At 31.0% G+C, this 121,533-nt stretch overlaps 2 protein-coding genes across 5 annotated transcripts in view; both read right to left on the reverse strand.

Moving 5' to 3' along the window:
• Positions 1 to 948, reverse strand: part of LOC129972720 (basic proline-rich protein-like) — an 8,654-nt gene extending 7,706 nt beyond the window's left edge. Inside the window, exon 1 of the mRNA XM_056086961.1 lies at positions 1 to 948. This exon is cut by the window's left edge and continues 1,029 nt beyond it. Coding sequence (XP_055942936.1) covers positions 1 to 898 — 898 coding nt within the window. The 5' untranslated portion in view covers positions 899 to 948.
• A 26,226-nt stretch (positions 949 to 27,174) lies between these two features.
• On the reverse strand, positions 27,175 to 110,207 carry LOC129971387 (protein Smaug homolog 1-like). 4 transcript variants are annotated; one of them, XM_056085107.1, is made up of 13 exons: positions 109,930 to 110,207; positions 69,617 to 69,832; positions 47,259 to 47,816; positions 45,238 to 45,459; positions 43,522 to 43,631; positions 42,560 to 42,646; positions 41,416 to 41,659; positions 38,517 to 38,602; positions 36,624 to 36,730; positions 34,235 to 34,406; positions 32,998 to 33,091; positions 31,471 to 31,554; positions 27,175 to 29,812 (listed from the first exon to the last, which is right to left on the reverse strand). In XM_056085107.1, the coding sequence occupies exons 2-13, from the start codon at positions 69,822 to 69,824 to the stop codon at positions 29,790 to 29,792; spliced, it is 1,995 nt and encodes a 664-aa protein (XP_055941082.1). In that variant the 5' UTR covers positions 69,825 to 69,832; positions 109,930 to 110,207; the 3' UTR covers positions 27,175 to 29,789. The 4 variants fall into 4 exon arrangements, with proteins under 4 accessions (XP_055941082.1, XP_055941080.1, XP_055941081.1 ...); XM_056085105.1 differs by lacking the exon at positions 109,930 to 110,207 and adding an exon at positions 88,179 to 88,363; XM_056085106.1 differs by lacking the exon at positions 109,930 to 110,207 and adding an exon at positions 77,638 to 77,791.
• Positions 110,208 to 121,533: the final 11,326 nt, after the last annotated feature.

Genomic DNA, 121,533 nt, shown 5'->3' on the forward strand with positions numbered 1-121,533 from the left:
GTCTACTCGGCCCGTCTCTTTCGGGAATTGAAGTATCTTGAAGAAAACCCACGATGTCAATATCCGGAACGCCTCCTCCTGCACCCTTTCTTCCTGGTGGAATTTGCCCAATAGTAGCGTTAGGTCCAATTCCGATTCCAGGCCCGTAGCCGTGACCTGGACGACCTTTTCCGCCTCGTGGAGGAAACCATCTACGTCCATTAGGTTTATCAGGTTTGGGTGGGGGCTGAACAGGAGGTCCAGGTGGTGGTGCTGGTGGCTGATCTGGAGATATTGGAGGTGGGGCTGGTGGTGGTTGTCTTCTAGGACCTGGAGGTATACCAGGCTGTTTCGGTAGTTTATCCCACGGAACAACTACACGAGTATTTGGAGGCATTCCAGGCATCCCAGGAATACTTGGAAGCTTAGGCATTAGAAGAGCCTCGGGAGGGACTGCTACATGTCCGGGAGGAATTACAGGTCTTGAAGGCCACCCAAACATGTATTGTCTACTCGGCCCGTCTCTTTCGGGAATTGAAGTATCTTGAAGAAAACCCACGATGTCAATATCCGGAACGCCTCCTCCTGCACCCTTTCTTCCTGGTGGAATTTGCCCAATTGTAGCGTTAGGTCCAATTCCGATTCCAGGCCCGTAGCCGTGACCTGGACGACCTTTTCCGCCTCGTGGAGGAAACCATCTACGTCCATTAGGTTTATCAGGTTTGGGTGGGGGCTGAACAGGAGGTCCAGGTGGTGGTGCTGGTGGCTGATCTGGAGATATTGGAGGTGGGGCTGGTGGTGGTTGTCTTCTAGGACCTGGAGGTATACCAGGCTGTTTCGGTAGTTTATCCCACGGAACAACTACACGAGTATTTGGAGGCATTCCAGGCATCCCAGGAATACTTGGAAGCTTAGGCATTAGAAGAGCCTCGGGAGGGACTGCTACATGTCCGGGAGGAATTACGGGTCTTGAAGGCCACCCAAACATGTATTGTCTACTCGGCCCGTCTCTTTCAGGAATTGAAGTATCTTGAAGAAAACCCACGATGTCAATATCCGGAACGCCTCCTCCTGCACCCTTTCTTCCTGGTGGAATTTGCCCAATAGTAGCGTTAGGTCCAATTCCGATTCCAGGCCCGTAGCCGTCACCTGGACGACCTTTTCCGCCTCGTGGAGGAAACCATCTACGTCCATTAGGTTTATCAGGTTTGGGTGCGGGCTGAACAGGAGGTCCAGGTGGTGGTGCTGGTGGCTGATCTGGAGATATTGGAGGTGGGGCTGGTGGTGGTTGTCTTCTAGGACCTGGAGGTATACCAGGCTGTTTCGGTAGTTTATCCCACGGAACAACTACACGAGTATTTGGAGGCATTCCAGGCATCCCAGGAATACTTGGAAGCTTAGGCATTAGAAGAGCCTCGGGAGGGACTGCTACATGTCCGGGAGGAATTACGGGTCTTGAAGGCCGCCCGAACATGTATTGTCTACTCGGCCCGTCTCTTTCGGGAATTGAAGTATCTTGAAGAAAACCCACGATGTCAATATCCGGAACGCCTCCTCCTGCACCCTTTCTTCCTGGTGGAATTTGCCCAATAGTAGCGTTAGGTCCAATTCCGATTCCAGGCCCGTAGCCGTGACCTGGACGACCTTTTCCGCCTCGTGGAGGAAACCATCTACGTCCATTAGGTTTATCAGGTTTGGGTGCGGGCTGAACAGGAGGTACAGGTGGTGGTGCTGGTGGCTGATCTGGAGATATTGGAGGTGGGGCTGGTGGTGGTTGTCTTCTAGGACCTGGAGGTATACCAGGCTGTTTCGGTAGTTTATCCCACGGAACAACTACACGAGTATTTGGAGGCATTCCAGGCATCCCAGGAATACTTGGAAGCTTAGGCATTAGAAGAGCCTCGGGAGGGACTGCTACATGTCCGGGAGGAATTACGGGTCTTGAAGGCCACCCAAACATGTATTGTCTACTCGGCCCGTCTCTTTCGGGAATTGAAGTATCTTGAAGAAAACCCACGATGTCAATATCCGGAACGCCTCCTCCTGCACCCTTTCTTCCTGGTGGAATTTGCCCAATAGTAGCGTTAGGTCCAATTCCGATTCCAGGCCCGTAGCCGTCACCTGGACGACCTTTTCCGCCTCGTGGAGGAAACCATCTACGTCCATTAGGTTTATCAGGTTTGGGTGCGGGCTGAACAGGAGGTACAGGTGGTGGTGCTGGTGGCTGATCTGGAGATATTGGAGGTGCGGCTGGTGGTGGTTGTCTTCTAGGACCTGGAGGTATACCAGGCTGTTTCGGTAGTTTATCCCACGGAACAACTACACGAGTATTTGGAGGCATTCCAGGCATCCCAGGAATACTTGGAAGCTTAGGCATTAGAAGAGCCTCGGGAGGGACTGCTACATGCCCTGGAGGAATTCTGGGTTTTGAAGGCCACCCGACCATGTATTGATTGGCTTGACTCGGGCCAGTGGGCCCACCAAGAGCCCCATTTTTTGCCATTTCAAATGTTAAAGGATTTTGTATCCCAAGTATGCCATATACCGTAGGCAGACCTGGTCTTATTACTATCCATGGCTTTTTAATACAGTTTGAAGGCTTTTTATTAGTTTTATATTTTTCGTTGACCTTCTTTTTTGATTTCAATCTTCCTCGAAGAGGAATAGTATTCTTGCGAGCATGCTTTTTAATTGAATTCCCTTGTTCTCCCACATTTCCTCCTTTTGTTTTTCCATTTTTTCCTACCTTTTTCTTCCCATAGATTTTTCTATTTCCAATTCCTATTCCATTATTTTTCCTGTCAGCTCCACTTGGCGATGAATAATTCTTAGAACTTTGTTTAAAGTTTCTTCGCTTATGACCTTCTCTAGAACATGCAAATTTCTTGTGATTTGAATGATGATCTCCTGTCTCCGAAGTATCATGAAGAAAATGCCATGTTCCATTGTTTGGTTGAACTTTTTTTGTCCTTTTGTGTATATGTGGATTGAATATAAAACGTGGCCTCCATGGAGGTGGTTGGTGTTCAATGGTTTGAGGTTTGGGGCTTACATGGGAATAATATTCTGATTGGTGGCTTCTCTGCAAAGGAGCCTTTAAATCTATAAAGTATCCGTCACTTAAAAGATACCCTCGTATATCACTGTCTGGCATTTCTCTTCCGTAATTGGACGATAAACGTGGCCTTCGTGGAGGTGGTTGATGTCCAAGGCTCGGTGGTTTTGGGCTTACATGTGAATAATATTCTGATTCGTGGCCTCTCTGCAACGGAGCTTTCAAATCTATAAAGTTTCCATCACTTAAAAGATACCCTCGTATATCACTGTCTGGTATTCCTCTTCCGGAATTGAATAAATAACTTGGCCTCCATGGAGATCGTTGGTGTCCATGGTGTGGTGGTTTTGGACTTACATGTGAATAATATTCTGATTGGTGGTCTCTCTGAAAGGGAGCCTTCAAATCTATATAGGTTGAATCCTTTAATAGATTTCCCCCTATATCAATGTCTGGCATACCTCCTCCGGCTCCTTTTCTTCCTGGAGGAATTTTTCCGATTGAACTGTTAGGTTTAGGTCCTATTCCTGGGCCCCAACCCGAACCTGGACGACCAGCTCCTCCTCTAGGCGGATACCATCTACGCTCCAAGGGAACGTTTAAATCTATAAAGTATCCGTCACTTAAAAGATACCCTCGTATATCACTGTCTGGCATTTCTCTTCCGTAATTGGACGATAAACGTGGCCTCCGTGGAGGTGGTTGATGTCCAGGGCTTAGTGGTTTTGGGCTTACATGTGAATGATATTCTGATTGGTGGCCTCTCTGCAAGGGAGCCTTCAAATCTATAAAGTTTCCATCACTTAAAAGATACCCTCGTATATCACTGTCTGGTATTCCTTCTCCATAACTGAATGAAAAACGTGGCCTCCACTTAGGTGGTTTGTATCCACTGGGTGGTGGTTTTGGTCTTACATGAGTAAAATATCTTGGAATGAATTCATATTTCGCGTCATGTCTTCCAGGATAGATATATATATCCCCTTGATCGGATACATGTATATGTTTCTCCAATCCAAATTCGGGTGGGCATATTCCTTCCTCCCAATCTGTACTTTGATTTTTCCTGGGTGTCTTTGGCTTCTTTGGTTTAGGAATTTTGGGTTTCTTCGTTCTTCTTATTGTGATTTCTTCCCATTTTGAACTTATGGCTGCACTCACTTCAGTAGTTACAATGACTTGTGTGTTATTTTCTTCTTCACTTTCTAAACTCTCGGTTGTATCAATTTCTGTTGATTCACTAGTATCTGTAGTTATTTCTTCATCACTCTCCGAGCTCTCAGTTGAGTCTATTTCTGGTGATTCACTGATTTCTGTTGTAACTTCTTCATCACTCTCTGAACTCTCAGTTGAATCGATTTCCTCGGTGATTTGTGTTGTAATGTCTTCATTTTGTAAATTCTTGGTTAAGTCGATTTCCAAAGATTTGGTTACTAAGGTGGTTATTTCTTCATTAATTTCTGAATTCTCGGTTGAATACGTTTCCGGGGATTCACTTATTTCAATAGTGGTTTCTTCTTCTCCTCCTTTTGAACTCTCAGTTGAATCAGTTTCAGAGGATTCGGGGATTTTTGTAGTCATTTCCTCCTCGCTTTTGAAGCCTTCAGTCAAATCTATTTCCGTATCGACTTCCGTGGTTAAAGTTGTTTGCATGCTGATTTCTCCATCCTCCTCTTCATTTTCTTCCTTAGTTCCTGATATCTCATCTCGTAAGAAATCTACGATGGTACTACCCTTTGTTTCCATTTCCGTGGACGTTTCCTCTTCCATTTCCGTGATTGTATTCTCTTCCATCTCTGTAGTTGTTTCATCTTCAGATACTGTGCTTTCTTCTGTTTCCCCTTCGAGTGTCGTACTTATTCCTATTTCCCCTTGAGGTTCCGTACTGACTTCTGTTTCCTCTTCGATGGTTGTGCTGATTTCGCTTTCCTCCTTACTCTTTCCTCCCTTCTTTCCTTTTTCTTTGCCTGCTTTCTTCTTAGTCTCTTTGTCTTTTTTAGATTCTCCATGTTTTCTCGCAGATTTATGTTTTCTGTTAGATTTGCTACTTTTGGATGACTCGTCGCTCTTCGAAGAATCATCCTTCAATTTCCCTTTTCCACTTCCTTCTTCGTCCAAGGAGCCGCCAGACTCTTTTCTTTTAGAACCTTTCTTGCTGGATAATGAGACTTCGCTCTCTTCATCTTTGTTAGATCCCTGGTTTTTTTTGGAAGAGGCACCAGAGATTTTTTTTCTGCTTTTCTTTTTATTAGAAGATGATTCCTCATCTTCATCCTTTTTAGAATCCTTTCCAGATCCTTTCTTCTTTTTTGATGATTCTTCACTTTCTTCTTCAGTGGAAGATCCACCAGACTCTTTTTTACTGAGCTTTTTCCTTCTATTTGATGATTCCTCCTCTTCTTCTTCTACGGCAGAGGAACCTTTTTTCGAAGAGCCACTACTGGATCCCTTTTTGAGGGATTTTTTTCCCCCAGAAGAATGTTCTTCAATTTCAGTCTCCTGTTGTGAAGATGAACTTTTTTTCGATTTGGAGCTTTTCTTAAATTCTTCTCTCCATTTGCCGTATTTAGACCCGCACACACAAACAGCTTCATATTTGCCTTCTAACTCTCTCTGTACCCCCTCTGGTTCACAATAGCAAACTTCGTGATGCTTGGATCTCTTCCGAGTGGACTGCTCACCTTCCTCTTCTCCAGATTTATCTTTTCTTCCTCGGCTGCTCGAGGAACTGTTTTTCTTTCCAGACCTCTTCATAAATTTGCTGCTTTCATTTTTTTGAAAAATAAGATCTTTCTCTGGCGGTACTTCATCTCCATCATTCTTCAGTTCGTTATCTGGTTCCAGGGGATCTTCATAAATACGAGCTGTGATCAATGGTATCAATGGTAGCAAACACACTAGCAATAGCTAGAAATAGAAATATTTGGAATTATATTTGGAATTTCAGTTCTTCATAACAAGCATCAACTTTTAAACTTTTAACAACTTTTTAACAAATAACTTTTAAAAATAAAAACTTGGATCGAGTCTTTTATCCCGATGATAATAATTTCAGGAGACACAGTACCATCTAAACAATTTTTTAAATGTTAATGTTTGGAATTAAATTTTAATTGTATTTCATTTAGGGTAGTACCACACAAAAAAAAATGTATTATTTCCTGCCTGGGTTTGGTTCTAAAGATTCTTCCATTTTTAATAGTTTAGTTCTTATTGTAAGCCATTCTGTAGGCGTACAAGGAGCCTTTATGCTTACCAACTGTTTTAGTTGAGTTGGCAGCCCATCAGTAAGACCTACTAAAATCATTTGTGGATAAAAGCCCAACTGTCTGCCACAATTTAATTTTTGATGAAAATAATCAACTTATTTAGCGTTTTTTAATCAAATTTCAGTTGTGAAAAGTCAGAAAAATTAACAATATTGGGTTAAATAAACTGTTCGGTTAATACACAATATAACTCATCAAAATTATCAATATTTAAGAAACTATTTATATAATGAGTTAAAGCTGACCCTTTAAGAAATTTAGCAATATTTTTAATTTTCCATAAGTCAGTCTTGTTATTCTCTCGGCAAATTTTGTTGAAATATCCTAACCATAAATCCATTTTCATCCCATTTTCGAGATCAAAAGGGATTATGGAGGGTTCTTGGGCTAATTGATCATTTTCTTCTTTATCAATTTTATTTTCTGAACTTTGAGACACATTTGTTTTATCTGGGTCAGTCATTTTTCCAGATCTTAACAACATAAAAGATTATTTCAAATAAAAAAAACATTATAAATTTATGCATAAAATTTTAAAAAATAGATTTGATAAAAGACTAAAAATTCAATATTTTAAATAATACTACTAAAATATAATTTTCAATAATTCTAAAATTCAAAAATTAAAATCAAAAGGAAAGAAAAACACACAATATAAATCTTGATTTTCACCCGTTGAGGCAGGAAACATTAATCACTTTTTTGATGAATCATAAAAGATAATTTTGCGAACTGAACTGGCACTGCAGACATTAGAGAATAAAGCAGGTGACAGAAAGATATTTTTATATTGAGAAGATAATAAAACACACAAGTGAAGATAATAAAACACACATGAAGGATATTTACACAATGAAACATGGTAAAATAAACAAAAAGGTCAACATACGTAAATTTGGAAAACTAAAAAAATGGCAAATAAAATGAAAAAAAATATACAATTTCGCATCAGAAAGAACAAAGAGAAAAAAATGATGGAATTAATCTATAATCAGTGATAAATTTTTTCGCGCCAAAAAAATGCTATATTCTACAAACGCATGAGCAGTAAGAAAAAAATACAATAGAGCTTGCATGTTCATAAACCCGTCAAGAAGTACTTACTTGCCTTGAACCGAATGGCATTTTTCAGCCTTTCTATGCATTCTTAAAACTGGCCGATTGTAAACCCACCTTAAGAATAATTGCATGTAGATAAATTTAAAAGAATTACTTCATTTCAGTTTACTAAACGAGTTTATGAGTGGTAGAAAAAAAAATAATTCATTTTTTATCGGACTCTGTTTTAGTAGATGATCTGAAAAGTGAGCGTGGAAATATTGTTCCATTCCTGTCATGCATCAAAAAATTTTCAACGACTTAACAAAAAAATACAGAAACAGCTCTAAAATTTTATTGATATATTTAGAAAGATTTAATTTATCATATGAGTAAATAAAATTTTTTAATGCTTTTTTAGATATTATACCGCTTTAAATATACGTAAGGAATTTAATATTTATTCACACTGGGTTGCTTATTACAGCTCCAATGCTCTTTTCAGTCCTTCCTGTACGAAGAATTGTAAAGAGAATTGAATATTATTATAAGAGATGTATTTCTCTATACCTCAATAACGAAATGTAGAGAAAATATCGTAATAGACAAAAAAATTCGAACTCCAAATTTTGACAAATCTCCACGTTTTAAATCTCTCTGAATTCATAAAACCCATTTGTGGAAAATGTTTACCTGTCTGTGACAAAGATAACTCAGAAATGTTTCGATCTATATGGATGAAATTTGGTATGCAGTCTTAACACCAGATATATAGATTTTTACCGAATCTGTTCAGAAGAAATCTGTCTGTCCGATTATTCGAATATAAATTAGCACGATAATTACAAAACAAAGGGAGCCAAAGGTATAAAATTCGCAACACAGATTTAACATCTATAGTAGACACTCATCACATTTTGAGCCGAATACAACGAGTGGTTGATCGTCTGTACTTCAGAAATATGTAAATGTAATAACTCAAAAATTCGAGGATTTAAATATATCAAATCTGGTAGGAGATTTTGCAATTACAAGTTTAGTTTTGAGTCAAATTGTTGGTTCAATCGATTGGGGAAAACACGTCTAAAACACAAATTCCATTTTTGGACACTATTAAGCGCGTATTAGGGATTAACGGCCAAAACAGCCGCCAAGGATTACATGACAGATTAAATAAAAAAGCTTGATTCATGCTGAAGTTTAATATATCGTAACTACTGTACTCCAGTGCCATGCAAGGTATTCTCTGAGATAACACTGAGATAGAAAATAGGCGGGAAAAATTTGGAATTACTTTTAAGAAATGTCTTTTCGCTCTCCTTTACTTATATTTACTTCTTTATGGGGAGTTTGAAGATCAATCAAAACAAATGAAATAAAATGATGTCTCAGGTGGTAAAATTTGATAAAAGGCGCAGCAAGAAAAACAGCCTAGGAAAATTCAAAATGTCATTGCATAAGAAATTAGAAAGTCGCATTTACACCTGCCGTTTCAATCGGAGTGAATGTAGCATTAAAGTTTGTTTAGTTTAGTTATATTAACGTTTCGTTTTTCTAAAGCAGCACTAGGGCTATTTTGGGACAGACCTCGTTATTTTGAGCATCGATCAGAGGATGAGGACGACACCTGAGCTGACAACCCCTCTCCAAACTTCCACACCACACCAGCGGGAGAAAGTTTGACCTGGACGAACTGAAGGTGCACCAGGCCTGCTTACACACGATTCTTCAGTGGAATCGGGTCACGAGCCTGAAACCGGAGGGTTTCAGGCTCGTGACCTTACCACAAACTTTGATCTTACCACAAGGCCACCGTGGCACCTAATGTAACACTAAAAGGTACTCGATCAATGACTGCTCTTATTATTTCATTTTACTCCTGCACTACATTTACTTTCTGGTGTACTTAGTACAGAGAAAGTACAATAATCATCAAAAATTCGAACTCAAGATTGCGACGAATCTCCACATTTTAGAACTCCCTAAATTCGAAAAATACATTTTTAGAAAATGTCTATCTATCTGTTTGTCAGTGAGAATGATAACTCCAAATCACTTTGAGCTAGAGGCTGAAATTTGGTATACGGTATTTATAATACATTTGCAGATTTCTGTCAAACTTTGAGTACAATCTGTTGAGAGGAAGTCCGTCTGTCCGGTTGTTCGAATATACGTTAAAACGATAATTACAAAACGTAGGTATTTAGATAGATAAAACTCGGTGCACAGATTTAACGGCTATATTGGAGACACGTGCCTGATTTCGAGCCAAATTCGCGATACATTCAAAAACGCAATGATTTAAATATATCAAATTTGGTATAGTATTTTGTGACTACAAATTCAGTTTTGTATCAAATTTTTGTTCCAATCGATTGAGAGAAATGTGTCTAAAACACAGATTCGATTTTTGGATACTATTATCCGAGATTAATCACCAACTATAGATTCAGTAAAAATGCTATATTCAAACGAAAAGTTAATATTTCGTAACTGTTGCTCACCAATGCCACGTAAGACGTTCATTGTGATGAGAAATTTATCAGAGTATGCGAGAAAATTTTGAGGAAGCCAACCCCCTCCCTCCCCTGGTTTATATATATCGTCTTCTCTTTTTTGGTCTAATATTGCATCAAAGGAAGCAATTCTAATATGTTTACTTTCAACAATATTATATGCTAATTTAATATGCATATTATTTACTTATTTAAAGCCATTTCTTTTATCGTAAATTGATGATAAATGAGTCCTTTTCCACTTCAAAATGTGGGCGGCGCAATATACTGGTCAAAACAACATGAAAAACACGTGCGTGTCCTCGATTCGAGTCATGCTTTTTCTTTTTTTTTTTTTATCAATGCATTTATATTTAACATTTTTAAGTTTATTTATATAGTTGTCTTTCCTGGAAAAAAAAACCGCTCTTTATAAAAATAAATAAATTATAATTAACTATTAGAACCTTTTTTTTATCTGCTCTGCGTATCTCTCTCATATGGCGCCATCTCGGACACGATAATAACGATAATAAACTGTAAAATGAATATTGTAATATGGCAGATTGTTACGGATATAAAATAGTCTATCATCATATAGCATTAATAGTGACTTACTTATAGCAACTTGTAATATTACTTTAATCTGTACGTTAAATCTGAAACGTACGCTATTTATGTGAAGTTCGTTCAATGTGACAGTACATTTATTGTAAGTGTATCTTCTGAATATTATCTACCGAATTGTAAGTCTGAGCAATAAACCAATATATCAGATTGTAATATGGCAGATTGTTACGGATGACATGTTACACGAAGCGCATTCAGGATTTTTTATTTCTTTAAGTGACCAGTTCATATGTAGGTACGATTGAAAAATATTCACATATAATCACTATGCGTTTCGTATCTAAATATTTTCTCCGAAAAAAATATGTATTACAACAACAACAACAACAAAACTGCCGAGAAAAGCTCTGTATTCCAGATATCAAAAAATTTTTAATGTACTTCTTGTATATTGATAAAACTTTTTAAACATGCTTTTTTTAGTGTTATGCTTCATCAAAATTAGAAATTTGATTTTTAAAGGGATTAGAAATCTTTAAGTATTTCAAAACGTGTGATTACACGCAAAACTAAATTACTGTATATTCAACATCTCCTCCCAAACAGCTACACCAAATTCAAATAAATTTCGCACATTTATTATTTCAAACAAAAAAAGGATGCTATCGGTTTTTCAACGTGCAATAATTCAAAAATAATACTTAATTAGAAATCTACCATACTTTTGCCCTTTTTTACGCTTTGAACTCAATTATTCTGCCACTATTTTTTTAATATTCGTCTTTTATTTTTATATAGTTTTGAACAATGCTTTGATTGATATTGTTACGAATCTGCGATGCGGCTTTCCAGCATAGTTGGTTCCATGGGAGGTCCCAGAGCTTGGCGATCATTTGGCGACGACTTTGGCGCCAAAATAGATTATACCCGAAACATTGAGAATTTTCCCGATCCGTCCAGTAGGAACGGAGATACGCCTCGAACGTTCCTGATTGGTTGAGAGGCTTCTAGCCCCGCCTCCTGAGACATATAAAAGGAAGCACCCGCAGCTGCCGGGCAGTGGTGAATTGGGTTGCGAACCAGTGGAGTCGAAGAATAGTCGGAAACGAAAGAGTAGTCGTCGTGGTGAACCAGCGGTGAATTGAGTGGTGGACCAGTGGAGTCGAAGAGTAGTCGGAATCGACAGTAAAAAACTGGCCTTCCAGAGATAAGCGGAGCAGCGACGGAGTCAAGCTAGTGCTGAACTAAGCTGTGCGCTACTATCTGTCTGTCTTGTTGTATGCTGCTGTGTATGCTGTTGTATGCTGCACGTCTCGGCTGAAGATAATCGTCTTCTGTGCTGTATATAGTTGTCGTCTTTGTGCTGTCCTGTGCGTCTTCGTGTAAATAAACGTCGTTGTTTTATTTTCTACTGCCGCCTGCTGATTGAGCGTTCTCCACACCATATAACTTCCACTATCCAAACGAACCCCGGAAATTTCGTAACAATATACAGTAGTGATAAAACAATGCTTTAAAAGCAAGCTTAAGTCAATTCCTTTAAACGAAGACAACTTTTGTCACATTCCAACATTTGTGCATAAAATTTGCGGCATTAATATAATAAATATTAAATTTTTGTACAACAGAAAGTAATAAGAGGCATAATTATGCATGCGTGAGTGTAATAAATTCCTTATAATGCTTAGAAAATTCTCGTATACACTCTAATAAAGGTGTTGTCCCAGAGAACGCTTTGCATGACATTGGCGTACAATAGTAACGAAACATTAACCTCTGGCGAGAATGCAGCATTTTTACTGAATCTATTATGTCATCTTTGGGTGTTATTGGGCGATGAACCGCTGTCATCTATTAATAGTATCCGAAAATCGAATCTATGTTTTAAACGCGGTTTTCTCAACCGACTGAAACAAGGATTTGTCACAAAACCGCCCTTGTAGTCACAAAATCGCATACTGAGTTTGATATACAGTACACTCCCGATTATCCGCAGAATTGGGTGGCGCGGCCGCCGCGGATAACAAAAATCGCGGATAATCCGAAAAAAGCTAAAAACGGGTATAGCAAAAGAGAAAGCAATCATTCCAACTTTGAAAAATCGTTTTATGTACAATAAAACGTAAAATAAACAGCAGGAAATGTTTAATAACGCTTAACATTTTAGTATATCACTCAAAACTAACCTAAAATGCATTTTGTTAATGAAAACAGAAAAGTGCTTTGTACTTACGAGAGGCGTCAAGGATACACAGAAAAATGAATACATATGTACTGTTTTAATACTGTAATGTATTATGTGATTAAAAAAGCATAACTGTAAAACTACATCTTTTTGAAGAAATCAGTCATTTGTGTTTGCTTCTATCTTTAGAAGCATTTGCTCTTTGCTTGGAAGCAAAAAAAAAAAAAAAAAATCTTAGTGCGGCAGGCGCGGATAATCGGGAGTCTACTGTATTTAAGTCAATGCTTCTTTGAGTTATCGCGTTTACACATTTTCAAGGGAAAGACGGCTAATCCCTTGTTGGATTGAGTTCAAAATTTGATTAGAGTCTAGACTACAGATGTTCATTTTGTGTATCGAATTTTATCTGTCTAGCTCTCTTCGTTTTGTAGTTATATCATTAAATTATATCCGAACAGTAGGACGGACAGACTTCCTCTGAGCGGATTTTGTTCAAAATTTGATAGAAATCCTCAAATGTGGTGCAAAGACCATATACGAAATTTCATCCGTCTAGCCTAAAACATTTTTGAGTTATCTTTGTCATAGGCATATAGACAATTTCTAAAAATGTGTTTTTCGAATTCAGAGAGGTCTAAACCATGGAGATTCATCAAAATCTCGAGTTCGAATTTTTGATCGATTACCATACTTGTTCATATACGAGAAGTTAAAAATTTTATGAATGTATAGCGTGATAAGAACTACAGTTATAACAATAGATCAACACATAATGGATATGCTGTGTAAACATCGTTTAAAAGAAAAGAAAAATACGTGAAATCATCACATTTGATTGCATATCAATGCAAATTTGAATATACATAATTGTATTTAAAAAGCATGTACAGTACACTCCCGAGTATCCAGTTCGCGATTATCCGCCCTAGTTTTATTTTTTCATAATTAAATAAGGAAGGCAAGGCGTTGGATTAAAAAAATTGCCAAGGCATTGGAAGCGGGCGACTGCTACGATCCTCTTACGTACGGTGTGCAAAATACAAGCTGTGACAGGAAAAGAGCAGCGTTCTTCATTGTTTCGTCAGTGTGCAACGGACCTCAATTGTTAGCGTTGTTCCTGATTTTAACTGCATAATTAGTACAGGATTTGTAATTTATTCGTGGGGTATGCTTAATGTTTTTATTAGTGTACAAGTGAGGGTTACAAAATGGGTAATAACCGAAACAGTTATAGTGTCTATGGAGGAGAAATCACACGCTATAAGTGTGTGTATCTGTTGTTGTATAAGACTCTGTTGTATCAGCAAAAAACCGACAACTGCTTCTATGATTCACCGGGCCGAGTGGGCCCTTATTATTGTTGGCAATCCATATTTTTAGACCGAGTCCATCTCTGGCCACTGGTCAGCTTGCCCAACGGAAAGTGGGTCTGCTAAGCAATGGATTATATATTACTGAATTTCTGTAGGAAACAGAGAAAGGATAAAATACAGTAGTGTTTCTGTATTTCTGTATGCTCTGTAATACTTTCTATTGGCTAGCCGCCTTTAGCGAAGAAATTTGTTCGCCTCAATTATTGACTTTTAAATTATTAATATGGATTGCATTTGAAAACATTTCCCTTGATATTTGATACAGCTGAAAAACCAGTTACATTAGATTATTGCAAATTAAAAAGCGTTTATATTACGAAATAAAAGTGAAAATGAAAATCCTACAACGGAATCAATAATTGGCAAAAACACGTGATTGGACGTTTTGGTGAATGAATTTGAATTCCATAATAAATATTGTTAAGAGAATACATTAATTTTAATTTTAAGAAATATTAAAATTAAGAGGAAATAGATTTAAGATCATTAAAAATGTAATTTTGGAGTCGGCGACGGATTCTGAGACCACCACATTTCGACGATTCCATCTCATTAAGACGCGGAACGATGAATGCATTTCCGATATTCACCTTTGACCCTGGATTTCCCCCATTAGATACTTTTTAGTTCAATTTTTTTCCCTACGTGTATGTGAATGTTGTGTCATTTCTGACCGCATTATATTTTAACTCAAAATTTCGTATTGATATGGATAGCTCAAGTGGTAAAGAAAGCTTTCAGGAGTGATACGAAGAAAATTTTATATAATATCACTAGCCGCCTCTGGCGACCAGCCGGTTCGCCCATCTTAATGTTCGTTAAAATTTTAATAATTAAATATTTTATGCAATTCCTACTTTAATAGCTTCTTCATCAAAATATTTTAAAACTTCAAATTTTGATATATAATTCACTCATAATATTATAAACGCCTTCAGTCACAACGTAATATGTATCTCTCTTATTTTCTGTTAGTTCCTGTAGAATTTATACTACAAATTAAAGTGGAAAGGATTAATTTGCAATTAATATAATAATATTTTTTACTGAAACAAACTATTTTTTTGTAATATGATTACTGAAAAGAGTCACTGAGCGTTTAAACTTTATGGGCACTAAAGAAGATCTTTCCTAATTTATGTAATATTTCAAGAATTTGTCAACAAAATATTCTCAGATTCATCATGACCAAAACGATTCATTAACAATGTTTAATTTTAAATGCATCAAACATTAAGAAAATAAAACGAATCGTTTAAAATAATCGGTTGAAAACAGGTTAAAAAAAACTACTTAAAAAACGATGTACTTAAAACTATAAGCGTATACAAAAAATATATAACTAACTTAAATACAATTTAATTACAAAAACATGCAACGAACCTAAAAATAATTTAAAACTTGTCCGCTTCCGTTGAAATGTAAACAATCATAATACAATGCGCTTGCGTGAATTTTCAACGCCAGTTACGGAACGCAAATGCGTGAGTTTTTCTACGCCAGTTGGGGTAACGCTATGCAGATTAGAAATTTTTAATTTCCTTTATTCTGTTTTATTTTAATTCAAAAGTACTTAAGAATGAATCTGAAAGATCGATTCATTAACAATGTTTAATTTTAAATGCATCAAACATTAAGAAAATAAATAGAATCGTTTCAAATAATCAGCCGAAAAATCTTAAGCCTAGCCTCATGACTGTTGGGGAAAAAAAGTGAAGCCGTACTCATTTGGCGATGGGAAAAATGAAAGAATTTTTTTGGCGGGAAAGTTTGTTTTTAATTAATCATTAAAATTCTAATTAAAAATTCAAAAAAAGGGGCTATCCTATCTTTTAAGTTAGATCAAACTGCACACGGTGTGCAAATTTGATTAAAATCGGTTAAGTAGTTTAGGAGTCCATCGCGGACAAACAACGTGACACGTAATTTATATATATTAAGATTAAATACTGTGACCAAGAAGCAGAAAATGGGGAATTATTTATTAGTGTTCTATTTAAAATATATAAAATATCATACATTTTAAAATAATATTTATAATATTTTGAAGACATTCTATACTTACAGCAATTCCTTAAATGAAAATAAAATTTAAATAGAATAAACTCTCGATTATCCATTGTTTCTAATCTTAAAATATTGACGAAAAAATTCAATAATATATAAAAAAAGCATTTTAATATAAAAAAGATCGTTATTATTTTGTAAAAAAAGTAATAATCAAATTTTAAGAATAGAAATTTTTCAATTATTCTTTATAATTTAATGTTTATGCATCTTACATTAAATAAAAATTGCTCTGAAACATTTTATTGTGCATTAGTACCTTTTTCCTTCTGTATTATTAATTATTTGTAATGTTTCTCATAAAATCGCAAGTAATCCGAGTTTACTTCATTGTTAAATGTAAAATCTCCTCCTTTCATTTTTCCTCTCAGACCTATTAGACGAATTAAACTCATCCTAACGTATGCGCAAAAGTGCGGAAGGTTTTACAATCCGTTGTCAAACAGTAAAAGACCATTTTTGTAAGATATATATTTTGAAAGACACGAACATCAAGTTCCGCAGGTAAATCATGGTAATTACCCATCTATTGATGGTTAAGATTATTTTTGTGCTCGATGAAACTTTCCGTTGGAAACCTGTATCTTCATTTCTTTTACATTTTCTTTCCGCTGATGGAATAGGCACGGCGAACCTTCTACAGTGCATTTCTAATAATATTTTACAGCTATAGTCGAGTCGAAGTGTTTATTGTATTTAATGTAGTTATAAAAATTTTCAATAAAACAATCTGAAATTCATATGATAATTTGCTTACATTTGACTGTTGCCAATTGGTAAATGGAGTAATAAGAGCGATTTATCTGCCTTTTATGTTAGCGCTTTATATATATATATATATATTGATAGATAGATAGATAAATATTATAGATAGATAGATTATCAAAGCAATTCAATATTTTTGATACATAATTTTTCAAATGCAGTTAGTTAAAAAATGTATCATGATCACAGTAATAATTTATGATCTCCAAATTCAATAAATCAACTACATTTTTAAGCCTTAAGTAAAATGAAAAATAAAAGAAAAAATAATTAAATATAGCTATTATAACGAGAAGAATTTTTAACAAATTATACCAAATACTTGACAATATATCAGAAAAAATTACAAAAAAAATTAAGTTAAACAATATAAAAGTAATATGAGTATTTATAAGAATTTTTCAAACATGAAATTATACACTTTTTAATAATTTTAAGGGCAGATATATAGAGCAAGATAGGTGGCGATACTGGATTTTATCAACAAATGAATAAATGTGAATAAATGTAAAAATGATGAAATTTTTGGAAACATACTATAACTTTAACATAGATACATATAATACATATCTTTTACACTGAAGAAGAACAAAGTTATCTCTCTTACTCGAAAATTCTTTCCACTCCCTCCCCCACCTCAAAAAAAAAAAAAAAAAAAAAAAAGGAAACCGCCTAGATTCTGATTAACAGTGGGAACTGCAAGATGATCTAGACAAGCAACTTACTCGTCCTGTTTATTACAATCAAGAGGGAGTTTCTACGTCGGAGCCGGTTTTGAAGCAATTTTGAGAAAACTATTTTCTACGTTCTAGCCGCTGGTTCAGAATAATAATGGAAGAATGACTTTCTACGCTCCAATCAGCTAAACAGTTAAAATGTAGAGGGGAGAAATTCGCTTAGATTAAATACGTATGAAATGGCATTTGAAGACTATATCACCCCAAGAACATTGCATATTTACAATATACACTGATATACTGAACTGCCAACTTAAGAAATGATTTTACAGATGATAAAGAATTAATAAATAAAACGAAAACGACACTTAGATTATTCTTTATATGAATACGATATCGATTCTGTACGTTATGATACGATACAATATTTACGATATGATATAAGATTCGACTTACCACTACTCTCATGGTGCATTTTCCTGTATGTGTAAAAAATACTGCTGTCTCACAAATTTAAAGTTTTTGAAATGGTCTCTTTCAGGCGACATTCGAGGAAAAGAGAGCATTTCGTAAATTTCGGATGAAGCGTCAAAAAACTGATTATCTAAAAATTAGTCTCGGGACATTCCATCCGATGTCAGATTTTGCTAGAATTCTTTGAAAAGTGAAAGCTTTTAGAATCCAAATCGGTTCATTTCGATTTAAATTTCTTGGAATTCCCATAAAAAAAACGATCGATAAGCTTTCATTTTTTAAATAATTAAGCAATTTGTTTTCAATTTTGAGAATCCGTCGTATATTTATAATTAAAAATTTTAAATTGTGAGATTCTAAGCTTTTAACATTAATTCAATCAAATCAATTGATTTTTTTTTAATTCAGAATGGTGACTACGTTAGGGATGAATTTTTTGAAAAACTCCCTAAAATAATTATATTTTTTAATGTTGAATAAAGAAACATTGAAAAAATATAGTATATGGACCTAAAATATTGCAGTGAAGTGACAAAAGGTTTTTTTTTTTTAATTGGGAAAAAGGGACATTTTAACTAAAAAGAAGTATAAAGCAAAAATCCTTTAATTTAGAAGTTTATCAAATAATTTACGTAAAATTTAGATTAGAAATTAGAAAGATTAGAAACATTTTAGATTAAGAAATATTTTACCAAATTCCTGAACTAAAAAAATAAGCTGCGTTTCTATCCACTCTTTAAATATTTGGGTTCGATTAATGTGAAGCCTTAAAACAGCTATAAACTTTTTTAAATGAATGAATTACTTTTTCTCTTACACATTGGTAGGGAGTTGCAAATCATACAGAAAAATTATTATAACCAAATTTGAACAAAAAAAATGTACATTAAACTTTAATTTATGAAGTTTATATTAAGAAAATCCTAAGATTAGAATTTGGAAGAAAAAAAATAGCATTCAGAGATGTAAAGTAGCATTAAAACGAATAAAAATGCAAATATTAAAATCAGTATAACTTCCCAAAAAATGAACTTAAAAAAATTTAAAGGTTTTATGAAAGAAAACTGTTCAAATATTAAGAATATTAAATAAAAAAATCATATTTTTGCAATAAAAAAATCTATTTTTTAATGCAACCTACCTTAAAATAGTAATAACAGTCGTGAATGGATATGCAGCGGATTAAAAAAATTAAAGGGAAAAAATTATTTTAATTCTTTAAGCGAAATCCATGGAAAGGTTTTTGCTTTTTTAGCAGAAGTTACCATCATTGCACAGAAATATGACAATTTTTTCTCCAATTCTTTCAAAATACGTGGAAAGCAGTGTATATGAATGATTTAATTTTTAATTTCAAGGATTCTATGGATATTTTTTTAAATTTAGTCTGTGAAAATTGAAAATGTTGCTGAGAAAATATTTGATGCGATATGAAAATTGGTGAGTAATAGGGGAGAATGAAAAAAGACTAGAAAGTCTATGAAAATTCTTAAAATACCTAAGTATTGAATCTGGATGGATCCAATGTTTCGAATACATTTGTGGGATATAATAAAGGCGACTATACAATTTTTTTTAATTTAGTCTTTTAGGATAAAAAATATTGTTGAAAATATATTTAAAGCGATATGAAAATTGGTGAGTAGTTGGAAGGAAAGAAAGTATGAAAAGCTTAAAATAGCTTAAGTATTACGTCTGAATGGACGCAATGTTTCAAAGGCATTTGTGGAGGATATACAAACAGTCGATTTAACATTTTTTTTATTTATTTATTTAGCATGGTAGGATTGGAAATATTGCTGAGAAAATATTTGATGCGATATGAAAATTGGTGAGTAATTGAGAGAATGAATAAAGGAGAGAAGCTGACTCAGGGTTATAAAAATCTGAAAGTATCAAAGTATTGAATCCGGAAAATGTTTAAAGACATTTGGAAAGCATGCAGACACCATATTACGCAACGATTGCTATAAGAAATAGACAGTTGATGTCAAAGAGGAGACTGCAAGTGAGCTCGCCGCAGTTTAGAGGAGCCCATTTATTCAGATAACCCAGTGAGATATAGACTACATAAACGACAGCTATTTGGAAGAAAAATCACGATTTATTTTCAACTAATTTGGCGGTAGAACTATACCTACTTAAAGTAGTGCAGATATCCTAATTATCACCATGAATTGGCAGTCGATTCTATTTATTAGAAAGTCTCGTGTGTGTGTGTGTGTGTGTGTGTGTGTGTGTGTGTGTGTGTGTGTGTGTGTGTGTGTGTGTGTGTGTGTGTGTGTGTGTGTGTGTGTGTGTGTGTGTGTGTGTGTGTGTGTGTGTGTGTGTGTGTGTGTGTGTGTGTGAAACGAAACACAAAAAACGGTTATCATCTTTACACAATAGTAGAGTTCTATCAACTTTGGGTTGAAGTGCATTCAGAAGAAATCTATCCGGCTGTTTTACTATAAGTTAATGCGATAATTACAAAACGAAGACAGCTAGATGGATAATATTTGCAAATAATAGCAAATTAATAGCAAATTTAACATCGAAAGTGCTGATCTGTATCAAATTTAGGAACAAATCCGTATGATTATTAACTGTCAAATGATTTGTATTTTCATGAGCATGTTAACATGATAACTAAATAAAATGCAACGGCTTACATATTAGGTTGGGGAAAAAGAAAGCCATTATTTTTTTGGTAGATGGCTGTAGTGATCGATATCTTGTAAAATATTGATCAATCTCAGATTAATGTTGGTTGGAAAAGTGACATTTCGCACTAAAAAAATTATTTTGCTGGGGTTTGGGTCCATTCAGTTGTGATTTTAAAAACAGAAGTCAACAAAGAGAAAATTCGGTACATTTTACAATTTTTCTTTGAAAAAGGAGAAAATACAAGCTAGGCGGCTAAAATTGTGAGTGGTGTTTATGGTAACAGCCAATGACGTGCAATTTTGGTTTCGCCGACTGCGTTCAGGTAGGCCAATCGTCAGAAATGTCTATAAAATCACAGAAATAATCGAAGTTGACCGGCATGCTAGCAGTCGTAGCATCACCCAGGATATAAAGATCGACCATAAAACAGATTTAAACCAGTTAAAAATTTCACAAAGGTGGATTCAAAAAGAAGCCTGATGTTTGGGTGTCACACCAATTAAAGACACACACACACACACAAACCATGATGGATCGAATTTATATTTGAGAAGCCGTGGCCAAACGGAATGAAACTGACCAATTGTTTAACCCTCTCGATTCCAGCAGGGCGGTTTGAGAATTTACCCTATAACATCCAAGTGGGGCGGTTTGGGGCGGCTGCTAGCCGTTTTAGGGGAGATGGGTATTAAAAGCGGCTACTCTACTAAACACTCCAGGTGGTCCTCGTGATCTTCGACAATCGCGGCTTTTTCACAGTAGTTTACCCTGTGCCTTAAGGCTGTAGGGGTTGAGGAGGGATTCAGTAAATAGGTTGGTGGCGTATATTTTGTATTTTGAAAGGGTTTTAGTTTCGATTTTCATGTGTTGTTAGCTCAAAATTGGAAAGATTTTAGGGCCATTTATAAAAGAAATTTTCCACTGAAGTGCTCTGCTAACGATGAATGATATATAAGGATACCGACACGTTGTTTATTTTTCGGATAAGCATCAGAAGCTCTTTTCAGTATTAAGATTATTGTAATAATATAAAGACAAACTATTGCATTGTCACTGCAGCCTATTCACATCGCAGTTTTCTCACAAAATGTGTAGCGACTCTTATTACTGTAGATGGAAGCAGTTTTATACTCCAAGCGTCTTATTCTGTCATCAAAGGACTGTGGAATTTCTGATGCCAAGTACAAACTTCCGCTTTCAAAATAGCAATAAAAGACCAGAAAAAAATTGGGAGTATACTTTATTGCCCCCTTCACAGAGTGAGATAAGTTATATAAATACTGAGTTCCTTTTTCAAATGCCATTCTGAAAATTTCTCTTCAGTTGTGAATTTCTACTCTTTATTTTACGTACTGTGAATCGGGTTTTTGGATTATCAGAGTAATTTTTTTATTGAAACGCTTATTATTTTTTCATTATGAGTAAAAGAAATCGTGAACACAATGAAGAAAAAATTAAAGCACTTTTACTTGCTTCTGATGAAAATGACTGTGATCTATCAGCAAAGATGATGGTTGGCCAAAAAAATAATACTTTAGCTCAGCTCTCGTTTATTCTAAACAAAGAAGCAGGAGATGAAACTAATGAGGATCAGATAAACGAGAGAGATGGAGATGAGGAGTCAAAAAATTTTATATAATTTACTTATCATCAAAAATTTGCCAATGATTCCCTCATGCGTAAATTTGTGGAAATTTAATATGAAACTTTCTTTCAAATTTTTATCTTGACTTAATAATATAGAAAAGCTATAGATAAATAAGCTTAATAATATAGAAAATATAGCTTGGATGTTAAAGAGTTAAACGGATGGTGACTGGGGATGAAAAATGTATCACATGCGACAACATTGTGCAAAAAAGATCGTCGTCAATGCCCGATGAAGCAGCTCAAATGGTAGCCAAACCAGGACTAACAGCCAGGAAAGTCCTACTGTGCATTTGGTGGGACGGGAAAGGAATCGTTTATTAAACACCACTCATATCTACTTTCAATAACTGGACCGTCTGAAGCTAGCGATTGACCAGAAACGGCCAGATTTGACCAATAGGAGAGCTGTTGTGTTCCATCAGGACAACGCCAGACCACACATGTCTATAGTGACTCGTCAGAAACTCCGATAGCTTGGTCGGAAAATTTTGACGCATCCACTATATAGTCCGAATCTGGCAGCAAACGATTGCCATGTTTTTCTTGCATTGTAAAACTTTCTTAGTGATAAGAAATTGGCATCAAGAAAATATTGCGAAAATCGATTACTAGAGTTTATCGCCAATAGCAACCATGACTTCTATGAGAGAGACATTATGAAGCTACCTTTAAAATGGCAACAAATTATAGAACAAAACGGTGCATATTTGACCAAAATTGGTAATCTTAAACATGTTAAATAAAGCCTTGAAGTTCATGTAATAATAATGGATTTTTTTCTCCCAACCTAATATATGAAATTTGAAATATGATTTTTGATTACAATTGTAATTCTGTATCAAATTTTGATTTTAATCGGTTAGGAAAGTTGTCCGATATACACATTCGATTTTCTTGTACTTCTGTATTAACTTATCACAACAATTAATCGCCGAATATAGCATTCTGAAAGGCACCTGGGTATTGGACCGAATAAGCGAGGCGAGAATAAAAGATTTGTTGCAAGTTTTCCGCGATTAAATTAAAGACATTATAAAGGAAAAGGATTAATACAAAAGATAATTAGTATTTAAAAAATTATAAAAGGCACAGTCAAATGCTTCGCTTAATTAGATTAATATTAAAATGTTTTTGAAAGGGCATAAATTTTGGAAATTAATTTTATTTTCAGCGAAATTTAAAAATTTTCAAAAGTATAGAAAAAAAATATTTGGGAAAAATTTTTTGATAGATTTCGATTTTGTTTTTTTCAAAAGTCAACACACACACACAAATAAAAATCTTTAAAAAAATATATAAAAAAGTATTTTTGTTTGAATTTGCGAAGGAGGTGAAAAAAATTAAATTCGTTCTACAAGTTCAAATGATTTCTATATGAACGTTTAAAAAGAAGTGAAAAAAAATAAAGTTTTAAAATTAACATTTTGCCTTAATTATTATGCCAGAACGTATTTTCTACGTCGGGGAGAAGTGTTGTCCGATACAGGAATAAAATGGGAATGCGTGACATAGTGGCAAGCTTTGAATGGCTAATATAATATCTTAAACAATAAAAAGGCCATATTTTTTCCATACAAAAGTGGAATTTAACTGGAGTAAAATTAAAGACGATTATTATGATTCCATAATCAAATCTCAAAGACATAGCAGGTCATGTTGATAGAATAAACACCAAAAACAAATCGAAATCAAGGCGAATATTGCAAGCGATATCATTAGAAATTACGTCACTTAAAATAATAAATCGCGATACAATAACTTCTGTGAATTCAGTTTTCATTAACGCCATCGCGTAATTCTAACAACACAATAAGCGTATTTGCAGTCAGCTGAATTTCAGTAACCAGACATCTTGAATTCGATTACTAAACATATTTGTGTGCCAATCAGATTATGCAATGGTTTTTGAGGAAAAACAAGCTAAAATAATCATTTTTCAAGAAAAAATCATTTTGTTGAATGTATTAAAAAAGTATAAGCTGTATCAATTTATATATCTGACAGTCTTTAAAAACTGTTATTCCTTTCAATACCATCTTTTATGCAATGCCATCTTCAAAATGTAAATATTTGCTGATAAAAACAATGGGAGAAGTACTGTTCGTTTCAGTATACCGAGCCTACAATTTTTCGACGATTCTACGTCGGTAAGGAGTGCGAGTCGGAAGGATGAACATATGTACGGAATTATACATCGTTCTTTGACCTTGATTTCCGCCCCATTAGATACACTTTCATTTTTTAATTTTTTCCCACACATATGCTATATCGTGTCGTTTCTGACTGTACTATTTTATTTTAACTCAAAACTACGTATGATTACTTATATCCTTAATTTAAGCAGCAGAAAAACTTTACATAACATCATTGAATGTGACGATATTAACGATCATTGTAATTTCAAAATGTTATCCAAAAAATTCAATGACAAATAAGTGTTTTAACATAAGAAAATATTTTGTAAAAATAAATTGAATCAGCAAATTTTATTAAATAAATGAAAGATTTATGCTGTTATGAACTTTCTTATAATAAATAAAAATTGTACTAAAGTATTTTATTGTGAATTACCATCCTTTCCAGACAATATTACATATCCGCAGTTTTTACATCCCCCCCCAAGTTTGTATATAAATCGAGTCAGTGTTAAAATTATATTATTTTTAAACTTGCTAAATGTAAATATCAACTACCATCTCTCCTCTCACTTTTGACTATATAAATGCATCTATGCGCATGCCCAAAAGCATCGAGGGGTTTTGAATCTGAGAACCAACAGTATATCAAAGAAACGAAGACACTTTAAAGAGAAACCGATTCAAAAATTGAAGACAGCAATAATGCAATCAGTGCGAAAATATCGATGAAGTCAGGTTTCGATATAAATATTATTCATATGATAGCGAAAATTAGTTGATCTCAAACAATAACTTGATAATTTTTTTTTTTTTTTTAAGTAAGGGAATGTCCTTTACGAAATGTTTCTGCATACTTATATATGATGTAAACAACATTCGTCCTCATAAAATATGTATTACTAATCAATAAGAAACATTTTTATACTATAATAAGCAAAAAATTACCTTTTTAATGATACCAATTTATTAGTCCAATATTTTTGCTTATTTTAAAAATCTTAATGTTTTTAAACATAATTTGTAACAATACTTTTCATTGTTAAAACAAATATTTAGTACAATCTTAGCTTTCAATATTTAAAGCGAAGGAATGAAAATTCTGCTTTATTTTTGATAACTAACGATTCATTTCAAATTGTGTAAAATTTGCAATCAAAATCTTCTAAGATGTATATGATGCAGATTACAAAAGATGGAAAATATATCCAGCAAGTTGTTTGATTAGGGTTATATTTTAATTCTTTTAATCTAGCAGACATGACACAGACATGTGGGGGGAGGGCTGAAATTTATTATAAAAAATGAATTTTATTTTAATGTTTATATTTGGCATAAGTATAGTTGGCTAAACAGCAAAAATAATTTGTACAAAAAGTGCTAAATAGTTAAAATATATTTGAGTAATTACATAAAAGAAAATCGATCTCAAGAATGAAATTGGATGCCAAAAATAATGAGATTGCATTTTTGTGGAAATGTATCATGTTCACTACTAACAATGTGTCGAAGGCAAAACACAGCACACACTTTGAATGTTGAAAATGAACTGTACTTTTTACATGGTGTATAAGAATATTAATATGCTACTGAGCTGAATTTCTTACAGCATAATTTACATATGCTAAGCAGTCCCCCCCCCCCACACACACACAGCAGTCAAGGTGTTAAACTGTTAATTGTCAGTGTCACTGGAGGTTAGATTACAAATTTATATTTGGCAGGATGTCAGCAAGTACACTTGTATACTAATAAACAAATGAAGGCAAAAATTATTCTATTCAAATTTCGATGTGCAACAAGCATTTAGAATTTAAAAAAATATTATAAAATAGATATAAAATGGAACTGTCATTGCATCAATTAGATTGCTAAAAACAGTTTTTTTTTTTTTTTAGAAATTAGTTTCAAGATTGATGTGATAAGAGTAGATAAGCTATCTACCTAATAGCATAAAAAATTTTAACAGAAAGAATTCGGTTATTTTTAAGTGCAATCTTTCTCTTACTTCAACATAAAAATGTTACTTTTAACACCAAAACTTTCTTCTAAAGTTGTATGCAACAAAACGCTTTCCAAAACGAATACAAAAATTCTTAAATTCAAAATGATCTTTTTTTTTTACTAGTTATTTTTTTTAAGATTTCAGAAATGTTTTTTTTTTGTTGTTGTTGTTGATAACTTCAGAACATAATGGACTTTATTTCATTGATTATTGCTTTATTTTCATCAAATTACACTTTAAAATATAATATTTTAATTATAATTAAAAGACTATCTGAATGCAAATAGATGAGCTTAGTGTTTTTACCACATATAGTAGGAAAATAAAACATTTTCCATGGATATGAAAGATAAACCACAACATTAAAAATAAATTTTTGGAGGAGGGGGAACGGAGTTCACCCTTTGAAAAAGTATCTTTATAAATGGGTTGGCTCAAAATTTGATGGTGTAAATATTCTGGTGTAAAGATTACAAATCATAATATCTATATCATTATGCTTGAGTTACTCTAATATTCAAACATTCAATAATGCTTTAAAAAAATCAAAATGAGGAAGTTTGAAATGTCAGAAATGAATGCAATTTAAAAATGTTATTGCTGCAAATTCTTATTATCTTAAGTATAAATCAAGTATAAAAAAGTATGTTAAAATTCTAATGATATAATGAATACGAGTCCAATACAATTTGTAAAATATTAATGTAATGTGTTGTTAACAGCAATTTTACAATTTGTATAATATTGATAGTGATTAGCAAAATAAGTTATAAAAAAAGAAGATAAGACAGTTTATTTGCAATAAATTTATTTGAGATAAACAGTATCAACCAGTACCAGGTCATTTTATTTACATTATATTTCCTGGTGGTCAAAACATTTAATAATATTTACTCTGTGGAAAATGAAAAATGCAATGCCTGAGACTCACTCGAGATGAAGCCAAACATCACATGAGAGGTTGAGCATTAGTTCCTCCAGTTCATTAACAAAAGGGCAAAAATAATAATACTTCGAAAATAGACCTTGCTTTGAGGACAGCCCAGAAAACTGAAACTTACCAAGAGCATTTTGATATGTTTCAGCAGTTATATATAGGGTTCCAATTTTTTTTTACAAAACAAGTTTCAACTAATTAAATTAGCTTGCAAAATATAATTTAAACACAATTCTCACAATTTTTTATAATTTAACGAATTTCAATTGCAAGATAAATCTTTCCTTCTACCAAATTATACACAAAGAAACAAATAAAACATTAGTAATAAATATCCGAAGGAACCCTATATATGTCAATGAATCTAAGAAACGAGTAAAAAATTTTAAAGTCCATCAATGACACACTTATGATTTTTTTAAAATGTTAAACTCATGAACTTCTATATAATCTGATCTACTGAATCATAGAATATTTCACAACCTAAACAAAGTGAGCCTCATTAGTCAGAACACAACCACATGAAGAGGTAGCAAGCATTTAACAGGGCAGAGAGATTTTCTTACACTGCAAGAATCAAATTCTGTAAATACCAACATGAGCAGCAACCAATTTGGATCCTTTTAATTTTAAATTATCAGCCTGGATAAAACTCGTTGAATTCAATCCACATTCAATTTGAAGTGGAGTAAATATTATGAGAAATTTATAAACCGTTTCAAATGAGAGCCATTCTACACGAATGCACTAAAACCCCAAAGGGTACAATGGGATTTTCCTTAAAAGAGGGTGTCTATATGAGACAGAATAATAGAATTAAGAAAAGAACATTTAATTTCAAAAATAAAACCAATAAAAACATTTAGAATTAATAAAATTTACACTAATTTCATACAGTATGACTAACTGCCAAACTGTAATGTAATAAATTAATGCAAAACAAAAAATACTTTAGAACACCTTATGTGCTTTCATAAAATAAACTTACAAAAATTTTTACAAATAAACTTAAAAATTCACAAAACAATGCCACCTGCACTGAATTATGTTTAATATCAATTATTGAGAAAATCATCAGTTTAATATTCAAGAGAAAGAAATTATAGACACCCTTTTAAAGAGTAGTTCTGCTTGCTACAAAAAATTAAAAATAGAGAATGATAAATGAAATGTATTGAGCAATCCACATAGGAAGCAATGTTGCTAAGTGATGTCACAGCTCTCACTTTCACAGTCTTGGAGCACTGAACCAGCAGTGAAGAATAAGGCATTTGTCACACCAAATAAAAATAGATTGAAAAGTCAAATCAGTAAAACTCAAGCAGCTAACAGCAATATATAGAAAACATTTGCAATTGACATTTTTTTCTATCACAGCCTGTCAATGTGGCCATTACTTAGACCTACATGTTTAGCTCAATGCTTCTTCATACTTCAGTGGGTGTAATACCTCAACATTAATGGAAAATCTTATTACAATTAAACTTTGATTTAAATGTCAGATCTGTACTAAAATGCTATTTAAATCATTGAAACAATAAAATTATATTTCATGCTAATGCATCTTTGGGTTAATAAAACAGCATTATAACATGAAATAAAATGTAAGCTCTTCAAAGAAATAAATGCATTTTAAATACATGCAAAATTTTGTATATTGAAAAAATTTACCAGAAAACCTAATCAAATCAGAAAAATTTATATTATAATAAGTCCTCATACACTATTAACTTTAATACTTCCTAAAATGGTTTAAAGAAATATTCAAAAAATATATCCTAAAATGAAATGTTATCCATTTGAAAATCAGCAAGAATTTCAAAATAGAATACGTTTACAGGAATAATGAATTTAAAAATATAAGACTATTAAAGAATGAAAAACTATTTTAAGACATTTTAATAACATTTATATAAGCAGATTTTTTATGTTGAAGATCTAGAAACAATTGGCAATTAATTTTTATAGCATCTATAGAAACCAAAATCAAGTTAAAAAGTTTATAATCCACATCACAGAAGATATAAACCAATCGATTTCGGGGGGAAAAAATGGCATTGCACCCACTGTAACAAATATAGAAGCATTGACATGCACACACCTTGAACACATTTTACAACAAATAATGGCCAGCAACAGTTTCCATCAGGCATATATACTTGACTGAGATACATAACTAGAATGTAAGAAAATATTTCATATATCTATGTATGCACAGCATTATTTGATAAGGCACCAGCCACAGAGAAGTTTGGTCCACTTCACATAAAAACATGAAAACTCCAAGTCCACACCTTCGCGAGAGGGGAAGACATGTCTAAAAAATATACAATCCAGTCGAACTGTCGTCGTCTGAAAGATAAAATTCCAGCAGGCTCTCTGATAGAGAAACAAATGTGTTATAGTTACAATGGGGAGATATGAGGAAGTCCTTGGCACGGCAAAAGTGGAGTTTCTGAGAGAACACTTTCAAAACAAAGGCACAGCACCATCTGAAATGATAACATAACAACTTAGTATTGCAAGGTTTTAGAAATGAATCGACAATGCCCATAAGAAGTAAACTTGTATTTGAAAATAAGGCCAAATAAAAGATATATAATGCAGACTTTCCTAGAAAACAGGGATTCAGAACAAAATGAATAGTTATCATTGCCAATACTTCAATAGATCTAATTGCAATGAACTAATAAGATAATCCACAAAATAAACACAAGTAATACAGAGTTGTGTTTAATAAAAGCAGATAACTTCATACTTAATCAACATATCAAAAAATAATTAACAAGAATGCCCAATTCAATTTTAACACTAAGGAATGGTACAGTTTAAAATAAGTACTGAATTCTTCACTGTCATTAAGTGTAATATTCTGAACTGAAATGGATCAAAATGTTATATCGTTTCTTCATCATTATTAAACCTTTAATTTTTCCCTTTTCTTACTTTTTTTTATAGCGAATATTGATTTATTCTAGTTGCTATTTCAAAAAAAAAAAAAAAAAAATGCATAAAATATTTGTAAAATATTTAAATGCAAACAATTATGTTTAGTTATTTACTCAACAAAAAGCCAATAAGTAATAAATTTTGAGCTGCAACTATTAGTTTATAAGAAAGCAAAACTGCATTAATATCAGAATAACACTTTACAACTGCTTTCATAAATTATTTAATTTTTTAAAAAATAACGCAATAGTCACAAAACATTATAAAAGTTATAAACAATTAGAATGTACATTCTCAGACTAAACAGCTTCACTGTAAAAAATTCTCAATCTTTAAAGTGATGCACAATTTTTCAATATGATAACAGGCACAAAAGATAAGCAAGTAAAAGCTATTACATGTCAAAACTTTTTTTTTAAAATAAAGAATTTAAAATGCTTTCCAGCAATGAATCAAGGAATTACGCATCATTAATCGTCCAAATTAATGCATGCAATTTCTATAATCAAAACGTTGTATAAATACACAATAGAAAAGAAATGACTAAAAATACATATAATTGAAGTATTTAAAGATTTGTAAAAATGGTCAACTCTAAATTTCACTTTCTACACCCTAATTTTAAACGATTAAAAATATATTTGAGCCTATCAAACCGAATATAAAATTTGCATTATAAAAATTATATTTAAATAGTACCCTAGAGAATTTATAATGGTTTTTAATTGCTTGATTGTGAATCAATTTGAAATTTCGGCATGTCAGAATAGTAAGGATGGTGCAAGAAATAAATTTCATGAGTGTCAATTTATTTCACCACTCAAATACCCTTAATAAAAATGCTTAGTGTTTGAATAGTTACAAATTTTAAGTTATTACAAGTTATCAATCAATATTCAGAGAATTTAATTTCTCCATCTTAAAAGAACGTTTTGATCATATACCTATTCATTTTAATGACATCGGAAATAAAAATTAATGCTTACAAACAAAATTATTACCGAGCATCATTATTTAGATAAGATTTAAAACAAAAGTGCTAAGATAAGACCTCTAAACTCAACTGAGAATAATCAACTTTAAAATGTCATATGGTTTTAATTTTGATTATAAATGTATAGAATTATAAGTATAGGAATGAAGACTATTCTTTTATTTTTGTAAATATAAAATTCAACAATAAGCATAAAATTTTACTCACCAAAGCTTCCCAGAGCATGTTCTGTCACACTGAGACACAAGGACTCCAGCCTTATATTGAGTTCAGGATCATTGGAATCCACTCCTGTAAGAAATTGTTACAAAAAGTAATGTTAATGTTTATTCTTACAGTACAGTAAAATACCTTGAATTATAAAATACATTAATAATATTTTTATTCAAATGCCTTTCAGGAAAATTTAGAATTTTCTCATGCTGCATGTTGCATTTGCCATTTCTGACACATAAAAACTTGAACATGATTGAAAAGTGAAATTACCATGGGAATCTAGGCTTTGGCAATGTCTAATTTATACTAATATTTCTCATACGGCAACTTAAGTTGAATGTTTAATATTTCAAATAAGAATTTTAAAAAGTATTCTTAAATAGTCAAATAATAAACTATAGAAACTGCATTATAAATCTGTCCTGAAGTCAAATGACAACTGATGAAAAAATTTCATTACTATAAAATGCGAGTACATTTATAACAAAACAGAATGAACAAATACAAATTGTTTTCCCATCACAATGAGAAGTGAATCGATAACTTATCAAAAAGTTACTAATTTAAAAGAACTATAGAGCATCAAGTTTTTTTAGTCATAAATTTTAACAAAAACTGAGTTTTGCTAATATTATTGCAGGTTCTACTCGGCGATTTCCCTTTTAACCCTTTCAGAAGAACAGAATATTCAATAAGTCCCAATTCTCAATTGTTCTTTTTGTGCTGCTCAAATAATTCGAAGGAAGACGGAATATAAGATATTTAACATTGTGTTTTAAAATGCTTTTTTTTTCTTCAATACTATAGGGTTTGTTTTTTTTCTCCTTTATACATTTGGAAACCTCAAAATTTTTTAAAAAAAGAAATGAAAGAATTTAAACTAATTTTCAATAAATAATTCCAAACGCAATAAAATTATATACATAGAATTTTAAAAAAACTTGCTCTTTATTTCCTTCTATTCAGCTATAGTTCTGTAAAGATTTATAAGAAAAATAACCATTACAGTAAAAGTAACTGAGAAAGTTTTAAAGTTAAATCATTAATAATTGCTTGATTAAAATTAATTTATATTTGCCTATAATCTTTTCACTACTAAATTATTCAAATTCAATTTTTAAAAAAAGCAAAAATTATGTTACAAGAATTCATAACTTCTCAGTATGGTATTAATAAATTATAGCCTGTTTACAATGCAGGAGATATCAATGGTCCAATTATTAAATATGAAAACATAACCTTGCATTTAAAATATTCAATATGATAAATATTTAAGGAATCTATAATTCAGTAATTCTGGTTGTTTATCAAAATCATAAATTAAACATCAGTACAATATCTGGACAAGAGGCAAGGGAGGGGAAAAAAGATTGCATTTCAAAATGAACCATAACTAATAGCACATTCCCAGAAAAAAAATATTTTTAGAATAAACAAAACAATTTATCAAATCCACAAATAAAATAATCCAAGTGCTATTGTAGATGTTTAATATTTTTCACCAAGATTGATACATACCATCTGAAACCTTCCCAAACAAAGATGCTGGAAGAGGATTAGGCCTTACAGGTGCCGAATTAGTCCTCTGAACTTGAACATGAGGTTTCATGTGCTGCAAAAAAAAGATTGAACCACTCAAAACTACATCAATCATTATGAGAACATGCTTTCTATCACAGAATTATATACAATGAAAGAATGTTTTCAAATTTTGATAAAAATAGTACAATTTAAATTTTTATTGAAACAAAATTAAGTTTCAATTAGTAATACTTTCAACGAAATTTTTTTAAATCTAAATGTATATGGAAAAAATAGTGTGTTTATTGTTTGAAAAGTAAATTTTCAAAACATTTTTCAGTTTAATATAGATATTGTAAGCAAATGTACATGTAAACATTAGAAGAGTGATAAAATTTTCATCTGGCAGATTGCTCAACAAAGGTTAGTTTAAAAGATCCTTATTGGTATTTTGCATTAGTATTTAATACCAGAGGAAGATTAATTGACTACAGCATGTTCAATTGTAATTAGTAATATGTATTTTAATTAAAGCAGAATGGAAAAATATTTTTTTTTATCTGTCTAAAATGATTGAACCTATAGTTCAATGCAATTCAATTCAAATTATTTTAAAGACGAGTTCAAAATGGAAATTTGAATTAAACCCTATTTTAATATCAAGCATAATTTAGTGATGAGCAATTAAAAGATACCAGGTTAATGACATTATATTATATATAACATAATTTGCATTTCAAAGCAATCATATTTAAGCAAAATTTCAAAGTATCAGAAGCAACTACATGCAAGTGGAATTTACATAGAATTATTCATACTCCTACATTATCTGGTTTATTATCAAAATAAAGCAGATATAATTTACAGATATGTACAGTAAATAATATAAATTGAAATGTGAAGTAAGAAATACTGAAACACCATTTTCTGATAGTCATTTAACCGTGACTTTCGAGTTTCCTTGTAGGATTTTTGATTCATTCAACACAATCGCGCAGCAGAATTTTATACTACAAATAATATTTTTAAAAAATTCATTATATTGCTTAACCCATAAAATGCAACTGACATTATTAAACGTCCAAGAAAAACTTGCCTGCCAATTTTTATCAATTAAAAGAATTGTTTTCATCCGATTTCAGGCCAATAATTTAATTCAAATTCATTAATTCCCAGTCAAATACAAGAATTTTAAAAGCAGAAATTGCTAAAAAAATTAAAAGGCAAAAATTACCTCTTGTAAACTGGGCCTTTTAATGACAGCAGAAAGCGGGCTACGCTGGGCAGTTGAGTAATTGGGAGGTACCATGCGTTGGGGTTGATATTGGACGGGGATGCGACGTCGTATGGAACCACATGGTACAGAATCTTGCTCGCCATTTCCATTATGGTAGCTGCTCCACTTGCTGTAACAAGAGAAAGATATTTAATTCTGCTGAACACTTCATAAACATCGATTCAAGTTCACCAAAAAATCATTAAGTTTATAGAGCATTTTTAATCAGAATATATTTAACAAAACTAAATTATTTAAATACATATATATTTTGCCTTAGAGTTTCCAAAGTTTGTCAAGTAAATTACATAAATAAAATATAATCACCTTAACATTTATTGATAACTTATTTCTACATAACAGCTAAAAAGAGCACGTAAATTAAAAAAGAAACTGTGCATAAAAATATCAAAATAGCCATTTCTATAGGATTGTTTCCTCAATATTCATAAGATGCAGGTAAAATTAAGATTTAAAAAGGAGGAGGAACAATTTCATATAAATCATGAAATACATAACTTTGGAAGACAGATAAAAGGTTAGTTTACTTTCAGTGAGAACAATGAATTGTATGTTCTGTAAAATTAATGTCCATGAACTGCACATTTTTCTACATGAATTTCATTCATTGGCTTTATTACCACCTTTAAATACCTTAGTTTAAGTAAATGAAAGATCATTTGAAACTGATTTCTTAGAAGAAAAGCCTCGAAATGCAATGATAATGGCATCAAAGTGTAAACATTGTATATTTTCAATATTAAATGAATCTCGGCAAGAAGCTCAGAAAGATCTAAATGAGTTATGAACATAACAAAACTAAATAAAAAAACCAGTTGTTTATTAATGTGGAATTCTATTTCACTGATAGGCAAATAAATTAAGTTGAACGCAAACATTGGATTTAAAATAAAACCCGAAAAAACGCACATCATTTTAAAAAAATAAGTTTTTTTTTAAAGAATATTTTAGTGTCAATGATTTTATGCAAGTCCCCTGATTCAGAAAGGATATGATGTTCAAATCAAAACGAAATATTTTACTCCATGTTCTAGCAGTATTTCTAAACGGATCAAACTACTAACTGTAAGCTATAAAGAATGATTTTTCTAAATCATAAAAAAATTTAACTCTAAAAGCTATAGAATAATTGTCATTGCAAAACAAAATTTATATATTAACAAATAAAATACAATGTAAATAGTCTAATTTGTTAATTAATAATTTGTTTCTTTCCATCTATGTTAACATATAGGAGAATTTCAACTTTTCTTTGAAGTATTATGCCGTCAATTCTGCTTTCATAAATTCTTTTCACGAAATTAAAAATCCAAACATTAAATAAATTTAAGACATTAAATCCAGACATAAATACTAAATAACATTTCATTTTGACAATTGAATCTTAATTCAATATTTTGCTAATAGTTAAAGATACCAATAAGAAATTAATCATTTTACAGAAATTCAGTTAACAAAACTGGGCACAGAAAATTTATATTATACATTATTTTTTCTGTATAGTAACCCTTTCCATTCCTAGTTAAATAGCACATTCAGTTGGCCATTCAAGAAGGTTCATTTTTAGAAGATAATCAGAAACAAATATGTCCAAGTTATTATTACTGGCATAAAAATTTTAAAGTTTATTTAAAGATGGTTTAATTTTTCTTCGAACAAAAAGTGTTTGGTTCTGTTTAAGAGTTTTTTTTTAAAAAGTTATATCATTAATTGTAAAAAAATTAGTAATAATATCTTCAGGCTTTCTCAAAGTCTTTTGAGCAAATGATTAATGATTTTGTTCATTTGTTTTTCCTGTAAAAGAAGGATTCAAGTAACTTTCTTGTTAATATTTTCCATTTTCATACAATATTTTATATACAGCTTCCAACTCAGAAAAATATACCTGATCAGAGCATTTTAATTTCTAAGCAATGTTTATGGCAAAAATGGCTTTCTCAGTGTTTTGTATGGCATGGATATTTGAATTGTACACTAATAGATAGAAAATAGCTTTTTTTCTACATAGGGAAAAGCATGATTAATTCCATTTTTAGTATGGTTTTTGTGTTTACTTTTTATATATGAGTATTACAATTTTTTTTTTGCTCATTTCTTTTAAAGGGTGAAGTCTATAAATGGAAAAGGAATGAATTTCAACAAACAAGCGGACCAATGAACCATACAACTTCGAAGAGTTTAAAGGGCTCTTCTACTGTTATGTTGATATTATGTCAATAGGCTAAATTTTCTATGCCACACAAAAGAAGCTTTTAAGATAACTGAATATTATGCATGGAAAACTTCCCTGAGGAAATTTTATAGAACAAGTTTCACAAAAACTTACCTCCTCTGCCTGTTGTCAAGAGAACGCCGAGGGGGTAGGGGATGGCAGGCCTTCTGGACCTGCTGCTTCCAAGAGAAGAGTCGACGCTTTTGAGCAGGAGTGAAGGCCTAAACATAAAAAACCCCTATTTAGCTATTTGTGACAAATTAACTGTACTATATTAAAGCAACTTAAATGCGTTAGTTTAATTACAATTACAACTTAAATGTGTTAAGGCAACACGCCTACAGCACATCTTTGTTAAAATGAAATAAGCAAATCATTAAAATAATTAAACTTAATGCAAGAAAGAATGACTATCACTGCATATAGTTGATTTAATCTTCATCCATAGATAACATTACCAATCATTAGACTAAATACAAAACATGAAATCATACGTTTTTGTCAATTTTTTTTAATTTTCAAGTTCTGAATTCAGATAAAAAAGATTTTTTTCATAGTTATTTACCAACTATTAAAGCTATTTCTGAAATTTTAATCTTTAAAACAACTACACTTAATGCTATTTCAAAAGACATACATATAAAAAAAAGCAATAAACAAGAGGCCATGAAAAACAGCATATAACATTTAAAAAGAAAACTTCAATGAGTGAAAATTACTATTGGTGGCTCCACATTTAAAAAAGAAAATTATTCGTTATATTCAATATTTTAAATATTAACTAATTGGACAGATTTGAATCTATTTTCTTTTTCACAATAATGAAACAAAATATTTTAAATCCAATACTAAGATTTATATATTATATATACATATAAGCATAATAGATAAAGCAATAAGAAAAAGGACATAGATAAGTGAGGAAAAAATTGTGAGGGATAGGACACTGCAGGAAGCTCTTTATCAATGTAAAAAAAAAAAAGGATACATCAGATAAAATATAAAAGATTTAACAGAATACAGATTTACAATAGCATAACAATCCTGTTGCACATAACTGGCAATTAAAAACAAGAGCAGCACACTTTCAAAGTAAACATAAGACTTATCAAAAATAACGTATACTTTGCTTTTTCGTGCATCTGGATTGCTTAATTGTAAACTTGTATTCCATTAAAAGTGTACTGTATATTTTATTTGGTATACAATTATCTTATTGAATTTAGTAATTAAAAGCTCCGGTAGCAGGTTTTTTTTCATTTTAGACTAGATTTTCTTACCCATGATGTTTGAAAACTTGGCCTACTTTTAAAATTTATAAATAATTTAAATTTTACCTTTAAAATAGCAATATAAAATTTACACAATATAAAGCTTTGTAAGCAATATATAATTTTAAACTTCTCCAACTCTGAGTTTATATATATTTTTAAGAATGATATAAAATGTAATTAAATGTGGTGTGCCAAATTAAAATTATCCATGATACTTTTTACTCAATAATAAAATATGTCTTGTAAAACAATTTGATATTTACAAAGAAAAATAGTTTCATACAAATAAATTTTAACATTTAATTTCAATAAAACTAAGTTAATTATTACAAATCAAGTATTAGCAAAAGCAAAATTTTAAAAAGTTATTAAATAGTTTAAATTCCTGTACCACAGACTAATATGAATGATTTTTTACCCTAATTCATAGTTGTAGAATTTTAGAATTTACAAATCACTGTTATTGTAATATGGAAATTTAAGGTCAAATCGTGGATTTCTTATGGAGTAAAAGAATAAACAAAAGTGATAGAATAATTTTTTTAGTCAAAAAATTTTACTTTGCATCCATAACTAGCTCAGCTACCTGTGAACTAAATAATGACCCGACTTCAAATTATTTGCTAAAATATCATAGGGGAAAAACTTAAGATTCTATATTTCAGAACAAAGCTTTTACAAAAAAACATTTTTATAACCAAGCATAATGAAATCCAACAAACAGGAAATTTACCTCGTGGCTAAGGCACTTGTCAACAATCATCACAAAAAAGTTTAAATCTTCATCTTGATTTGGCGAGATCAACAGTGATGAACATACTATAAGCACATTTTAAATATTAGTTTTACATATCTCTACAAAATAGTTAAACTTTATATTGAATAATTCATAGAATTTTGAATAAATCTATTTGCAATATCCAAAAATACAGATTTTTCTGCAATTTTACCTTTTTAAATATTAATTTTACATAAAAATACACATATATTTGAGAAAACTATATTACATGAATAAAGTTATTCAATTCAACAAAATGCAATACTAAGATTTAAACTACAATTAATTTATTACATTCAAATTTCTGCAAATAAATTATGAAAATCAGATTTTTATATCACATTTCACATAGATATAATTACTTATTTCATTTATATTAAGCATGTCATTTTTTTTTAATAAAATATTGTTTGTTGTGTATGAACCATTACGAATGTAACATAATTGAACTTAAAAATAAGCCAAAACAAATTAGATGCCCATAAAAATTAAGATTAATAATAATACGATTCTGGTCTTTCCAAAATAGAAAGTGCAAGGTAATTAAGGGATAGTTCGACTAAATCTGGAATAAGAAAATTTTATTCGTTATCTTTTATTTACATTCTTTGTTATAAAAGATTAACCAATATAAGGTAAAGATATGCTTTCGAGGCAAGAAATAATAATTTATGAGCAAAACCAATGTACCATTCTATCAATCAATTGATTCTCCAAATTTTCATTGTATACAAAATTAATGCCAACAATAGTTTGATAATTTTTTTGCAATGGTACAACACCAGAAGGAAAAACCGAGTCCACAAATAGAATAACTTAATAAAATATACAAAGCAGCGATTTTTGCCAATTTATTTTGCATGAAAGCTCAGGACTAATGGAAAATCCTAAATATCATATTTATAAATGATAAAAATTTTGAAATTAGGCCAGAAGTTTCAGCTGATGAACTCTGTCGGGCAATTTTACCATACAGAAAATAAATTTAATCCATTTATTCAATTTCTTTCAAAGAAGATGGAGAAGATGATCTAACACTTGATTACCTATCTAAGTGAAAAATTTGCACATGAAACAAAGTGAAAAAATTGGACCAGTAATTGGGGCAGAGTAACTAGTTCATTGATTTTCCTTGCTTTAAATTTACAGATGGGCTTATTTTCTTTAAATGCAAGAATAAAATCTTATTGGATGAAACAGGATTTAAAATATGCATTGTGTGAACGGAGGGGAAGAACAATTAAAGGATCATTCTCCATACGACTTATTTTATATATTTATATAAAGTGTTTCCTCTGTGAAGGCTCAGTTTAGAGAGAAGGGACCCTGTAAGCATTGAATTGTATCTCTTAACCTATTAATACAGATTCACTATCAACTTTAGATGGATTTAAATCAAAATTTGATAGATAATTTAGTGATAAACTATAAAAAATTCCATCAATTTAACAAGCTACGTTTCAGTTATTGTGTTTATTTGTATGGCCAAATAAAGATTTCCTGTTGAAAAATTTTGACACAACAAACTGAAATATATAATTATAGTATAAAAAAATATTGCAGTTTATCTTTCTAACGTATTCATTTTTCAATTATTATTTTCACAAATAGGCATTTTCCCCCCCAGATTTATAGAAACAAATAAAATTCATCACAATTTCAAGATTGAATTTTTCAATAATCAATAAACTTTCCATATCAGTACAACAGAAAACAAAACAAAAAAAAAAATCAATTTTATATTGCCTATAAAGAAATAAATTCAATGTACAAGAATATTTTAATTTATCATGTGTCTAATAAACAAACTATTTATAAAAAGGAATAATTTTTCTAGAAAAGAAAACTAAAATACAAACTCAAAATAGGAAAACAGTTACAATAAAGAATTAAATTTAGCTAAATGTCAAAAGAACTATTAGTGAAATGTAATGGTCATCCATGCCAGCCAAGAATGTGGTATTTCCATGTATTTGATGGTATGCTGAATGCGATAAATGAAGCTATACCTTAAAAAAGAAATTTTTCCTAATAAACTATTTTCTTTCTGAAGAACTCAGCTTCTTATCAATTATCTTAAAATATATGCACTTATGATTGTCGAACTGGCCAAGAAACAATAGATTTGGCTCTAAACAAAATTTGTAACCATTTGCTACCATTAGAAACAAGTTTGCACAAAAGATAACTCATAAAATAATAAACTAATATTATAGCATTTTTGTCAAGCTTCAAATACTTAGATAATGAGAACAGTAATCAAGGGAAAAGGAAGCCCATTAAATACAGAGAGTCAGTTAGAATATTATTTAAAATTAAGGTTATTCACATAATATTTTTAAAATATTTGTCTTTTTGAATTTAGCATGAAATTTTTTAATATATAAATAAGTGCTTTTTTAATTTCCTTTTCATACATTGCATGTTTAAGTGTTTTCTCCACAATTTTAAGCTAATTTTATACATAAAGAACATTTGTAATACCATTTGCAAAATATATTTTACTAGTTACTATAAGTTTATAGTAACTAGTGGCAAGTGTTTGGCAAGTGTATATTATAAACAAATAATATACAAATAATTTCAAACAATTTGATCTTAGTCAAGAAAAATTAAAATATTTTAGTTTAGCAAAATAATGATCTTCATGGTGAATAAAAAGAAAAGATGCCAGTTATTAGTAAAGGACCTAATATGGATTTTGGTTATGTAACTGAAACAGTAAATAAATTCACAACAAAGAAAGCTGTACATAATTGAGCTTTTTAAACATCATATTTTAAGAATAACCAGACAAAAACAAGATGCATAAATCTATCCTAAACTATGGTTTAAGTTTTATTCAAACGCATACTTTTTCCTAGCAGTCTTGTCATTTGTCCTGGAAGGTCTCCCTCAGGTACATGGGATTCCTGCAAAGGAGGACTTGGCGGAGCACTTGGAGGATCAGAGCACGACGACTCAGATTCACCACCATTGCTAGAGCATCTCGGGTCTCCTGAATAATCGAGGTAGCTAAAGGACTTTATAGGTGTCTGTAGCATGGCCTTGATCTCATTCAGAGCAGAGCGGAGAGTTCCTTCTCCATCTTGGATATCCTAGGAAAACAAAATACCATTTCTAATTTTCAGCATAAAATTCTAAACAAATACAAAATGAATGTCGCATGATTTGTTGTGAAAACTGGGGCAGAATTAAGAATTTGCCATTTTTTTAATCCTTCTTCATTTTTTTACTACTTCTTCATTTTTTTAATATAACATTCAATAAAAAAAATTAATAAACAAGATAAGTTGCGAAATCTGAACTCAAATTCATTATCAATTATCAGTTATAATTTAAAACATTTCAATTAAAAGTGGACAAAAGTGCTAAAATATCATTTACTATAAGGATTTACATGGGTATACTGGGTATTTTTTCCTAATAATCAAAAGAAGTTAATTCAATTCATAAAAGAAATGTGCGAACTAATCAAAGCAAATTTAGTTTGGAAGATAGTTTTTAAAAACATCAAGTACATAAAGCACTTTATATACTCTTATGATTAAAATCTCTTATTTATTAAATTTTCAAAGAATTCATGAGAAGCTGCTTCTCAGAAAATGGAGTAAAAGTGCAAAAATTATTTTTAAAATGTTAAAAAATGATTTAATAAGCGATTTTAATAAGTGAACATTTAATGAAATTATGAATCAATGCTTAAGATAAGAAATCCATCACAGTAATTTAAACTGCCAGTGAATACAAATAAACTATTTACTATTTATGCAAACTAGCAAACTATTTATGCTATTAAACTGAATAGAATTTAATTCATTGGAAACAATTTTTAAAAGATGTTACAGGAACAAAATAAATTGCAACATTTGATAAAGCTTTAAGCATTAAAGAGAATTTGGTTTTTAAGTACTTAAAATTCTATCAATCACATTTATATGAAAAGCAGTTCAATTGCTCAAAATGTAAGCAATAATTGAAGAGTATTAAATTGATACCTTTTCTAAACTCCTTAGATTTGACTGCCTTTCCCGGAGTTTCTGAATACTGAGAACAATTTTGTGCCTGGCTCCTTTTGTGATGTTCTGTAATAAAATTTTAAAATAAAAATTGAATCTCAACAAGAAAACTATAGTACAATGATCACAAAACAAAATAAATTTCTTACATAATGAAAAAGATAATACAAAGAAGCAATAAGTGTTCTTTTGCATATCAGCATAAGTTGATTTGTTAGTAATTGTAGGTTAATCTAATTACCACTTTCTGATTAAGTTAAGCTTATTAAAAAGCTTATTCTTGGTGTATACATTTTTAAATATCTATTACAAAATTTGAAATTAATCTATTTAAATGTATAGCAAGTATAAAAGAAATGAACAAGATTAAATACTGGAGAAATTCACATTCACAATTTCAGTTTTATAGCCTTTTCCCATAAATCTCATGATTACGTATAGGAGAATATAACTAAATAAAATAAAATAATGCTGATTTTGATGAGGTACAAATATTACTGAAGTGTGAAGATTTCCTAACTAATAAGATAAAGTTGACAGATTTGCAAAGATAGTGCTCAATATATTTCACAAAAAATCTAAGTTCAAACAATTTAATCTTGTTAGAATATATTAGGTTGCTTTAAAAGTTAATTTTACTTCAATCTGAATCAAAATTCATGAAATTTCTAAATATTCTTAATACAGAATGACAGGATAAACAGTAAAAACATATGTACAATATGATTTAACACACATTAAAATTCTCTATTGCAGGATTTTAAAACTTGAAAATAACATAGTCAAACTACCAATTTCAAGTAAAAATTGCTATGAAGATATTTTAATATCAAACAAATCAATACATGTAATTTGAAAAAGAATATCTAAAATTTACTTTTATTTTGATATTTTATTTTCAAACCAAGAAAAATTCAAATAACTTCAAATATTTAAACTACCATTTTTTCTAATTTTTCTTCTGTGATATCCATCATCTCCTCATATGACATGTTCTTAAAAATGTATGCATATTTATGTAACCTGAGTCCCTTAAGCCAGCTAGGAACATCTAGAAAAAAGATTCAAAAAAAGTTATTAAACACTTGATAAAAAGTTTCAGAATAAAAAAATTAAACTCTTCTAAGTAATTATATTTAGAGTAATGTAAATTACAATTAATAAAATAGAAAAAAACCCTAAACAATCCTATTAAACTTAGTTATCCAGCTGCAATTAGTTTAAATAAAAATATAGCAAAGAAATTAAAAATGATAAAGTTCCAATAATGTTCCAGTAATCTAATTTAATGTATTGATTTTTCCTGTGCAAAATAAACTTATTTTCATTGTTGTATACAAAGAAGCACCGATTAAATGCTAAAACGCAAGATTTCTCTGCCAATCAAACTATCAAAGTTCATAACCAAGAATAGAGAAATATCTGCTTAATTTTTATTTTTAAATAATTAAAAAAAATTCATTTCAGTATAAAGCATTTTTATAAAGCTCTATTCACCAACAAAGTCACCAAAAATAATCAATTTTGCACATCTAAGGCTAAATTGGCAATTAGGGCATTTAATTTCGCAAGATTGCGACAAAATGAACCTTAATAAGCACAAGCATCTAAAGAAGAAAATCATGTAATTATTAACAGTACAAAAGACCATTTTGTATTTATAACCATAGTTTTGAATATTTAATATGTATGAATAGCACCATTGGATTATTCAATTAAACTAAGCCAAACACCTCAACTAATATACACAAGTTAGACCTTTAGTGTAAATGTGCTTATAATTTTAACAGAACAACGCTCATAATAGCTAACGTATAAGTAGCTTTTCAATCCAAAAACAGATTGAACCCTTTTACGACAGGAGTGCCATATATGCATCACCTACGAATGTCTTTCATAGCCGAACATACCAGCCATGGATTTCTAGAAATCCAACTCATGGGACGGTTATGCAGATGTGCATTTTAAACTGGAACAATTTTTAATTGTCTCTACATGGCTCTGGGTATCCATTACTTTTGAAATATAGTTTTAGTATCTTCACCTTCAGTTTACTCACATTCAACCTGACTGGTATTTTACTCATCAGCTGTTGCAGGGGCAGGAGATAAGAGTAATGTAAATAAACAGAGCTGGTTGTGTTTCCACTCGATAGAATCCTTCTGGTCCTCCAAATTTCTCTTTATTACTGTGTAACTGTAGTCTTTGGATTTTACCGTCAGTTCTGTTCTATTTTGTTAAGCTTTAGAATACATTCTGCACACTTCTCTTTATTATAGAAAGCTTTGGTTTCAGTATATCATCGCAAGAAAATGTGCAGTTTGTCAGAGGAAGAATGCGTTCGTATTATGAATGAACTAATAATCATAAAAGGAAAAGGTAGTAAAAATGACGACACTAAAAAATGAATGATTTTAATTTGCGATCCCTCCCCCAAAGTTAGGCTTAGCAATGAAAAATCCCTGTCCTGTGGGATTATTCCTTTTGCGTACGCTCCATCCCGTGTATGTGTCTGGCGTAAAGGCCTCCCGTTCCGAAAGAGTTAAATGACAATTTCAAGCAGTTGTTTAAAATTTTAATATTTTAGTATATCTGATTAATCTTAGAGAAATCATAAATAAAATGTATGCAAATGTCTTCATAATAATTTTTGATACCTTTCATGCCAGTGCCTTCCTGGTTGAAGGCATCTCTCTCATCCTTCTGGCTTTCACTACCACTACCAGATGAGGTGACACTGCTCTGAGGCGAGAGTGGTGCATGTGGCTCCAAGGTGGAAGCAGAGCCATTCATGTGAGGTGCGGAGGAAGGGCCAGGGGGAGTCAAGCTGCAGCTCCGCTTCACTCGGGAATGCGGCATGGGAAGAGTCTGTGTACCGTCTGAAATAAACAGGATTTCAGTTTAAAAGCCTTTTACAAAACAGCATTTAAGAAATATGAGTAATGTTTTTAAGATTAATATTTTGTTGACCTATGGACAAAATAAAATGCAAATTTAAACATTTAAATTTATTTGCATGTATTGCCTAAAAATTCAAAGTTATTTTTGGCTAAAATTTCTTTTAACTAATTCTTATGGAAGCAATATTATAAAAATCATAAATGCAAATCATTTTTTTTAAAATCCTAGAATTTACATGCATAATGTATGTTTTAAAACTAAGACACATTTATGATGAACAAAATGTTGCTAAAATTTATCTAGTTGCAATTCCTGAAATCATAATTCAATCACAAAACAAGAGCTAATAACTAGTTAGAAGATATACTGAAAAAAAAATTCTACATTGATAAGTTTCTCTTAAAATATTAGGTTTTTGTAGTATAATTTAACAAAAACTACAAAAAAAATCCAAAAGAAAATATTTTAAATACGCAGAAAATGATAGAGGATATGAAATAGGAAATATTATAAATGCCCTTAAACATAAGGACTAATGGATAATTAATGAATTTGTGCCTCTTATCCCAAGTAACATTCACGCCCCTTATAATTTTTATATGCTTTATTAATCAGCTTGTTTACAGTCTAAAGATTAATCTTAGTCCCCCCCCCCCCACACACACACACACACTACTTGAATATGCTAGAGAATAATTATACACAATATAATATATACATATACAATATTTCAAACTTATCAAAAATTATCAACTAAGAATGAATTGAATTTTTAAAATTCAATTTTAATTTAATATGAAAAGCACTATTTGCTGTTGAATTTGACAAAAAGTGATTAGAAAATTTCATAACTATAAATAAGAAAAATAATAAAGGCTATAAAAATTAAAATCATGCTATTATACCAAAGAAAAGAAATTAAAAAAATTCCATACTTTAAAAAAATAAAAAATCAGAAGTATAAGGCATGAAAATACAAACAGATAACCGATAATGAATCTCAAACAATTATATAAAAAATTAATTTAATGAAATTCAAATGTTTATACAATATTAAAACTTAAATTCAAATTTATATAAAAATATTTCTATTAACAGCTCACAATTTTGTCTTCTACCAAAACCATAAAATCAGACTATTTATACATTTTTAGTAAATTTATGTCAACTAATACTGAAATGTAAAATATAAAATGAACACTAATGCAAGCAAGCAGCATTTCAAAAAATTTCAGATTTAAAAACATTGTTTGATTTTCAATAACATATGTTGCAATATTTATAGTGTTTCTCTAAATTATTCTTAAATTCCAAATTTAAAAAATAACCTGCAGTATAAATATTTCAGTTAATACATTGCATTTATAAATACAAAATAATATTGAATATTATGAAGAGTTGAACATAAAATATTAAAACAATTCACTGGTGAAAAGATAAGCAGACAGGCTCGTTTGTAATAGCAAAAACCAGTTAAAACAGGAATTCTAGAAAGATGAAAGTTCTGAGAACTACAGATTAAAGAACTTAAAGCCATTTAAAGGATATTCTTTTAGAAATGAAATGTTCACTGCCCAAAATGTAATGTCACCCAATATAAGCAGGATAGAATTTAGCAGTAACTAATAGCAAACAGTGTTAATCACACTGATATTAAACATACATGCATTACGTTATAACCATTCTTGATATACATAATATTTTTTAGAAACATTTTATTAATATCCGAGTTTATATATAAATTTTCAAAAAATGTAATTTTTTGAAAGAATCTTACCTGGATGCGAGGACACACCACCAGATGGTGCAGAGTTCATTCCATGCAATGCTACATGCTGACTACCAACACAAGGAGGTAAGCTGTTGCTACCTAGTGTGTTAAGGAGTGGATATGAATTACCTTCCACACCTACTAAGCCACCAGGCCTCCAAAGGTCCAATCTAGGTACAAACTGATTATAACCGTCATTGGGCAGGACACCATTATGAGGATAAACAGTGCAATTGGGAAGGCGTTCCTCCAGCCCATTCGTGGTACTGGGGATGCTGGAATACACATCATTGTTGTGGATGCGGTCCTCGAGCTGCCTGAGCCATTGGGTGAGACTGCAGCGATCCTCATTTGAGATAGCTGGGTGAATGAGAGAGTAAGAGAGGAGCTGACGGCTCTCTTCGATGTGAACACTGTGGCGGATAGAGTGCGCCAGGATCTTAGGGATGAGCTCAAGATACCGAGACTTGGCCTCCTCGTTGCCGGGCCGTAGAAGGGGAAGGTGGGACAGAAGTCGGATGACAGCCGTCTCTTTGCTTTCTGTGCTTAAGTTGCTGATGTAACCTGAAATAAGAAATTATATAAGTCAGCTGACATTGTTGGTTAATCTTTATAAAGTGATGAGAGGAATAATTAAAAAAAATTATGAACTTTTAGATAAGTTTTCTAAAACCTTTATGAAGTGCAAATAAACTTTTCAAAATACAGCTTTCAAAATAAAAATTAAATGATACATCTAAATTTCATCTTGAAACCTATATTTTAAAATTATGTTTTATACAGACTTAAATAAAACAAGTTTGACGAATTTTTCTGTATCAGACTGAGAAGATAAGTCTAGATTTAATTCTTGAAATATAGCCCAAAGGCAGGAAATAAATGTATTTAAACTATACTACACAGCTTATAAGGATAGTATAAATATTGACTTTTTTTCACTTCCATAAAGAAAATACAGATAACAAAATAAATTTATATTTTATATTATGGATCAATACAATTTAAAATATTTGAATTGTGTAAACAAGGCCCAATGTAAATAGCCAGAAATGCACTAAACAACCAGTAAAATTAGATATATTTAGAATTTGCATTTGAAAAAAAACTTAAATGAAAATGTAACAGCTCTATGTATTAAAAATTAACTGCCTCCCCCTCCCCGCCCCAAAAAAAAATTCAAATAATCTACGAAAGCAAAACTAAGTGGGTCACAATTCAAAAAAATGTGAAGATTGACAAGATTACACATTTCAGTATAAACATTTTATACCATGCTGGTATTTGCTATGGTAAAACAAAAGTCTTACAACTTATGAACAAATTTAAACAATATCTTACCCACTGTTAAATGATATTGGTTGCATATCTAACACTTTACAAATGAATATTACAAAATGAAGATTTTATATTACACATAGCATGCTCTATATTTATCACAATCAGTGTGAGTCATTTCTATAAGAGCTATTCAAACCCCCTCAACAGTATGAAGAATCACCATTTTAATGGCTGAAGTTTCCTGGAATCTAGCCAACAGTATCAAACTGGTTAGTTCTTTTTTAACCTATTTAAAATAGGTGCTTTAGTAAACAATAACATTTATCTCATTAAAGAAAAATTATACAACAGAAGTCACCAGAATACCAACATAAACGGTTTTAGTGTCAATTGTAAAATTGTTCTTCATATTCAAGATTTCAAATTTTTATAAACTGAAGTCTTAAGAGTTTTCTAAAATTTTAATGCAGAATTAATGGGTTAAAATGTAGGTTTTCAAGCCAAAATCAGCAAAATTATAATGTACAAAATAAGATTAAAATCAATCTTAAAAAAGGAATTTTGGCTATTTGTAATTTCTGGGCATTTGGTGTTCAACAGTAGATAATTACACTCGCTACATAAAACCTACTGAAAAATCGAAGAAAAATTATATTCTAATAATTTACTTATGCAGCATTTTAAAAGTATCGACTCAGTTACATCCCCACTTCAATTCAAAGTTTACATTGATTCTACAGTTGAATTACGATGAAGACTTTCAAAGCAGAAAAATTCCAAAAGAACTTCTTGGTCTTCTAGCAGCAATGCGACTGTCATTTATATTTTTTTTATTATTATTTTTTGCATAACTGCAATAAATCAAAATATCGTTTGTGAATAAATAACAGTTCGTTAACAGCTGGGCGTGAAAGAATTTTAAAATTCATATAAATGTTTTTTTTTTATCAAAATGAAATGTTAAATCGAAATCGAGAATTTATTTTTGCTTAAAATGCTATTTTCTTTTGTTGGATTTCATTCCAGATTCGATTTTTCCCACCGATTGCAAATACAAAAGAGAAAGGTATTTGGAGCAGGAGAGCGCAAACGAAGAAAAAGAGTGAAAACCCGTTCGGTGTGTCCGCTATCCGAAACTGGGTCATTACCCCAGGCAACAAGCGAGATGGAACGCTACTAACCCATATACTTTCCCTTCCCGCCATCCAAGGCATTGAACTAGCACACAAAATGCAGTTCATTCCTCTCTCGATACAACCTTCTCTAGTCTTAATCTCCGAGGGGAAAAAAAACAGATGAAGTTCAGCAGTCAATTTTTGAAAAAATACAATGCGCATGGAATATTTTAGAGATAATCGATGCCAAAGAATTTAAAATATCACATTATCGATGAAAAAAAATTTGTTATAACACAATACTAAAATTATTAAATGGAATATTTTATCAGTTAAAGAATGTATAAATTTAAGATAAAAAAAGTTTTAAAATTAATTTTGACATTAAACCATTTTGAATTAAGAATATCAATATTACAATTCAATAAATCAATTACACAATACTAATTCCGATAGAAAGGCTTAACTGATATATGGGAATGTCGAAATAAACATCAAGAAAAACATGAAGAGTAGAAATATTTCCAAGATTTCAAATTTTGCCCGAAAATTATGCGAAAACTTATAAATTATCACTTCTAAATTTGTAAAATCATTTATTAAGACTTGAACGATAACCAATGACGGCCATTCAAAATCTGAATAGCAACAATAGCAAGCACTTTTTTTATCGTTAATATTAAGCACTAGCAGCCTTTGGTGACAGCTTGTTCGCCCAGATTGCCTCTTTAGATTTATATATAATTTCACCTTTTTTAACAGAACTGAAAAATAAGAATTTAATTTAATCATACTGCTGCAAATTATTGGGGATATAAATTAAAAAGTGTATACATTACAAAATAAAAGCGTAAGTGAAAATCCTAATTCGATATAATTAAAATCCTAAAATTAATTAAATCCTAATTCGTTAATATCTAAAACATTAACTTTAACACTGGTAAAAGCACACAAATAAATATTAAATGAGCGAGTTACATATTAAAAACATAGTAACAGATTGTGTATTCAATTACAAAATTTAGTAAAAATAAAGATAAAAATTTTATAGAAAGTGATATTATAAGATTAAGAAAATGCAAAAATCATTTATGTGAATAGTTTTGGAAAATATGGTCATTAATTACTTTAGAAAAAACAAAACGCGATTATCCATCTGAAACAGTTATGCCTATTTTCACACTAAATTAAACTTTGACGAACATTTTTCTTGATTTGCTTAACATTTTTTCCCCTCTGACTAAAAGGAGTTTTTGATAATACGGCGAGCCTTTTCCAGAGTATTTCTAATATTTTAAAGCTCATTAATAAGCAAAGCAATGAATTAAGAGTAGCTGTCGAAACGTTCAATGGAGCAGCCTGAAATGTTTGTATTACGATTTGTTTACATTAATTGTTGCCATTCTACAATAAGTAATTAGCGATTTTTCTAAACCATGCACATTAACGTGATTGTAGGGGAGTTGCAGATCATAATTCTCGGAAACAAAAATTATAGCAAAATTCCCGATGAAAGTGGTTAATTACCTTACAGCAAAAATAAGCTTAAGAATGAAGTTCGTGGATTCCGCTTAAAGCCCTAGACATAGCAGTTTATGAGCTTTTAATGAATATCTAAAGGCTATTTATTTCGCAGTCTTCAAATTCATTAGCTAGTCAGTTCACTAAAGGATAACCCACAAGCGATTGATTACCTTTGTCGAGATTTAAGGATCAAATTACAGATAATGGCAATATTTCAGGCGATTAGAAGATTTGGTCAACATCCATAGGAGAATCATTAATACCATCAATCCAAGATTTTATTTCCTCTTTTTTTATGGTAGTAAAAAGCAAAGTAAATTGCCATGGTCTTCAAAAGTGTACCAATCATAAGAATTTCAAAAATAATGTAAATAAACTTCAAAAACGCCCGATTCTAAGGCTAAATAAACCTCAGAAGTTTCATTCATCTTTTGGAAAAATCAATGTCGCGCTGTTTAAAAAGCATGAATGAAGATTTAACGGAACTTGAATCAATTTCAGGAATTCCAACATTTTAAAGAAAATCTGAAAGCCATGAGCATATTCCAAAGATTAAACCAAAACATTGCAGTCGAACACACGCTTCAAAAGTCATTAAAAAAAACACTAAAGGCCAAGTTGCTAGTCTAAAAGTAAATTTCGATCTTTGCAAAAGCTACTTTATAAATATAGCGACACCGGTGTAACTACGGAGAAAAAATATTCCTCGGGTACCAAATAAAATATATACCATGCTCAAAAAGCTAGAACAATTAGCACCCTTTTATTAAGCCAATAAAATCTATTTCTAGCCTTTGTATAGAAGAACCTACACCCTAGAAAAAAACTGGTTTTATTTGGAAGAAACGCCAGTAAAAAAATGTATGTGGCATATAAAAATAAATATATTATATATATATAAAGTATTTATCAAATTACTAGACCGCAATTGAAAGTTTTAGGTTTGTATTGCAACATACGAATCTGTCGTCTGAATGTTTACAAGCAATTTAAGAAAAAAAAAGTTGGAGGATATATTTAATTTTTCAAATAATGATATACGCTAATCGTTATTTTACCAAACATTGTATTGTAAGCGGTGAAACAAAATTAAAATAATTATATTTAAAAATTTATCACTTTTATAAAACGAACTAAAAAGCATAAAACAATTTCACCTAATCCCACACAAATGGTTCTGAAAATGAGTGATTGTAAATTAAGAAATTCACAATCTGTATGGGATTAGGAGTATATACGGCTATAAATATATATGGGGCTATACGTTTTAATCCGTTTTAAAAGTGGGGTATATTTTTTATTTAAAAAATTGTCTGCTTTTAATTTTGTATGTGAAAAGTGAAATTTTGAAATCGATTTAAAAATTCCAACTGAACTACACTTGACAGTAAAATTTGAATTCAACAGACAAAAATGAATTAATATTGCATTAACGTCCAATTCTGAGCCATGTTTCATTTCTCTAGCTCAACGGGAAGTTGATTTAAAATCGATTACAAACTTTGTACCGAACAGACAACAGGAAAGAGGCTATAAAAACGCGTTAAATAAACACAAACAGTAGTAATGGCTTGTCACAGCGACATCCGACAGAGAAGAAAGTTTTGATTAGTTTACAACTAATTGCGGGATCTTTATAGACAAACAAGAAGCAGAATTAATATTGGATTTTCAGCCAGTTCTGAACTTTGTGGGAAGTTTGAAGCCTCCAATTCATCGGGAAGTTAATCAAAAGTCGATTGCAAAATTTGTACCGGACAGACAGACAAACACAAAACCGAGTTAATAAAATCCAAAAAAATTATGAGCTTATATATTTTGTTCTATTTAAGAATAAGCTATAACTGTATTCGAAAACGTTTAAATTTAACAAAAATTAAAAATACTACAAAATTGCGATTTTTCAGCCTAACCTTGACGGCAGTCAAGAGCAGAAATTCGTTTAATTTGCATTTCTTCAGGGCAGGTGGATTTCCATATTCTATTACACTTATATGACCCTGGAAAATGGCAATTGAAATCGAAAATATTTAGTATGGTCAATTATACGGGGAATTTAAATTCGTGAATAAAAACTAGTTGTATTCGATTTTAACAAAACTTTCGGAATAATGAATACATATCGCATAATCAGGATTCACTATTCAATTATTTAGAAACACTATCGAAATACGCATGATATAGAAGTCAAATCAGATTCGAAGTGCGCAGACAAGAGTACGGCATTCCCCCGCTCAAGAGCCTACTCCACGGGGGATGGTTGCGAGGGTAGAGAATAAAAAAGATACTTCCGCCCCACGCCAAGCAGACGAGTCCACGTGGGATGCGTAACGGTGGCCTTATGAGGATGAAAACGTCACCCGTGGCCCTCGCAGTAAATGCCACAGCATATATACATGCAGGTGGTTCGCCTTGACAACTTTCCTCAAAAACAGTGCAGTTACAGATCGCGGATATCGGCATGCTAACCACGAGTTTACACAACACCAATCACTGTTTGTTTTTGACTTGTATAACATTGGTCCTGAACCAGATGTTGGTTTCTTGCGTTAAGTTTTCCTAAAGTAAATACAACTCGATTATTGGGTCAATTCAAGTGAAATGTCCTACATAGGGTAAAAAATTCACTTATAAGTTCACAGTAAAATTTAATATTACATCAATATTAAAACTTATGACGCAAATATTTAATTCGCAATTAATCAGATACAGCTTGGAGACCTAGCCCAATGTTTGAAGAAGCCTACAGAGAATTGGGTAGAATTAGGTTATTTCCCTTTTGTCAGACGAAATAATCATTTCTCATTATTACAGAGGCTTGTTTCGTTTTCTCTTTGTGGAAACAGGATTTCAATATAAAAATAATTATCGATTTAAAGCTAAAAAATAATTACAGTGGACCGATATTCTACGAAGAACTTCCAGTTACCGAAAAGATATTCGAACGTAGTAACCATGGGCTAATCTTCATTCCATTATTTTTGTTGACAAAAAAGTCAAGAAAAATTTCGCCCAATGGATATACTACTGCCTAAGGTTACAAGTTTAATTTTAGTATTTATAAGTAATTTTCAATTTGTATTGAAAAGGAAAATAAGCTTAATCTAGCTTAAAATAATTATTACTAGCCAAACTGGTAGTTTAACAATCTAGTATAATAAGAACAACCTGCTTAAAGCTTTCAAATCTACTTGGGCGATAAAAATTTCAGAAGTTGAATGGAAAAATCTGATAAATGAAACAAAGATCTTTAAAAAGAATACAGAAAGTCTTAAAATATTGTTTTCTTTCCTAACTTGAAGACTGCAGTTTCCTTCATGTATGAGATGTTTACAAATAAAAAACCGAAGAAAAAAAAATTGAGCTATCATAATCCAATTACAGAATTAAAGATTCGAACCTCTATTTCGAAATATCTTAACATAGCTTTTTAGGTTCGATTTGTTCTGGATTGATTGCAACCGATGCATTCCAAGCGCAATGATTTTCACTCAACATAATTTATAAATAGAATATCCATCTAAAAAAAAAAATCTACTTTGAAATTAGCGTCTGAAAATTCAATTTTAGTAGTCAAAAGCACACGATACAAAGATTAAAAATATACCGAATTTCATTACAATAAAAACCATTGCACCAATAAATTTATTAATTTTAGAAATTTATTTTGATATTTCAGGGGGAAAAATTGCACAAAACTAATTAGAATCATCGAAAAGATTAAAAAAAATTGTGATAATATGCTCTTAAGTTATGAGAAAAAGTTAACTCGCTTTTAATTAAAATGCCTACTGAAATTTTGAGAACCCTTTTCTAAAAACATATCCAAGAAGGCAATTACCAAATTTGGTGGCTCTAGATCTAACACGCTCTACAGAGCAACCCACTGAACAATTTTTTTACCCTGCAGTTTTCGAGTAGCAATATTAATCAACGTATAGACACTTAAAAATTTCGAGACGAATTGCAAAAATAATATGTGCCATTGTTCATGCAGAAAACTACATTAAAAATATAGTTGTCATTCTGGTTACTACTTATTATCATGGTTATGGAACGATTCGATGAAATTGGTACATTTTGATTCTCACTGTGTTTCACACCGCCAGCGAACACTTCAGAGTTCCATCCGTGGGTGCAGAGGATTCATTTGTGGCTACATCCGGAAGCAAGCGTGACACCCCTTTTTTTCTCCTGCCACTAACTATCTGGACGGATCCTATCGAAGGTGGCAGAGGGGCCTAAAATTAGTCGGGTGACGGAGAAAGCCGAATGACGCATCACAACATAGGATGCGTGAGGGATGTTCTGCGAATCGGATCGGGGACACGCAGGTACTATTTTTAACGTGCACGTGTCGTTGCCCACCGCATAACAATGTCATAAACACACCTCAGCAGCGGCTCCCGCGCACAAAGCCAGATTTTTCAGAAGTATCTCTAAGCTGCCACAGACGATGACGTCGTAGTAATATACTTCGAATCTCAATACAATTACTCTTAAGTGCAAAAAAAGTGGCAAGACGTCACAGATTACGAATGTGCGATTGAAAGTGAAATTGTCATATTAAAATTATTAAAAGGTTAAATTAGATTCTGTCTGTAAAAAAGTTAGGATTCTTACAGAATTATCAATCGCAACATTTACTATATATAGAATATGATGATCTTCATTTGATATAAGTGAAGTCTTTGATCAAATAGACTTTGAGAAAAGGAGAAAGATTCTATTTACACTTACCATGAAATTGTCAGTCCTTAATTTTTTAATCGTTTTTTTCTGACGGCAAATCATGCATGACATAACTAAGAACCGCCACCATAGCGTTGTATGGAGAATGGGAATAAAATGCCCTATAATGTCCGTCCATTCGTAATTTTTTAAAAATATTAACTAGTTTTAAAAAAATAAGCTTAACGAATAATTTTCTACTCAAAATAAATGACCACAGAACACAGTTACCTAATTTTAGAGTCTAATGCCTAGTTCAAGAAAATATAGCAGCCTTAATAACATACAATCTCAGTTGTGTGTGTGTGCGCGCGCGCGCTGAAAAAAGTAAATATTGGTTAGTTTAAGTACTTAACATAATGCTTTTAGAGTTATCACAAGATTGTTTTCAAATATTACATATTCTCAATATACAACCTAATATAAATATTAATTACCCCTCCCTTCGGCCTATCTTGGCACCGTAGGTAAATTGAATGATCGAATTGCCGCGGATAGAAATACTTGTCATTCTGTGGCCAAAGCATAACAATGAACACCACATGCGCCGACACTTCTACGAAGGTACAATCCATTCATCGACAGTGGATCAAAAAGTCAATTACCAGTCTAAAAGCTAATTATTTATTAAAAGTTAAAATTGCTTCTTATACAAGAATTTCTTAACCGCGTATTCGAGATACCCTTCGTTACAATTACAGCCAAGTAAAAATGGTAGCTGAAAACGGGTGTAAAATGAGCATGCAGTGTTTGTAATAAGCCATCGATATGCAAGTAGAATATTTCTAAACTACAATTTTTCCATATAACGAATGACAGTTTAGGAAAACTAAACTAAGGCAAAAACCAAATCGAAAATGCTTTGATTATTCGACAATATTTAAAAATGCATATGTTTCTCTGAAAGTGACAAAATATGCGAGAATGAGGATTGGAAATGAGAATTTGTTTAATCATTTTTCGGTAACGGGGGAAAAAAAAAAAAAAAAAAAAAAAAAAAAAAAACTAATTCCTGAAAAAAAACCCAAAATCTTCATTGCGCCAGAAAGTCATCGGAAGAAAATGCTACCTTTCTAATGAAATTCTAACTTCTCCAGGGAAAAAAAAAAAAAAAATAAAATCGAGTAGAATTTTTCAAAAAGTACAATAAAATACCGCATAACTCTTTGCAAAAAAAATTAAACCAATTACAAAAGAAAATAGTTAATTTGGTTCGCCATAATCGAATTGTTCAGCAAATTATTCACAAAAAGAGGACAGTCAAATCCTTTGGTATCTTCATTCTAACAATTCACTACAAAGGGATTCACTACATATCAATTACAATCGCAATAGCTGATGAAAAAGACAACAAAGAGGAAATGAAAAATGTTGCTTGCACAAGATTGGACAGGATTTAAATGGATTTGATATATTCAAGCAAAATCATTTAATAAGTATTCGTGTGCGAGTGCGAATTCAATTCCTTTCAATTTTCTAAAACGTATAGAAACATTTTAAATCTTTCACGCAATGGATTATGCCTTCTACGCACTCTCAATTTGACTTCTCTGAATGCAGAAATTTCACATCAAACTGAACGCCAGGTTCGTTTGTAACAATGGATAAAACGCTTCAGAATATTTCGAATTTCTCATTTAGAAAGCCAATATACATTTTATATTAGAAAGAAATAGTTCTTTTCAGTGAATTTTTAAAAACCTGCAGCAGAAATAGCTCTAAAATAAAATTTAGAGCAATATAGTTGATTAATCACATTGAAATATCTAGAAATTTAGAGGAGAAGGCTTAGTTATGATTAGCACATTTCCAATCGAATCTTGCGACAGTATATTTAGCCTTTTCAACTTCAATAAATTCTCAAATTTAACATTATAAACGATGTCTGATCCAACAACATCCCCCTCAATACCGCTTACCGAAAAATAATCTACCAGCCAGACATTTCGACACTCATAACTCGACGCATCACCCTCTTAAACGATTTCGATTAAGATGAAATGTTTTGGTAGTCGGAGGTTGCGAAATCGAGGAATCTTTCTTGGCACTCTGTTCGGATGACAAGCCTACGCTTCTATATCGGGCCACCAAATCCCCACAGCCAGAGTTGGAAGCGACAACCTGCTTTCTGCTATTCTGGAACGACTCCCAAAGGCAGTGGTTTCAACAGTTGGCATTTCGATACACGGAGTTGCCCAACGGAACACTCGCAGCGCCATTTTCGGCAATCTGGAAAACTGATGGCTTCCATCATCAACATATTTAAAAATTCAATTTCAAGAATTCAGTAAATAGAATCTCAATCTCGATTTAAAGAATTCGAAAATGCATAAATGGAAAGAAACTCCACATTTACTAAGAAGACTCGACTGGACATTCAAAGTATAATTTATTTCTATGATTTCAAAACACATTTGTAAGCAAGCCAAAACAATACGCAGAAATCAATTTCACAACTCTAGGTATGAGTCATCTTGGAAGAGCGCGTTTCCATGAGGATTCATTACTCCAAGTTAACTTGGAATATATCCAGATTTTTCCAAATCGGTTTAAGGATTAGCATTTACGATTCTAAACATCTATAACATTACCAATATTATCGTATAGAGTCTACAAGAAGAATAATTCAAATAATAAGCATTTGTAACTTATTCTGAAGTAATCCTTAGAAGATTTCTTTATAAAACTTCACATTCTTACTTGCATCATTTGCAATTCACCTAAAGAAAAGTTGAATGTAACAATTTTTGGTTCAAGTAATTTAAAAGCCACTATATGGTCATAGCTGCTACTTTTAGCTCTCAGTTCCAGCCAATTTTATACAAAATATTCAACTTATAATTGTATGAATTAGCGGTAAAGACTGAAAAAGGATAGCCCATATATGAACCAGAAACATGAAAAATCTCTGGAAAGCTTCCCGGTTTAATAGGGTGAAATGACGAAGTCAACAGAAAATAAAAGAAAATATTTTAATGTTCGTCGACTGGATGAGGTATGACAAAAATGAAAAAACCGACAGCTTAATATTTAACCTTCTTAGTGACTTGGGCGTCGCATTTCAGTCAATGACCTTTTTGAGCAAACGTGTTGCAATATCCTTATTCGTTCGCGGAAAAACGTTGGTACCTACAGCAGTTATTAACGTGATGTTTTGTAATCACAAATCATATGTAAAAATTTGTATTCTTTGAATAAAACAACTCATTTTGGATTATTTAAACAACAAAAGGTATTTTGGCATAAGATTAATATGAAGCTTTAATTATATATACTCTCCCATCTTGTGTTTATAATATAAAAATTCAATAAAAACGTAAAAATACCAAGTCTGGATAGCACATGGTGTCATTGTGGTATACAACTATAGAATGAAGTCAGTAATTTATACGTATTCCAACCGGATTTACCCACAGTATTATGAGAGATTCTACAAAGATAGAAAGTCAAATTAAGTCAATCAAATTAGTCGCAAATTAAAAGCAATGCATAATAAATATACTGCACTAATCTTGTATATCTGTATAATACCAAACTAACCTGACTGATGAATTTGTTGACAAGCTCTAGCTAATTTCTTATTGCAAATTCTGTAAGTAGTGCAATAATAGGACTAGCTTCTGTACCAAACGGCTTTAAATGCAAATGCACCGTAACCTAGTACGCTCGAGGCCAAGGTTTATGACTGGGACCATTTCCGCAAACACCGAAGGATCGAAACACAGCCCATATTTAAAAAAAGTAAACTCGTCAATTCCCGCATGAACGAGTCCTAAATATAACGGCTGCGAAGGAAGTAAAAACAGAGCGATTAGAAGCTTTGTTTTTCCTTTCGCCGCGTAGGAGAAATGTGTCAAACCTGTTACGTATCAAGAGGTGCGAGCCGCGGTCCAACAAGTGGAACGGTTAGAGAAGAAAGTGCGGAGAAAGCGACCCGCTTTCATTTCACTGTCAACGACCCGCCGACATACTTCGAGAAAAAAAGGTCCAGTGCCTCGCAACCCTTTCGCGATCGGCCAGATGTAGGCCATCAGTGAAGAGAATTTTCACGACTTTCTAAAAATAAGCGACCCCCGGCAGCGGCGATTCATACCTGCACAAAGCAAATTGAATTAGGAAGTACTTTAACGTTTGACATCCAAAATTAAATGCCTCTTTGTTGCATTTTGTGCTCCATATTTTCAAGAATAGTAATGATATGAATCGGTCAATGTCGCAGGCAACTGGCACTCCACAGGAAAATGTCCGTAACAGGTGCCACTGACGCTTAGTGTCATTCACATAAGGAAAAATTTTTGCATTCAGATATTGTTCCAATGGAAATTTCTTCACATAACGTGATAATGGTAATATGGACATAGCATTTAGCTGGTTTAGATGGAAATTCACAGCAAATGAAATCATTCAAATTAGAAACAATCCATGAACAGTCTTATCTTCAATGTTTGCAAATGGAGTAATTCACCATTTTTAGTCTGATATTCGTATGTCAAGCATCAAATGTCAGATGCTTCAGGACTTGACAATTTGTTACCCATAAATGCGAAATTCTGAACACAATACATACATGCGATAATTTTTTTTAACCTAAATGCTATATTTAAAAGCACATTTAGGTTTAAAAAAATAGTCTTCACAGATTAGAATATCACCCAAATTAATTTTATCCACTACTTCGAACCGAAACTATAAATCGAAAATCCTCATTTCGGTTGGTTCTTTTTTATAGGTGCAAGAGTTATGAATTTCAATATAGTACACTAAACAAGAGTTTGAAGTCTGATCAAGTTAAAAGCAAAATAATTTCCGAAAATTTTAACTTGGAGAAATGCATTATTTCTCAATGTTTTATCGCAAGCGTTTTTATTTCCACGGCATATATTTGCAATAATACTGTGACTAATTCGGATACTAAATAGCGATTTTACTAACTCTTATACAAGACATACAATGCATTGTCTAAAAATTTGATCTCAAAATAAATAAATCTCCGTGTTTCAGATCTCTCCGAATATATATATATATTAGTTTTTGGAATTGTGCCTGTCCGCCTATGAACTTGGAAACATTGAGTTAGAAGGCTAAAAATTAAGCATACGTGCCACCACCAAAACTGTCGATTTGATTTTATCCGTCTAAGTCTGCCTGCCTATTCGTATGAACGCAAATTAATGCAGAACTACACAAGATTCGGCACATCGTTTTATTATCAGATATGCAATTGTGTATTCAATTTTAAATTATATATCCATCAAAAGGCTGAGCATCTGTCTGTACCTGTATTGTACAGTTTTATGCGACATTATTTAATATTCAATAATATATAATATTGCTGAATACAATATTGTACAATGCATGTGTGCTACTGGGTTGCAAACACATAAATACGATGATTAAAAAAAATGTAACGACTCAAGTGAATGCATTTTCATATACGATCTTGTGACCAAATTACACCTTTATTCAAATTTAAAACTTAGTCGAAATTAGGGTGGCTCAAAATTGATATTCGATTCTTGCACGTTTTCGCTATAAAACACAAAATGCGATATATTGCGCCACTGCATATGAAAATCAAGGGAGGGGTGCTACTCCTGCCAATGTACTTGCCGTGACCTTCAGGGATTTGCAGACTCCCTCACCACCATTGGGGAGACGTTCATGGGATGCTATCTCTTATAAGAAAAATAGAAATGGAAGTACTAATAACGTCTAAATATGCTCGATTATGCGGGAAAAGTTCCCGATTAGGCTTATACGTCATTTAATAATTATGACAGCTCAAACATCGCGCAATAAGATGCATCATCTCTGACTTAAAGTGCACTTGAACACTGGGAAGCACTTTCATAGTTACAAAAACTTCTAAGCGAAGATTTTAACTTCAACTATATGAAAGTAGATTATGATGGGGAAAACAAATTCTAAAATTAATCGAATATGAACTAGCATAAACATTCATATACGATTCCGATTAAAATCAGATAAATTTTATACAATTATTCAGAGAAGTTCTTGGTTTCCATAATCAAAATTTTGTACCACAAATTCAAATGGAATGCTTAGAACAATGTTACTGCCAGAGTTCGATCATAGAAAAGCAACGGCGATTATATACTTCATAGTTTTAACCTTCACAGAAATCAAAGGCAAGGCATTGAAGCTTTGATTTCTAGAAATAGAATACTGGATTTATTCAAAATTTTCTGACGAGTAAAAACTTATTTTATTACTTTTACATAGTCGCTTATATTCATTGAATGTTTTAAAAGTTAACAAGGATCTTTCATTACTGTAAACATAACTTGCATGTAAATTTTCTAAAAATTGTAGAGCTTCGCCTTTATACAGCAAGAGCTCTATTGTCTACACCGCGCCACACGAAATTAGAATATCGAATCCAAAGAAATATATTTCATCCATTCCTTCAAAAAATGTCATGGAGCTGAATGTAGATAAAAAAAAAAGGGGGGGGCATTCACTTCTATTAAAAAAGATTTAAATTTGGATAAAATCATGTTTTCGACATTAAGCGATTTTATGAATTTAAATCATTTTGCGCGAACTTGAATAGCAAAGGATATGACTGCATTATTGCCTGCTTTGCACACAGAAAAGTAATTCGATGCATAATTATTCACCTAATACAAGGGCTAGTTTATTGTTCCGGAAAATAAATAATATTTAGATACGAAAAAAAAGAACGCAATGATGGAAGTTCTTCGCGTAAGTGGATGAAAACTATTCCATAACAAAATGTCAAATAATCTTTCATAATTTATAAATGATAGAAATTGTTAAAAAATACGATTCATAATGCGAAATTAAATCGCCCTTTTTGGTTCCATGAATGCAAAACCGATGTGAGAGCAAATCAGCACATTTCTTTAAAAACTTTTTATAATTTACGATTAATATTTCATAATATTTAAACACGCATTTCACAAATGACTGTCGAGAAAAATCCCACCACAAACTTAACTTTAAACAAACGCTATTGAATTTTAATTATTTCAGTATGTACTGATAAAATACTGGCCCGCTAAGTTTCGATGGAGTATTGATTTGCTGCTCCAAAGACTGAAATTTAGAAAGTAACACTAAAAGCGAGTTCCCGAAGAACAAGCAATCACCTGACTACATAATTTTGTTAAGCCTAAACCACAGTTCTCACAGTTTTCTTAACTGCAATCGAGGACCAATTAGGACGCAAGTTCCCAAATTTGGTACACTGGAAAGACGAGCAAAAACAGCAAGGGTTGATTATCACCCGATTGTTTAATTCAGTGAAGTAAGAAGCAACCCAAAACATTTTCTGCCATAAGCTAAAAAAGTACTCATTGTTTCATGTCTTTCTGGAAATTAATGGCCAAGCCGAATATATGTTCCCATTCTCCAGACCATAGTAATTCTAAATAAGGAAAATATAAACATCCTACTGAAAACAATACTTTAAAAATTCTTGAATTTGCGACTTGAAGTGGTGCGTTTTTGCACTGTTTTTGAAGTAGTGACAGCCAAAGCCTCGAAGACATACTTCATCCCGCAAGCGTCAATAACAAATTATCAGAACAAATGATATTCAACAGAAATGCATCAGAAAAATTGCCACAAATACACACGAACTCGGGGAGATTTTATAATTATTTGTCCCAACTACTAAAGAAGGAATCTTCAAGAGACGTTTAAGAAAAAGTCGCCAACTTACCTTCACACACCACCTCATTACCTTAAGGTAGAGGAGAATCGAGAAAGTACGGAAGAGATCAAACGCGTCGGCACAGCATGCAGTTCCACTCGCACGCGTCACTCTTCTCGTACCTTCAACAAAAGAATAGCGGATATGAGAAAACGCAATAAATTACAAGACAAGGCATCCGATCGTGAAGACGCACGCAGCGAAACTTTTCAACCTTGAGAAGTTTCTGCCTTCGCTTTCTACCATACGAGCAAGATGTTTGCTTTCCATACAATAAGGCAGCACACGGAGGTATGTTTTCAATTTTTAAAAAGTTCAGCATACTTCCTACATAGATCAGCAAGACTCAACTTGCTTTAAACATCATTCTTCAAAAACTATCAACGTGTTGTCTATTTTTTTTGGTGTTATTTGTTGTCTTTGTTTGGTATTGATATTCTTAGAGTCCGATGTAAGCAGACCATTAGGCGGCCAACCCCTTGGATTTGGTTCAAAATTTTGCAGAATTTATACTTTAGATGCTAAAATAGGGTACCGAATCACTTCCTTCACACTAAAACGGTTTAAATGAAAAGGCTCATATCAAATAAAAATACCAATTATATCAGAAATACTTTTAAAAAGGGGGGAGGAGGGTGCAGAACAAAAATGAACCGTGTCCAACACAAATGAGCAGAAAAACATTCTACATCTTATGCAGCTCAGATATAAAAACATGTAAGAACCCTTTTCTCAAAACTTTATCGTATACTCTTAAATGAGGATGAATTTGTTTTAGACGCGTTTCTTCCCAACCCATTGAAACCAGAATTTGACACGCTATTACAAATGCAGTCACAAAATCGTATACCATTTGATATATTTAAGTCATTGCGATTAATTATAGCGTTTAACATAGTGCCTACACTATAGATGTTAAAGCTGGAGTACCGAATTAAATACATCTAGCCTCAATCATTTCGCAGACATCTTGCAAGTATTCAAACAGCCAAACAAACTATCGCTGAGCGGATTTAGCTCAAAAATTCATAGAAATCTACAACTTAAAGAGTAAAGACTACACACCACATTTCATCCCAGTCGATCAATATGTTTGAGTTATCTTTGCCAATTACAATTTCCAAAAATATGTTTTTATAACTCAAAGGAGGCTCGAAAGTAGAGACTCGTCAAAAACTCAAATTCGTTTTTTTTTTTTTTTTTTTTTTTTTTGAAGATTACAATATTTTCTTCATATTTCGTATACCAAAATAAAAAAAAAGCAACCATATCTTTCATTTCGCTAGACGTTTACTCTTCTCGTGTATAATAAGGCGAAGTCCTGTTAATTCAAATAATACAGATATGATTAAGACAAACTGTAAAAATGGTATTAAGAGTTACAACACATAAAAAAAGAATCCTCATTTGGAGAAGCTAATTTCAAACAGTTTTTCCAGGGGCATTAACACTCAGAAGGGCAGTATTTTGAAGCTTATTTATGGGAAGAAAAAGAGTAAGAAAAAGCAAACGTTCACATATTCACCAAGAAATTAAATTTCTTGCCTGCGCCACTTAAAGCCAACATAAATCGCAATTATTTATAGAATAAACCAGCAAGAGTAATGTTCCCCTAGACAACTCCCAATGGATTTGGTTTAAAATGTCAAGATTTTACACTTCAGACGCAAAAACAGTTTACCAAAGTTTATTCATCTAACTCTGTCTTTCACGATAATCATGTTCATCCAGACGAACAGACAATCTTCCTTAAAATAAGATTTCAATTAAAATTTGATATCAACAAATTCGCTGTAAAGACAACATACCAAATTTCATCCGTCTATCTCAAAGTCTGAGGTATCACGTTCATATATACAGACAGAATTCGAAATTTGTTTTTAATAAACTGTTCTTCGAACACAAGGAATTCTAAAGAGTGGGAATTAAAAATCCGACATCGAAATTTTGATTAACGAGTGCAACACTTTCTCTTAGCGTACGAGGAAATTTTAAAAAATAAAAATTGCTTACGGAGTACAGCCAAAATAAAACAAGGATAAACATAATGAAATAATTTCCCGAAAAAAATCAGTACTTTCAAGAGTTCCAAGCAAGAATGCAGGTTTGAATCGGGATGCGACTTAATAGACCGACTCAAAATGCAGGGTAAAATTCGTTACATAAAACATTTATCCCATTCGAACAAAATACATTTGGAATTTACAATTCACTCAAGTTTAAATTTGTACAAAGTAAATTATTGCGAGAGAGAAAACTTTTACATTAAATTAAAAAATAGTGCATAGATGCATTTTACCTTATTAGTCTCTTTCAGCAAAACAAGCAAATGAACAAGATTTGGCAATGCAAAATATTTAAATGTGATGAAAATCAAAGCGAAAACTTGAAGAGTTTATTTAAAATTAACTCTTCATTATTAATGAAGAGTACCGTAAATAATAAATAACCGTAATTACCTGCGAATTATACGCCGCCGCGAATAATATGCAGGCGCTAATTTTAGCCCTCATAAAAAAAATAAAAATCGATCCGTACCGATCATTGAAAAAGTCGATAGGAAATTAGCGATATTTTATGTCCTGAAAATAATTTTAGCAGATAATACGCAAGAAATTACGGCATTTAAAACAGTATGACCCTCGCCTCCAATTGCGTTAGCAAGACAAAATTTTGAAGTTTCAAGCATTTTGAAGCTGCGTATTTAATCTTACAAAAAATTGAATCTCATTTTAAGATCAATCTTTTTTTATTTTCATAGTGAACTGGTGAAAATAAAATAGGCAATTAACCAGTACCAAATTTTATTTTTTTTATGCCACAAACTTGCAACCAAAGTTGTAAATCCACAATTTAAGACCTAAAAGAAACTCGCGAATTGAAAAGTTTAAAACGTTCAACTCTGCAATTAATATCTACAAGCTCAGTGCAAAAAAAATAATTTGCAAGTCCACTCGTTAAACTTGAGAAATCCAGCAAACAGGTCGGCTGAAATCATATTCCTGTCTATAGCAATAAAAGCATTCCTAAAATTTAAAATGATTATGAGTCAAACACATTACCCAATTTGCAAATTTACAAAATTTCAAGATTTGATCCAAATCAAACATTAAAAATTTATACTGTTTAAGTGAAATCATACAAAAGAATACTTGGGATAAATGAATCCGATTAAGGGTACAGGAATCAGGCTGAAATTATTTAGGTCGGACTTTAGAAATTAAACTTACGCGGCCTCTAACCATAAATCTTTAAAATAAAAATCAACTGCTCTTCACATCCGATAAAGAAAAACAAAACGCCAAGGTCTGTGGTTTCTACAGGTGTCCCCCAAACTTTAACCGAGCCAAGATTTGGATTACATTTCATTTCTAAAATTGCGCATTTTTTTTCCTGCTCAGTGAAAAATTTTCAACTACTTTGTACTCCGATCTTTAGCTTCACACTTGAATGGCAGTTGATTCAACCCAAAGTTAATGGATTTGATGCCCAATTAAGAAAACGTAAAATTTCAAATCTAACCTGTTTAATCACCGAAGAACTAACTAACATGTACAATAAAATAGGTCAGTTGTTAATCTATTGGACACCGATTGCAGCAACAGAAACCTTTAAATTGCCCATTGAGCGAGCAGAAAGCCACCGGAAGGCAATTACGTGAGCCGCATTCCATTACTCAGACAACACGCGACTTGTAGAAAAACCTTACCCAGCTGTTGGGACATTAAGCAATCGAGCAAGCGAACTGCGACTTTAACCATTAAACATAATAAACAACCACAATAATATCTTTGTTCAAATAAACGAAAATCTCTTGACCACATCTCCATTCTCATGCGACTGCCTTAATGCAATTTTGGCAAACTTGTTAAAGCAAATTGATAATTTGGTGGAATTCCCCTGACTGCGAGTTTTAATCTTTGAACTTCATTCGAATGAGAACAATAAAGAGCAAATAACTTATACAAACAATTGAAAAACTTGAATGTTGTCAGGAGATGAGGACGCTTTTCATTTTAAATGTTTGATATGAAGTTTCATGAATTATGAATGCCATTCAAAACTATTCAGAAAAGAAGATAAAAGACAAAAACAAAGTAAAACATTTCACAGATTTCACAACCGACTGCAAGTCTTGAAATAGATGGAAATTCGAACATAAATTTTATTTGTCATCGTGGACATTCAATTTTAAAGTAGATTCTTTTAAGGAAGACAGCCTATTGTAATGGTTCTTATGACACGATTTTTGCCAGAACCCCAAATCCCCCTTTATTCAAAACTTCAGATATAACACCATGTAAATATTAATTGGTAAACTCGACACCTAGATTAGACCAACAGAATCGGAATAAAAATATAAGAAGGAATACTGAAAGTTTGGGACCGGTCATCCTGTCTCAAAGGAGGACGAAATGGTGAAGGAACGAAATTTTAACTTTGCTCTCGGCAAAGCAATGCGGTGCATAATTATTCACCTAATGCATGGACTTGTTTATTATTCAGAAAAATAAACATTGATTTTTTTTTCGTTTAATTAATTCGAAAAATTACATTACATTGTCTTGCCACTCTATAGGTATTTCGCACAATTCAAATTTAAAAAAATGAGGCATCCGAGTGAAAGGTACCATCCGAGTGCAGAGCTGATTTCCCTATGATTAATTATTGAATACAAAAATAATTCAAAGTAGGTGAATACTTGATCATATTGAAAATTAGTATTACTTTTCTATCATTTCTTCTATTTTTCTATTATTTCGATACTCAGTGGTAGAAATTATTTCATAAGAAGGCGGTTATGGATTCGAAAGTCGATTCGACGGAAAATCCATCTTGTATGGGGAGTAGTAAACCTACATTTAACCATACGGGTTACAGACTAAATAAAAAAATTCAAATTCTAGAATAAAACTTAAAAACAATTCATGGTTACATCTTTTCATTAATTCATACTATTGTTATTTGTAAATTAACAAATCCATATAACAAAAAGTGAGAGTTGGATATTTTTTTTATGATTCAAAACAAACGCGCCCCCTTCCTCCGTTTTTTTATTAAATTCCTTTTGCATTTTTCTTATATTTCAAAAATGAAAGCAAAACAAGTTCTCATATGAATATTATCGAAAACTAGAGGGAAGGAAACTGATTAGATTTAACACTTATAACATCGAAACACAGTATACACCGAGACCTAAAAAAATCGAAAGGTTTCTGATCAATCAATAGGAAACTGCTGATTCTTATGCTATTCTGAACCAAGAAATTTCTGGCAGCACTTGTTAAAGATAGGTTTTCAACATATAAATTAAGAAAAAAAATCTTACAATGCCTTATATTTTTATGATGCAGCAAATATAAAAGACGTCCAGACCAATTTGTCTCTTCCCTCACCTTATAAAATTAGAGTTTTAAAAGAATGTATTTTGTTTCCACCACATAGTCCAAGATTGACACCACGACCCCTTCCCTGTTTCCATTCCACTATTCCCGCATATCAGTTCTTCAGTTATTCTATAATATGAAATCCCTAATTTTGCCGTACTCAATTTTGCAATCCAAGTTTCTATTTGTTTCCCGTAAAACGTTAAGATCAACCTTGACAAGAATATTTTTTTTAAGTTTGTTATAATGTTTAAATTAATACTGATATGCGAAAAGACAAATTGGTTCAACATCTAAACCATAAGTCCCAATTCTGCTGTAATATAACTATGCCCAGTAACGACAAAGCTAGCACCTACATTTAGATAGGAAAAAGAAACAGGATAAAATATTTAAAAATAATTTATGACTGAAAATAAATGTTCTGGTGCTCCCATAATTCTGTCTAAAATTTTAAGTAGTCTTGAAATATTTTTCTAATTTATTTACTTCGGCAATATGTTTATTCATAGGAACGAGGCTAAATGAATTGTGCGAATCAGAACATGCAGAATATCAATACTGGATAACACAGGCTATGCGGACGTAAGTTAAAAATATAGGAGGAAAAGGGGCGGGTAAGTCGCGTACCTGGATCATTGGCTTGCTGTTCGAGCATCTGCAGTTCCACGCAATGCGCGATGTTCTGTTCGAGCACCTGTGCAAGAAAGCGGGCTTGTCCCGGCTCGATCTTCTTGAAGAGGGAGTAGAGGGCGACCGTCTGCTCGCAGTTGTTCCACTGGTCGAACCAGCCTGTCATCACGGACAGCTGGTCCCTGAAATGATGGCTCGATTTCATGCTGCCACCTGCGAAAGAAACAAAAATGCATCGGTGAGATACAGACACAATGCAATGGCTTAAACAAAAATAGTGAAAACAATCATTTCAAGAAGACAATTGCAGACAAGATTTCGAACGTCTACGCCTATTACGAATAGTCTAGAAAATATGGAGAACTGAACCGACCAACTGCCCCAACACAAATGCATTTTAAGATAATACAATAAATAAGATCCCCATCTTCCTCAAAAAATTTCACATTGCTTGATAGTTTTCTCACTTAAAATTAAATAGAAAGAAACTGTAGAAAACATCAATACCTCAAAAACAATTAAATATCTTGAAATGTTAAGAAAGCACTGAACTACAGATACTGGATATACCAAAAGATTTGAAAGTATGGGTCAGCAGATAACGATTACAAAATTAAAATCAGTCCAGAATTTCAAGTAATTCAGTTGGAAAACTCGTATAATGTTATACTCAACATTTTTGTATCCTGTATCTGCAGAAAACCTGCGTTTTATTGTGTAGCAATTCTTTCAAAACAAATCAATGTTGATGCATATAAATAGGAGCTAGTTATATTCGAATGTTACAGATGCGAAACTGAACAGGCAAACTAGTTCCAGTTATCAATTCGTGTTCAAAAATAAAATTTTCAAATTTGTGGTATATACACGACTTATCGCGAATATACCAGAAAAATACTCTAGTTCATTTGGCGATATTAATTTACATTAAGTTAATCTTTTGTAATAAGCCTGGATAACAGTATCCCACACAATGCCATTGTGTATTGAAGGGTTGTCCCCCCCCCCTTCCTTCTATATATTAAGCCAATTTTGCATATCAAAATAGATCAAATCTAACAAGTACATGGTGAATCTGAAAGTGGATAATTTACAAATTAGTTCGACATAATTGATATACTCGAAATTCTTACATCATGTCGATTTTGGTTCCATGTTTTTCCGAAGCAGTAATAGAAAATGAATTTTTACAAAAGCTATTTTTTAATGAAACTTAAACATTCAATCAAAATTTAATCCCGGATCAATAAAAATGTCGAAAACGGATTTTCTCTGATAATTTCATTTCTATTCATTTATGAAGAAAATTCATGGTAGCAATAAAATATTTTTAATGAATTCTTAACACAGATTTACTATCTGCGATATTTCGCCATAACTATTTCCGCATTAAAAAACAAAGAGCTATTAATAATTTAAAATGTATTGAACAACAGCAAAACGCATCATTATATGAATTAATCGATACAATTCAGATTCGAGTATATTCCATGGTAAATATATTCAAATTACCCATTTTAAGGTAATCCCAAATAGCTTACAAGAAATTAACTTGAAATACTATACTATCTCACTTAATCGCTCTAACGTCACATGATTCTTTGTTATAAATGAGGAAACATTTATCTATGCGTGGTTATTTTCAAAAATTAAAAATAGTTTTTATCCTTTTATACTAATGTAAAAAGATTGCTTAAGATAATCATTTATTTATAGTGAAAAGTTTCATCTTCGAAATATTTGGATAGGGTCAATTTGGTCTTTTGGGGTATCTTCCAGTTTAATACAATGTTATTAATTATATAATTATCTTTTATAATTTTCTTTAATTTTTAATTTTTCATGATGCTCTCAAAATTTGCTCAACTTAATAAATTTCGCACACTTTTTTTTCACTCTAGATCAAGAAATGCAAGTAATAAAAATGAAAAACTTTATTTGTATAAAGCACATTTCCAACGTGTGTGCGTGCGTGTGCGTGTTTATCAAAACGCAGAACTGATAATAGCTATATAGCTATAGCGTATGTAGCTATATAACTATATTCTTATAAAATGCCTTTATTATTTACTTAATATTCAGGACAAGACTCAAAATAGTTAAAAATACATTTTACTGTTGTATAATATTGGCAATCAACATTTCTTACAAAGTTATTTAATTATTTTTATCAGTTTTCTAGGTTATACAGAAATATATATTGGAACAAAGATTTCTCCTACCTTGGTCATTTAAACAATGTTTTGAGCTTTGAAAGAGACAGAATAAACCTCTTACAACACAAATTAACAAGCAGTCATTCTGCTACTCTTGAATAGCATCTCATCATAGCGCAAGAACAGCATTTTAAGCTGGTGTTTTTTATTTTGAAAAAAATATGAAAGCATACTATATAGTACACTTATGTTTCCTGCCATTAAATTAAATATAAAATTTATCCTAAAACAATGAAATGTACAATGTTTTTATTACTTGACTTTTACAATTATTTAGACGTATAATAAAGTACAAATATTTATAAAATGGTGCATTAAATAGTTAAATATGAATAAGATGGCTTTTGAAGAAAAAAAAATTAATATGCATAGGTTAGGAATCGGGCATTTCCAAAGTTTTTTTTTTTTTTTTCCCCTAATCTGATTTTCAAGGTAGAAGGTAGACTAACTAAATCGAATATTTGGCAGTCTTTATATTGCAAAATAAAATTATTTCTGGATTTTTTTCTTCTCATTTAAAATATTAGTAAAACTTTTAAAGATTTATGAACAAAAAATTTATACAAAATGAACACTTCTTGAATCATATGCGGATGATGACCAATATAAGAATACGCCGATGTTGACTTGAAGACCAACAAAAGAAAGGATAAAATTCCTTCTGGTTTCCCGAAGCCTGCTCCAATTCATTATTCCTACATTAGCGGTTATTTTAAAAGCAAAGTTAAGTAACTGAAAAGTGTTTCATGTCGCAACAGAGTTTTCACGGTTGGACAACTCGAATGATTCCATTTTAGAAATGAACGCATTTCACGATTTCCTTATATTTCACAAAAAAATTTTTTTGTTCACTTCAATGCTGTCATTCAGGCTATTATTGTCGTATAAACAAATTCAATATTCACGCACAATATTTGAAATAAAAACATTTTTCGTTTAAAATGTTGTTCAAATAAACACTAACATTTACAGAATTTGGAATACAGCATTATTATTTTTTAAGAATATTTGATTGTACAAATTTATTCCATCATTAGAAATACCGCTTTTCTGGGTCAATACTTTGATGTAGGATGAAACTAAAGAACTATATCCTGATTTTCGTCAAGTTTCAATTGTTTTGGGCTTGCGTTTAAATTCAAATATCAAGATAATTCCAAAGTTACGGTTATGGTAAATACTATAGGCAATTAGATGTTAGTTACGTTAAATTAATGCCCCGTTTTAAAGCGACACAGCAATTAGATTTAAGAGTAGATTTTTGTAATAATAGCATGTTAATCTTTACATTACATATTAACCTTTGCATTCGGAACAGGATGAATAATTATACATGCGTGAATATAAGGGTTCACGCTAGTATTTAGGAAGTAAAAATTTTTAGATATTAAAACAAATTTATTTACAATCCGTTTTTGAATTTTTGCTCTTGCATTTTTTTATAATAATCATTATCTAACAAACTGTAAAAAGGATGAGGCAATTTTTGAAGTTGAAAGTGGATACTAATTGAAACATTTCATAATTAAGCTAACTTATCAACAGAACACGTTACTATTTTTAAAAACCGGTAATTAATCAAAGAGCAATCATGCCACTGAAATACTAAAAGAATTTCTAGCTAATTATACCAGGAATATAAAGGATTACATGAAAAGAGATTAAGAATAAAACACATTTGACAGCCACGCAAGCTCCGTTCTTTAATTCATTAGGCTACCCCTCCCCCTCGAATATGGCTATTTGCATTATCAAAGTAATGTGGTCTAACGCTAATAAATACAAAAAACTCAATTTAAATTAATTTATAGCAAAATTTATAAAACTAAAATATTAAAAATGCCATAATCCAGAAAACCAATACAATTAATTTTTAGCTCAAAAAGTGACAAATTATCTTAAGAATTCCATTAAAACATATTTCGGCATGCTAGATGTGTTAATTCTGAAAATGAATATGAATATACTATATATATACGCTCATAGATGTGGGGAAGTTGATGTTAAATATTCAAGTTTCACGCAAATTATTAGGGCTATGTTTTTAATGCAATCCAATACGTGATCCTCATACAAGACAGTCCACACAACGAATTAAAAAAAATGATACTAGGCTTAACATATACTAACCAATACAAAACTCCCCAAACGACCCCTCCCCCTGAAAAAAAAAGTTTGAAGAACGAGTTGTTCTTTAAGAGAAAAGATAATTTCCTAATTATAAATTAAAGTCTTCAGTTAACTAGGCAGAAAAATTTTAATTTATAATTAAGAATTAATTATCCTCAGTAATCAAAATATTTACGACTGAGGATGAGAGAAAAGTTGTGGTAAAACATTATTAGATAATTCTCTAGAATGCTTTTACATCACGAACATTAGCGAAATTATTGAGAAAAGTCTGAATTTTCATATAATTATTCGAGCAACTTTCAAAATATTTAATACTAGCTTTTGGAATAATAAACAGAAAAGAGTGCAAAAATTTTCTTGTTAACTGTAACCAAATATGGATGGGAGGATTTCTTTTATATATATATATATATTGAACCGAGGATTGTATGAATCTGATGAATGGAAAAGGAACCGACAAGCTTTACATTTTAATCAATTCTGCTGTTTAAAGCAGTGATGTGGAGTTTCCGGTCATAATTCCGCAAATAAACTAGTTTCTAACACAACGGACTTCGAACAATCGGGTGAAACGCAGGATCTCACCAGTGCATACAGAAATTTACAATTTCAATAACAGTCCTTTGATAACATACAAATGCAAGCAACTGCCACACTAATGAATAAATTTCTTAATGCACTTATAGGTAAGCTATCCTCTTTAGTACTATATACGATAAAATCCAATGCAAAACGAAGCAGGACTTCAAACTGTCAACTAAACCACCTGAATATCCACATAAAATGTGAAATCCGAAATATTCCAGTCGAAAAGTTAAATTATTAAATACAACAAGAAAACCATTTTTACTTGGATCTTACCATACGCAAATATAAGAACCAGTTGACAAAACTAGATAACGAGTCATCTTTTCTGTGGCCTTTCCCCAAGATTGGTTCGAAAAAACGAATGATTTTGAACAATTTTATTCGGATTTTACATTCGGTCAAAAATAAACTGAACAGCTATACAGATAGTTTTTTTAATGAAAAAATTAAACAAATTTTATCAAAAAATAAATACAATACCTGTAATTTAATTTTTATTATTATCTATTTATTATTTATTTTATTAAACTTTAATATCAAAACCTCATTAACATAATGGAAAATAGATCTATTTCATCTCCCTACAATCAACCGTTAAAATAGTTTTATCAGTGCTACTTTGCAAGAGAAGAGTGCTTTTGTTTCAAATATTCTTTTTCAACCCGGTTCAAAACGACAATGACAGGAAACACTCATGTCGCAGTTGTCTTTCTATTAAGATTGAAATATATATGAAATTTTCCCTACAATTTAAAGTTTATATAATGGCGCGCATTTTAAGCCAAGATTCACTTTTCTTTTTAAAAATACATAATCCCCCCCCCAAAGATCAGCATAAGAAATTTTGTACTCTTAATTTATTTTTATATGTTAATTATATGTTAAAAATACGTTAAACGTTTATGCATATTTTAAAATGCATTTTGAGCCAGTTAACTCAAATGTCTTAAAATGAAACGTTCAATATATTATTTTAAAATTAGAAAGATTAGAAAATTAGAAAGAGAATTTTTTAATTAATTCTGGAGACTAGTTGCATAATCCAAACCTATGCTACATTTTGGAATATAATTAAATTTCTTCCAAAAACGGCCGCTAACTTATGATCTTTTCAAAATCGCCGATTAAACATTAATATTTGAAGGAATCTGAACGACCTCAAGAAAGGCATAATAATTCTTTAAAAATTTACTTGTAACAAGTTATAATTACTCTGAATACGCAATAGTCTTTGCCATTTTTTTTAATAAATATTAGCCTTGGATTTAAATTCACTGTTTTGTAAATTTCAAATTCAAAATTTTACGACTGAAATCACTAGAGAAATTTTCATTGGATTTTTGCACTTAAAATTATTAAATTAAATAGTTAAGACGAAACAATCGAAATAAAACGGTTTCTAAAAAGTGCCTATTTTAATCCTTCACATGAATTATTTTAGTTTCTTAACACATTGTAGGTAGGAGACTGATCAAAGTCAGAAAAAGAAACGTTAAAAGCGGGAGACTCATCTCAACTGTGGGATAGACAGAAAGGAACACATTTTTTTTATGACTATAAAGAAATGTTTTGTTTATTTTTAAATTTGTTTTATTTATTTGCATATTATCAAACTGACTAACATGCAGAAAGCTGGATTTGGATTTACCACATTTTCCAAAATGTGAAAAATAGCGCCCGCATGCAAAGTGTTGAGATCAGTCAATATAAAACAATGGACCTGTCGAACTTGAAACTCCGCGAACATACCGATTCCGTTAAGGGACGAAACAATTGTTAGCAGAAATAACCAACTAAGAGGTAGCTAACGATTTTGTGGTTGGCTCCTATTGCCTGCAGCTGATCAGCAATGACTGATCTTGACCCTGGACTCGAATCACCTGCTCTACACCAAAGAGGAAAAACCCTGGCTTTGAAATTAATTGCATGCAAATGTTAATTTCGAACCGCATTTACGATGCAAGAACATTAACTTTGAAACTGCATTTGTTTCATCGGAATGCATTCGGAGTGTTATAAATAGTTGTCTAAAAGTTGAGTTAACATTGCATGCAACTGTCCCGAATTCCACAAATGTAAATGCAAAAACATGCAATAAAACATGAGCCAGATAATCAACTGAATGATTATGAAACATTTTAGAATCGAATGCCAACTTTAATGGAAAAACGAACAAAAACATGAAAACAACGTTTATTCAAATCGCAAGCGATAGATAAAATATTCAAAGCCAAAAATAAACTTTAAATTTTAAAGGTAATTCATATTTAAACATTTTTTCCTAACGACTCACGATATTAATCACAATCAACAGAATAATAAAATTCAAGTAATTGTAGAATTTCTCATTTTCCATTTCATGAATTTATGGATACGATGGATAAATTAAAAGTACCAAAGACGATAGATGCGTCATTTTTTTGACTCAAAATCTTTTATTCCAGTGAATCAATCCTAAAAGTTATATCCTTATAAAGAAAAATTTGTACGGGGTAAAAATCAAACCCAGGACATTAATATTTTATAGGAAACTCTTAAAGACATTTACAAACTACAAGTTACCAATTATACTTGGATATCAGCATAGCAATTCAGAGAAAGTCTTAAATTCTAATTCCTATTTTGAAATAGAAATTCAGTATTACTTTCATGCCAATATAAAAATAGTCCACTGTTAATGAAACAATCTTCAAAGCTTACATTAAAAAAAACTCAAGCAATTTTAATAAAAAGTAATCATCACCTTGAATGCACAAACATCCATCGGCCACCTTATGATTAACACTTGGGAAAATTCTGTAAGAATAAGAAACGATTTCATAATATTCCCCAAGACACCCTTCTCAATGCAATTGATCCATCGCATAAATCCAAACTCTCCATCAGGCGTTCGTCCAAACACAATCAGAAAGTGCAGTGGATCCGTTCAACTCATTGCGAATCCATCTAAAACAATCAGGCTGACATTAAAAGGCCATCCCGAGAGCGAAGTAACAGCCATTTCTGCATTGTTTTTCCGAGAAGCACGGGCCGACAGTTGCGAAGAATGAGTGTTGATTACTCTCAGCGAGCGTCACTTACCTCGAGTGTTGGGCAGGTAGGTGTTGAGAGCAAGGCCGGGTAAGAGCTGCATCGCTGCCAGAACAAGGTCTCAGCTTCTTGGCAGGGAGGACTAGCAGCCGCGCCAGCACGGGCCCGAATGCTGCCTTCTTTTCCTCCACAGGCAGGCGACGGGCACCGACAATGGGAACAACCAATGGGAGAAGGACAACTTTTTCCTTCTTTCGGTTTCTCTCTTCTCCAGAGGAAAACATCGCCATGTGGATTAAGAGAGACCAGGCAATTAAGAAGCTTTCCATTTCTTGCAATGCGTCAGACGAGGGCGGTGTGGGATCAAAAAGTTAATGCCCTAACGGTATTAAAACGAGTCGTGTGCCATGCCTCCTTTTAAAGTCAAGTAGACAAACAATATCGGAAATAAATGCCAGATAAAATTAGAAGTATAGGCATGTCGCTGCTTGGATACATAACAGCAGAAGAAACAGCGGGTATCCAAAATTAAAAGTCAATAAAATCTATCTTGCATAGGAAGTTTGGTAACAACATTTCGCTTTGTTAGTTTGATGCAACATCCAACACTAACTCATATTTGAAAAGCGACTCTGAAAGAAGATAGACCATTGGCCCTATTATGAAAAGGCCCTTCGTCCTTCACTAAAGAGGAATCTTTCTCAGATTAGGTAACTAAATGGATTCATCAAGATAAATGAAAAATAGCACTCCAACTGGATAAAAAAAGCTTGACTTCTTGTTTGCTCTAGGTCTTTTGCCACAAATTGTGCTAACCATTCATATTAAAAGAAAGCAAACGCCAGAGTTTTTGAGTGAACCATTGAATTATATCAATTTGACAATACCGTTAATTTGTAAATTTCGCGACAAAGCGGTTTTAAGCTGAGAACACTAATTAAAGCTGAAATGTATTAAATATAAAGCAATTCACATCTACAAATATGATATAAAAATAAAGAACAAAAAAACAAATGCTTTGCAATACAAAAAACACAAGAATTCACGGGAACTATTTCTTAGTTCCCGTGAATTCTTGTGTTTCCGTGAATTCTTGTTCCCAAATTAAATACATTTGCAGTCGTATAGGTTAATGTTTAAGGAAATAAAAATGAATGATTTCTTTTCCGTTTTTTTCCCACAAATATTTCGCTTTCAAGAAGAATAAACATGAATTCAGTAAATAAAGCTATTTTGGGCTATTATGAATTCAATTTTATTAAGTACGATTATATTTCAAAATGGAAAAAGTAATCGAAATTAAAAACGTTTCTAAGATTTATCCCTTTCTGAGATTTTTATTTAAAAATGCCATTAACCAATTAACTGTTTTTCACGAGTATACTCGTCATGGGAAAAGTACAGCATTTTGCGTTTTGACGAGTTTCTTCGTCAGGAGTAATAAGTAACAATATATAGTTTGAATTACAATTTTAGTAAAAAATTAAAAGTATTCGTAAATTTCAAGATGTTTAAAATGTTTTGAGGTCAAGTCAAATTCAAAAGAACAAAAGATTTTTATGCTTTGCTCAATATCATTTTCTAACAGCAAATTAAAAAAAAAATTATGTTTCTTTTCGTTTATATGCAAAAACTGTATGTTAGTTTACGTAAATAAATGATTATTGAAATAAAAAAAATAAGTCATTTCATTACAACATAATTTCATACTACACATACTTTGTTTGACGAGTATATTCGTTATCGCTAAACTTTTGCGACACAATTTAGATGCGCATTTTCCGAAGAGGACGAAACAGTCAACTGGTGAAATGTTTAACCGAAAGATGAATTTGTCCTATTCTACACATCGCTCACCAAAATTGTTAACTATTGTAAATGATTAAGAAAAATCAATCTAACACTTAATTTTAAACAAATTACACACTAAAGAAATCCAATTCAAATACCTAGATGTAGTGTAACTATTGCATATAAATAACATAATGAGGAACATCAAAATACAAATGGAGAGAAGTGCATTTTGCAAGAGATGTCACTCGAGTTTGAATTTAGTTTCGCAATGTTTGGGAACATAAAATAACTACTTCGCAATCTGATTACACGTATTCGTTCTTTGTTTTCCCCAACTCCAAAGGTCAAAGACACCGAATAAGGAATGCATAATGTAATAAAAGAATGCTACAGTGTAAGCGAGGAATAAAGCCTAAGACAAGCCAGAGATTTAGAATGCTTTCTTTAAATCGGTCACTTGCCGCGGGCTATGTACGCTTTCTCTTTTCCTTAAAACTAGAAACGATACGGCTAAAATAGCCAGAAAGTTGAATTCATTCGTGGAATCGGAAGATTAAAATAGGCGTTGATAAAATTTTAAAAATTTAACCCTTCCAACTCAGGCTGTTTTACTTCTTCCGCAAGTTATTTTTAATACTATTTATATAAAACACTAACGCATCAGTAGTTTTGTAATAAAGCGAATTAATATTTATAATTATGCTATTAAAAGTTTATACAACAAAACTGTATAGGATAATGCATTAGCTTGATTTCAAACTTCTCTTTTAAATAGTGCAAATTACTGTTATATTTACTAAACGTAAAGCTTCGTAATATTATCGTTTTTATTCCACAATTATTGTAGAATCTTACCATAAGTAAAATTACTATTAGAGAATCCAGTGTTTTTAAGTTAAAGCAGCACGTTATCCGAGAAATGACTGCCAATAATCCGATTTAATATTAGACGAAACAAAACTCAATTTCTATGTTCTCAAAGACAAGAGTCATGGAAGAAGATGCAATTCGTAAAGCGATGAGAAAGTTTCAAGTTCAAAAATAACTACTCAAAATAGTCAATTAAAACAGTCCCCATAGTAAAAGGAAAGTGCAACGTAAAATCTTTTAAGTACTCTATTCCCCGAAAAAGAATCAATATTTTTAAATTAATAATTATATCGTAACAATTTAATAATTACACCAAATTTCATGACAATAGAGCTTTTTGCGCTCGTCTAAACTAGTTTCAATTCATTTTAATCTTTCCCTAAACTTACAAACTATGATGTGGAGGTGCTCATGACCACTTTTTCACACCTCGGAACTCCGTAACATCATGACGTTGCCGTTCTCGTTGGAATTATCAAATAGTTATAAGATTTATTGCTGAACAAAAGAATAAATGTAATAAATTATGTAATGTCGTAGTAGAAAAGCCATTTAGGCTTATTAATCTCAAACCTTTTTCATTTTGATACAACTTTGACAGAAAAAATTTGTAGTCCGGTTTTTAGATTTTCTAATGCTTCCAAAGTTCAAATATAAATCATAAAATATTCAAAAACTATAAAAGAAATTCAACGTAATATTAAAGGAATTGTATTTTAAAAATATTCATCCGATAATTTCAATGGCTTTTTTAGGCTTAGTTATATTAACGTCCCGTTTGAAGGAACACTAGGGCTATTTTGGGACGCCGATAATTTCAATGGCATCAACGAATTTTTAGCTAACAAACAAGCGAAAGGAACCAACAATAGATATGAAAAATAATCATCGATGTCTCCGAGATTATATGTGGGAGTAGGGGAAGGGGGGGGGGGCAAAACTCGATTCTTTTCCTATGTATTGCAACCTAGAATACGCATTTGAAAAGCTCAAAATGTCGCTAGGATCAAATTTATATTTAAAGCATCAAGTATTCGTTGCCCAATTAAGGACCAAAAATCCAGATGAAAAATATAAAATATTTGCTTTATTTTAATTGATAACCGTAATCGGCAAAGATTTAACAGAAACGAATATAAATTCAGAGTTGCATATATTTGTTTTATTTCGTATACTAGAAAAACACATGACATAACGATAAAAAATTGAATAAATGGATTTTTAAGGAGTTGAGGACTGGCTAAAAAATGAAGTACAGGACTCATTGGAAATAAACTGAAAAGTATCAAAGTTCAGTATCATGTCCGTTCAAAAGACATATCTAAACCACAACCACCAGATGACGTGTCTTCTGTCAGAAAATTATTTAACTATGTGCCTTTAAAAAAAGCAAATTTAATGTTTACACATTTTCTGCGTTCGATACATTTTTAGTTGGTGCATCATGGCTTCTTGCCCAAGAAGCGCGATTTGCACTGTTTTTGAGGACGCGGTTTTTTAAGACTTTCAGGAGTAGTGACGGAGGGGGGGGGGGTAGAAAAACGAAAGGCAAATTAAGCTTTTTCATGCTGTTCGAGAGAATCAACAGGTCGTGAGCGCACACTTTCCCCAGCGATGCACAAAAAGAGCTCGACCGACATTCGGAAGAACACTCGATTCGATGAAAAGAAAGAAAAAGTAAAACAAAACCCGGAAACACGAAAATCTCAAAACCAGAACTGTCGGTCTCGGGCACAAGGATAAGTCGACCGGTTTTCCTTTTCGCGCAAGAGAAGCGGTCGCACAGATATGGGTCAACTTCACAGTCGTTTGGAATGAGAAAACGAGGGAGGTCGAGCCCCGACTCCAGTCCAGGTCTGGTTGCTAGACCGTCTGTAAAGCAGGCACTCACTCCAAGTGGACAAAGCCTAATTACGCGTCACAAATGTCGAAAGATTAAGATAGATTTAACAGATTATGCGTAAACGCAAGATTAAGCAAGAGCTAATCGCATCATATCAAGCAATTACTCCAAACATCAAAATCAGCACGCACGGATTAGAACTGAGATAATGCAAATGAAAGTCGTTTCCCCCCTCCCCCGCTAAATTTAGCGAAGCAAAATGTAACAAAAGACAATTCGAAACTTAAAACAGTAATGAAGCGTATTTTAAAATATAGGTCAAATAATATAAGTTTTCTTCCACATTCAAGGTTAAGAACGTTGGTTTTCTAATAAAAATCTGATTTTAAAAAATGATCGGGTAATCTAAATTTATTTTTACATTAATCAGATATCGAATGTGTGTACCTTTTCCTTTTATAATGCTGATCATTCTGCACAATTTTTTAATAAACATTACGGGTAATAATAACTCGCATATTAATAATTCTGCCCCATAAAAAGAAGAAAACATCGAATTATTAACTCGACACATTTCTGAAGATAAAAATCGTTGACTTGATTTTCTTCTTTGATCGACTTGAAATTCTCTTTCGCTAAACCAGATTCTTATGAAATTATTATAGCTGATAGTTTAGTTAGCACGGAAAGGAACGTATCATGCTATGATGCATTTTTGAAGATTGAAGGGACATATTCCATGATTTGCAAAGTTTTATATGGTTCGATTCCTCTGACTTCAATGTAATTATGGTACTTTCAAATACTTTTATAATATTTACAGTACATGCTTTGATATAAGATATTAGTTTCGTAAGTAATCACTAACCTTAAATCATGAAGTTCAGTAGGTTTATATTACCTGGTCAATAAAAAAATACCTTGCATCTTTTTGGGGCAATACCGATCATACAGATTTTTAATTTACAATTGCTTTTAGTTCAAAGTTTACAGCACACAAATGCCCGATACATTCTGGAGTTCATTTTAAAAAAATAAGCATTTTTGAGAAGAACAAGTAATGAGAAGATTTCTTTAAGAATTCAGTCATTCATTTAAATACCGCGTGGTCTCACTGTTAATGCTAGAATATATTTATACCAGAAGGGAACTTAAATGTCATGGACTATATTGGGAGTAATCTCAGCTCTGCATCGAATATTATGATGTGTAGCTCTCTAGGCCTATTACACCTTGCACAATTTTCTTGAATACGATGTACATATTAATATTGAATTGTCCTTGAAGACGTCATCGTGTACCTTTTGTTTATCAAGAAATTTTCGGTCTAAATTTGTTGACGTTATGTTTCCGTTACCAATAAAAACCACAAAAAGACAACCCTGTCTTTAAATTATTTAAAAACCAGGCATCAATCTTCACTATTAAATTCTTGCGAATCAAGAAAGCAATAATTCATTTCTTGCACCTTACACCGTATAGCGAGGCATCTTGAAGTCTTAGCCAATAAATGTTTCTTTATTAAATTCTTTTGTAAAATCTGATCTTCAGTGATATTCGACACAATCGAAAGTTAACCGAAGCTCATAAGCTTAAATAACAGAAATAAAAAACAGCACAAATAGAAAGGTTAGCGAATCGAACTTCGAAGAGTTCCAAAATAGACGCACATCAAACGAGAAGACGATCGTTTTCAATGCTTGAGAGAATGATCAGTAAATTACTCTTTCAAAACTGTCATATCTAGATTCTTTTGAACAATTTACTGATACTTCGACAATGCCAACACTCGCACACCATTGTAAAAGGAATGGAGTGACAGCTGGCGTCAAGTTTGAGTCGCCCAGTTTCGATAAGAAGCGTGGGAGGAAGAGACGGATCTGGCGATTCGATACACCTGAAAGAAAAGTTGTCACGGTAGTTCTGGAACAGTAAAATCGCGGGAAATTTACAGCACAGTGGCTAAAATTAGCCAGGTTGCGTTAATCAAAGCGTTAAATGGACGCAATTATGCAATTGAAAAGCTACTAACATTTTCAGATACAATCATTTTTTTAAAAACCTAATTCAAAGATTCGAATGATTCCATTTACCGAATATTTTAGAAAAGTAGGTGCAGTGTAATGAATTAAAGCAGCTTCGATACTGCATTACAAAACGAATTCTATAGTAGTTTTCAAGTTGAATTTATAAATAATGACAAGAGAAAATCGAATGAAAGTTCATTTCAATAATAAAGTGGCAACTATCAGTTTTACTAAATAGTTCGGAATGACAACCTGTTCAGAATTGCACCTCTTAAGTCTCTTCCAATAATTCTTTTGAGAAAAGCACAGCATCAGAGAAAGATTAAAAATATATTTTGAAAACTATTGAAAACCAGTAAACCACTGAAACTGCAAAATTTCAAGGCATGTTTTTTTTAAAATCTGAATTGTTTTATGTAAATCTATAAATTTGGAATAGACTTCCACTACGAAAGATTTCTCAGAGATTGAAAGCAAAGCAAAAATGCCACTAAAGCAAATATTATTCAAAGTTAAAATGTATTCACAAAAATATTCTATATATAAAACAATTAGTTAAAAGACCCATTTCCGAACTAGTATACAAGTCCCTCTCTCCCCAAAAATAAATTATAAGAACTTAATGAAGATTTGGTGTTTTAATACTCCAATATCAATCAAGTTTTCAGTAACATACTTCCAGGCTGAAAAAAAAAAAAATAATATACTGCTGCTTAAAGACTTGCATTTTTCAGATTTTAATAGCTTTATTTTCTAAAACTGCCTAATCCTCACAAAAAGTTTCAAGTTGCTATTCGATTCATTCGCATTTTACTTTTTTTCTTCCTGAATTAAGATTTAGAACACGTTGCATGTTTAGAACAGGTTGATGTTTTAAGACAAAAGAATTTATTTGATAATGTTGCTCAAAATATTAAGCGTAATGACATTTTCATAATTCAATTACTTTTTTTGCAAATTAAATGAAAATTTTTGAATCGTCAAATATCTAATTTACTTCATACGATTTATAATAGAAAATTAATATTTTATCACTCGGTGCATTCATGGTAAATAATTTGTTTATTGGTCCTTTATACGTCATCAATGTTAACAAAGCGATAATCTGAAAAGTTCAATATCCGTCCTCTTCTAAAACAAACGAGGATTCAGAAAATATATTCCAAAAAAATGACAAGGTCCTTTGAAACATTCCTACTTTTGCCGTGAACAATTTCCCTCTACTAATCCACTACTTTTAACTAAGGACTGGCTATGTTTGATAATAAATTAAGTAAATCAGGAAATTGAATTAAAATCCGAAAGGGGGGAGGGGGTATCCACTTTTACTTCGTGCAACAATTTCAGAACGATAAAAAAAAAAAAAGTTTTCAAGGCGAAATTAGAGAATGCTTACAATTTGGAATAGACAAATTACCAATTTCAGTTGGGTTTGACTTTAAGAAATCACATCAATAAAAACAAAGACGAATATCTTAGACTCGAACACAGCTTATATTTAAAATACATTGGAAAGTTCATCAAAATAACCGGAATGCATAGAATCAAAATCCCTATTATGTCTAAGGAGTATTCGAGTATGGCATAGTTTTATACGAGTTTTTATAGGATTTTCTTTCCAGTGATGAGAAAATTAATAAAAATCAGAAAATTGGCCAGTGGTTCCTTCAAGAGTGAATATAAATATGGTATTAACCTGAAAAATGAATCAATAAAGCCATAGAGAAAGCAAAAAACTGACATTTCACATTACCCTGCGGTTAAAGTCAAATACAAGTTAAATGTCATGGATAAAGCGCAGTCAATATCAGAAAATAAATTAAAACTTCCATAACAAGAATTCCAATTGCATGATTTTCAAAATTTTAATTTTTTATGTGTAAGTGAATTATTTTTAGATTTCGTTTTTATTTTCAACTGACTATAAGCAGGTACCAGTAAAACAGTTCAATATCGAACTTGAATATTTTAGATCAGGTTAAAACTAAAAGATGAATCTACGGTTATAAGTCGATGCAGACTTCAAAAATAAGTAAGGGATACAGTAATCTGAATATCAACCACTAACATACAATTTATCAGAAATCCTCTCATCTACGAATGTATTTAACCTTATTATAAAGCAATGCTCCACATATGATAAATTATTTCAATTTATGTAAGAATGTGAAGGCACTTGAAATTTTAAAGCACATCTAAATTATACATGTTTTAAGCGCTTTTACTTATTACTATTACACACCAAAAGTCTAATTCGATGCACGAAACCGTTACTGCATATGAAAAGTTTCAAGTTAGTATGATTCAATGAAAAACTGAGTGAAGAGGAACCGTTTCTCATGCTTGATTGTTTTGACCTCAAATTAAAGATACTCAGGATAAAGAAAAGCAACCAAGGTTTTTGCATCGGTAGATACAATTCCCCGAAGAGAATTTAAGATAGATATGGTGTTACTAAAAACTATTAGCCAAGGAATGGACCGCGATAACAAATCGCATTTGGAGTGTAATTAAACGTGGATTTCAAAAAAAGGTTTTTGTGGAATTCTGCAATGAATTTGATCCTACGAGAAAAAACACATAATAAAACAATCTTTGAGCAACTTTAATGTAGTAAATTTGAAGCGACAAATTTACGAGACAAACATTGTTTTCTCAAAAAGCGAAGATAATAGTCAAATGGTAGCTATTGTTATTCTCTGCAGTTTGAAGTATTATAAATGCAATGACTTGCAGAATCTTCAAGTAAAGATTTAAGTTTAGCTACAATTCTAGGATCTAGCACGAATGTGTATTTAAGCAAACGCTATTTTGTTTAGAAGATAATTTTTCGATTACGAACTTTTTTTTTTTTAATTTCTTATTGCCAACTTTATGAAATAAAATATTCAAAAATAAAAGATACATATTTGTAAAAAATAATGAAAAATGAATGATTGATTTGATTGAATGATTGAAAAATGATGACAAAATGAATGATTCCATACATATTTGTAAAAACTAATGAAATATAGATCAAATTTACGGGGTTTACAGAGAAACTACGGAAAAAAAAACAATTTTCTTTGCAACAAGCATCGACTTTTCACGTTTATATATATACACCCACACACACTTTCAACTTCAAAAAAATTGCCATTTTATCACTGTATGTGTAATAATGATGCGGTTATATTGCATTTACTACTACAACGTGTCAACTATTAAAACAATTTAATGTATTTAAACGTTGAATCACATGTGAACTTTTTTTAAACCTTACTTAAGGACTTACAGAAACCCAAAGCGATTTACGATGCGATATTCAAAACTCGTCGCTTATATATATTATATTATATATTACATTTACAAGTGATATATATTCCAAACAAATCCGTGAAATTCGTAAATTTTCGTTTCTATCATCAGTGAATATATAGCTTTTATGGCATAGAGTCCAATTTAAAACTAAGCCGAACACAAGATTATTAGGAGATCAAAGGACAAAAACAGTTGTACATTAAACAAAAATATATAAAGCATAAGTATCAAAAAATCTACGTCATCAGTTAAAAACAGAGATGATTTACGACAAGGACAAAGAAAAAAATTCGAGTACTTCAATGTTATAAGAACTTTATTCCTAAACATACAACTGCAGTTCATGAAATGCGAGTTAACCTGTAGAAACGCAATACTTTTTGTACTGGTCCAAGATTAAAAAACTGAGTAATAAGCAAAGGCTTAATCTTCAATTAAATGCGACTTTTCTACAGCAGCAAAATAAAAATATACCCATCTTAAGTTAAACCTATTGCCAATGCAAGTAAAGATCCAAAATAATTAAATAATATTCTTCTATAATTTGAAAAAAAATTATGTTCACTACACAAAGACTCAAAGTAGTTGTATCCATCTCGCTTCGAACACGTCCAACTGGTTTATGCTTTGTAATGTTTTCTTACATGACTATTGAATCAAAAAAATTTATACGAACTATTTAGTTTTGTTCAGAAAAATAAAATTAAAACTTTTGACATTAACCGGCATTTAGAGCGGAAAAGAATGCATTTACTCACAATAGTTTCCATATGACATTACATTCACTGTCTGGAAATAAGCCTCTTTTTCTTCAACATCGTTGCGATGTATCGTTGGGAGATCGGACAGTCCGATTGTATCTGCATTCATCAAAACCATTTCTATCTTGAACTGAAATTCGCAATATCAAACACAAGTCTTCCGCAAGGTGAGTGACAAATGCCAGAGTGACCAAAACTCGGAAAGGTTAATTTCTCGGTTCTCAGTTACGTCTCTTATCACCTCGCTTCTATGAAGTCACGAAATGCATTTGCATATTAGTGGGATCTGATGAAGCTCGAAGCACAAATTATTGAATGAACGTCACTCCAGAACTGAAGTCAATTAATAGTCAATCCCTAAGTAAATACTCGAAGACCTGACAAGAAGAAACATAAACCGTAACTGAGGATTTGAATCCTCGCCATGCTGTTTGGTTTACCAATTTGAACCTTTTCGTCTCTAAATTGATTCAGTTTAGTTTAGTTTTACTATCGTCGCATTTCAATGCAACACTAGGGCTATTTTGGACAGAGCTCGTAATTTTGAACCGCTGTTAGATGACGAGGACGACAGCTGAACTGCCAACCCCTTCCAAACTTCCACACCACACCACTGGTAGACGTTTAGCCGCGATTGATTTAACATGCACCAGAACCGCTTACAGTTCTTCGGTGGAATCGGGTCTCGAACCTGAAACCATTCGGTTTCGAAGCCGAGACCTTACCGCAAGGCTACCGCGGACTACATTAATTTAGCTTACAGGACTTTAAAATGCTAAATGCATGATTTCATAGCAATGAGGGTAGAAGAAACTAAGGGACAATGTAACCCGCCTCTTGTAAATCTAGCAATATATAACCACTAAATTCTACGCAAAGATAAAAGAATTAATTCTGAAACTATAAAACTCGTTTAGCAATCTAAAAATAGAATACAGTAAGAGGCTCGCGAGTTCATTTCACCTTCGGATCTCCGATGAAACTGATTCAGGTCTTCAATAATTCCAACGTACACGAAATCTGACGTCCATTCATATAACTGGTCGATAAATACTTCGAGTAATGCAATGTGTAGGCTAATGTCACTTTGAAAATACGCCTGTTTCTTGGCTGTAATCCAATGTTCTAACATATGTACGACAGTAAAACACTAGAGATTTAGGATATAGCAAAAACCAACAATTAAGGCGGCCTAGTATAGAAAATACTTTATTCAAAAATGTACACTTATGAGTATCTAAATGTAATTCATTTAAATTACTGTAATTCAAATATTATTTAACGGGTGAAATATAAAAAATGAATAAGAAAAGAGCAACTATTCGATTAACTTTTGCTGGAGAACAGCACTGAGGGGGGAGACACCCATGCTTTCTGGAAATTTTCACGGTATTTTGAAAATGTTAATTGATTTTGATCCATTATAACACTCCGAATATTCAATATACTGCAGAAGTAAATTATATGAGCTATGCAAAAAAAAAAAAAAAAATGATGTGAGCATAATAGGGTTTTTTCCCCCTCCCCTACTTTTATACATTCCAAAACGCAATATGTATATCTGAGAGATTTTTTTAAAAAAATCCATAATCATAAATCGATTCGAAACAATTAAATCATAAATCGATAAAGAAGAGAATTCAAAAGCGGAATCCTTTTTTGTGACATTTTTACAATAAATTTCTCAAGAAAGTTTAATGATCGTCCCCATTCTTTTGTTCAAAAAATTAGCTTTAGGCCGTTTGCCATGGCAATACGTGGAAAATCATCAATAGTGGTATTGTCAGAAAGAAATTAACGATCTCTAGGTGAGTGGCAAAACAATATTTAGGCGAAAAACACCAATTTGAAATACACTTATTAGAGCACTGAAAATAGGAATTATAAAGGGCCCCTCATTATTAGCCATTTTTACTACAGTAAAATGCAATAAGGAATGCTACAAATAGAATAAAACTATTTATCGTTTTTTTTAATTAAAATACATATTTAATGTTTAAACATACTAATGCTTTAAACAAGAAAATTCTACTCTTCTACTAACAAAATTAACCGAGTTATGAAGCTTTTAATTTTATTATTTTAAATCAATCAATGACTACCTAAAGAAAACGGAATTCCTAGATTGGTGGATCTTTCTCCAAGTAGTCGCTGTAATTATCTAAAATAGTGACATTCAAAGCTTTATAACCTGGACAGTGTTTGGTATATGGAGTGGACTTATTTTGATTTAAAATATCAGTGTGTAAAAAAAATTTCATTACATATGATTTATAGGTCAGGAAACTGAATATAAGTTTAAACTAGTTATATTTTTTTCAGCCGTGCGTTTATTAATTGAAACATTAATAATAATAATAATTCTTCATTTAATATCTTTAACCAATTGGAAATACATGCTGCCTAACGGTTTAAAAAATAGCAACTAGGCAGTGATTAGAATGTAAACATAATATATAATTTATTTTAATTGTAATTTTTCTTTTGCTGGTATGGTCCCAGAGACGGAAATGCTGGCTCAGGTACCATCTGACATGGTTAAACTCCACGGTATCGCATAATAATCACCGTTCATATATTCATGAGTAGAAAATTCAAAGTTCACATTTTTATGATTTTATAATTAGTTTCAATTCTTCAGAATCTATCACTTTTCTAGCGAGTAATAGCATCTCCAAGCTCAATGTCCTTTTAAATTATACATCTGTGAAGTATGCCACTACATGTGCACACAGTTCTAAAAGACTTCGTAATTTTTAAGAATATTCAATTTTAATATCCTGTTGTTGTCATGATTGAATGAATCTGATCCATTTTCTTTAATCATTGTTATAGTTATATTAATGTCCCATTTCAATGCAACAATACGGCTATTTTGGGACGGACTTCGTAATTTTGAACGGTGGTCAGATGACGAGGATGACACCTGAGCTGGCACCCCTCTCTCCAAACTTTCTCGCAACACCAGCGGGAGGGCGTTTGGCCCCGACGGATTTAGGGTGCATCAGACCCTCTTACACGATGGTTCTTCGCTGAAATCGGGTCTCGAACCTCTAAACCTCCGATTCCCAAGCCAAGACCTTACTAGAAAGCCATCACGGCCCCTTCAATCATGGAAGAAAATTGAAAGATATTTTTGTTTATCAATCTTAAAGTCACCGCTATAGCGAAAGCTCACTATATTTTTTAGAGCCAAAAATATACTTTTTTGCATTTTCCACATTAACTCGTTGCCAGTGATGCATTCCAAATCGCTGGAAACAGTGGGATTTCCATTATAAACCGTAATCTTTATATCGGTGGAGACACGTTTTTACAATGCTTAAAACCAGTACTGATGACCATGATAATTCTGATAAAAAGCTTTGAATGTATTTAACCGGTTAACTGCTTCGATCTCTTTGGAAAATACGTATCTAAATTACGCCGCTAGAATTTAGCGATGACAAGTATACTCGTCAAATACAGAATATGTGTAGTATATAATTATATTGTAATGAAATGACTTTTATTTTTTATTACAATAATAACATTTATTTATTTACTTAAACTAACATACATAAACGAAAAGAAACATAAAAAATTGGATGATTAATATAACAGTGATATATTTAAGAAAAACAACTCATATTATATGTATGATTTTTTTTATATATAATTAATAATCTTTTATTTGTTTCTTTGATTTCGACTTGGCCTCAAAATATTTTAAACATCTTTAAGAATATGTTTGAGTTTTTACTAAAATTATAATTCAAACTGCAAATTGTCAGTACTTATTACTCTTGACGAATAAACTTATCATAAAGCAAACTGCACATTTTCCATGACGAATATACTCGTCAAAAACAGTTAACTGGTTAACAAACAAAAAGCAAGTTTAAGAATTATACAAAACAAAATGAATTCTAAGAATTAAAATGCAGTAAAAAGAAACTGAAAAATCCCTCTCTGTCCACAATTTCATTCGAATTTACTTAGAAAAAGACACACATTCAATATATATATAATGCCTCCAGATTAATTCAGAAACTACAGAGTTCAAAAGAAGGTTCAATCATGCGGTTCCAAACCCCCATCCCAACCATCCAGAAACCAATAGCATTCGAAATGCAAGCTATTTTCCACAACATTCTGCTGCCGATTTTGACATTGGCCCTCGTTGAACTCGCTCACAAGATAAGCAACAGTCAATACGAAGAAAAAGCGTGCGACTTCCTCCGTGTATAAATAAACGCTCTCCGATAAGAACTAATCTATGAATCAAAACTTCCGTTGGTGATCATCACGGCCAGATTTGGAGACCGTTTTATTTCGCAAACACTTCTGCGTACTCTATTTATGTATTGACGCATTGTCAGCCCAGCGGTACGGTTTGAAGCGCACAACTGTACACAGGATTTCGAGGAATGGAAATTGGAATAATACACCTTTTTTTTTAGGAGATGCAGTAAAAATATATATCCTCAAACTCGGTAGTAGGCTATTTATTCATTCACAGTTTTAAGAGTTGTTGGAGTAATCTTGAAATCTTTTTTAATACTTCCTAATTTTAAAAAAAAAACAAACACACATTGCGAAAAAATATGATAATCAACAGGTAGTGATAAGTGGTTTCCCCGAAACTTTCTGGCATACTCTCCAATAAAAGTACTTTTTTATTATTAATCGTATGCCATTGATCAACAACAGTTATGAAAGAGCCTATTAAAATGCGAGTTTCTGCGATTCATCGCTGGGAGGAGATTAAATCCTTCGCATGCAATGACGATTCTGACTTGCGCATCGAATTACTGAACTTTTAATTTTAAAGTCGCCATTCAATGACCGTATAAATTAATTTAAAATGCAAATATCATTTAAAAATGCTTTAAAATAATAATATAAGAGCATTTGTGATATTAATTCCTATAATAAAGAAGTTAAGTAAATTCGTAAGTCAAGGGGTTAATACACAAGCTTGTACATTAACCAGAAAACCGAACGTGTATTTTGGACCGTTTCTCCGATCGATAAAAATCAAAATTTAATACAAAACTATAAATGCGATCAAAAAAAAATCGCATGCCAAATTTCATATATTTAAGTCACTGCGTTTTCGAGTGGAAGAGTTAAAGGTTTATGAAGGTACAGACTGCTAAACGGTAAACTTCAAGACGATTTGGTTTCAAATTTGATACATGTCTGTACTTAGAATGTTCAATCTGTGTACGAAATCTAGCTGTCTTAGCTTTGTAGTTATCATGTTCATTTAAACTCGGACATGCTTCCTTTGAATGGATTTTGTTCAAAATGGATAGAAATCTGGAAATGTTTAGTTAAATCCGCATATTAAATTTCTTCCATCTATCTGAAAGCGGTTTTTTAGTTATGATGTTCATAGAGATGGATATAATTCCAAAAATATATGTTCCGGACTGCGAGAGGTCTGAAATATACAGATTCATCGAATATCGAGTTCGAATTTTTTGACGATTCCAATACTTTTTTTTTTTTTGTATACTTGTATACGCAAAAGTATAATTGTATTACGTATACGAGAAAGTAATACATATTTTGTATATAAGAAAATAAAATTTTAAATGCATGAATTTTTGTTAAAAAATTATATTTGATCCTAAACTTAGTTTCTACGCATTTCGTTTCTGGAAATTTATTATTTATTATTCTTATTCGTTTATTTTTCTTTAGTATATCCAAATACTTCTTTTTATTCATTATGCCATCTATGAAAATTCCTTCTTTACAATTCCTCCCAATGCATTTCTTTACTGGGGAACTGAGATTCCAATACGCTTGAGTATGGGAATGATATTTGGGAAAAAGAGTTCAACATGAGGCTTTCGCCATGAATAGCTCTGACCATCACTTCCAAAAACGTTCAGTCACTGAATATGACGGTATTACAAAAATCTTCAGGCTCTAAAATAAGCTTTTTTATCAAAAGAAATTCTTGTTTCGCTAATGACATTCAAAGTAAAGTTGTTTTTATTATTAAAATTAAATTTCTTGAGCATTTTACTGAATGTTTCAAATAAAAAACATCCTTTCCAATTATTATAGCGTCATTGAAGTTATCCATACATAGTAGCTAAATTTTTTCGCATTTCTTGAATTCTTTCAAATACTCCCCCCCCCAATAATGTTCTGCAAGTTGTCAAACTGATCATTCTTACCGAACTACCTTTATTATTAATCTGGATTTTTTTTATACCTCTGTATATATGTTTTTTTTTTGTTTTTTTTTGCTACTATGTTACGTAAACATTCTTTGCAATTTCAAAGAGATATACTGTGATCAAAAAGATGGTTACTGGTCAAAATGTATTGCCTCTCCTTCAAAATAATATCTTACGATTGCAAAGCATTTTCGGAAACTTCCTAAGAGTTCGTAGCGAATTTTCTTTCATCCAATGAATCGACACAAAACGATAACAACGAAGAAGCAATTTCAACCATGGAAAAAAATAAAATCAAATTTCCGTTTTTTCCATGAAGGAACTTATTCAAAAATGCCTCTAATTGTTAAATTAGGATCACTAAAGTACTATTTGTTCCAGAGAGTAATTCAGCTGACATATTCTCTACCTTCTTTGAACGTTTTATTCCACTAAACAGTCTTGTTTACTATTGTCTTCAAAAGCGTTTCATAACATCCGAAATATTTTTGTCGCAAGAATTACTTTGCGCAAACAAATTTTAATTCATATTCTTTACTCAATTACATTGAATATTGTGGAAAATCGACGAAGTCAAAATTCATATCTCATTAAAAACAAATTTATTTGCAGACAATAAAATCAATTCCTGGCTGTTGCTAAATGTTTATAGAAGCAATGAAAATGTTTTATAACAGCTTGAAGACCATATTTGCTTATAGATGTATTTTAAACTAGCTTTTTCGCCAGGAATATTTGTTATATTTAATTTTATTAAATTCACAGATATCATATAATGTCCATAACTCTATTGAATGTCAGAAATTAAAAAAATATTAGTTTAATAATCTTAGCTCTGTTCATTATATACTTGAGCTTCACAGTTTCATTAAAAACCGAATTGTACATTTTATCGCTATTCTAACTTTAAGGGAATTGCAAATTCACTTTTTATTCGCCTTGTATACTTACCACACAGAATCTGCCTACCTTTCAAAAATGGAAGAAAATCTTGCGACTATATACTTGATGAAACAATAAAAACAGTTTGAACTTCAGGGCAATAATGTAATCTATAATCGAAAATTAGGCTTAAAAAAATTTTTTTTAACTGACAAAAATTAAGAAACGTTTCCACAAATGTTAAATTAGTACCACTGGCAAAATAATTTTTGAAATTTTAAAGTGACGGAAAAACCATTTTTATGCCACAATGTTTTCAGAAGTTATAACGGAAAAACGCTGAAATTCGACTTAATTTAATTAAAATTCGAATGAAAATTTTTTTTAAAAAAATCGCTCCGTTCTACATATTTCCACCCTCCAAAGCATGCGGCAAATTTTTTAGCTATAGACAAATCGTCAAACAAGAACACCAACACTCATATTCATCTTTATTAGTAGTACGGATATAGATGAAGTATTCAAGATATTTTTTTAATCACAGCAGTATTTAACTTCTCCATACATTCGAATTACAATTTTCCGAATATTTTCAGATCCAGGGCTCATTTTGAGAATTACAAAAACTCTGGATATCAAATAACGGTGCAGTGTAAGGGCAAATTTACAATACTCTTTCATTAAAAAAAAAAAAAAAAAAATACTTGTAGCCAAATTTAAATTTTTATGAAATGTGCACTCAATTTTGAGAATTTGAACTCAGTTTTGAAATTTCAACACAAAAAATCTTTCTTTTCTTTCAAATTAATCCTACTGCTTCTAGTTTATATGAGTTATCAAATAGATGGTACATTTTATTTCGAACATTTACTATTATTTCAAACCATTAGAAAGCAAAATAGACTCCATATACTTCAGCATGAACAAATACATTTGTTAAATTAATAGTTACTCAAATTTAAATTTCAAAAATTCTGAAATTCGATGCTCGACTTACATAAGTCATTGTATATGAGGAGATTAAATGGCATATTCCGGTTAAAGCATTTATTGTCATTCTCGTTACAGATATCTCAGGACACCTGGATTGTTTAATTGTCCCGTATGATATTTATCTTTTAAGTTTATAGTAATTTATAACTTAAATTACAACTTTAAAATAATTATTTTATTTCATCAACGCCTTAGATGTGTCAATGCAAGCGAAATGGTCAACATGAAGATCTACTGGCGATAGATTTATGCATTAACCTGATTTCTCGATCTCCATTACGAATCAAAGAATTCGGAGACACACAATGCATTGTATATCTTACTTCTACTTGGCGCGATATATTTGGAATCAGCTTTTATGGCATAAAACGTCACATTCTAATTATCATCATATTTAGCTACAAATCAATATTGCATCACCACTAAATTTGCAAAATTTCTGACGATGCCAGAACACTTATGCTTGAAAAGAGATGTACAAATAGCGGTATCGGAAGGCTGAGAAATGAAATATACGGTTAGAATTAACTCTCTGGGCGGAATATCGGTCATTACGGCCGCTGAACTATATCCTAAGTAATATGATATTCAAAGGATGTTTCATTAGAGGATAAAAGTACTGCTGTTCAGAATACTATATATGTAATGGTATTTTAAAATTTAATATAAATCCTAATTAATTTCCTCATTTTTACCTTAATTTAGCCCATATTATCTGCATTCTAAAATGATCTCTTATTTCTTGATCCGATTCTCCCTTTTTTTTATTTAATTAATTCTGCATGCGCTCAGTAAAACTGCTGAATTCAGCAGGTTCTCACGCTCCGAGTGAAGAGATAAAAATCTTTAATGCTCATAGCATTCTTTTAAAGATACCTAAATTTCCCTTTTCTAAGTCTCCAAGTGTCAAAGAAATCCCTATGAAAATCTTATTGTAAATTGATCGAAGGGGAAAATGTCTGTCTCTTTTGCACTTGTATCGCGATATGTCAGTTTTAACATCGCTTCTTGTACATAAAATGCCTCCCGTAGTGAAATAAATCGGAGTTATAACATTTCAAAAGTTTCTTCTATTTGGCCATGCAAATATTATATAACATTTAGCATCAATCAATCAATGTCGTGATGCATATTCACCGCTGATAATACATGATTGCAAAGGGCCTAAACCCTTGGATCTTGCAACGGTGTCAAAGTGGCTTAGCATGAGCAGTTTCAACAAAATTAGATATTGATATAATTAAAAGGAATACGGCAATAAATACTACAGATTTTTCCTAAGAGATAAGTAAAAGAAAGAGAAAAGAAAAAAAGCCTAACTTATTAAAATGAGCGGCAAGGTGAAGCTCGAAGCATATGGCAATAATACGGAATGGGTGATGCACATTAAGTCTTAAATGAATGCTAATAAATCAACCCTGTCGAAGGGCTTTAAACAGCTTACTCTCAGAGGTTTTTCTTGTTTTCATTTGTTGCGTGATTTGAAATAAAACAGCAGACGGTATAGAAGTGCAATAAATACAATTGTCATAAGCACTTAAATGTTAATTACATTAATACATACAGATTAACGCTTGCGTGGGCCATGGGAAGATTACTTTCCACCTACATGATCTTACAAAATACACTTATGGGAAATACAAAGGGGCAAAAAAAAGGACCCGCTCCATGTGTACAGAATGTGATGTCCCCTTGTGCATTGCAACATGCTTCTCATCTTTTCATTGCAAATAATCACCATTTTTTTTTTTTTTTTTTTTTTTTGTGATTGTAAATGGTTTTATGGGAAGTATACTTCCCACCCCTGAAAGTTTAATGGTAAACATAAAATTCGGTAAAATAAAATATATTTCCTTAAATGCTACTGTTTAATTGTTAATAAAACATAAAAAAGGAGGAGAAATTCAAAAGAGAAAGAAATGGCCCATGAAAGGGTTAAAAGAATCTCTAACATCAATTATTTTAAATGTAACTCTTCTGCGATTTTAATTTTGTTAGTCAAACAAATTAATTATTAAAATCGAAAACAACCCACTTTCATTTTCAATACTTTTTTTGGGGGAAAAAAAAGCGACAAAGTATTTGCACAAAAGAAATGCGTATATTGCAGTGACTAAAATTTAAATGTGAAAAAAAAAAAAAAAAAAAAAAAACTTGGGGAAAAAAAAAGTGCGAGAATGCGAAGCTCTCCGTATAATCTGGAACATGGTTTTTAAACTTTTTCCCACTAGCTATCAGATAGCTACAAAGAAAACTTCCGCGATATCATCTATGCATGAAAAGGTATTTTTAGCTCTTCCAAGTGAACGTGTAAGTAGGGAAAAAAATAGGTCAAAAAAGCATCAACTGGGGATAAGGAAAAGAGAAATCATGCTGAATAAATTTATTCAAATATTTCAATACATTTTAGAATGAAAATGTTTATAGGCTAGGTTTTTCTTATGTATGAATGTTATGGTTATGTTTGAAAATGTTCATAGGCTTCAGAAAAATGTTTAACTGTGTCGTGACACATACGAGATAAAAAATCGTACAAAACATTCTATATAGCAGCCACCTTCGGCACGTAAATATTTCTGAATAATAAGTATTCGTTTAAAAAAAGTTTTCCAAAAATTGAAACTAAACTTTTAGTTAAAAATTACGTTTTTCTACATTGATTCGGAGTATATTAAAGGACAAAAACCATTCTTGCACTAGTTTAAAATTCAAAAAAAATTACCATTTCAATAATACCTACTGACATAATTTTTTTTAATCTTTAAATAAATTTTTCAAAAAATTTTATATATATTTTTCCACAATAATATTTAATATAGTTTATTTATACACAGATGCGTTGCTACGATATTAAATAGATATTTTGCATGCACATTATCGATACTTATAATTAATTATGTAAATATTACTATATAATGTAATTATATAAACTATAATTAGTTATTTATTTAATTATATAAATATTTATATAAATTAATTATGTAATCGCACCTTATAATTAAATATATTATAATCCTTTTTTTTTTTTTTTTCAATTAAGGCTATGAGATTCCAAAATTAAAATTAAAGAAAATAAAGCCTAAAATATTATCAAGTCATGATATTTTGGATTAGAACCACGGATTTTTTGTAAAATTTTCTGTCAATTCAATACATATTTCTTTTCTTTCCCCTCTCCTAGACAATTAGGCTTTCAGAATGCAACAAAATCACACTCATACCAATCTCTCAATTTAACCCTTTGCACTCAGAAAAGTAATTCGATGTATTCACCTAACATAAAGATTTGTTCATTGCTCTGAAAAATAAATATGCATAATTGTTTTAAGTAGAATTTCTTTAAAAATTAATTTACATCTTTTTACCATTCTGTAGATGATTTTAACAATCAAAATTGGGGGGGGGGGGCGTCAAAATGATGCACTGCCTTGAATGGTAAGTGAAAGGTAACATCCGAGTGCAAAGGGTTCATTTTGAAATTCACGGACATTTACTGCTTACCGCATTACATCATAATAAATCGACAGTCGATATGCAAATGGATGTCAGATAACATGTGTGGTGACATTTATTACGTGAATTGAAGTCACTATTCCTGCTCATAAAAATCTTGAGGAGTCTCTTAAAGCTGTACTCGCTGTCACTATTTTCGGCGACCTATAATTATATGCAATTATTCATATCAAAACTCAATCCCAAAGTATGCATTTTAAAATAATCATATAAAAATATTCAAGCATTGTAATGTTTTAAAAATAAATATTGCATTAAGAATAATAGCCTCTAATACTATGAACGCAGGTCACTCAATTTCGCAAAGCTAATTATATATATTTTTGTTACAATTTAAGACAGCACATATAGCTGGTTCCCAATTTTATAACTGAGTCCAGAAATTTAAAAATACAGTCTAAAATTCAACTATATATATCTGATAAGGTAAGTAAAAGATCCCCAAAAGCCGACTGACAACCGATCTCTCTCCAAGATGACTGATCAAGTTTAGTTTAGTTATATTAACATTCCATTCTAAAGCAACACTAAGGCTATTCTGGGACGGATTACGTCATTTTGAAATGCGGTCAGAGACGAAGACGACACCTGAGCTGGCATCTCCCTCCAAGCTACCACGCCACACCACTGGTAGACGTTTAGCCCCGACAGATTTAACATGCACCAGAACCGCTTACACGACGAATGTTCGGTGGACTCGGGTCTCCGAACCTGAAATCCTCCGGTTCCGAAGCCGAGACCTTACCACTAGGCCACTGCGGCCTTCAAGTGACTGATCGATTTGTAATACTTCAGCGGAGAATGGGTTTATGGCCAATTGTTTTTAAATATTAAAATTGCTTTAAATCATTGTATTCCTTGATGACAGCATTAAGCAAAATCGAATTCGCATACTCTTAAGAGGTGATTTTGAAATGATTTGCGGTTGTCATATTGTTATAGCAATTAATAAAATGATTTTTTAATAGTTCTATATTTAAATTTACAATTGCGTTTGAAAAAAGTAACTCGCAAAGGAAAAAAAAAAAAAAAGGATTTTTTCAAAAAAATCTGACTTTTTTTTAAATGAAATATAATATTTATTTGCCACCTCAATTTTTTTTTTAAATGCATATATTTTGCGATATTATTTCATCATTGGGATCCAATCGTCGCCAAGCTTGAATTTTGGCGCCATATCGCAAACGGCAATATTTATTGCCCAGATTTGATTATTAATGCCAAGATTTGTAAAATCTCCACCACAGATACCTCTAATACCCGTGAAATATTATTCATTTATCCGTAATTCGAAATCTATATATAAATTTAAACTAGCCAAACTCATCATTTAAATTTAGGTTTCAAAAATACATATAACTACCCTAATTAACATATAAATCAGTATTATTATTCATCTTTCATCATTACAGGTGTATTTGTTCAGAAGAAAATAGAATTTATAGTTTATCATCCTTTTTTCGTGCCTTTGTCTAATTATTTAATAAGCTGATTATGAGTATTGTATATACTTTTTATTGACTCATAAAATATTCTATTTACGTATAAATCAGTTATTTTTAGAGCACGCGATCTGATTTTTTTCCAAGGCACGTTTGGCTTTTGAATCTAAATGAGCTCGATAAAATCTCTCTGAAATAGGACATTCCGTTTTCTTGTTCAAAATTTAAAATCTAACTTAAATTGTTATTTTTTCTTTTATTCTGAATCCTTGATCCTCATTGACTTCTACTTTAGAATTCTACATAAAGTAAAATAAACCAAATTGACGCGATTATACTTAAAACATAACGAGTTATTTCTAAGCGTCAAACAATTAAAATGATTCCCTAAAGGCATAACAAAATAAATTCCTATTCATGAAACGATGCACTGGAAAACAATAGAACAAATAAAAAGAAATTATCTCTTTTGATTATCATAAAATAAAAATAATCATAATCTTGATTATCATAAATATAAATACCTTTTATTTAACTTGACTTGTTTCATTTGTATAAAGATGTAATATTTGTAACTAACTTTTTTTTCGATTTCTGATGTAAAAAAATGTTTTAAATTAAATATTTCCATGTATTCGCGATAAAAAATAAAACATATTAGCTTCATTTTTTAAACCTTAGTATCAGTTAATCGGTTATTTCAATTAAAGTTTAATTCCGTAATAGTGGTGTCATCTAGTAGTAAACGTAGGAGGATTGGTTTCGAAATCCCATAATATTTGTAATGAATTATTAATTAAAAATAATTAAAATAAGAAAAAGTTTACTTTTTAGCACATTAATAAGTGTATTTTTAAAAATTATTAAATTTATTTCATATTGTTCCATTAAGAAAAATTAATTTTTATATGTTTATGAAAAATTAATTTTTTGAGTGGTTTTTTTAAAAGTTGAGGCAAAAAAAAAAAAAAAACTCTTGCTTTAAATCCACAATTTAAAAAAAAAAATGAAAGTCTTTTAATATGTCAAGAATTTTTAAATTACAGATTCCGATTCCAATATTGAAAACTTTTACGGCTTCGATGAGAGTAACAATCAAAAATTACTGAGGAAACTGGATTCGAAATAGTACACTCGATTTCTGCAAATAAATACAATTAATTTTGTTATAGTAAATTAATAAATCTACCTATATAATCGCATAAATCTCTCACTTTCGCTCCTATTAAATATATTTTTTATCATGTTTCCCAACTTTACATGCTTTTAAGGCAGTGTGTTTTGTTTTGTTTTTTTCCGTCTTTGTTGTAATTAAGCATTCCTGAAAACAAATCCTTCCTTTTCATTCCACAGGTGTTAGCAATTGACTTCAATGCATTTCATTTCTTGTAGTCTATCCTAATTAATGTTCCATTTCCGTAATCTGTTTTCCTAATCATATACACATTCGACATCGAACTAAAGTGTTACCAGCATGTACACATGTAATTGATATTATATGTAGCTGATATTTCGCAGCCAAATTAGGTCACGAATGGCAGGAGCAGAAAATGTTGTGTATGTTGCTTTCAGTTTGGTTTGATTTAGTTATATTAACGTCCCGTTTTAAAACACTGTTGCTATTTTGGGATGGAACTCGTAATTTTGAACCACGATCGGATGACGAGGACGACATCTGAGCTGGCACACCCGTCTCCAAACTTCCACATCACACCAGAGGGAGATCGCTTGACACCGACGGATTTAACGTGCACCATACCCGCTTACACGACGGTCCTTCGATGAAATCGTGTCTCGAGCCTGAAACACATCGATTCCAAAACCGAGACCTAACCAGCAGGTCATCGCGGCTCATTGTGCATGTTGCTTATTAATTATGAACTGTTCTTATTTGAACCACATGATTAACTAGTTCAAGTACCTTTCAAGCAATTCTTAAAGTCATAATTCGAAAGGGGAAAAACAATCACTAAACTCAGCACTGAAGGCCTTGTAATCAGCAAAGTTTAAGGCTCTCGTTATTATTATTTTTTTTTTTCGCTCATCTTAGCCCTGCTGCCAACATATCCAATTAAAACTAAGCAAAAAAAAAGAAGAAAATACTTTCGTTGAGCTACTCAACAATGATGTAGAGACAGCGTTAATGCTACAATTTTTCCGTTTAAATAAGAGTCAAGATGCAAGTTTTTACTCGAAATTATATTTTCTAAAGTTTTCATCTCCCCCCCCCCCTTTTTTTTTTTTTCCTTCTCTCTCTCTCTTCTTCCCTTCTAATTATCTGGCGACAAAAGTTTTTTGCAACTCAAAAAATAAATTAAATAGGGAAAGCTTTATTGTTAAATGGAACAAAACTCGATTTGAAACATATCTATGGCAAAACTTCGATGTAATGCTCTATATTAACAAATTTTCTTAATGACTTTTACTAAATATTGAAGGTGAAAAAAAAAACTCTACTTCTGGATTCTTGTCAATTATGACAAGCACGCTGTTCATTAATTGAGGAAAAAATACCTGCTTCAATGTATCATCAACTTATATATGGTAATGTTTGTAGCAATAAAATTTTAAAATCTAAATTTGATTACTAAGAAATTGAAGATTTTATTAAAAAAATCTCTCAGTTATATATGTAAATATTACTATTATCTCTCTTAAAAAGCAAAACAGATATTTCAAAAATAATCTCCATTATATTCCATCATGAAGTTATACCAAAAAATTTATAAAACCTCAAACGTATATATTTTTCTAGAAACAATGCTTCCCTAGAATAATTACAAACCAATTTGTTGCTCAAATAATAAGGATATGATCTACATTATGCTGAAATATAACTCTTTGAAACAGCTCATTAAATGGTACTCTTTTTGCTTATAGAATTTTCCGAATGGCTCACAATACACCTTAATCTTATGGTGCTCATATCTTGGGTCTCTAATCCTCTTTTAGATATTATTACCACAACTCAGAACATTAAAAGACAGTGCAAACAGACACAGTCGATTAATAACCAATCCAGTCAAATCAGCTAGATTAAATAAATTGATACATCCTGTTTCTGATTACATGCCAGTTAGTTTGAGATAGACCTTGAAATCTTGCATTTCAGTTCGATAACAAGTATAACAATTGAACAAGCACTCCTACTTTTAAACTTCTACACCACACGAGCAAGAGAATGATAGTTAATTCAGAATTAAATGGTATTAATTTTGATGAATTCTAAATAATACACACATACCCTCAATTCTAAGAAATATTAGATAACTTAAAGTATATCAATGGATTGGTAATAATAAAAAAAAAAAAAAAAAACGAAAAATTGAGGTACATTCTTAACAATTATTCTTAAATATTTAAATTACTATAAGAGATAATTTACGATTGAAGAAATCTATATTTGACATTTTTCAGTAAAATGAATTTTTAATATAATAATTTATATACAAGAATTTATAATTTTAATGAAAGAAAAATTCATTATCACTTTTAATGCATCATAAATACTTCAATGACTATAAGGCAATGATTAAGAAGGTATGAAAAAGATGAAATATTTATCAAATATGAAAAACGTTAAATATCTACCATCTATGTAGATCTACTTATTTACAAGTACATATAACTGATAACAATTCAGGTTAACATTTCCCCTAAAATTACTCAATTAACAAAAAAAAAAAAATTAAAACTGAATACATGAAAATGTTATTTGGAAAACTCCTATTTTCTAATTACTTAGCACCAACCCCTATAGTTTCAATAATGTATTGTATATTTATTATAACAAAATAAGTAACTTATTTATCCAAATTTATCATTTCGTATGGCTAGCTTTTAATTTATTTAGCCCTTTTTTCAAAAAAAAATTCTGACAATCAACTGTATGCAGGAAAGTATAAGAAATAACTTATCACTTAAAGTAAGTGTCTCCTAAATAACTCTCCAATTTATTTTGCTAAACCAATCACTTTACAAAAATATGAATTCAAAATTCAACGCTTCATAACAGGAGGCTCTGTTATCTTAAGAAACTTCAGTATTTTATGATAAACCTGTCACATCCAAATAGAATTTTCATGAAATATTTATCATAGAATTCCTTTTGTGACACTTCACTTATAAAGGTAGAAATATTCAAATATAATTCTTCCTGAAACATTTTTTTCTTCTTTGATAATTATAAAAATACTAAAGTAAATGAAGACTTAGCAAACTAAATTAAGAATTAATCAAGCATGTGAAAACCTTTTGTAAAGCAATTATTTTTTACCTTCAAAAATCACTTTTTAATTATGTAGCTTTGAATGAATAGTATAATTAACATAGTTACATTAGAGATGAAATTTTAAAGACGCTTTAAGATGAGGAAAAACAAATATATCTCGAGTTGTTTTAAAATCCCCTGTGTCATTTAAGTAAAAGGTGTAATTATTATAGAAATTTTCAATTCTTTTATTAAACATAAAGCTCATAAAAATACCTAACATCCTAAGTGAAAAATATTAAATAAGAAATTCTATCAATACTTGTATTATTTTATTATCAAACAACACTGCTTAAACAAAAAAAAATTCACAAACAAATTTCCATGAAAATGTTGAACAATTTATGGTAAAACACCAAATTTTACTTTGTATATTGATATTAAAATGAAATTATAAATTAAACAATTGTTCCATTCACTCTATATTTTTCCTTCTATTAATTTATTATTACATGAAGGAATCATTAAGCTTGTAAGGTACATAATTACAAAAATAACATTTTGATATAGTTACAAAGCTATCATATAAGCATACAGAAAAAAAAATTAAATTGTTATTAATTATTATTTTTAGGCTTCAAATCTCCCATTTCTTATGAAACAAATAAGGGGCAAAGTATTTTTGAAGTTGAAAAAAAAATTTCTACTTTTTAAGATAGGTTAGAAATTTACCTCTAATTTGGTAAATAAACAGTCTATTATTACTATTGGTAAATATCTAAATGATTCTTAATGTTTGAATACCATACTTTTTGGTGATAGGGACAAAAAAAATCTTTATAAAAAAAAAAGTATCTTGCAGGCAAACTGTTATATTTATAAATGCATGGATCGAAAGAAGACCTTTCAAAGAATGTTGGCCCACATTCATGTATCACAAAGATGAAAACTAAGGAAAATCTTTATACAAGTAGCATAACAGTAACACAATAACTTTTAATGTAACACAAGCCCAGAAACATAACTTTTCTTTTTCTCAAGTATATTAGCTAATATAATATTAACTCTCTTATCCAGCATAGATTATGGATTCCAACTACAGATTCTATCTATATTTTACTCAATATAACATATTTAGACAAGTAATTCCTTCATTTCCATCTACTTTCTTCCTAATATAATTTTTTTTTACTGTAAAATATTTTTAAATTCTAGTAAACGTAATATAATAGCTGAATCCCAGGTCATTCAAAACTGTATAGATATCTTGAAAGCAAAAAAAATACAATGAGGTATCTGCAATCTTTAAAACAGGGATTTTTAAACTTTTAAACACTGAGACTCACTTTTTAGAAACTGAATTTATAGCCATCTACATCATTGTCACCTGTTGTTTTTCTTTTCTGAACAACTCACACTTTTCCCAAAAAAGGGTTTTATGGGGTAAAAAGTAACTTTTGTTCAGATGTAACTTCCATTATTAAATATAATGTTTACACAAATGATAATGCACTGCTTCAAAAATAATATATACACGAACTAGATTGAATGTTCAAGTAAAAGAGGTTTCTGATTAGGTAGGCAGTGTCTAAACAGACACGACTTATTTGTTTGATTATTGTGCTTTTCTTTTTGTTGCTTTATTGCTATGTGGCTAAATAATGAATCTAAGCCCACATCGTATTTTTGTAAATTGTGAAAAACTGCATTTACATTCAAGGATTTTTTTTTTTTTTTTTTTTTTTGCATTTTACAGTTTTAAAATTCCTACCTAAATAATAATGATATTTTATGGCAAACAAATTGTCATCTTTAAACACTATCAAGTTTTCAACAATTGGTTATTATGAACTTCTTAATGTTTAATATACAATTTCTAACATTTTTGTCATATGCAGCATTTGGGTACAAATGTTAGAAGACTATTAATTTTTTTTAGAAAAAAGAAAACTTATGTTAATAAAAGAGTAACATAACTCTTACGTTCAATGAAAAAGTAAGAATTGTAATATTATAGATTTAACACAGTGATAAATGAAAATAGCGTATCTTTATACATATCAGTAAAAATAAAATTATATAAAAAAGATTGTTAAAGCAAATGCCTAAAAATATCATCGAAACACTATTTCAGTTCAAAATCAAAACTTAAGAGTTGTTACTATTTTAATTGTTAAAAAATTACTTATATAAATTATATAATAACGAATTATAATAAGTAGAAATTTATGAATAAAGAAAAAAGCATTCTATTTTAGAAGAGATCGGAGTCTCGAATAATCTCAAAGATATAGTAGAAATCTTCATGTTGTGCTTTAGAAATATAAAGGAACACTTATAAAGAAATTTAGAGATATTTATTGAGTGTAATATACAGTAAAATGAAAGAGCTTTTTCATCTATTTCTTAATATATTTTAGAATATTCACTCTTTGTTTAATAGATACTGAACATTTTTTACAGATCTTAAATGTTTAATACATTTAACAGAGTTGGATTCTAACCAAGAGCCAATTAAAGGTTGGTCAAAGTTGTTAAGTGGCAAATACATCCTTAACAACTGATTTAAACATCAATGAAGTAATAATTTAAGAATATAAGATGATGAAAACTTGTTTATACTACCTATTAAAGATTCAATAAAAAAGATTATTGGGTATTTTAATAACTAAACACCAAAAAAATATTTAAAAATATTACAGTTACAGTTATTTTCAAATATAATAACGATAAAAATAAAAGCAAATAATATAAACAGAAAAAGAAAAGAAAAAATTTGTTCCATCTAAATTTTGAATTAATTTTTGGAAAATTTTTCATGCAATAATAAAAATGCATTAAGGAATGAAATTGTTTTTCTTTAAAGTAAGGGAAAAAAATATCTGTTTGCTTTTAATTTATCATAACATAATTAAGGAAAAAAATAATAAATGTCATGATATGATCATTGTGTTGAAATATACATTAAAAGTGCACATAAAAGAAACTTCCTGATATGATTGCAATGAAATATGCATAAAAAAATTAAATTCTTTAGATAAAAATCTTAAAATTGTAAATTTTTTAAATAACAAAGCTATGCCTATACAGTTATAATACTTCTCTATGATAAATATTTAGAAATTTGATACATTTGGCTTAAAAGTATTTTTTTTTAATACTGAAAAAAATTATCATATAAAATTTATATTAATGTTTAATTAATAAAAAGATATCAACTGATGAAAACAAAAAATATATACAAAATCCATCCAACCCCTTTTTTCGTGAAAATTATACACCTAGAAATCTCAGCTGTAAGCAATTATATTCTACAAAATTTATTGAATTTCAATTGCTAATAATAGCCCATTTTAAACAAATTAATGCAATTGGACTACAGAAACATCACTAAAAAAAACCTGCATGTAACTGTAAATATGAGATTAATAGGCCCACAACATTAAATCTAAATTACATAGAAAAACAAAGAAAAGTAAAATTATACAGCAACATAAAAAATAAATAAATATTTTTAAAAAACAAATATAACAACAAAAATTTAAGGCATGGTATAAAAATAAAAAACTAACAAGCTAATTTTGGAATTATTAAATAAATCAAAATTTTTTAAATGTATGTAAAATAAATTTGAAGTCATTTACAAAATATAACATTTTCATCTTATTAATAGAATTTATAATATAATAAATTAGGCAGAATATTTAATTTTTAAACATGTAGTAAAATTTTAGAAAGAAAAATATGAACATAAATGGATTAATATTATACTGAGAAAAAAAAAAACAATGGACATATAATAATCGAATACAATTTAAGTAGTGAATAAATTATCGAAAAATAAGCAATACATGTTGAAAAATATCGAAATTTGATCCGATTCTTTTAGCAAAGTAGTTCTATATTTTAATGAAATAAATCTCCCCAACAAATAACAACGGGAAGTATTTAAAATATTTTGATCTACATTTAGATATTGTATTTAGAGTAAATATTTTGGAATTCATCATAAATTGATCATAAGTCTTTATTCATAATAAGATATCATTCATCATTCCAGATAATCATCATAAATATTTTATTGTATTTAAATACGATCCGAAACGACATTTTAGAATGTTTTATATCATAATAACATGAACGACCTCCTTTATAATTGTCATATAATGTTCTGTGCACCCAACGCAATCCACAGAATTGTTTACTTTTATATTTCTCCTATGAGAAAAATTAAACTGATCGCGAGATAAGATGTCGCAGATATCAGCTGACGGGACATACAAGTTCTATCACACAATTTTTTTTCATTACATATAGTTTTTACACTTAACTAGCGGCAAATTTCACTGAAAACATTATACATAATCGGCAATCAAGATACGATCAGATGATTGAGAAGCAATTAAAAAACAATCATTTAACGACGATGTCTATTTAAGCCTACTACCGCTATATCAAATGAACTTCAAATAACAGGAAAGGACGTAAGGTACATCAATTTGGTGAGAATAACAGAAGATAACACTCACACGATCCGAGGTATCAGACTTTAATAGTGCGTATCTCAAGCATGCTGTTTCTCATAAACATCCATCTTTCCGTCCATTTTTCGCCATCACCATGGCACATGGAATCCTTTATTTTGGACATAAACTCATGCTTCGTTTTTGTTCTGGTACATGACGTCACCGGATGGCGGGAACCCGGAACTCGTTTTTAATTAATAACAACTAACTTCGCGCTGTTATTAAATTATCGAATGTAGGAAAAAAATTAAATTAAACTGTAAGTATCAAAACTCCGCAAGTAAACTTATCAAAAAAAAGCAAGTAGAGAAATTATTGTTCAAAAAAGTCCTAATCTCTTGAGAAACAAATGTTCCAACCGCATTTGGAATAACGGAACGAATATTATGATTTGAGGATATGTGCTGCCATCTGTTGGTATCATTTTAAACTGATTTTGTAAACAAAGACTAAATTTAACTGAAGTACAGTAGCACCAAAATAACCTGGGTTGTGATGTTGCAAGAGCTGCATTTCAGCCGACCATTCAGAAGTCACGTGGACGCCATGTTACTTCTCATAATACAAATAATTTATTTATGTTTTTATTCAAATCCAAGTATAAAAACAAATAATTCGTTAATAAAATTTAGCAATCTTCTTCAAATATAATCATTTGTCAAAAATCAGCAAATTATGTTAAATTTCTGTTCTATAACAATTCTATGGGTGGATAAAAATACCGTTGTAAAAACATCAATAAGGAATGCCATGTAAGGAATGCGTAATTATTCTTGAAACACCATTAGAAAAAAAATCCTACAACATCACAGATCAAACTATTCATATTTCATATAGTATTTGTAAGGATAAAGGCTATTCCATTCCACTCCCAAACTCAGCATTTCAAGATGGACTCTTTTGTACCGCTTACCAAGTTCTTCATTCAAATTAGATTAATTCATCAAGAAAAAGCACTTACAGAGTGGAGATCTAAATGAATATCGTTGCTGTAACTTTTCTCAGAATTAAAAATACAAGAAATTATGGAGAAAATAACAAACTTAGAAAGCATATTGTAAATTTAAACAGAAAATTTTAGAAGAATCTCAAAGCATGCAGCTATTTCATCGTCATTAAATTAGTTGATTATAATCTTTCTAAATGCATGCATATTCCTTAATTAACGTGACTAGTAACAATAAAAAGTTCATAAATGTTCAGCAGTTTCTAGGAGATAGATTCTACAACAATCTAATTAACAATGTTTGATAAGATCGTTACACTTTTTAAAGCTTCTAAACTTTCAAGTTTCATAATTTATCCCTCCTGCTTCACATATTGCATCCATTTGAATCAAATGCATTTTTTTTCGATGCAGATTTAACGAGCGTAAATTTTATTGCATCAGAAATATCCTTATTGGAAAACAGTATTCGCAAAACAGCTTTCAGCTTCAATATTTGACAAAAAATTGAAGAGAAGGCGCAATCTCAGAAAAGTATATGTTGAATAAATAGGTTTATCCCCATATTTTGATTTACGAAATAAATGGGTCTAACTATGCATACAAGAAAGTGAAAATTGTCAAACTATTAGCTTACTATTAAAAATAGACATCAACTTTCCCATGAAATTTCCCATTAATTTTTTTTTAACTTACAGAAGTATATAATGATACATGTACTTGTTAATTTTTAAAGTTAAATATTATTGTTCCGTTTATGTGTTTTTAAAAATTAAACGAATAAAATAGAATTTTAAATTTGATTACCAGTGCATAAATATACATAAAAATTTAACTCTGAGAAATTGACTACAAAGATAAGTTTTTGAAAAAATCATCCTTTTTTCTATAAGAAGAAATTGTGTTTTATGTTTGAAAGTGTATTTTACTAGTTAAAATTATCGAAAGACCTTTTTTAATGTCAGTTGGTTGTGAATTTGTTGAAAAAGCAGATTTCAAGATTTCATAACAGTTATAAATTAATTACTGAGAAGATAAAAAAAATTAAAAATTTTAAAACATTGTTTTTTTAACGTGTTTTAAAAGAATTTTTCAAAACATTGTTTTATTTCCTTACATTTTTGGTCTTTTACTTTTGTTTCAGTGTTTAGTATAAGATTTCCATTGACATCTTGAAGGTATAATAGTTATACTTTCAGAAACTCAAAAGAAATCCTAGCTGGAGCTCATAAGTAATTCTGGCAAGGAAAGTGTCACAACGCTATTAACAAAAGATATCATTTGATATCTCTACAATTTTGTTCGATATTCCGAATGCCTTACAGTATTGTGATAATGTTGTAACGATATTAATGGCACTTTGAGCTAATAGGGAATAAGAAATGTCCAATTATCCCCTGTGTAAAGCCATAAAGCAGCAAACAATAGACCAACTGTATAAAACAAGGTTTTTTTTTTTTTTTTTGTAAACACCTCAAATTTTAATTCGGTTAATTCTCAGCAAGTCATTAACCCTTTAATAGTTTAGTTCTCTTTACAATATAATTTTTTAACATAATCTATTTCAGAAATAATTTTATCGGAATCATTCACAGAACACTTGATTTACTACTGGATTCTACATGCTTTTTTGCACCAAATTGCTAAGAGCTTAACTTAAGCTTAGAAGTTTATAAAAACGACAGTTTCATGTAATCATGAAGCCCGACAAATAGGGGATTAAAGTTCATATGCATAACCACAAACCGATTGAAATGGTCAATGAATGATTTCTTTAACCTTTAAAATAGTTAATGCACAAAATATTGTTACGAATCTGCAATGTTGCTTCTCAGCACAGCTAATTCCATCGTAGAATTGGCAAATTTACGAACAGCTCCATTGAATATTGATCGAATGCTGGATCAATTACTCTCGAGCTTGTCGACAAACTTGTAGATTATTTGACGACTTGGCGACGAATTTGGCTATTGAATTGATTTTACTAGAATTTTCCAGAATTTTGGCAACAAGACAAATAGGAAGTGAGTTATGCTCCAGAAACTATAAAAGGCTGCCCAAGCGGAAGTTAGTTGTATAGAGTGGTATAGTGAGTCAACGACGAATTAGTTGGATCATCCAGCGACAAGCGTTGAATGGAGCTCAAGCAATTAGTGGATTGAAAATAGGTACCGTGCGCCGAGCTTTGGGGACAAGTACTGAAGTAGCACGAGTTCATGTGTGAAGTAGCTAGTCTTATACTAGTGAGTCGGTAGTTGGGTACAGCTAAAACAGGGAGATAATATATAATAGCAGGCTTTTGGAGAGATCTTAATGAATAGATACGTAGATTCCCTCTTTCTGCAGAGTTCAGTCTGACCGCTTTGTGTATTGTGGTTGTTGTTTACTAACAATTACTACTTGTAGACTGCTGTTTGTTCTGCGTTGCTTGTGTACGTCTCGGCTGTGTTTTGTCGTCTGTGTATTCATGCCTTCGTATTAATAAACGTCATTATTAGCTATTGAGGCCTGCTGTCTGTGTTACACCATACACCCACTATAAGCTAATCCGTTTAATTTTTAGCGGAATTTAATTTGTCTATAACAACATTTAATTGAAAATTTTAGACATCATTAATTAAGGCAATCAATGGTTCCCAAAGGCGGTGAGAAAAGAGATGCTTTAATACATATTTTTCGTTAATAAAAAATGGGTATTTTAAAATATTCATACAAAAAAAGTCGATTTTTATTTTCTAAACCAACAAATTTATTAATGCAATTATTTATTTTTTTTAAATAAGTAAATTCATTTCTTAAATAGGAGTTATTCAACAGCATTTTCCTTTTGAAGTCATCTTTTTTGAAACTTTTTGAAGATTGTCCACGAAAGCTGCGCCAGACAATTATACGAATTAATTAGTTAATAATAACAATAGTTAATACAAATTGATTAGAATTTAATAGAAAGTTTGCTGTATTTAGTTAATATGGAAACCAAAACTTCGCATATGTTCATATTATTTATTATTATTATTTTTCTTTTTTAATTCTGTGCATAAATATATTTCCTATTTAAATTTTAATAAATCTGTAGTAATAACATTATTAACAAAAAATCATTATTTTTATTTATTTATCCTCAACGCAATCATTTATTCATCAAACGAAGCAAATAAAATATTTAATTGAGCTCGAAATATGATCTTGGCGATTTTCAGGCAATCTGAGCAATTATCACTGGAAAGAAATACATATTCTTAAAAGTGAGCATTTTCTTAAGTAAATTTAATTATTAGATGCAACTCAGATATGCTCATAAATCATTTCATAGTGTCAGAATTTTTTTATATAATTTTTATCATAAATGCGTTAATATTTGGTAAAAATGTTTAAAAGCATTTTAAAAGAATGAAAACTTCAGTAAAAACTAAAATAATTTATGAATTTGACAAATATCAGCAAAAGTTGAAATCAGCTTTATAGTTTTTGAAGGAACAGCAAAGATCTTTAAAGCATCTTTTTATTTTCTCGTAAACGAAATATATTGTAAATCATCAAAAAATTCCAACTCGAGATGTTGATAATCACCACATTTCAGAACCACCATACCGAGTTCGAAACATATGGTTATTTTCTCGTATATAGAGAAAGTATGGTAATCATCCAAATATTCGAAATCGAGATTTCGGTCAATCTCCAAGTTTTACACTTCCCTAAGTTCGAAAATCACAATTTTGGAAAATATCTGTCCATGTGACTATGAAAAAATTCAAAAACGCTTTGAGTTAAATGGATGAAATTTGGCATACAGTTCTTAAACCAAATTTTTAGGTCCTATTAAATTTTAAGCAAAATCTGTTCAGAAGAAACATGTCCAGCTGATCGAATATAAGTTAATCCTTTCTAGGGCCGTGGGAAGTATGCTTCCCACCAAATTTATCAATCTTTGTATGAAATTATGTAGGTTGGCAAAAGTTCTGACAAATTATTTTAGTAAGTCAGAAACTTAGATGCTTCAGTTCTTTATCTCAGACAAAGTGATGTGTCTTGATTTGTTACTTAATTATTAATTAACCAAATTAAATTGATCTAATAAGCTAAATGAATCCCTTTTCTTATTCTAATTTCAAACCTAAAAATATTTTAACATAATATGACTAGGAAAAAATGGCCCTTTAAAGGGTTAACACGATAGCTACAGAACGAAGAGAGCTAAATAGATAAGATTCGGTCCACAGATTTAACATCTATAGTGTAGACGCCTGTCAAAGTTTGAGCCAAAACCAACAGAGTGTTGACTGTCTGTTGGTCTGTACTTTCAGAAAATTGTTAACGCGATAATTCAAGAACGCAGTGACTTACCTATATCAAATTAGATATGGGATTTTTTTGGTTACAAATGCAGTTCAGTGTCAAATCTTTGGCACAATGGATTAAGAAAAATGCGTCTAAAGCACAAATTTGATTTCCGGATTCTATATTCCCGTGCCAGGGATAAATCGCCAAGGATGACACAACAGATTCAATAAGTGTCAAATTAGACAGTATGCGAGAAAGTTTCTAGGAAACCACTCCCTCTGTCTGTTTAAGAACCGGATAACTCCAAAAAAGCTTTGAGCTTAAATAAATGGTATATGAAATTCGCACAAAATGTATAGACTAACTCATCTTTAGCTAACTGTATAGACTAATTAATTTTGAATAAAAAACATTCAAAGGAAGTCAGTTTGGTTGTCCAAGTGCAAGTGAAAGCGTTACCTACAAAAACCAAAAAGCTAGATAGATGGAATTTCTTCCACTGATTTGTCATCGAAAATGTAAAACTGCATAAAATTTAGAACCAACTCAATGGAGGTTGTTGACCTCAATCGTCCTTCATTTCTGAACGCATGTTAGTGGGATTGCAATACCGGTATACCGAATACCGGTATTTTGAGCCATTTTACAATTTCGTAATACCGGTATTTACAAGTTTAAATACCGGTTTTTCGGTATTTACTATAAATTTTTTGAATTGTCTCCTCTATATGTTCAAGGATCGCCAACATAGCAAAATAGTATACGTTTTTGTTTTTATGTCTCCTCAACTGGCGAAATTAATTAGCTAATTAATGGCTTAATTAATTGCTTAAATCTAAATTAGCGAAACATGGATTATCCCTGAAAGAAGATATTGTATCTATAACGACTAATGGAGCAATAGTTATGAAAAAATTTGGAAAGTTGATTGGTGCAAATCAGCAATTGTGATATGCACATGGAATTCAATTAGGAGTAATAGATGTATTATACCAAAAAAAATAAAGAAAGAAAGAACAGAAGAATCCAAATGCTGTGGATATAGAAACTTCGGATTCCGACATTGAAGAGAGTAAGAGTGAGAGTGATATTGACAATGAAGATAATGACAATGCAATTGTTGAAGAAGATATTGCTAATAAGGATTAAATATTAACCCATCAAGAATTGCTTCCTATAATTTATAAAGTTCGAAAAATTGTTAAGATATTTAAACTTTCCCCTACAAAAAATTCCATATTAAAAAATATATACTAACTAAAAATAAAACAGAATATATGTTAATAATATATTCTAAGACACGTTGGAACAGTTTACTCCTAATGATGGAACGGTTTTTGAAATTTAGAAATCCTATCCAAAAAGCAATAATCGATTTAAACCTGCAAATTAATTTTTTCAGACAGTGAATTCGTCTTAATATCCAGAACTATATCAGCTCTACTTCCAATAAAACTGACTATAGAGGCATTAGGTCGGAGAGATTTTAATTTATTAACAGCTAATGCAACAATAAATTTCATGTTGCAATCATGAAAGAACAGCACAAATCACTATCCGAAGAACGTAGACGTAGATGCGAAAAGAGCGTTTTCGACAGCTGGTAATTTTTACACAAAATTACTTTTCAGCTTTAATAACAGTGCAACTGATGCATTATGTTTTTTAAGATCACATTTCAAAAATTTGTAATAGTACCACAGACTGAATAGAGATATTTACACTTTTTTTTTTTTTTTTTTTTTTTGTGATTTAAATAAATAAGTTGTTCCTTTACTTTTTTGTGATTCTTTATATACTGTTATAATTTATTCCATATTATTTTTTGTGATATTACACTCTCTTATAAAACTGGCAAATAGAACAAAGAAACATCTTGTTTTCTTTCTTTTTCTAAAATTTCTAATTCCGGTATTAAAACCGGTATCCCGGTATTAAGATCTAAAAAATACCGAATACCGGTATTGAAATTTTGGTCCGGTATTGCAATCCCTAGTGGGATTGTCCAAAAGCGTTACAACTTTGAATAAATGAAATTTCGTTCATAGTTTTGAACGAAATTGAAAGGAAGATTCTTTCACATTTTGAATCAAATCTGTCAAAGTATTGACCGCTTGTCGGTTTCCATTTTCACATGCGTATAAACGCAACAAGTCAATAACTTAAAAAATGAAATTTGGTTTTAGTTCTTATGACTACAATTTTAAATCTATATAAAAGTTTTGATTTCAGCCATTCAAGAAAGAAGGCGTGAAAAATATATATTCAATATTTTAGTTCTTTTGTATTAATCGCCTGCCAGCCATAAAAAAAAAAAAAAAAAAAAAAAAAAAATCCAAAGATCATAAGCTATATTCACGCCAAAGATTGATATATCATTACTTCTGTTCACTATAGGCACGCTATTAATACACACTTATCTGTTTCCTTTAGTATTCTGCGAAGTACACATTTCTGATGTGTTGGATTGAAATTAAAATTTGAATACTCATGGGAGATATTGGATGGGGGATCATTTGAATACTCATCAAGATGCAAGATCTACGCCCATACGTCATGGCAGAGAACAACTTACATGGCACTGGCATATAACAGTTACGAAATATTAACTTTTGGCGTGAATTTGGCATGTTTACTCAATCTATTGTGCCATCCTTGGCGAATAATTTGGCGAATAATCCCTGGTTAACAGTATTCAGAAATCGCATTTCTCTTTTAGCCACGTTTTTCTCAACAAATGTAACAATAAATTGACACTAAACTGCATAGTCAGAAAATCCAATACCAAATTTGATATATTTAAATCATTGCATTTTTGAACTATCGCGTTTACATGTTTCTGAAAGTACAGACCGACAGACAGTCAGCCCTTTGTTGATCCTGGCTCAAATTTTAATAGGTTGCACTATAGAGGTTAAATCTGAGTACCAATTTTTATCAACCTTGCTCTCTTCGTTTTGTAATTATCATGTTAACTTATATTCAAACAGCCGGATTTCTTCTGAACAGATTTTATTTAAAATTTGATAGAAATCTGCAAATTTCATTTAAAGCTCTTATATCAAATTTCATTCGCCTAGCTTGAAATATTTGTGAGTTATCTTTGTCATAGGCAGTCAGATGACTATTTTCTAAAAATGCGTTTTTCTTACTAAGGTCTATAACATGGAGATTCGTTGAAATCTAGAGTTCGAAAGTCTGTGCTTACTATACTTTCTGAATACTACATATACGAGAAATGTAAAAAAAGCACAACATCAAATTTCCGTTTTTTTTTTTTTTTTTTTTTCTCTTTCTCCTTCTAATATTGTCTTTAGGCTAGAATAATATCTGTAAACTATATGATGTGAGACAAAACTGTTCGAAATATTTTACAAGGTAGAGTGTTAAATTTAGAGTTATTTAAATTGGTACATTGTGAGTTTTTCGATAGTAGATGTGCACCAAAAGATTTTTTAAAATTTTAATTAAATTTTCAATTAATTAAATTTTAATAGAAATTTTAATTTTTTTCCTCAAATGCTTCGAAGATATCATCGCACAAAATAATTTTTACATGGTTTGAAAATTCAAATCATTAGCTTTTCAGTGTTATCAATTTCACTTCCATGAAATTTTTTGAAAATTATTTTCTTGTATATGAAATAAATAATGAGCAAATTTCGTAGTCGTTCAAAAGTTCAATTCGAGATGTTATCGAATCCCCACTTTTGAGATCTCTTTGAAATTTTGTATACGATCTTGTATTTAAAATTGTTATTGCGCCTGATAAAAAAGGTCCCAAACGCTTACTCGATTTTCTTTCCCATGCTATGAACCACAAAACGCTCATGAGTGGAATTGGAAAATAAACATCTGAACACTCACTTGCTCAACCAAAGCTACCTTCTTCCCCCCAAGATTATGTGGGGGGTAGCTTCTTTTATTAGGGAGTACGTCCCTCGGATTTAATAAATTTTTACAAAATTATTTATGGAGATTATTATACATAGCAGTGGCTTCGGACTGCGAGATATAAAGAGTTTTACTTGTTTTCTATTATAACTTGGGAGAAAATTATCCCAGAAAAAAATTTGTTTTTATCTTAAAATTCAATAATTTTACATTTTTAATATTTCAGTTCATTTCTGTTCAAGATATTAATTTCCTTTCTGAGAAATCTTTTCGACTGATGTTAATTTTTTTAAAAATTTACCACAGACAATTCTGAAAAAAAGATATTTCTAGGTAATTTTTGACTAAGAAAAATTGAAACTTAACTTCTCTATGACTGTTCTTTTTTTTTTTTTTTTTTTTTTTTATTCTTGTTTTATGTTAATACATATCTACTGACTATGCTAATTTTGTTTGTTTTAAAATTGCGATTTACTGATGGCTATAAAAAAAACAAAAAAAACACAAGCACACCGCTCTAATTCAAACGAAGGATTGGAAAGTAAATATTCTGTGAGCAAATGAAATATTTTTTTATTGTTAAACATGTACGAAGAGTTTTTGCCAGAATAAAAGAATATAGTTCTAAGAGAAAATTTTAGAAACAGATAGGATTAAAAATCTGTATTAGGTAAACTACTGATTTAATTTATTTTCAAGTTTTTTTATTAATGAAAAATTAATTATTTAATTGTTTCTTAAAATGATCTTTAAACTTTTTATATATTTCAGCATTTGCGAACAAATTCAACAGGATTAATATAACAAATATTTCAAACTTATGGAGAAAATCAGTTACCGGCGTTTTTAAATTTTCTATTTTAATTGATATCTAAATTTAAAAACATTTCAGAAAATAAAAGCATTTTTGTTATATTAGTCAAGAAAATAGAAAAATATAACAAGCAAAAAAGACAGGACTGTAGACAAAAAAATGCATTACAATATTTTATAGAAAAATAGCTTTTACGTTAAAAAAATGATTTTGAAAAGGTTTGAATCCCAGATAGCGTCGAATATATCATTTAGTGAAACAATAATTTATAAAAATAATTAAAAAAAACAATAACACTTTTGATTATTTTTTTTCAACTGAAAAGAACAAAATGAAGGAAATATTTAATTGAAGTAACAGCTGGAAAGCATTGATCTTTCTTTTATCAGTGTAATTTCATCAATCAAATTTCAGATGTTTTTAGTAATTTTCTGTTAAATAGTTTTATATAAAAATCAATAATTATGAAAAAGACAAACCTATTATTAATTTATAGCATGTCCTCCAGCATTAAATAAAAACCAGTTAGGATAAAGATACATATAATGGCTATCAGTTGCCTTGATTAATAAACTCTACATTTTCAAAAATAATCAATTTCTATTTAGAGATACATTCTTAAGAAAGATTTGTAAAGAGGATTTTTTTTTATGTCTATTAAATGAGCAAACATTTTAATTAATGTTGGCTTTTCCCATTAGCGAACTAGCTATTTCTAAACACCTTCAGTTTTTTTTTTTTTTTTTTTTTTTCAATTTTCAAGCCTTTTTTAGGACAACAAGTGTAAAAAAGTTAGATAGAAAATGTTCCTATTTATACATGAAAGAGAAAGAGAGAGAAGTAACCCCCCAAAATATACACAAAAGTAAATAAAGAAAATATGAATTAAATAGGTAAATGAACCGTTTTTTTAGGGAAGAAAAATTAAATGTACGAATAATCTTTAAAAAAATATTCTACTCAAGATGAATTTCAAAATCATATTTGATTACTGAAATAGAATTGGTTAATTAGATTCATTTGACATTTTTTTTTTCAAGCTACGCGAATTTAATTTGGAAAAGATTTTCACATCATTTTATCGTTCATATTATTTTTCAAGACAAATTAAGTGAGACCTTGTTGTGCTTTGAGTTCAATTTACATTTGTTAAGCCATTCATGATAAGTGAAGTTGAAAAAGTAATATCTTATGATGTTAAGTTAATTTTAAATAATTGTGAATAAAATCACAAAACCCTATTAATTGGCTTGAGGATTGTAAACATCATTTTTTTGTATTCAGTTTTCATCTGATAACGGATCAGATGATAGTTAAGGAAACCAACATGCCAATACAATACTGTTACGAAATTTCCCTGGGGTTCGTTTGGATAGTGGGAGTTATATGGTGTGTAGAACACGCAATCAGCAGGCGGCAGTAGAAAATGAAACAACGACGTTTATTTACACGAAGACACACAGGACAGCACAAAGACGACAACTATATACAGCACAGTGGACGATTATCTTCAGCCGAGACGTGCAGCATACAACAAGACTCTACTGCAGACAGTAGCGCACAGCTTATTTCAGCACTAGCTTGACTCCGTCGCCGCTCCGCTTATCCCTGGAAGACCAATTCTTCACCATCGATTCCGACTACTCTTCTCTGTCGCTTCCGACTACCACTA

Source organism: Argiope bruennichi, chromosome 6, assembly GCF_947563725.1.
Source record: "Argiope bruennichi chromosome 6, qqArgBrue1.1, whole genome shotgun sequence".
Lineage (NCBI taxonomy): Eukaryota > Metazoa > Arthropoda > Arachnida > Araneae > Araneidae > Argiope > Argiope bruennichi.

Bases quoted from the DNA above. Each gene is read 5' to 3' on its own strand.
- LOC129971387 (XM_056085105.1), bottom strand. From the start codon at position 88,299: ATGGTTTTGATGAATGCAGATACAATCGGACTGTCCGATCTCCCAACG. The intron at 45,460-47,258 runs GTAAGATTCTTT...TGTTTATTTCAG, and splicing joins TGGTGTGTCCTCGCATCCAG to ACGGTACACAGACTCTTCCC. The intron at 42,647-43,521 runs GTAGTTTAAATA...ATTTTATTACAG, and splicing joins AAGAAAAATTAGAAAAAATG to AACATCACAAAAGGAGCCAG.